Source organism: Lutra lutra, chromosome 18, assembly GCF_902655055.1.
Source record: "Lutra lutra chromosome 18, mLutLut1.2, whole genome shotgun sequence".
Classification (NCBI taxonomy): domain Eukaryota; kingdom Metazoa; phylum Chordata; class Mammalia; order Carnivora; family Mustelidae; genus Lutra; species Lutra lutra.
The window spans coordinates 15167957-15312135 of NC_062295.1; the positions used below are offsets into that span (position 1 = coordinate 15167957).

Below are 144179 nucleotides of genomic sequence, written 5' to 3' on the forward strand. Positions count from 1 at the left end.
GCAACATCTAGGTCCTGGAGGGCCACCAACAGTTCCTTGCCATGTGGCTCTCTTACAGCATGGCAGCTTATTTGTCAAAGCCAGCAAGACTCTCTCACTCTACTCTAACAGAGCCTTATGTGATATAATGCAGTCATGAGAGTGATACCCTGTCGCCTTTGCCATATTCATCTGGTTAGAGCCAGGTCACAGGTTCTCCTCATACTTGTAGGGAGGAGATTATTATATAATGAATGAACATTTGCTCTGTAATGTAGGATCCTATTTATTTAACCATTTTCCTCTTGATGGACATGTAGGCTGTTTCCAGGTTGTTGCTAATGCCATAGTGCTGCCATAAAGATGCTGGTACCATGGTACCCATGGCTTTGAGCACATGCATGAGAATTTTTTTTCCTAAAGTATACAGCTGGAAATAGAATTGTTTGGTGGTAAGGTTGTTCTTTCTGTTGTCTAGTTTCTCTTCAAAGTGCTTATATCTCTTCTCCCTCATCATAGGTATTTGTCTTTTCCATATCCACCTAACACTTGAGGCTGTGTGTTTGTTTTAATGATTGTCAAAGAGGTGTGAAAATCGTTGATGTTTTAATGTTCACATTCCTGATTTTTAGTGAATTAGCACATGGTATGTATGTATGTATTCATCCATTTGTTCATTCATTCATTCATTCACTCACCTCTGGGTTTCCTCTTCTATGAACTATTTCTTCATAGTTAGAGATTTTATGATTTTTTTCCAAATGTATGCCAAGTTGACTTGACCTGGAAGGAGACCATTTCTCACTTATGCTTGGAATGTGGCCCTATTCTAGCTTTTGTTGGCCTTTTCACGGTGGTCTCTGTCAGTGATGGCAACAATGAGGTCCTCTGAAGTTCTTCATGTTTGGGAGACATCAACAAGGAGGACCTGGGACAATAGAGAAATAACAGGGAGGACTCCATGTGGACACAATAGCTAACAGATTGAGAACATGTTAAATGACCACAGAGACACCCAGAAATACTGAAGGGGGACTTGAGGGAACACACAGAGGCAAGACAGAAAAATTTAGGAACATTATGATTAACAGAACATTTTTCATGTAGCTCTTTGTATGTCTATAGGATGGTGAGGCAGAGGCATTTTTGCATTATTATACATTTAGCTTTTTTTGGACTGAGATAATATAGCATCAGTTAAATCCTTTTATAACTTAGCAGCATATGTGTAAACCAAAGGGATAAGTTAATCTCCCAAAAGTATTGCTGCCTCCTTCGGCACATCTCTCTCACTATGAGGTATGATCCTCCTCACTTTCTCTTTGGAAGGGGCTTACCACCCCTACAACTGTGCTTGACTTGGTTGGGGATACACTCTCATTTAATATTTCAGTTCCACCAAGACAAGAGGGGATATTTAAATAGGACTTTGCTAAAGGTCTGGGACTGTGACAAAAAACCATCAAAGGAAATACTAAAACTTGAAGTAGAAGTGCCTCTAAGCAGACCAATCTCAATAGAAATCTCAAGAAAGATGAACCATCCTGGTCCTCTTTCATCTGGCTTCAAGCTCCGCCTTTACCATATCCTTCCCAGGAAACCTATTATAGACATCTAGACTGTCCAAATCAAAACAAAGAAGCTTTACTCTTTCTTCTACATTTCCAGGCCCATTTCCTTTTGCCCTGTCCAGTGGCCTGCTTCTTCCCCAGATGACATATGCTATGATAACCTCATTCTTGGGGAAGACCCTGTCCTTTCTTCTCACAATGGTGGCCTTTCCCTTGCAGACCTCACAGGGACAGCAATGTCAAAACACATCACTATGCCCCAGAAATCAGATACACTAAGAGGCACACACGTTTCACAACAGGGAGTCATTTCCTTATAGCCTGTTAGAAATCAGATATTTACAAGATTAATTTGCAATAACAAGAAGCCCTTGTCTCCAGCTGACGAATATTTGTGTCCTCTTTCAGAGCCCTGGAGACATACTTGACATCTTGGGGACAGGTCACCTGTATCAGCCCTCACCCACCAGCAGGACTATTTCCATTTTTCTCCATCCCTGGAGCCAAATGCTCGCAACCATAATGAGATGGGCAAGTGGTCTTTATGCAGCCTCTATCACATCATCCTGAAGGCTGACGTTTTACTCCAGAGTTTAGCAGTGGATGCAAACAGTTTGAGAGAAAGAATCAGGGTATAACTGGAGGCCACATTTCATGGTATTGAAATTGACTGTGGAGTGACTGATGGCCTGCCCCTAGTCTTCCAAATCCTTGATGCTCTATCTTTTTCAGGGACTGTCAGTGGATAACTGCAATGAATGATATGCTTTCCCCACTTTGGGAAAGAGAAAGCTGGCAAATGACTCTTCCCAGGAGTGGCCTCATCATCACAAAGGTGTCCCAGTTGCCCAGAGAAGTCCTGGAATTTGCAGTCTTCTTCTTGTTCCTATCATGGGGAACTAAATAACAATAACACAATTTATTAATACTATAAATATGTTCCAAATATTTAAAAAATATTATAAGTAACTCCCACCACCCCCTTTTGAAGTCAGTACTATCATTATTCCTCCTTTTCCATATGAGGCAGCAGTACCTCAGAGACTGGAAGTAACTTACCCAGTGTCACAGCTGGCAAGTGGTGGAGTCAGGATTTGAACCTAGATTTGCATGACCTACATCCCGCACAGGAACCTATGGAGTTGCAATGTTATGAAGGTGTCTGATTTCGCTGCCACTTTTGTTCACTCCTAAAAGTGCTATTTGGCATCCTTATTTTAATTAAAGTCAATTGAAATTACTTTTATTTTCAGAGCTTTTAGAGAACTGTGTGCCAGCAGTGAGTGGTAGGTAGGCCAGGGTTGAGAATCTCTGAACTTGAGGATAGAATTATGCCTTTGGAGGCACCAGTAGCCCTAATTTGATGACATGACATTCTGGAGGATCAGAAAGACCTTTTCTTGCCTTTTTTCTAAGTATTTTAACAGTGCAGCACACTTGACTGTCTGCTTGTGGGTTGTGAAATTTCCTGAGCCACATTTGTAACATTCCCTGGAGATGTTATAGGGTGAACCAATTTTCTTTCTAATAGTTCTATCTTAACCCATAATTTAGGAAAATTTGATTTTACTCTCAGAAGTATTTGGTAGGTAACTTCTCTCAACTCTTCTTTTTCACTCCATCCCCAATGGAGAGGGAAAGTCTTGACTGATTTGTAGAAGAGGAAGAGGAAACACCATATATATGAGAAAGCCAGCTTATCTTTCTGCTTCTCAGGCTTCAGAAAGAAGGAATTGTTTCCATGCTCACATTTCCATATAGGAATCCTAACTGGGTTTTGGTCCCAGTGTGGCTTCCAGAGGAGGGTCTAGAGGTCCATCTCTGATTGTCTTCACTGATAGTACTCTACTTGGGGACAGAAATTCTGCTTCTGACTGTCTTCTCTGCAGTTCCAGAGTCTCTCATGAGTGTTTGAAGCAAAATATAAACTGTTTGAGTAGGAACTCCATTGGCTGTCAGTTCAACTGAGGTTCTCCATTCCACCTTTCCAGTAGTAGAACTGATAATTGATCTCCACCAGTCTATTCTCAGCAGGTTTCACACTCAGAGTGAAAGGGTAGATGGGTGTGTCTTTCAGCTTTCCTAATCTTCAACACTGTGAAATCTCAATCATTTGTGGAAAGTCTAAATTAGGAAAATGGCCACAGACAGATTATTTGGGAAAGCTGTATTATAATTTCCCAGTTTTTATAGCCAACCAAGTGTTACCAAGCAGGCAAGTGGTTATCAATCCTGGCTGTGTGTCAGAATCACCTGGGAAAGTTTTAGAAAATTCTGATGCGGGATGCCTGGGTGGCTCAGTTGGTTAAGCAGCTGCCTTCGGCTCAGGTCATGATCCCAGCATCCTGGGATCGAGTCCCACATCGGGCTCCTTGCTTGGCAGGGAGCCTGCTTCTCCCTCTGCCTCTGCCTGCCATTCTGTCTGCCTGTGCTCACTCTCGCTTCTCTCTCTATGACAAATAAATAAAAAAAAAAAAAAAAAAAAAAAGAAAATTCTGATGCCTTGGGCCTATTTTCCTAGGTTCTGATTGAATTCATCTGGATATAAAGTCTGGACATAGGTTTAAATTAAGGTTGGGAATCATTAAAATAAGGAACCTGCTGAAAGCTCCTTATTTAATAGATCAGTGTTTCCTAAAGTATAGAGCTTATAACAAAGGGTATGTGAGTAGGTTTATATGATGCAAGGCTTGGCTCCAGTAATATTGAAGAGCGTTGTGAAAAAATTTCCCTTTCTAATTTGTTGTCAATCCTTCTTATTAGGTTAAGGAGAAATTCTCAATATGGTGGTAGTAGACCCTTAATACCTATATTTTGTATTTTTTTTTTAAGATTTTATTTATTTATTTGACAGACAGAGATCACAAGTAGGCAGAGAGAGAGGGGAAGAAGCAGGCTCCCCGTCGAACAGAGATCCCGATGCGGGGCTTGATCCCAAGACCCTGGGATCATGACCTGAGCCAAAGTCAGAGGCTTTAACCCACTGAGCCACCCAGGTGCCCCCTCTGTTGTCTTTTTAACAAAGGGAGAATAGATGTTAGTTTCAGACAGTGGTATAAAGTAAGAATTACTAACAATCTTTGGCCTTTTAAAAATGGTTTCTCTATTTATGGCAGGTGATACTGGTTTTCCATTTGAGGTAGTGATACAAAGTTTGCTCTGAAAAATCAGTGGTTATCCATTTTGGCTGTACATTAGAATTATCCAAGGAACTTTAAAAAATACTGTTGTCTGGGTTTCATCTTGGGTATTGGGTTTTCAAAAAGCTTCCCCAGGGTGTATAACCACTGTTTTAAAGTACAGCAGTGCAGTCCTTCTCACATTTTATGTGTGTATGAAACACCTGGGATCGTTAAAATTCAGATTCTGGTTCAGCAGGTTGGGGTAGGGCCTGTGATTCCACAGTTCTTACAAACTCCCAGGTGATGCTGATGCGATATGAGCTGCTGTTAGGGGGACCACAGTTAGAGGAGCAAGGCCCCAGAAGAGTTTGCTTTGTAAGCAAGAGAGATCCTATCTTAAATAGTTTAATAAAGTAATTAATACTATATCAATTTCTTTTCTAATGAGAGGGAGCAAATATGTATCTTTATACATAAAATTTTCTTAACATGGAGCACCTGGGTGACTTAGTCAGTTAAGCATCTCACTCTTGATTTTGGTTCAGGTCATGATCTCAGGATTGTGAGATAGAGCCCCTCATCAGGCTCCATGCTGGTCATGAAGTCTGCTTAAGACTCTCTCTCTCCCTCTCCTTCTGCTCCGTCCCTGCCTCTCTCCCTCTCTGAAACAAACAAACAAAAAAGCCCCTCAAAACAAAAAAACAAAAAAATTTTTTTTTCTTAATAGATACCGCCTTTCTTCCTCAAAATCTTAGTTGTGGGCAAATGATGTCAGCACCTTGGACAGAAGCACAGGGCTAGCCACTAAACTGAAGGACAGAGTTGAAATCTATGTAAGAACAATTGCAGGGTGCCTGGGTGGCTCGGTGGGTTAAACCCTCTGCCTTCGACTCAAGTCATGTTCCCGGGGTCCTGGGGTTGAGTCCTGCATTGGACTCTCTGCTCAGCGGGGAGCCTGCTTCCCTTCCTCTCTCTCTGCCTACTTGTGATCTCTGTCAAATAAATAAATAGAAAAAAAATTGTAAAACATTGTGGGGCGCCTGGGTGGCTCAGTGGGTTAAGCCGCTGCCTTCAGCTCAGGTCATGATCTCAGGGTCCTGGGATCGAGTCCCGCATCGGGCTCTCTGCTCAGCAGGGAGCCTGCTTCCCTCTCTCTCTCTCTGCCTGCCTCTCTGTCTACGTGTGATCTCTCTCTGTCAAATAAGCAGATAAAATCTTAAAAAAAATTGTAAAACATTGTCATTGAAAATATTATTGAGGTTTGTTTTTAAAAGTATATACTTTGGGGGTATCTGAGTGGCTCAGTTGGTTAAATGGCTGCCTTTGGCTCAGGTCATGATCCCAGGGTCCTGGGATTGAGCCCTGCATCAGGCTCTCTGCTCAGCGGGGAGCCTGCTTCTCCCTCTCTCTGCCTGCCTCTCTGCCTACTTGTGATCTCTGTCTGTCAAATAAACAAATAAATAAATAAAATCTTTTTAAAAAATCTTAAAAAATATGTACTTCTAAAGTTTTAAAAATTTTGTGTGTGTGTGTGTGTGTGTGTGTATGTATGTTTTTTGCCTTACCTTCCAGTAGGGTCTATATTTTTTTTATCTGCAGTCTTGTGTGACTAATACTCTGTCAGATTTCATCAGACATATGGATTGGGTCATGAAATAGAACCATATGCTATCATGACCTGATGATTTCTGACTTTTCGTTACTGGAATTAGAAGGTGGCTTTAGTCTAAGTATCAACTTGGGTAATGAAAAGCTAATGGAAACAAGCTGCTAATTCAGAAGAGAGAGTGTGAGTTGTGTGAGAGTGTGAGAGTGTGAAGGGAAACATGTCAAAGTAGCCCGATATCAGAAGGAAGGAAAAGAGAGATTGGGGATCCTCCACTTTCTCTCTGATATCACATCTCTAGCAGTGCTGTGTCACCTGCTTGCTGGAAGGCCTCTCCTCCAAAGCTCTGCCCACACTGAGCTTCAGTAACACTATTTTTTCCTGTTACCCATCAGGCCTAGAGAGGTAAGACTTCCTATTATTTCTGGTTCCTGTATCTCAGTTGCTCTTGTTGGTTCCTTTAATCTTGCTGAGACCATTTAGAAAAATCCCTTGGTTAAAGGCTTTTCATTGAAACCATCTGAGTGAGATTTGCTTCCCTCCAGGACTCTGATATACAGTCCATTTGGAAGTATACCCAGAGAAGCAGATGCTAAGAACCCATTTTGTGGAGTGAATAGACATCATTATGAAGACTTCCCCTTTGGGTTTCATCTAGATCTCTCATACTTGAGTTTACGTCTCACATGCTTTTGTTTCTTCTCCACTAAAGAGAAATACTGTGTTATTGCCATTCAGTAGGTAACAAAGCTCTGTGGACATAGTAAACTCCTCATACGGGGAGTTGATGAGAAGCAGTCTCTTTACTGTAGCCCTGTTTTGCTCCTGTTTCATCAGAAAAGTTTTCTCCTTCTGGCAGGACAGTGACACATTCTCCCAATAAACCCGGGAAATTCACAGTATCTATTTATCCCCTTAGACACAAGTCTCTTATCCCTTTTGTTGTGTCTGGCAAGTACATAGATTAATTGCACACCCCCCACAGAGGCTGAGCCATCACATTTAGCCAAGTGTACTAATAAAAGGGTTATTATTTAACGGCTCAACCTTCATCAGCTCACTTTTATCCCACCTTCCTGGGCTGGTGAACAAAATTAATGAGGATGCTGTGTCCATGCCTTACAGCTTCTGCTTTCCACCTTCTCAGCAGGTTCCTTACTTTTCTGTACTTCCCTCTCAACTTGTAAGTTACTTTCATTCTCCAAGTTAATGCAAAGATAGATTGTGACAATAGTTTGTGGGTGGCTGTCAGAATTGATGGTGGTTTGTGTGGGAAATGGGAAATGCATAGCTAGTTTAAGAGCTATGGTTAGGATTCCAGAGAGTCGGCTTAAAAAAAATTCTGCTGCACAGAGAAAGGTCAAGCCAAGTGTTTTAGTTATGATACTGTTATAATATATCTCATACTTGAATGACCTGGGTTTGAAAGGTTGGAAAACTATTCAATATACTCAGGTCTAAAAAGGGCACAAAAAAATGTGATCTTTCGGTGGGGGGATGAGTCAGAATCTTGCAGAGAAGGCAGTGAGGTAAAGTGGGAAGCATGAAGTGTTTAGTGACTACTCTGAAAATCATTAACCTCTTTTGGTCTAGTATCCTTACCTGTAAAATGATATGCAACTAGAGGCTCTTTTTAGCTCTATCATTAATAGTCACCCCATGAGGTATGTACTGGAATTACTATTAGCCCTATTTTATGGAGATGAAATTGAGACTCAGAGAGTTTGAGAACATTGCCCATGGCCACACAGCTAGGAAGGGCATAGCCTGCAAAGTTATAGCCTGCCATAACTGACTCCAGACCTTGATTTCCTGACTTTGAGAGCCTCTTTTTAACTTGGAGGCAACTGGAAAAAATTAAATTTTATACCATTTTTATCTGAGGACAGTCTTTCATAGATCTTAAAGGAATTGTTAAAGGCCACCCATCTAGTAAATGGTGGAGCTGGGACATACCCATTGTCTGACTTCAACATCCAAGCTCTTACAAAATATGAAAGCAACTTAAGTGTCCGTTAATAGATGAATGGGTAAAGAAAATATGGTGTATATACACAATGGAATGCTATTCATCCATAAAAAAGAATGAAATCTTGCCATTTGCAACAACACAGATAGACCTTGAGGGCTTTACAGTAAGTGAAATAAGTCAGAGAAAAGACAAATACTGTATGATTTCATTTGTATGTGGAATTTAACAAACAAAACAAAACCAAAACCAAAGCTCTGATACAGGAAACTGGTGTTTGCCAGAGGTGGGGGATGAAGGTAGGAAAAATGGGTGAGAGGGGTCAAAAGATACAAACTTTCATTTACAAATAAGTTATGAGGAAAAAAAAAGGCCAAGCTCTTAGCTGTTATGCTAGATCTCCACTTATGATTATAGCCATCACTGTCTCTAGGACATGTAGAGGATGAAGTCAGAAGAGAATTAAGATTTATACCAAGTAAGCTACCTAATTAGGATTATAGGAAGCAGAGTTCAGTGGTCTTAAATTCTGAAATATATCTGGCTAAAAACGGACAGGTGGGACTTAGGTTGCATTCTCGCACCAGCACAAATTACAAGGAAAGTGCTCATTTAAAATTAAAATTTTAAATTTAAATGTAAGATTTTAAAATTTTTTAGTCATAAAAAATGTATACGCAAATTCCAAACACCAAGAGTGCACCATGTTAGAGTTTATTATAATACAAACAAGTTCAAACACAATATATTATCTAATTAAGAAAATATGAACATTTACTATTCTTCTATGGTAACATTTTATTCCATTCTTTGAACTGGAATAACCAACATTATAGTCTTTAATTCACTTCAGATAGGCTCCTTATGTTGGACCAGTAGGCACCAACTGTGCAAAATAACCTTCCAATTGCAGAATGTTTGCAAAGTGGAAGTTCATACCTTCTCATGGTCTGTCTTTTATGGTTTGTCTGTCATGCTCCTCATTTCTTTCCCCATGAGACAGTTCAGTGCTTGAGCTATCCAAAAAAAGCATGTACATGTGTAGGTAGCATCACTGCATGTCCACCCGAGGACACAAATCACACAAGAGAGATGCTAGTTAACAGTCTTTCACAAAAAACCTGGTATAAGGCAATTGCTTAAATGCCATCAACAGCAGCTGTACAAGACAGGCTTCCAAATTCAGGGCTCTGTTTCCAAAACTGGCCTGAAAGAAAAGGCTTAAAAGTTTTTTTTTAAACCTTATCATTATTGTCCACAATTATTACTATAAATAATAATAAATTAAAAGTCCATAGGTTATCTAAAATAAAGTTTAGGACATATGTATCAACCTAACCCACTGGGGGCACTCTTACTCATTTTAACCAGAAGACAACAACTCATTAAAATGCCTTCAAGATTCGGACCTCTTCTAAATATTATTTATCAAAATTTAAAATATAGTCAGAAGGAAAAAAGATCACAATACTACTTGGTACAACCTCTATTGGTAAGAGAAGTAATAAATGAGTGTATGAGGAAAACATTCCAAATGCACACCCAGTTTTTTTACTTTTTAAACATCAACAATTTTTACATACAATAAAAAATGTGGAGCAGAGGGCACTGAGACCCACACACCTATTTTCCATGTTGCATACATTCTTAAAGAGGAATTGCTTAATCTTTATAGCTATTGCACTGTGACTCATCCACATATAGCTCAAACTAGTATTTTTTGAGCTATGTGTTTAAAAAAAATAAATAAATACACACATATATATATATATATATTCGGTGTAGGTAGTAGCCTTTGGTCAATGTTCATTCATAAGGGGGTGTAGTGGAATAACATCATACACACATTTAATGAACACGGCATATTCAGACTACACATGCTTGGCAAAAGAGAAACAGAAAGAAATGGAATTTAAACGATGTGGAGGAGTCTGCCCACCATATGGGACATACTAACCTCCTTGTCCCTCAATTTCCATGAACCTCTTCTATTGGGAGCATTTTGTTGCACCAGTGTGATCTTAAAGTTCTCATTGAGATACATTAGAGTCATACAATGTGGTCCCTAAGTGCACACCAACTTTTTCTTGTCCTTGATCTAGGAAACCTGTTCTGTTGCTGGAGAAAAACTTTGCTGAGTTAGATTTTATAAGGGATAGAATGTGGTCTCCAGCATGGCTCCTTTCTGATGACTTTGCAGAGTTAACTTTGGCTCTGCCAGGTTTTTTTTCCTTTCATACTGACTTTAGAATCTAATCTTTGGGTAAGATGAGACTCTACTACAATCATTTAAAAGGAGTAGGAATTAGGATCATCAGGACTACCATAACCTAAAATTATATTGAGTTGTATTGAGGGCATTGACTCAAGTTTAGGGCTTGTGTTGCACTGGGGCCTTTTTTTTTTTTTACCATACTCATTTATTGCAAATTCCCTTAAAAAGGGTGGACATGCCTTCCAATTTAGGACTAAAAATGTAGTAAGAATCCAACCTGAGGAACCAAGTGTTCCAGCAGGACTGTCTGCTTTTTGTTTGGTCAACAAAAATATCATAAAATTTCAAAGTCATTTTGGGAGATTTTTTTCTAACAGGAAAAATACTGGGAACCTGGAAGAGAAATTTTTAAAAAGGCTAAATAAGAGGAACTCCAGCATGGGTTTTTCCCTTTTAAAACACATCACAGGATACACAGAAGCCTACTGTAATCAAGCATGTCTGCATGTGTGTGTGCACACATGAGTGGTAAATCCCAGGGAAGCCCCTATTAATTACATTGTAGAGCTATTCTTGCCTTGGACAGGCAAAGGGAGAACAAATAAATAGATTCATATTTTATCATTTTGCAAAGGATCTGGATTAAATCGCTTCACTGAAAACTGGCACCACCCTTTTGAGCCATATGCATCAAAGGGCAGACAAGCAAACAACATGGGCACCTTTCCATGTCAGTTGTATCTGTGTTTGTGGCTGAATAGCAATGCCAGCTGGACTGTGGGGCAGAGCGGAGAATGCCTCCCTTCACACCTGGAGAGCTACAGTTCCTGACCCTTGAAAATTAAATCCAGTTTGGAAGTCACTTCAAATAAAGCAATTTGGTGAGGACTTCAGCAAGCAAGGAGGTAGGGTTGGCAACTCTGCACGTGAAAGGCTTCTCCAGGAAGCTTAAGTGGCACTGCAGTAAGAAGCTGTTTTGAGTAAAGGGGTCGTACACAGCTGACATGGGGATGGATTGAAACAATGGCAAGAGTGGGCTTATTTTTTTGTTTTTCTGGGCTCAAGAGATCCTCCTTTCCCCCCCACGCACCAGGCGGGGGTCTTTAATTTGGAGGAGAGAGATAAAATCTATACATAATGGCGAATAGAAAGACTGCATTTTAGACCCAGGTCTGAGGGTCATAGTTATGTTGGTTTGGAGCCTTTCCAAAGAAGCTCTGGCCAGAGTTTGGATGGGATTATACTCCCTTGTCCCCACAGTGTCATTCCGTAGTATAGGATTCCAGGGCCAGTTCAAGACCACAACCTTCTCTAAGACAAAGGGCACCTTGGAAAAACCCCGAATTGGTCAGCACTGTTAGATGCTGGGGATGGTACAGGGAAGCAGTGGTTGACCTCAGCTCTTGGAAGAAGAGTGTGGAATCAGCTACCTGCTACTGTGGCTTGGTGTGTCACATAAATGAGCGGTTCCCAATGACTGTGGATGGTACCAAGGCAAAGTCATAGACTGTTTCTTTACTCTGTGTCCTCACTGGCCACAGGATGATGACACAACCTCCAAAGGTATCTTCAAACTGGTAGGAACTTTTGCTGTCAAGTAATGTTGTGAAAATAAATGCATAAATGAAAACAAGATTGATGCTTTTTCTTTCTTCCATCTTTTCTCATCTACCAGTCTGAGAGTTGCTCAGTCCATGGAGACAGGAAATCAGGTCAGCACTCTTAAGTGGGCTACCCTCCCATCTGGAAGTAGATTAGACAGAGGCACTAGGTGCCAAGTCTTTGGGGTCATGGGGATACTTTTATAGGTTTTCCATTTTTGTCGTACTGGTATACCAGCATCTTGATACAGTGTGAGTTGGCCGGAGAGATCCAGGGGCTACTTGTTATGGAAAAGTTATGGTTGGTGTAAAACTGTACAGGTTGCTTCTGGCACTTGAAGAAGGCCTTGAGCGTGGCAGCCGCCATTGTGCGGAACCTCTTGCTGATGAAGCAGTAGAGGAAGAAGTTGATGGCTGTGTTCAGAAGGGCCAGCATGTTGGCAATGTCGGACATGATGTGCACCAGCCAGCGGTTTTGGATGGGTGCCCCATAGAGGTGGTAGAGAATCATGACGATGCGGGGGGCCCAGAGTGTGGCAAAGATGGAGGTAATGGTGAACAAGATGGCAGTGGTTTTCCCTGTGGAGTAGCCACGCAGGCGAAAATTGCTTTTCCTCCGGAGCTTGTACACAATGATTGAGTTTAAGATGAAGAAGATAGAGCAAGGTACCAAGTACACGGTGAAGCAGTGAATCCAGATAAGGACATGATGTACAGAGGTGCTGATGTAGTCTTCAGTCCAGATGTTGGGCCACCAGTAGTAGGGGATGCTGGTCAGGAAGCAGGTGATGTAAACACTTACAATGACTTTCCTGGTGCGGGCTGGGTAGGAGACCGTGTGGTACTTGAGTGGGTGGCAGACGGCGATATACCGGTCAATGGTTAATGGAACAGTAATCCAAATGGAGGTGTGGATGGATGAGAATTCCAGCACTTCTATGATCTTATTGGCCACCTGGGGCAACTGCATGTTCAAGACAAAATCTTCCAACAAGAAGTCCACAAACACAATGAAAAAGAGGACCAAGATATCAGCAGCAGCAAGTGCCAAAAGATAGTTGTAGGAGGACTTCTGCCTTCTAGCTACCAGCTGAGAGAGGATGATCACTGTTAGGATATTTGCTGTGGAGAGAAGAGAATCTAGTTTATCTCTGAAGAGGGATGACTTTCTTGGCTGCTAGGACCATAGGCATATGTTTTTGGGCACTCCCATGGTAGCCAAAGGGACCAAACCATTGCTTTTGAGGAACAGTCTCTGCACTACAAATTGTATCTCATACAGACATCTGGATACTATTTTGACAAAATTCTGTACTCATATTGTAGTTTATTTATTCCTCACACAGTCATTGGAGGTGGTGCTGTCATTGTCCTCACTTCAGAAATGAAACTGGGCCTCAGAGGGCTTAAGGAACTCACTTAGAGTCACACACTTAGTAAGCGCTGGGGACAGGAGCAAAACCTAGATTGCCTAACCCCAAATCCCATGCTCTCTCCTTTATCCAAGTGCATTTATCCAAGGGTGGGATGGTTTTCCCTGCTTCATGTGTTCAAGTAGGACCTCTTAAGAACATTTTTGCAACATGGATTTTAGGACCTTTCCTTTTTATAGAGATTTAGTATTGAATGTGTGGAGGAAATCATGACCTTCAGATTAGTTTAAAGATAAATTCTACTTATTTTTAGAGTAGGTGCAGATGGTCCCTGATTTATGATGGTTTGACTTACAATTTTCCGATTTTACTATGGTGAAAAAGCTATAGGTATTCAGTTTCTACTGAATTGGAATTTTGAATTTGGATCTTTTCCCAGCCTGGCGATATGCGTTATGATACTCTCTTGTTATACTGGGCAGCAGCAGCAAGCCAGAGCTCCCAGTCAATCACGTGATCACGAGCACTTAAAACTGACACACTCACAACCATCTGTACCTGTACGACCGTTCTGTTTCTTCCTTTCAATACAGTATTCAATAAATTACATGAGATACTCAACACTTGATTATAAAATAGATTTTGTGTTAGATGATTTTTTTCCCAACTGTAGGCTAATGTAAGTGTTCTGAGCATGTTTATAGGCTAAACTATGATGTTTGGAAGGTTAGCTGTAATAAATGCATTTTCTTTCTTTTTCTTCTTTCTTTCTCCCTTTTTTTTTTTTTAAGATTTTATTTATTTATTAGAGAGAGAGTGAGAGAGAGCATGAGAGTGGAAAAGGTCAGAGGGAGAAGCAGACTCCCCATAGAGCTGGGAGCCAGATGTGGGTCTTGATCCCAGGACTCCGGGATCATGATCTGAGCTGAAGGCAGTTGCTTAACCAACTGAGCCACCCAGGTGCCCTAAATGCATTTTTAATTTATGACGGGTTAATCAGGATATAACCTTATCATAAATTGAGGAAGAGTTGTAGTCTACCATATGGTACATTATTAAAAATAATAACAGAGAGTAGTAAATTTCCCTTCTTGTTCTCCAACCACCCAAGTACCCACCCCCCACAGGACCATCACAATAATAGTCTGTCTTCATATATGTCTATATAATGCCTCTATATAGTTTTTGAACAAACAGTAGCAATTACTATTTTTTTGGTGTTTTTGGTGTCCAATTTGTTTTGACAATGTATGCATATAATTTCTTCCCTTTTAAAAAAGTTTTTAGTTATTTAAGTAATCTGTAGATCTAATGTGTGGCTTTAACTCATGACTCTTGAGTTCAAGAGTCATGCTCTTCAGGCTAAGCCACCCAGGCACCCCTGAAACTGCATGCCTATAATTTCTGATCAATTAAAAAAAAAAGTGTCTCTGAATTAGACACGTCTGGAAAGTTGTTAGGGACTCATTCTAAAATGTTCTGATGGGTAATGTCTAAAATTCATTCTGTACGTTTAATCTCATTAATTTTACAGTCAACACTGTTAATCCTGTTTTGCAAGATTCTCAGACAATTTATGTCCCTTTTCTGAAGTCCAGCGGCAGAGCTGGCATCTGGATCTCCCTTTCTCAATCTTACCTATTAAAATATTATGTAATAGTTCATTTATAAAATTGTCTTATAATATACACATCCTGGTACTCTCATCACTCAGATTAAACAAATTTTAACATTTTGACATATTTGGTTCAGTTATTTTATTTTTAAAATTAAGTTTTGGAGAGAGACCATGAGCGGGGGGTGGGGGAGGGCAGAGAGGGAGAGAAAGAATCTTAAGCAGGCTCCAGCACAGAGCTGATACAGGGCTTGATCTCACAACCTGAGATCATGACCTGAGCCAAAAATCAAGAGTTGGGGGGCGCCTGGGTGGCTCAGTGGGTTAAGCCGCTGCCTTCGGCTCAGGTCATGATCTCAGGATCCTGGGATCGAGTCCCGCATCGGGCTCTTTGCTCAGCAGGGAGCCTGCTTCCCTCTCTCCTTCTCCGCCTGCCTCTCTGTCTACTTGTGATCTCTCTCTGTCAAATCAATAAATAAAATCTTTAAAAAAAAAAAATCAAGAGTTGGATGTTTCATCAACTGAGCTACCCAGGTGTCCCATCTTTTCACTCTCTTAATAGTATCCTTTTTTGTAAAATTTAAAAAATTTGATGAGGAACACTATATAGATATAGATATAGATACACACACATTTATATTATATATAATATAAATTTATATTTATATATATTTATAAATATATATGTTTATATATATATATATATATTTTTTTTTTTTTTAAAGAACTGACAGTATAGATACAACTTAAGTCCTAAAGTCCTCTTTGAAATTTCTCCAACCCCATTCTTGCCCCTCCCTCCTCCTTTCTCTTCCGGCAGGCAACCTATAATCTTCAAGGCCCCATTTGCATCGCCTTACTTTGTAGTGAACCGTCCATTCTACATGCTGCTTTTTCCACTCAGCATTATGTTTTGAGATCTATTTTGTTGATACATGTAGCTCTCATTCATGCAATTTAATGACTATATAGTATTCCATTGCATAAACTTAGTGTAATTTATTCATATACACATACATAGAGACATACATGTTTCTCTATATTTCTGTATACATGCTTATTATATAGACACATATACACACATATATGTGTCTGTATATACACATTTTGGGTAGACGTGTGTGTGTATAAAACAATGTACATTTAAATTGGTTCCAAGGTTTTGCTATTAAAAACTGCTGTAGGCTAGTAATCTGTCTGTCAAATAAAAAAAAAAAAAATCTTAAAAAAAAAAAAAAACTGCTGTAGGGGGGCGCCTGGGTGGCTCAGTGGGTTAAAGCCTCTGCCTTTGGCGCGGGTCATGATCTCAGGGTCCTGGGATCGAGCCCTGCGTCGGACTTCCTGCTCACTGGGCAGCCTGCTTCCCTTCCTCTCTCTCTGCCAGCCTCTCTGCCTACTTGTAATCTCTGTCAAATAAATAAATAAAATCTTAAAAAAAAAAAAAAGAAACCACTGTAGGGGCGCTTGGGTGACTCAGTCATTAAGCGTCTGCCTTCAGCTCAGGTCATGATTCCAGGATTTTGGGATCAAGCCCCACATTGGGCTCCCTGCTCAATAGGACGCCTGCTTCTCCCTCTCCCACTCTCCCTGTTTGTGTTCCCTCTCTCACTGTGTCTCTCTCTGTCAAATAAATAAATAAAATCTTAAAAAAGAAATGCTGCAGTTAACAACTTGATAGGACTCTCCATGAGAAATATTTATATGTGAGAGTTTATCTTGGGTAGTATGTATGTAGAAGTGTACATGTTATGTTCTAGAGTATGTGCATCTTTTTTTTTTTTTTTTTAAGATTTATTTATTTATTTGACAGAGATCACAAGTAGGCAGAGAGGCAGGCAGAGAGAGAGGTGGAAGCAGGCTCCCTGCCGAGCAGAGAGCCCGATGCAGGACTTGATTCTAGGACCCTGGAATCATGACCTGATCCAAAGGCAGAGGCTTTAACCCACTGAGCCACTCAGGTGCCCCGAGTATGTGCATCTTTATCTTTACCAGATTCAGCTGAATTGCTCTGTAAAGTGGTTTTACTAATTTTCACTCTCAGCAGCAGAGTATGAGAGTTCTAGTTGTTTCATATCCTCTCAGTATTTGCTACTGTCAGTTTTTTGTTTGTTTTTGTTTTACGTCTGTGCTGTTCTTGTTCTTGTGCAAGGCACTTTGAAATAACATTTTGAAGTTGTGATTTAAGGTACTGATTATATTAATTAGCCAGGATGCAAACCCAGAACCAACACTCATACTCTAAACCACTCTGTAATATTGATAATTCAAGTAGGGGTGGGGGGATCATGTAGGTATATTATACTGTATGCAAAAGAGGAAAATAATGAGTAAATTATACTTTAAGTCACTCTTAAGAAAAGATGTCCCATTAAAGCAAAGTTCTTTGTATTTGTAAACTTGAAATTTCAAAAGTTTATTGATGAATTCAGCAATGTCTTTATGCATTGATTATGAGATATGCCCTGGGAGGAGATGTTGAACAAAATAGACACGGATGGTGTTGCCTCCAGGGAGCTTAGAATCTTTGAGGCAAGAAAAATGTCAACTGAAGAGCCACAGCAGAAAATGTATAATTGAAAGCTGTAAGTGCTATTAGTGGTCAATAAAAGCTTTGCTGAGGACATCATGCTCAAGGTGAAATTTGGAGAATTGATAAAAGGAAATAGGTAAAAAGGGTGGGAGCTGAAAGTGTGTTTCAAGCAAGGGAAACAGTGTATGCAAAGGCCCTGAGGTGAGGAAAGCATGAAGAGTTGGGTTTATAAGGAATGCTTATATTGATTTTCTACTTGTTCTGTCTATACTTTTGCATTTATAGCTCTTTTTTATTAAACAGTCTTGCTATGTTCTGTTGAGAAGTGTTCCAAAATGTTTTATTCATTTAGAAATCTTTTCAAAAAGCATTCAGCATCTACCTTCTGTGTGTCTGGGCCTATGGTAGAAACAAATTAATATTATGCACATTTAGAATCTCCACTCAAAGTACAGAAAAAACACACAAGTAGCTAAGTATTAAAGAGATAAATGAGAACACACATAGTGATACAGAAGGGGCTGGTGAACAGATATGGGATGAAGGGTAAAGGATTTGGAAGAGGGTGTGGGCCAAAAGTCTGGCTACTTTGATCTAATTATATACAGTCAGAACTTCATAAATACAAGCTGTGAAATCAGGTCTCATGTTTACCCATCAAAGTCAAAAGCATCAGGACTTGGGATTAAGTGTGTAGAGTCTGGGGCTGGGCTGCTGGGGTTTCATCCTAGTTCTACTACTTCTTGGCTTTTGGGCTTTGGGCAGATTTATTCGATCTCTCTGCACTTCAGTTTCCTTCTTTATAAAATGGCTTAATAAGAATATCTGCCTCAGAGGGTTGTTTTGAGAGTCAAGTGAGGTAATTTTTATAAAGTGGTTAGAACAGTGCCTGGCATGTGGTTAAGTTCTCAGTGAATGTTAGCTATTGACCGAAAGTGCACTCATTCAGCAAATGTTAACAGAACATTTACTATGTGCCAGGCACTATATGATGTGTTGGAGATGCAAAGATTAACAAAATGTATAGTTTCCCTTTTATCATGGGGCTTATTGTGTGGTGGGCGAGACAGACAATAAGCAAATATAAAAATGTACAAGGGAATTTCAGACAGTGATACTATCCAGAATAAAACCGAAGGATGAGACAAATTGATGGGATATTATTTTTTTAGACTGGAAAGTGACATATAAGTTCAATTAAGGATAAGGAGAAGGGCTCTGCCATGAAAAGATCTGTGGGAAAAGAATTCTAGGCAGTGGAAATGGCAAGTGAGAAGGTCCTGAGGTGGGAGTAAGCATGGTATTCATGGAACAGAAAAAAGGCTTCTTATAAGTCCTATTATTATCCCCATCTTATAGATAAGGAAACTGAGGATTCGATTTTTAGGTAATTTGCCCAAAGCCACATACTGAGTAAGTTGGCGAGCCAGGAGGTGACTCTGGTTCTGTCTGATGTTATGGCATATCAAGTTCTGCATTATTTTTGGTCATAGGGAAGGCTTCTCAGCTGAAGGAATGTGATTCCTGTTTCCTGGGTTGCCTCTGACTTAGAAAAGTACTGTCATTTCTCTCTCGTGTCCCTGCTGTACCTGCCAACCTGTAAGGAGGCAGGAATGGATAAATGCTGGATATATTCTTCAGAGAGTGACTCTTCACCACTGTGTCTTACTTCCCAGTTGAATGCTATTTGAAGTGTGGTGTTAAAAATTCTCCATGTCCAAACTCTTTAAAAATATTTCAGCCCCATCTAATTATTGCTTTAAGTCAGGCAAGTCATCATCTCCAAACGAAATTGCTGGTATTCATATTTGACATTTTCTTAAGTTTCTAGTAATTGCCTCTCTTGAGAAACTAACCCGCAGACACTAAACAAACCCATTTCTTTTGTACAGTTAGATTTGCCCCCAAGGCAACGTCAGGCACACTTAGGAGATCCTTGGGATGAGAGAACATGTGTGTGAGCCACACAGACCTAGAGGGAAATGGAATGATGCCTGCGAATTGATTTTCTGAAAAAGAAATGAGAATGTAGAGTTTTCAGTTCTTAATGTTTGACATTTGCTATAATTACCTACATCAAAAAATCCCTTCATTTCCACCCAGACATGTTTTTCCCCAAAGAAAAGGAGTGGTGTTGACAGGGTCTGTGTGTTTTTTTAATGGGTGAAAAAACAAAGAAACCCAAGTTATCATTGCCTGAAATTCTTTTTCTCAGCTTTTCTCTCAAACTAACTGGCCCAAGACTCTGTTGTTGTGGAAGCTCAAGCAAGCCCCAGTGAACTTCACAATCAAAATGTCAGTGCTTCTAAAAAGCAAATCTTTTCCGTCAATGGTGTCACTGGACAGGTTTAAGCTCCTGGGTAATAGAAAGTCCATGTTCTGTGATTGCAAAGCTTCTTGGCTATATTCTTAGGGGAATTCATTTCCTGTAATTTGCAGCTTACTATGCTCAAACTTGAGAGGATTTGGGGGAGTGGCTGAAAGAACAACACAGGTTTGGCTGTCAGACCCCACCACCGAACCATCTACTGGTACAGAGGGAAAGGCTCAAGGTTTTCCAGTATTATTTTCTACAAGGTCCCTGCAAGTTTCCTGAAAGAAGTAGCTGGAACAGAGCACTGACTGTGTGTTGTGAGTTTCTCTCTCTTAGTTGTGCTGTATTACCTTTTTTTTCCCCTTGAAAATTAGTTTTTTGGGGGCACCTGGGTGGCTCACTTGGTTAAGTGTCTGCCTTCAGCTCAGGTCATGATCCTGGCGTCCTGGGATTGAGCCTCACATTGGGCTCCCTGTTCAGCGGGGAGCCTGCTTCTCCCTCTCCTTCTCCCTCTGCTCCCCGCCCATATGCTTTCTCTCTTGCTATCTCTGTCTCTCTCAAATAAATAAAATCTTTTTTTAAAATTTTTTATTTCTTTTCAGCATAACAGTATTCATTGGTTTTGTACCACACCCAGTGCTCCATGCAATCCGTGCCCTCTCTAATACCCACCACCTGGTTTCCCCAACCTCCCACCCACCGCCTCTTCAAAACCCTCAGATTATTTTTCGGAGTCCATAGTCTCTCATGGTTCACCTCCTCTTCCAATTTCCCTCAACTCCCTTCTCCTCTCCATCTCCCCTTGTCCTCCATGTTATTTGTTATGCTCCACAAATAAGTGAAACCATATGATAATTGACTCTCTCTGCTTGACTTATTTCACTCAGCATAATCTCTTCCAGTCCCCTCCATGTTGCTACAAAAGTTGGGTATTCATCCTTTCTGATGGAGGCATAATACTCCATAGTGTATATGGACCACATCTTCCTTATCCATTCGTCCGTTGAAGGGCATCTAGGTTCTTTCCACAGTTTGGCGACCGTGGCCATTGCTGCTATAAACATTGGGGTACAGATGGCCCTTCTTTTCACTACATCTGTATCTTTGGGGTAAATACCCAGTAGTGCAATTACAGGGTCATAGGGAAGCTCTATTTTTAATTTCTTGAGGAATCTCCACAGTGTTCTCCAAAGTGGCTGCACCAACTTGCATTCCCACCAACAGTGTAAGAGGGTTCCCCTTTCTCCACATCCTCTCCAACACATGTTTCCTGTCTTGCTAATTTTGGCCATTCTAACTGGTGTAAGGTGGTATCTCAATGTGGTTTTAATTTGAATCTTCCTGATGGCTAGTGATGATGAACATTTTTTCATGTGTCTGAAAAAACAAAAGTAAAACACTTGAAAAAAATTGAACATATTAGCATGTAATTATATATATATTTTAAAGATTTTTACTTATTTATTTGACAGGGAGAGAAATCACAAGTAGGCAGAGAGGCAGTCAGAGAGAGGGGGTAAGCAGGCTCCCTGCTGAGCAGAGAGCCCCATGCGGGGCTCGATCCCAGGATCGTGAGATCATGACCTGAGCTGAAGGCAGAGGCTTAACCCATTGAGCCACACAGGTGCCCCTGTAATTATTTTATTATTAGCTCATTTTTATTGAGCATTTACTTTTAAGTATCTTACACACAATACCTCATTGAATCTTCACAACCACCTATGATGTTGGAACTATGATTTGAGAGCTTCGAGGCCCGGAGAGGTTAAATAACTTGTTTGAGGTCGCATAGCAAACAAGTGGTGAGCAAGGACATTAAACCAGGCTTTTTTGCCTCCTGGGTTTGTATATTTAACTACTACATTAGACCTCAGAAAGTAAAAGCTTCCCAAATCCCATTTGTGGAGGACCATGGTTGAAAGCCCTAGGTGATCTCATAGCCAAATCCAACATCAGTCTTTCATGTGAGTGAGCCATCTTTGATGTCTGGCTCAGTGGAACCCCCACAGTGACTGCAGTTACTACAAATTATAAATATAATTAGTAATAACGAGTACTGCCACACAATGATATCATTCAAAACTGTTGTGCCAGTTGATTTTTTTTCACTTAGAAATAAGTCATGAATTTTTTTCTCCTCTATGTCCATAATATTCATGAAATAATCATCTATGGCTGGACATTATTTATCTTATTTTTTAGCCACTACAGAACTTCCTTAAGTATCTTTTCATATTCCTGTGGAATAAATTTATAAAAATAGAAATGCTGGTCTAAAAGATAAAAAACATTTTTTCCCTCTTCCTCCTTCTCCCCCTCTTTCCCTCTTTTTTCTAAATGCAGCTAAGAAATTAACAAAAAGGAAAAGCACTCAACTTGAAGCTACAAAAGGATTTAGATTAGATACCAAGAAGAACTTTTTGATTGTATTGGCAGTTAATGTGAACAGGAGCAGGCCATTGACATCACAGTTGCTTGGTTCATGAAGGTCTTCAGGAAAGAACAGAGAATTTCTTATCTGGGCTGATTAAATTCCTGAGGTTCCCTTCTGCAAATTCTTTCTCTACATCCTAAACTATGTTCTTGTGAATTTCACCCCTTTCAACCACCGTCCAGGGTAACTTAAATGCATTGCTCCTTCTTTACAGTTGCCTATCTTTTTTGTTTAGAAGTGTTAGCCCTCATGTCCTATAGAAGTGCAAGGACCCAAACGTGGTAAGCAATTACAGTGGTGTTATTTTAGCAGTTCCTTGGAGGTGCTCCAAGGACAGATTTCTAGGAGAAGCAATGTTTAAGCCTCCCAGGCAGGAAGTCAGCACTGCCCTTGTTTAGGTCAGCTGGCGAGGGAGGGCAAACTGAATTGTGTGATGGGCGTTGCCTCTTGGAATTTATCTTCCTCACCATTACCTGTCCCATCTCCATCTCTGTCAGAGGAAGAGGAAATAAAGCATGATGCAGACAAGAATTGATGTTCAGTCTTTTTGGCCTTTGTGGATGGTGCTAAAAGGTCTTCAGAAGTTTCTGCCCTGAGGGCTCCTAGGAGGTGAGCGGGAAGGATTTCCCTGAGGGCAGCTTTCCCACCTGTGGTTCCAACCTCAGGCACTACTAGCAGGCTAGTTGCCATTATTGTTTCCTCATTGTTCCACTTGCCCCAGGGTGGAAGCTTGGGAATGCGCATGTCTTTTCTGCATTTGGTTATCAGGAGAACAGAACTGACTGCGGACTACCGAGATGGAGCTCAGGCAGTGTGTCCCCACACGGTGGGAAAGGCAGTCCCTTCCAGAATCCCTAGAGGGCTCTGAAAATCCCCCTTCCTTTTGTTTTGTTTTTTTTGTAGGTTGAGCAAAAATATCTGAGTACATAAGAACCTACCCTAGCTGGAAGAGGTTGTGAGGTGTAGTGGTTAATCTCTCTGAGCCTCAATTCCTACATCTGAAATGGGCATCATCATAAATTTACCCTCATGGGTTGTTATAAAGATAATGTAGAAATAACGTGTGAAATGCTTAGCATAGTTTTTGGATTATAGTGAGCACTCAGTAAATGTTACCTGTTGTTACTTATTATACTTGGCCAGAGCAGTTCAGCAGACAGTTACTGATCTGTAGGCCAAGACCTTGTGATGGAAGGAGAGATGAGTCAGAGAGAGTCTGAGCTCTCCAGGAATCCTAGAGAAGATTTTAGTTTCCCTCCATGGATCATTCCAGGCACTAACAACCCTGTCACCCTATCTGAAATCCTTCTTTGCCTCTAACCTAATCCCTCCAGCTGTAGCTCTATTCCACCCCTACCCCTCCATTTTGTTTCTCTGCTTGGTGGAGAAGAACATTGGCTGTTATCTAGGGCCCTAAGAGCCATTATTACAGGATGACTCAGTTGTCTCTTGCTTTCTCTGAAATAACCTTTGTTCTTTTAAAATTTTAGTTTTTATTTTGATAGCTCTTTAATTTTCTTTGTAGCTTTACTGAGACATTCTTCTCTTTTTCTTGTGGAGACCCCTCTTTGTCACTCCCTTTAGCACTGGAATGGATTCTTTTCTTTCTTTCTTTTTTAAGATTTTATTTATTTGACAGAGAAAGAGATAGCCAGAGAGCACACAAGCAGGGAGAGCAGGAAAGGGAGAAGGAGACTTCCCGCCAAGCAGAGAGCCTGATGTGTCCAGATGAGGGGCGTGATCCCAGGACTCCTGGATCCTGACCAGAGCCCAAGGCAGACCCTTAATGACTGAGCCACCCAGGCACTCCTGGAATGGATTCTTTTCAAATCTCGGGGCAGTATTTCCTCTCTTTCTAGGGTCTCCTGTGAAGGGTGATTGCATAACTTGAGGTAGAATGGCAAAATACACTTCCTCTTCTATCTATTGGTAGTGGCTGTCGCTCCCTATTGAAAAGGATTCTATAGCTGTGCCTGGGCTTACTGGTGCGGGAATGGATTAGTGGTATGTGCCATGGTGGAACACATGCTGTGGATTTGCCTAAGGGTCTTCTGCCCTGGATATCCTGGATACCCTGGATACGTGGTGCAGTCTTTTATTTATTTATTTATTTTTTTAAGATTTATCTATTTTTGAGAGAGAGAGAGTGAGTGAGCATGAGCAGGGGATGGAGTGGAAGGAGAGAGAATCTCAAGCCAATTCTGCATTGAGCAATGTGAGCGTGGAGCGGGGCTCCATCTGACTACCCTGAGGTCATGACCTGAGCCCAGATCAAGAGCCAGCTGCCCAACCAGCTGAGCTACCCAGGTGCAGTCTTACTGGTTTACCCAGATCCTAACCAAGCAGTGGTTTCCCTTATAGAACAGAATGACTTGACACTTAGTAAGGCTGCCCATTGCAGATGAATAGGCAGCAAGTGCTAAGGTGGTGACCATGGCAGTCTGACTCAACGCAAGGGGGAAAAGCGAGTTAGTATCTGGCTGGTCATCATGTTCATCTGGGCCAATTGGTTGGCCTTCTCTTGACTGAAAAATCGCTTTTACCTTTTTGACCAGGAGCAGTGTCTTTGGGTAACCATGACAACTCCTAAATCTCAGGTTGGCCAATAGACTCAAAAGTTTCCACACCATACTTCTCAGTGCCGAGGTTCATTATCTTATGACTGCCATACATTGAGCACCTATGGCAAGCTTAATGTCTCTGTAGAAAGGAGGTGACTTTTTGTGATTCACTGCTGAATAGTTTTACTTTAAAAAAGTTATGTGTTTAGTTTAAATGGTATTAGAGGGATGTTATTTAGGGTTATTTAGGGTAGTGATAAAAACCTCATAAAATAAGTTCAGTTTATTAAAAAATAAGTTGATTTAAAGAAAATTATGAGGGGAGAACAGTGCAAGGAGAATGTAGGCTATAGTTTCCATTTTACAAACAATGGAACTGAAAAAGAGATGATTAGTCACCTGCTCAAGATAGCAGAACTGGTAAGTTGAATTATTTTGAAATCACTCAGTGGTACCATCCTGGGTCAAGTTCCATTGTGGTTCTATTCTGGGTCACAGAGACAGATAGGGGCAGGGCTTTAGCTATCTCTCTAGCAAACGCAGGGCATGAGAGCTACCAGAAAAGACAGGCACCTTAAAATCACAGGCATGTATTTTGGAGTATGGAGGAGCTAGGTTAGCCCCCACATCTGCTTGTTTCTAGCTGGTGCTCTTGGGCAAGTAACACTAGGAGCTTTAGCTTACTCTTCAGTAGAGTAAAGAGTGGTGTCTGCTTTGGAGGGTTGTTGGGGGACCAGAAGAGCTCACATGCATTAAGTTCTTAGCACAGAGCCTGGCATAGGCAGAGGACACAGTAAGTGGCCATGGTTAGTATGTGTGAGTGTAATGACCAGTCCTCCGAAGGTGCTGAACTGAACTAGGCAAAGGCCTGACATAAGAAAGAAGCACTGGCAAGTCTAGGCAAGGGATTCTCCTGCTGTATTTCTGGAGGATGGGAGAACTGGTTCCAGAAAAGACCTCTGACTCATTCATACTCCATTAATGAAAGTGTCCCTAACACTGCTGTCTGTTATACATGTAAAAGTTGTTAATGTAGACTAGAGCCTAAAAGTTCTCATCACAAGGAAAAAAAAAATCCTTTTGCTTTCTTATTATATCTGTTTGAGGTGATGGATGCTAAGTAAGCTTACTGTGGCTCTGATTTCATCCTGTATGTAAGCCAAACTCTTACGCTTCACACCTTAAACTTACACAGCCATGTAGGTCAATTATATCTCAGTAAGACTGGGGAAAATGATGACCTAGGCATCCCAATTTTGTTAGGAGATGCCTCGGGCTTCAGTCGGGTTCTGACGTAGACCCCTGTGTGCTCATGGAAAAGCCAGTTCCTTTCTCAGGGCCTCAGTTTCCAGAGCTGCAAAATGAGCCCATTATCAGTAAAGCATTAGTAACAAAGATAGTATCATAACTCACATCTAGTGAAAGTGAGTGGTAGTTTAACAGGCATGTAAGACAAGGAGATGGAACTGCACGTGCAAAGGCAAAGAGGCATGAGAGAGGAAGACCCACCACCATTTTCTCAGGGCCCCTGACAGACATGAGTGCCTACTGTGTGTCAGGTCCTGAACCCCTTCTTTCGTATCCATGAATCACTTTTCAGATCTGTAATATCAAATATCATCTAAAATTATAATATATAAGTTAAATATATAGGTTATATTAATGTTGAGCACATTATTAATAACAGTTCCCTTAATTAGGCATCTACCATGTGCGGCTCACTTGTTAGAAGTTTTACTTGCATTAAATTGAATCCTCACACGACATTAGGAGATAAGTACTATTAATATCCCCATTATAGAACACTATAGAACACATTATAGAACACTAAGGCTCAGTGGGTTAAGAAACTGGCCAAATCAGACATCAAGTGTGTGCTGGACTCAGGATTCAAAAACAGTTAGACTTTAGAGCCCATTTGACGCATGTGCTTGTCCAGATGCTTCTGTAATTAGCTCCAGTGAACTGACCATTATACAGAAATAGGCCAGTTTGTTCTTTTTCTTTCCTTTCCTTTTTTTTTTTTTAAATAGTGTGTATCAGCTGTCACTTTCCGTTGCCCCTTCCAGTATTGAATGATGTTCCCCACTGGCTGATTCTCCCTCGTATTTGTCCTGGGTGCTCAGTTTCAGCCCGCACCGCCCATCCCCTGACTTCCAGCTGGTGACTGCCTTGCACATAGGATGTTCATTTGTTTGTACTGTTTTGTGGACCCAGGGTGATGGTCACTGGGTGCCAGGGTACCAACAGGAAGTCAGAGACTTTTTTGGACTCTTCATCTGGAGTTCACTGGGGTGTTGGAGGCTAATTGTGGCTCTACTCGGGTTGTCGCTGTTTGATTAAACATCTCGTGCTAAGCACCATCCATCTGCTTCCCAATGGCTGCCAGGGGTAGGTATTTTTAGCTTTGGGCAAATAGCTTATCATTTATGTGTACAGAATGCAGTCAACAAAAACCTTCTTTTTCCGTTTTCTGTTGCCTGTTTTCCATGCAGGCAAGGACAGAGGAAGAATTAACTGAATTTGGCGCTCACTCATTCATTCAATAAACATTCACTGAGCTGCCCATCATGAACTAGGTGCTGTGCCAGATGTGGGTGACAGCAATGCGGAAACACATACAAGTGGATGAAATCCACATGGAGCTTACAATCTTTGTCAACCAAGTAGAATTCTGTTCTGCTATCTACTAGCTCTGTGGCCTTGAGTAAGTCATGCATTTCTCTGAGCCTTCTTGCACTAAAAAAGCATGTGCTGGGCATGTGCTATGTGCCATTTACAGGGCTGAGGCTACTGATGAGGGGAGGTAGGTTTCTCCTTGCTAGCAAGAGAGAGAAGCAAAGAGGTTGCATGACCAAGCAGCAAGTGTGAATGAGGCAGGCCTAGGCGTTTTCTCCAGCTCATGGAGAGAAAGCCGCAACAAGGGCCATCACTGGGGCCAGGGAAGGCTGCACAGAGGCCTGAAGGAAGAGACCTGGAACTCGGGCACTTCAACATCCGGGAATGGCATGAGCTAAGGAGGCAGGACTGTGGGCAGCAGTGTCAAGAGCTAGGAACATAATAGATATAACAGATAAATAATTCTTCAGCCAATAATCAGTGCTGTCTTTTTAGCCTGAAGGCTTCCCCTTTCAGGGGCCACTTCCTAGGGACAGCTGGTTGCCCTGAAGCTAAGGCTGTGTATAAACAGCAGCAATTAGCTGGGGACTTTGTACTTCCAGCTTCTTTCCAGTATTAATTCTGTATCAAGGGTCTCCAACTTAAAAAATGGAAAAGCAGTAACATGATATTTGGAAAAACCCAAATATTCACTAGTATATAAATTCCAGAGCATATTGCTATGATTGATCTACCTACCTGTGGTTCCACTGCTGTTAACTCCGTGGAGCTGACCACAACTATAACGCCTGCCACTTTTATGATTTGAGAGGCATTTTAGGGGCTCCCAAAGTCATTCCAGAAAGATAAGGGCAAAGAGAATAGATTCCAGAGTCAGACCAGTAGGATTCAAATCTGCCTCTGCCACTTTTTAGCTGTGCCATCCTGGGCAGTTTACTTAACCTCTCTGCAAAAAAGAATGATGATATGGCACCTATCACAGGCTTCTGTGAACACTGAATGAATATAGGAAAACTGCCTAGAACAGTGCCTGGTACCATGCATGCCACATAAATTTTAATCATCATTACCATTAGGTTAGAAATCTTTGAAGGGCAGGAAGTGTTAGGACATTGTTTATTATTACTAATATATTTCCAGCTGCTTACACAGTTTCTGGCATGTAGTAGCTGCTCAATAAATTTCCCTTGAATGAATGACTAACTACAAATTAGATTAACACAACATCACAGACATGCAGAAATACTGGTTAACGGTTTTGAATGGACTGGAGGATTACTAAGGGTTTACTGCAGAAAACGAGTCAGGTGATGTGATCAAGAGTAAGTGAAAATTAATTTAGTGTGCAGTATGAGAGAGATCTTTTTGAGACTCTTATTCTCCCCTGAAGAGGTTTTGTACCAGAATTTTCCACGTGAATCCAGTTCAGTTCAATATAAATTTAGTGTTGCCCAACTATGTGCCAAGTCTGGAATAGGCTCTTGGGAGTATAAGACCCATTCCTTGGGCTCAGGGTGCTCAGAACTTACTGCATAAATCATTCCAAGGCAGCATGGGGAATCATTTTAAACTTACTGCTCTCCCATCAATGGCTGTAAGTCAGCATTTGAAAACTCTAGTGGCAGCAGGGCCAGGGAGGTAATACCGATATGTGAGGTAGGCATGCTGGGGCCTTTAATGAACTGGACAGTTCATGCCCCCTTCAAGAGGGTAGCCACTGTTTAGTTGTACCTGGTGGTTTCCCATGAGGGAATGACAGCCGTCTGTGGCCAGGTCTTCCAGTATTTCAAGAGAGGCTTGCAAACAAAACATGTGCATGCACTTGTGTGCCTGTGGGTAGCTGATTTGAGACCTCTTCTCTCTTAGCCAAAATCCAGGGTCTTTGCATGACCAACCAGATACCTCTCATGCCATCAGCTCCTTCTGCAACCCAAGAAAATGCACCTTGCTCCTCACTTTATGAGCTGCTGCTTGAATGCACAGCACTCTTTCTTTCCTTCATAGCATTGCATGGGCTATTTCTTCTGCCTGGAATACCTTCCCTGCCTACAGCTCTTAAGCTGGTAGACTTTTTATTTTTAAAGCCTTCCATGATCTCAGTATGCTGAGTCAGGTACCTCATTGGATAGAGTATTTAACACATTTTTGAATTGATCTCCTTCAAAATCTGTATCATCCATTCACCAAGAGCCCTTGGAAGGCAGGGACTATATCTCTTTTCTCTGAACCTCGAAGATTTGCAGGGCAGTCAAAGAGTATGTACTCCATCAACATTTATGGAATAAGAGTGACAGATGGATGGATGGGTGGATGGATTCCCCATGACATTCTCTGTGGAACATTTATCTGCTTGTTGTCACTTCTGTGGTATTCCATTATCATATGATAACTTGATTTTATCCCCTCCTTCCTCTTGCTTCTCTCCAAACCCAATCTCTCTAGGTAGCTTCTTGAGAACTTTTCCCTCTTACCTCCTATGATGGCTGATAGATCTGAGTTCACGTTGCCCGTTTACTTGTCTGAGTGTGATACATTTTTCAGTTTCCTCATCTGTGTGGAAATGGTTATATGTTTGGGAACTTCTAACAAGAATATTCCCATAGAGCTTGTTAAGAAGACTAAGCATTTATACCATGCCTTGCATGTAGTAGATACTCAAAATATTAGTTTATCCACTGAGTGTGATAGCACTGACCCTTTCCCTTGTTGAAAAGTGGAGAGCTTAAGAGCGCTGATTTTGAAACCAGGCTTTGTAGTCTTGAATCCCAAGTTTTCCAGTTTCTTGCTTTATGTTCCTGACTAAGTCCCTTAAATACTCCGTACATTAATGTTCCTTATCTGTAAAATGGGGATAATAATACCTGTCTTGTAGTGTTCTTGCAGGAATTAAAGCAAATGCTTAGAAGAATACCTGGTACATAGCGAGTGCTCAATAAATGTTATTTTTGTTGTTTACCAGTCCAACCCAAGAGACTTTGGAGTGAGTCTCTCTCTCTCTCTCTTTTTTTGCATTATCACAGACTACTCAGGCCAGCCTCCTCCCCTTCCTTCTGTCACAGATACTGACTCCCTGCTGTGTTCAGGCACCTTGCCACAGCTGTGGATGTCATGGTAAACCAGAAGAAATTGTTTCTTCCTTCCTGGAGTTTCTAGCCTGGCAGAAGCCAGACAGAAGCTCCTCAACAGCGGAAGACAACATGTAATGGGAGCATTTAAAAATGGGCAACAGTCTAACATAGAGGACATGGAAGGCTTCTTGGAGGAAGTGGCATGTGTGCAGTGACATGGGAGGAGTAAGAACCAGTCAAGTGATTGGGGAGCAAAGTATTCCAACAAGAGGGAATAGAATGTGCAAAGGCCAAGAGACAAGAGATAGAGAATGGCTATTGGAACATCTAAAAGTTCAGCATGGAATGGACCTTATATAGACTGGAGACTTAAACGGGCTAGATTCCAGGCTGTAGATGTGTCTTTAGGATTTCTGATTCAGTTGTCATATCTACAAAGTGGGTATTTCGCATCTAGTTGAAGATTTGAGCTTCTTTTGAAAATCAGGAGGAGAGGCCATGCTGGATGACATTTCCATGTGGGGGTGGTCTCCAACTTAACCAGACCCCACCGGACCTCACTTATTTATGTTGTCTGCCTGCCCCTGCCTGGAGAGAGAGCTAGGGTGGGAGGAGGTCTGACTAGGCAAGAAGTGGGGAAGTAGTGGCATCTGATTCGAATTATTCAAACAGCTTTGCATCGTGGTTTGAGTAGAATTTGTCCTGAGGAAATGGAGTCATCGAAGGGCTTTAAGCATTAGGGGTTTTACTAAGTAAGATGTTTGTTATTTCTGTATCAAAACACAGACATCGAGGAGGGCTGGGGTGGGGGTGGCGAGGCACAGGGGAGGTAAAGAATAGAGGGTCCTTTATAAACCTCATTGAAACTTTCAATATGTAGCTTCCTCATATATAAAATTTGATAGGAACCATCAGAAATGCTTGAGAGGTAACATCTTTCTGCTTAATGTGTCCCCATTTCCCTCTTGGGCTGGCAGGGGAAGGTTCCATGGGATCTGGGTGTTCAAGATCATTGAACATTCCCTGATGCACACCACCCTGCTGCACACTCTCCAAGGCTGTGGTCCTGGTGGATGTTCTGTTCCATCATGAGACCTGCATTCTCCCAGCAGATGCAGGGTTGAAGTGGCAGCACCTATGCCAGGGGATGGGGACAGACAGGGAACAGGCCATGCCCAGAATACAATGTCTAATTACCTGGGTGCCTCGAGAAGCAATTTTCTCTGGTTGGAGAAATTGGTTTTTGTGCCTCCAGTCCATGCACACAGCTGAATGACATGTAGGTCAAGGAGGCATAATTATATGGAAATGGTTTTATGTTTGGGAACTTCTAAAAATCTACCTCTGTACACTGGGAGGTAGCAGAGAGAGTACATTCCATTCTGACCAAGCTGAGTTCAGCGGTGAAGGATGGCTTGCTTCATCATGACTTTGGAGGGGTCTGTTTCTTTTCTAGCTTTGGGACACATGCTTGAATGTCACAGAGAAAAAGAACCAATGCCTTCTTGGCATGCTGGTTATGAGCATGGACACTGCACCTAGATCTGACATGTTCTTGCTGTGTAACTTTGGGCAAGTTACCTAACTTCTCTGTGCTTCTATTTGCTCATCTATAAAATGAAGTTGATCTTGAGGACTAAGTAAGTTAATGCATAGAAAGTGCTTAGAAGAGTATAGGCTGCCTGGTAGACACCACTGGAATTGTGCTGCCTGGTAGACACCACTGGAATTGTGCCCTCTGCTCCCCACCCCTCCCATTTCACTCAAGACTTCTGCCTACCCTATGTCCCAGCTGAGAGGAACCACTGTACCTGAAGGTCCCCAAATAAGCCACATTCTCTCCAGCCTTTGAGACTTCACCTGTGCAGTTCCCTTTTTCTATAACACTTCTTCCATCCACTCTGTCTGGATGGCTCTTGTTCTTGATTCTCCATGAGCCAGCTTGTTCAGAGCCCAGATGGTTGTCCCTTATACTTTGCTGTACCCCTTGTCTATAACAAAACAAACTGCCTCTCTTTCTCCTCTGAGCAGAATTATCATTTCCAAGAGAGAACAGGGAAAGTGTCAGTAGGAAAAGCAAGGTTGTTTTTTTTTTTTTCCCTTTAGAATAAGTGAAAATGTAAATAATGATAGCAGTAATAGGAGTAATGATGCTGCTGGTGAGAAATGTTTACCTTCTTCTGCCACAAGGGAATTGGTCTTAATAATGAAAATAATAGCTTCCACTTAGCAATCTCTTATTATATGCTAGAAACTGTGATAAGTAGTTTGCATTAGTTACTGCTGCTTCCCTCATTTTTAAAAATAGCTATTATTAGATCCTTTCTATAGAGGAAGGAATTTAGGATTAGTTTAGAGACTTACCCAAGCTTACATAGCCAATAAATCACACGGCCAGGATTTAACCTCCATACTGTCCAACTGCAAAGTGTTAACTGCTGCATGCTTTAAGAAGGCAGAAGGCCTTGGGACCATTGCTTCCAAAGATTCCAAAGTCAGCTGCAGGACAGAACTTGTGCCTACTGGCCTGCTAGTCTGTCCTGACATGGGCACCATTATTGGGTGCTTCCTACTCCAGGATGCTAGGCTTTCCTCACGGCCCTAGGGTAAAAGGCATTTTCCTGCCTGTCCAGGGTTTCCCAGAATGACTAGGACACTCGTTGGTTGAACAAGGAAGGGATGGGCTGCTTTCTCGGCAGAGGGAACCGCAAGTGCAAAATCAGGGAAGTGTAAAAGCATGCTTTGTTTGCAGAACTGTAAAATGACAGGCTTGGCTGGCATGAGGACCAGAGGGAAATGAAGGATGAGCATTCAAGAATCCAGTGTGATAACCTCAGTGAAATTGCTCTGCAAACTCCCAAGGTTGTTGTGGGGACTGAAGGAGACAAGCCTTGGGAAGCCACTGCACAAACTGGAAAAGCGTTAGACAAATGTTAATTATCACAAATTATTTCACAGGTAGTGTGATGGGTATCCGGAGCGAGATAGCAGAAAATTAAAATATCTGGTAATTTTTCTTGAATCCACATTCACAAAAGCATTCATAAATGAAAAATTCTAATTTCATCACTTACATCTCCTTTTTTTTTCAGATGAATAGATTATAAAAGATTTCAGAAGCTAATAAAATTCAGTCAGTTTCCTGGTCATTATTAATCATACTCCCAGGTTTTGAGACTTGCAGTAATTTTTTGTTGCCCACCTGTAAAACCATATCGGCTAATTCTTGATCCAAGTATCTCTTAGAACCACCTTGTCTTTTCTCTTTCCTTGGTCATCCTGTTGCTGTGGGGTCTTGGAAGGCAAGTCTGTGTCTGTATTATTTTGGGCCACATTATTAGTCTTTAGTATAGTCCCTGATACATGGTAGGTGCTTGGCAAATATTTGTTTCGTGCAGCCTTAAGCCTAGATGGCATCATATTATACCCGAGTTACTGCAGAGTTAGCTCTGTCTTGGCCCCTGCCCTTCTGTTCCCAAAGCAGTCTGTCTGTGTTTGCTCTAAAACTCAATCCATTTTCCTCATTCTGATAAAATACTATTGGTAAAACTAATTTAACCATTATTAAATATTAAAGCTGGTAACAAAGAATCCAGATGTATAGTTTAGCCAAAATGATAAAGTAGGAAACTCCTTATTTTAAAGGGATTCAGCATGGACAGACTTTACAATTCTTTTTTTTTTTTTTTTTTAAAGATTTTATTTATTTATTTGACAGAGAGAAATCACAAGTAGGCAGAGAGGCAGGCAGAGAGAGAGGAGGAAGCAGGCTCCCTGCTGAGCAGAAAGCCCGATGTGGGGCTTGAACCCAGGACCTGGGATCGTGACCTGAGCCGAAGGCAGCGGCTTAACCCACTGAGCCACCCAGGCGCCCCCAGACTTTACAATTCTGTATCCTGAAGGTAGGTGCCTCAACCCCCATCTCCATTTCAGTGGAGGAGATCATGTCTTGCCTCTTTTTTTTTTTTGGTTTGTTTAGATTTATTTATTTATTAGAGAGCGAGAGAGTGCATGAGTGTGTGCACACGAGTGGGGGGATGGGCAGAGGGAGAAAGAGAGACAATCTCAGGGAGACTCCCTGTCCAGTGCAGTGCTGGAGGTGGGGCTCGATCTCATCCCCCTGAGATTATAACCTGAGCTGAATGAAGTCAACTGAGCCACTGAGGGGCCCCGAGATCTTTAATGAAAGCACCCCCCTGGGTGATCCTGGAACCAAAGACCTTGTCCTGACCAAAAGCACTATTAGTGCTTCAACTGAGCAGGTGGCTACACAGGCTCTTGCTCCTGATATCTGGGGAAGAAGCCTGGCTTTGCCATAGCACTAACTGCGTGACTGCACTTAACAGCTTACCATGTGCCTCAGTCTTCTCATCTACAGAATGGGAGTAATAATAGTACCTTTTTCATGGGGTTAGAAGGATTAAATTAGTTAATTCATGGGAAGTGCTTGAAACAGTGCCCAGCAGGTAGTAGGCATTCTGTTAATGTTCATTATAATTATGGTAAATGACTGTTAGGTTCGTTTCTAGCATTAAGGCTTTAGCAACTGTACTATCCAGGGTTCAGCCATGGATCCTGCTGTATGTGGGGTGTGGTGGTAGAGACATGAGTACAGTATTCGATCACTGGTTTGGGTTTCCACAGCATCTTGAGCTTTTTTTTTTTTTTAAAGATTGATTGATTTATTTATTTGACAGAGAGAGAGAGAGCGCGCGCACAAGTAGATGGAGAGGCAGGCAGAGAGAGAGAGAGAGGGAAGCAGGCTCCCTGCTGAGCAGAGAGCCTGATGCAGGACTCAATCCCAGGACCCTGAGACCATGACCCGAGCCGAAGGCAGCGGCTTAACCCACTGAGCCACCCAGGTGCCCCTTGAGCTTTTTTTTGGAACAGTAAATTATTACACTACATGGTAGTAGGTTGAATATTTTAAAAGGTAAAAATTGGTCAAATATTGATAATTTCACATAGTACAACCTTATAATTTTCAATTTACTTGTTTTGTCCACTGAACGGTACATATCTCAAAAGCATGGGCAAAATTCATTTGTCTCTCTCATTCTCAGTCCTTAGCAAAGGTTCTTATGTGAAGGAGATGCTCAGTAGATACATATGATGAAGAAACAGACATGATGAAGAAACAGACAGTGAATTCCAGACAGTAGGGGCAGAAAGTCTGCCCTGATTAACCCCTGCAGCATTCCCAGCACTGCCTCCCAAACTAAGAGTGGGGTTGATTTCTTCCTCTTTGTACATGGGCTTCCTTCTAGCTTATCTCTTACCAATCTCGACGCTAATATGGGTTACTTCTTCATCTCTCCAACTAGATTGTGTCCTCCCTGAGGGCAGGAACCCAGATCTATTTGTCCTCATGCCACCAATAGTTAGCACATAATTTAGAAATGAATGAATGAATAATGGAAGGTCTTGGCAGGATTCAGAGGGGTGGCTCCATTTTGGGGATCATTCCTGCCTCTGACACCTTTGCATGTGTAGTGGAATGATGAACCCTGGGTTTGAGGTTCAAGGATGTAGCTTTGCTTTTCAGCTTGGCCTACCAGTAGTAATTTGAGAAGGCTATTTAACTCCTCCGAGGTTCAGTTTCATAATGGATGAGAAAGCCCTTTATAAATTTTAATTCTCTTCGCTTATTGGCCAGCACTATATTAACATTAATGGCTATTATTGATGACTCTTTTTGAGCATGAGGAATAGAGCCTGGCATATAATAGGTGGTCAATAAACATTTACCACATGAACCGGATTTGGAATTCTGAGCACTTAACTGAAACTAAGCCTACTTAGGGCTGATAGCAGAAACCTTAGAAGGACTTGGAAGACCACAGAGTTTTCATGGAAATTGTTTCATCATAATATGCTACTTAAAAAAGGCATCTCAATTTCTGTTTTGTAGGTTAGGTGTGGGATGGAGAGGGAATTCACCTGCCTGTCTTTGCTTAATAATAATTTCAAGTAATTAAACCATCTGCTTGGGGAGAGGGCAGCGGGGACACTGGGAGAGTCTTTAACCAGGAAGGAAGACATAGTCCCTCAAAATGCCTGCAAAGACCAGGCTGGGAGGGTGAACCAAGACAGAGGTCTGTAGACACAGCATTTGTCTTTTCCCATGCCCTGAATACCAATGTCTGCAGTAGGCCCAGTGGCAAGCAGAATATAAGCAGTGGTACACAGGCCTGCTCTATCTTAGCTGTGTCACTCAGTAGCTGCATTACTTTGGGCAGGTTATTTTACTTCTCAGGTCCTCAGTTCCCCCACTGCCAATCTTATATCTTCTAGAATAGATATAATAGAAGTACTACCTCACGGGCATTGCTGTGGGGATTAAATGAGGCAGTGTTGAATAATAGGTTTGATTCAGTGCTTGGCTCGGAATAAGTGCTCAATAAATGGTAGTTGTGGTGGTGGTGATGGTAGTTGTGCTCAAGATGCTTCTTCAGTCTCTGAAAGGTGAGTATGGACATTACATTTATGGGATCAAGAAAGCAGTCACCTATTCTTCTGATGTATCCATCCATACATTCATCTACCCACCCACCTACCCATTCAGTATTTGCAAAGGCCCCCCAGAGGGTCCTGGCATCATGGAGATGACTCGGATCCAATGTGTTCTGTTGGGCTCAAAGCTTAACTCAGCATTTTTTTTTTTTTTTTAAATTTAGAGAGTGGGTGAGAGTGGGGGTGGGCAGGGGCAGAGAGAGAATCTCAACCAGGTTCCACGCCCAGCATGGAGCCCGACGTGGGGCTTGATCTCCCTACCCTGAGATCATGACTTGAGCCGAAATCAAGAGTCAGATGCATAACCTCCTGAGCCACCCAGGCACCCCAGCTCAGCATTTTTTGATGCTCCCAGGCAAAGATAAGTTTGAAGCCCCACAGGAAGTTAAATGCCTTATCCTCACCTCTCCTGTGTTATGAAACTTGTCACATTATATTATGATTATTGACCTGCCTTTCTACCCAACTAGAGTGTGTGAGTTCTTTAAGGGCAGGGCCATGTCATGTTCATGTTTGTCTTTCCCCCATCCTTATCCCCTAGAACCCCTGGCACAAAGTAGGGTCTCATGAAGTGGAGTCTGATCCTTAACATAGCCTAAGGAGCCCAGGTAGGAATCTGATAGGAAATCCTTGTCAGTCTTAAGGAAAAAACTCTTCTATTTATTAAGCACCTGTTGTGTGCCAGGTACATTGTCTCATGTGTTCTCCTCAACAAGGGGGACATTCTTAGCCTCATTTTACAGATATGGAAATTGACATTCAGAGAAGTTAATTGCACACAGCTGGAAAGTCCCGTGGATCTCAAATCCAGGTTTTCACCAACTTCCCTTCTTACAAGAGACCATTCAGTGCTCACATTTAGTGTGGTTGGAAAGAGTAGATGAGGCTAAAAGTGTGGTAGTATAAATGGATATGGAATGTGTGTGTGTTTGTGTGTGTGACATCTACATAGCCAAATTTGAGGAAGGCAATAACACAGTAAATTTAAAATCCTATAGGAGCACAGCAGGAAACATAAGTGAGAGAATCAGGCCAGGTGTGTGTGTGTGTGTGTGTGTACATACATTTATACATATACATATATATAAATATATAAGAATATAATATTAATAAACATATATATAGATCTGTGCTAGGGTACAATAGGGAAAGTGGGGACTGTGTGAACTGGTTAGTACAAGTGCCATATAAAGGAGGCTATGGCTACTTGGTTCTAGGCACTTGATGGCAGTCACGGAGAGCTCAGTTTCCAAGACTCATGAGAAAACTGAATTTTTATGAGATTGCCTCTGAATCTTAATAGGCAAGGTGCTGCTTTTTAAGAAGACTTTCAACAGACTTCTTTCACATTCTGTGGGGTCTGAGTTTCAGGTCCAGGCCTCCTCAGGAGGTTATATGAGGGTGGTTGGGAAGGATGTTAACCAGCAGCATATATCTGACTAGCATTTTTAGGAAAGCATTCAGTACTGACAGTGATATAAGGAAAAAAAAATCCTCTTACTTCTAGAGCCATCCTCTTCTGGCTAGAAGTTCTAACTCAGAAGATCCAAGAGGAAACCACCATTTTCTCCCCTCCTGCATAAGCTCTCTGTCCATTTTCAGGATGTCCTTGGAGTTTCCACCTCAATCTTAGGGGCATCATTCCATTCTTCTGCTGTACCCTGGATCATTAGAATTGAATGCAGTCACAGTGACGGTGTCCCTCTACTGGGCTGGCCAGAACTCAATTCTGTTCGTTTGTCAGATGACAGTGCTGAAGGTGACCCTTTTCTTCTTGTCCAGACACTTGCTTTCTCTCTGTTCAGGACTCTTGCGACTGACAGCTGGATCATTAGCAGGACTTGCCCAGTGCCACAACCAAGATGACAGCTCTCTTTTGTGCTGTGGGCATTTTGCCATGATGCCTGGAGAGTCAGGCACAGACGTCCTTGATGTTTGAGGACGTTGTTCGTTTGCTCGTTTGACTTGTCTGACGCTGTTTTACTTGGAGACTGAGGTGATGGTGGATGGGGTAGGAGTAGGACTGGAGAGGCTGTGAGCATGAACCTTTACCCACACTCCTACTGTGTGCCAGGCACTGTGTTGGGCACTGTACAGGTATTGCTCCCTTTTTCCTACCAGAGCCCAGAGATCGTTCACACTACAACATGTTCTTGCAACTTCCCTCTTAAAGCACCTTCCATCTGTTTTTCACAGCAGCCAGAAAGACCTTTGAAAAACTCAGATTAGGTCATGTCACCTGCTTAAAAGGCTCCCATCTCTTCTTGCAACACTTAGAGTGAAATCTGGATTAGTCCTGTCTGTATACATCTTCTCCTCATCTTCTGCCACTCTCCCTCCTGCTCATCGTACTCCAGCCACACAAGTCTGCCTTCGTTCCAGCTCATTCCCACCTCTGAGCTTTTACCCTTGCGGGTCCTTCTGCTTGGCATGCTCTTCCCCTGTGCTTCCTGTAGCTAGCTCCTTCCCATTGTTCCAGTCTCAGTGCAGACATCGGCTTTTTGGACAGCCCTTACCTGACCACCCTATCTGCTGTAGCTTCCTATCACCTTACCATGCTGTTTTCCTGATAGCATTATCAGTATCTCATATAGTGTTTATGCATCTGTTTACTTGTTTACCACTTGTGTCCCTGGTAGAATGTACACCTGTGCAGGCATTCTTTGTTTTTCCTCCAGTGCCTACATGGGTGCCTGGTGTATGAAAGAGGTGCCACATATATGTGCTAAGTGAATAAAGTTGGTGTTATCACCCCCATTCTCGGAAGAGGCTCTGAGAAAGGTAAATTATCTGCTCATGACTTCACAGCTAGCAAAGTTGCAGTGCTGGGACTTGAACTCCCAGTTATGCCTAATTCCTAAGCCAGTATTACTTTCCTGATGCCTGCTGGCCAGGATGGGTAGTGTTCTGGAAAGGTTCTGAGTGGAGGGTGGACGTAATAGAGGGACCACGCTCTGTGAAGGTCAAGAGTGTGGGCCTGTGATTCCTTTAAGGAATGCCCATCTCTACCCTCTTCATGGCATTGCTCCCTCTTGAGTTCTTTCTCTAATCACTGCTCCATTCTGCCACCTTCCAGGGAGGCCACTGCTTTTCGTTCAAGAGGCAGATGATGGTTCTTGTCAGCAGCTCTGTGGAGCTGAACCATGGTGTTGAGGCCAGGAATGCTAAAAGCAGAGGGCTGCAGCAAGAACAGAATCACCAGGCCGTTCTATACCTTGGACTGTGGGAAAAGGGGGTATGTGTGTGTGCATGTGTGTGTGTGTGCACATGCATATCTGTGTGTGTCTCCATGTAGGTGTATGTTTATGCATGTTTCTGTGTGTACAAGTCTGTGTGTGCACACGTCTCTGTGTCTGTGTGTGTGCATACATTTTTGTATGTCCGTGTGTGTGCGTGTGTGCGCGCACATGTCTCCATGTGTGGGTCTGTGGAGAGTCCCTCCTGTGAAGTGATGTGGCTGATAGTTTTTGCTGCACCTAGCTGAAAACGATAAGAAATGTCTTTGGTGGAAAAGCAATCACCCCAGGTCTTCAACTGGTAAACATTCTGGCAGATGAGGGGGGGGGGGAGAAGTTACTGGCGAATATAAGAAGTCAACACTGTAAAATGTGTTGTCCCGGGCGCCTGGGTGGCTCAGTGGGTTAAGCCGCTGCCTTCGGCTCAGGTCATGATCTCAGGGTCCTGAGATCGAGTCCCGCATCGGGCTCTTTGCTCAGCGGGGAGCCTGCTTCCTTCTCTCCCTCTCCGCCTGCCTCTTTGTCTACTTGTGATCTCTCTCTGTCAAATAAATAAATAAAATCTAAAAAAAAAAAAATGTGTTGTCCCAAATCAGGGTCACTTTGTGTGGTTTCTGCAAAGCTCTGGCTTCCTGTTTCCTCTGTTTGCATCTCACTCCCTGTTCTCCTCCTGTCCTCAGACTGCCTTTTGGCATTCAAGACTCACTCTCTTTCTGTTCTGATATGTGCCACCAATCCCCTCTTGCCTAAGAGTCACTGCAGAGCCTGTCCTCCTTGCCTCTTCCTTCCATTCATTCCTTCCTCGGCCTTCAGGTTCCAGTTGTTCTCTTGAGGGAGCTTTTCTTGGCTTCCCCATTGGGCAGGTCCCTCCATGATAGTAGGTAGTAGCTCTACTATCACCATGTGCCTCTCCTTCATGTTCTTTCACACGTGACTATTTACATTTATTCAGTTTGTGATCATGCTGGTCTTTCCCATGTGTATCATATGAGCATGCAGACAGGGAGTGGCTCTTTTTAGGCTTGCTATGCGCCTAGCACAGTGCCTAGTACTTGGTAGTGCCAGGCACATGGATGGATGGATGGATGGATGGATGAATAGACGGATGGTTGGATGGGTGAGTGAATCAATAAATGCAGATGTAGTTGTCTAATTGCACTTTCTGGCATCTTGTCTCATTATTTTTGCCATGGAGCAAAATGAAAACATATTTGGGTTAAAAGTCCCAACTCTCAATGTAGTTCAGCTGGTCATAACCTTTACTCAAGAGAAGCACAAGTTATTCAGCCTCTACTTGATAGAAAAGCAAAGATCCTGGCTTATCCACACAGAGAAGTTCCCTCACTTTGAATCCCACCGGATCTAAGGTAACCACATCTTCCCCAAACGCCAGCCTTCCCTTCCTTACATTTCCCTTGATGGAGTAGAGACGGCAGGGTTATCACTATTGCAATGGTCAAGGCACACTGGATTCGGAATCTAAAAGATTTGGGATCAAGGTTACACCTGGTTAGCTGTGTAACCTTGGTGGAAATTCTTTGTCCTCTCTAGGGCCTCTGTTTCTGTATTAAGAGCATTGTACTGGAGATCAGGGCTCCCCAGATAGTAGTGACGGGCCCACCAACATGATTTTTTCCATATATTTGTGTTCTCTGTACAACTCTTTACTCAACATTTTGTTTTAAAGTGATTTCCCCCCCCCCCCCAAATTTATACCTTATATAATACTGCTGTCCAGGGATGCCTGGGTGGCTCAGTTGATTAAGTATCTGCCTTCAGCTTAGGTCATGATCCCAGGGTCCTTGGATTGAGTCCCGCATCAGGCTCCTTGCTCAGCAGGGAGCCTGCTTCTCCCTCTGCCTGTACTCTGCCTGCTTGTAGTTGCTTGCTCTCTCCCTCTGACAAATAAATAAAATCTTTAAGAAAAATTTAAAAATACTGCTGTCCAATATAAATGCAATGTGAGCCACATATGCAATCTCAATTTTTCTAGCAGCCACATTAAGAAAATAAGAAGAAACAGGTAAAATTAATTTTAGCAGTATGTTTTATTTAACTGTGTCATCGAAGATGTAATCAACATAAATTATTAATGAGATATTTAATTTTTTTCATATTAAATGTCCAAAGCATGGCATGTATTTTACATTCTGAGCACATTTCTCTATGGATGCTAAATCTTTCAGTGGAAATCTTTGATCTCTGTTTAGATGTCATAAAATATACAGTTGAAAAGAGTAGATTCACATACCCACATTGTTCCAAGTATAAAGTCATTTTCCAGCAACTGAACTGAGTATCCAGGCTTAATTGTAAATTAACTGAAGTCAATTTAAAAAAGTCAGTTCCTGAGTTAGGCTAGTCAAATGTCATGTGCTCTATAGCCACACGAGACTTGGAGTTACTATATTGGACAGCATGGACAAATAACAAACCTCAATCATAAACCCACTTCCCTGCTGTAAACAGAAGATATTCTTAAAAATAAATACAGTGATAATACGAGGGTGACATTACATTTTAGCTAGATTCTGAGCCCTAGGCCTGCTCTGTGTCTGTTAAAAACAGAGATTTAGCACACATGAAAATGTGTTAAAGACACCAGCACCAAGATGAGACTTTCCCTTTGACAGAGTCAGAAGGTTTCAGGAAACTGAAAAGAGATTTAATAATGATTCGGCCTATTGCCACCTAAAATAATCCCACATAAAACAACAATAGCAACAACAAACCCCCTCAAAATCCAGATAATTACTCCGAACTCTAAAGTTTCACAGCCTGTTTCCCCTTTACACCGATCACTTTGATTCCTCAAGAGACCACTAGCAGTGTGACTTTGTAAGAAGGGAACTAAATAAGAGTTGGGAAAGTAAGTTCTGGTTTATTGCCATTCCTAGCTCTGCAACTTTAGGTAAAGTCTCAGTTTCTTCCTTTTAGTGGCAGACACTGGGGCCCCTGCTAGCCATGCATTGCTTTATTTTGTCCATATCATACACCCTGTAGAAAAAGACACTGTTATACCCATTCTGCAGAGAAGAACACTGATGCTCAGAGAAGTTCAAGCAACTTGCCAGAGCTCCACCAATAGGAAGTCATGAGGCTGGAATTTGAATCCAGATCAGTGGGGACCATAAGACCACATCCTAATCCACCATGCTGGCAGGTTTTGAGGGCTCTTCCATTTACAAAAAAAAATAGTGGATTTGTCTTCCAGGACATTGTCAACATGCAATTTGCAGTACTACTTGGGAGCTCGCTCTTCTAGTCATGCCAAATCCCTGGTTTCCTGAGTTGGCATGCCTTTTTTTTTTTTTTTAAAGCCACATATTCATTTGGGTCTCCATCTCCTTTACTGCTTGCTCCTCCCCCTAGCATCTTGTTTTCGTTCTCCACCCACTGTGACCCCCTTAGTATTTCTTGTGCTTAATGAAGCTTTACCCACTCTAGAGTTTGTGAATTTGCAGCCTGGTGGGCTGTATCAAGCCTGCAGATATGTTTGGTTTGGCTCATGCAGTGCTGGCTTGCATAGTGTTTTTAAAAATTTTCGAATTAGTTGCCAACATTGAAACATTGGGATGTTTCACATAAAAATCTGGATTCCTAGATTTTTGGAAGAATTTGGATTGGCTGGAGAGGTGAGTGGTGGTACTTTCTAACCTCCCTCAGTCCCCACTCCTCTCTGTTCTCTGTCACCCCCATTCCTTGTGACTTAGCCCAAGTGTCAGTTGTCAGCAGTCATTGTGTGTGGCCTGCCATTTTCTTACAATAAAGCTAGACAGTAGTACTGAGTATCACTATCAGTTTCTATCTATGTGACTATGGGTATCTTAGCATTCTCACCTGAGAAACGAGCATTATTACTATACATGTCTCAAGGGGTCATTGGGGGAATTAAATGAGTTAGTGCCTGTAAAATGTTCTGAAGAATCCCTAGCACATAGTAAGTGCAACATATGCCTTAGTAGTTGTTAAGAGGAAAGTGCAGTGGTTTTGGAAAATATGTCTCTATCACTGGGGGGCAATTAGAGAGGCCAAAAGAGCCACATGCTTTCAGAAACACAGCAGGGAAGCATGATTCTTTGGGTAAGTGAAGTGTTTCTTAAAACTGGGCCACTCTGTGTGCATTTACACTATTTGACTGCTCCTAGCAGGTCTCTGAATTCGAGACACCTGCCTTCCCTTGCCCCCCACATTTCAGGCACCCTCTGCAGGGCTGGCATCCCCTATCAGCATTGCCCACATGGAGGTTCAGTGGCAGGGTCTACCTACCACTGAAGGTCTGAAGAGAGGTCTCCCTATCTCTCTTCTGTTCATGGTCCTGTCTGCAGCATGCAGAGCAATCTTGCTGAGTGCTTGTCAGACCCTCTATCAATTTTAGTTGAAGAAGGTTTCATGTTCTGGACTGACAGTTTTTCTAGAGGTTTCACTGAACCTCAGGCACCTCTCTGAGAGGTACCAAATTCCCTAGGCTTATGATGGAATTGATTTAATCCATTGGATAATTCTTTCCTAGTTTTCCAGGGCAAAGAGTTTCATTCCTGGTGGGTGCACTTTGAGTAGAATTGTGCAGTTATGGAAAAGACCTATATATATAAAGTAATGTCTGGCTTCAGGGGATTTATAAAGTTTGTTGACATGTCAGACAATAAAAACAACACTACCTGCTATTTATTGAGCTCCCACAATGTTTGAGGGATTGTGAGAAGCCTTTGCATATTTTATTTGGGATTACCACCACAACAGTGGAGGGCACAGAAGATTAATCACATTTACTGAACTCTTATTCTATTTGAGAGCACACATGTGCCAAGAATGCTGCTACACATTTTTACAGTTTCATTTGTTCCTCACAACAACCCTGTGAGATAGGTATTATTATGATCCCATCTCACTGATGAGGCTAAGACACAGAGAAGGTGAGAAATTTGCCCAAGGTCACAGGCTAGCAGGTAAGGGAGCTAGGATTCAAACCCAGGTAGTTTGAGATTAGAGACCTCTTGGTTAATTGCTGAACTTGGCTGCCTGCTTTCTTATAAATAAAAACTGAAGCTCAGAGAGCTGGAGTATCGTATCTGAGATCACACAACACACATGGGTAAGATACAGGATCCAAATTCATGTCCATTCAGTTCCAGTGCAAGGCATTTTATACTCAACCTCAAAAGCAGAAATGACACATGGGGTCACTACAGAAATCACGCAGAGAAATGGACAACAAAGCTACTGGTCTGGACCCCAGCCCAGCCAACTTCCAGCATAGCCACTTCATTGGTCTGTGCTTGGGTCTCCAACTGAGCTCTGCAAGCAGAGCCCAGCTCTCCCAGGTCTTTGACAGACTTGTAGAGTGAATTACTGCCAGAGCCAAGCCTGGAATCCAGGACTCCTCATGCAGTGCTCTTTCTCCCATTGTTATAACAGGGATTCTAAGGCCCAGTGTGCATAAAGAGGAGCCATACAGGTTAGAGAGGACAGTTAAGTGCAGCATGTAGGAACTCTGATATTCAGGTATCCATGTGCTTTTGAAAAGGGCAGCCATTAAATAAATTATGGTAAAATATACAGTGGAATACTATGCGACTTCATAAAAGAATGAAGAAGCTTCAGTGTAACATTATGGATGATTAATATGTTAAGTGAAAAAGAACAAGACAGAGGGCAGTGTGTACAATGTGCTCACTTTGAGGAGAGTTAAAAAAAAGAGTTGAAATCCTTTATTCTAATTTGTTTATGTATACACTAAAATACTCTGAAAGAACAAATAAGGAACCAAGATACTGACGAACTAGTTACCTGTGTGGTGGTGTTGATGGGGTGGATTTGGGAATTGGTGAACAGGGGAAAGGGATAGTAGGGAGATTTTGTAACGTGTGCCTCTTTATATTTTTAGGTTTTTGAATAATATGAATGTTATTACCTATATAAAATATAATGTGCACACATATGCATGCACGCACACTACCCAAAAGCAGCTGCATAGGAAAGCAGCCTATTCCTCAGCTACAGCCAGCTTTCTGAGAATATGAGCCTAATGTTAGTTCTTCTGGGTTTTCAAAGGAACTTGGAAATCTATTTTTTTTTTAAATTCCAAGTTTTAGTTTCAAATGTTTGTTGCTAATATATAGAAATATGATAGGTTATTGCAAATTAACAATGTGTCCTGCAGACATGCTGAACTTGCTTATTAGTTCTAGGAGCATTTTTTGGTGGAGTCTTTGTGATCTTCTCTGAAGTCAGTGATAGCATCTGTGAATAGAAACAGTTTAATTCCTTCCTTCCAGTAAACCTTTTCTTTCTTTTTCTTTCCCAGCTAGAACTTCAGCTAGTATGATGTTCAGTCAGATAGCAAGAGCAGATATCCTTGTCTTGCTTTTAGATCTTAGAGGGAAAACACTCCATCTTTCAAAATTAAATGTGATGTTAGCTATAGGTTATTTATTGATGCCCTTTATCTGGTTAAAGGAGTTCTCTGTGTATTCCTAGTTTGATAAGTTATCATTAATGTTGAATTTTGTCACTTTTTTTGCATCTATTGAGAAGATCATATGGATTTCCCTTTTTAGGTTTTTTAATATGGTAGAGCATACTGATGATATTCAAATGTTGAACCAGCCTTGCATTTCTGGAATAAACCCAAGTTTGTCTCGGTTTATTATCATTCTTATATATTCCTGAGTTAGATTTGGTAATATTTTGTTGAAGATTTTTGTGTGTGTGTCTGTGTTCACGAAGAATATTGGTCAGTAGTTTTCTTGTAATGTCTGGTTTGGTATTAGGGTAAAGCAGGTGTCATAAAACAAGTTGAGAATTTTTCCTTAATTTTTTAAATTTTTAAATGATGAAAAAATTGACTAACAGAGTGCTGCAGGCAGTGTGTTAAGTGAATAACTCAGCACAGCCTCAGAGCAACTCTGTGAGGTATGTGCCATTATTACCATCATCCCATTTTACAGAGGGGGAAGGTGAGGCACAGAGTAGTTAAAGTCACTTACCTAAGGTCACATAGCTTATAAGTAGCAAAGCCAGGACTCAGACCCTGGAGGTCTATCACCAGACCGTATACTTTTAACCTGTTTACTAGATTTTCTCAAAAGATGTTTACAGATGAATGAGAACACATCTGGAGTGCTCAGTCCATCTTACTGGTCACCATTTTCCCATTCCTGGTTAACAGCAACTGTAACTACTGTGTGTCACAGCACCGACTATCTGCCAGGTGACAGACTCATCATCTCCATCTCGCACTGACCCTCACAGGCAGGTATTAACCTCTCCTTTCTCCTGGTTACTGGCTCCCCTATTGGCTGTTGCAGAAATGCTCCTCTCTGCTGGGTGGTGTGTGGTTTCAGGCTATCATCTTCCTTACCTTGTCTCCTTTCACATCCCTGGTGCCTTTTAGAAGGTAAATTTAAAAAATATCTTTCAAATCTTGTTTAATTTTGCGCTGCTCCTTCCTTATCAGCTGGGCTCACCCGTCTTCTCAGCCGCTTCTTCCCCCAGGCATCAGGCTCATTTCTTCTTCCTGCACTGCCTTCTGCTTTTTACTGTTTTGTCCCAGTTGGCCCCATCAGTGTCCCCAACTCTACCTTGTTAGCTTGGCTGGCTTATTGTATGCATTTTGAAAGGTTAGAAACATCTTGCTTACTTAAAAGGAGGAGAAAAGAGAGTTTTAGGGACAGCTGGGACACCAGTTTTTTCCATTGAGCACAACATGAAGAACTGAGGTTAGTTAAAAGAACTTCCTGGCAATAATGAAGGCACTGTGGTAGACTTGAAAGAGCAGATGTTTGCACACTGGCTTGACTGTGTGACTATAGACAAGATGTTCCACTTCTCTGAATCTCAGTTTGCTCATCTGTAAAAATGGGTTCAGAGAAATGTACAGATCACAGGGATGTGGTGGGGATTGAGTGCAATAATGTAAGCATTTAACATAGAAAAAGATCCACTGTGGAGAAGGCACCAATAAGTGTTTTCCTCAGTCCAAGTGGTGTGCTAAGCCATTTTATATAGACAATCTTATTTAATATACACCATCTATGTGGGTAGTAGATAAAATGAGGTGGGAAAAATTATGGTACAGAAAATTAAGAGTTCTTAAATGGCATATTCTTAAGAGTTCTTAAGTTCTTAAGAATTCTTAACTGCTAATAGTTCATATTAGGACTCCCTGGGACCCATTCCAGACCAGTTAACTTAGATTGTCTGGGGCCATTCCTAGAGGCAGGGTATTGGACCACATGGCTTTTCCCAAGCTCTTCCTTTCAGTCTAGAAACTGAAGGTGGTAAGAAACATCTGTGCTTTTCCCAGTTAGTGGCTCCCCTACTGCCAAATACTCAGCCACTCCCCACCCACCCTTTGGTTTCCACCCATGTTTCCAGCCACCCTGTGAAAATTTGGAAATGAGGTGAGTCCACTGCCAGGAAAAGTGATTCAATTAAAATCTCAGTTTTCAACAATATTACCAAGCCCTGTGGTCTGTTACTTCACACCCAGCATAGCTGTGCATCCCGGTCAGTAGCAAGAGTAATGAGGGCTTGCTAATTGCTGGTGGCTGGGAGTGGGGAGGGGATACTGTAGTGAGCTCAGCAGGAGTAAAGTACTGAGCTAAGTGCTTTTCTTGTGGCTCCCAGCCCCTTCTCTGGCTCACATGCCAAGCAGCCCCCCTCCTTACCACCAAATCAGCTTCATGATGACCACAACTGCAGCACCACAACAATAATCAGTGTGTGGTGTCAGGCCCTCAGCTGAGTGCTTAACTTGCACCATCTCCGTCAGTTTTTATTTCTCACCATTATTCAAGGAGTTAGCCGCTTTCCTAATGCCTATTTTACAGATGTAGAAACTGAGACACAGAATCACAGAAGGTCCACATGTTAACACCAAGCTCTGCTTCATTCTACAGTTTGCATTCTTGGTTACCAGGACATAATTGTCCCCCTTTATGGGTCTAAGGGAATGACTTAAGGATTTTACCTTTGAACCTCCTTGCAAGCCATTAACAAAACCATTATCAGCCCATGGTCTTTCCAAAAGCCAAGCCTCTTCAGTCATCCTTTTCCAGAATGCTTGGTCCTTCTGCATCTACACAAGCTCTGCTTGTGAGCTCCTTGAACTCTGGGACAGCACCTTAGGGATTCCCTAAGATCCCTTAGGCCCCTCTTCAGCACTTGGCACAGAGTAGGTGGTCACAACTCTGTACCCATCAATACCTTCCAAGTACCCATCAATACCTTCCAAGTTCTCATCCCAATCCCTCCCTCTTTTAAGTCTCTAAATCCTGGGCTCAGCCTTGATGAGCCTGTGCCTAGCACTGCCTGGCACACAATAGGTGCCAATGCTGTGGGTCAGAAGGCCCTGGCTGGCATAGGAGTTAGCTGAGGACGTGTGAGGTACCTTGTCTTCCACCTTGAGGTGTTTCAAGGTCTGAGCTTTCCCCTGTTCTGCTTATCCTCATATTCCTGCTCTGGACCCTTGGAGCCTCCCCTTGTCTTTATGTCTCCATCCGTTAAAAAAGCGTTTTCACAAGTAAAGCCAGAGACAGTGGCCACTTCAGTCAGCAGAGGAGATGGAGGGGTGAAGGTGGAGGGGTCAGAGTAATTCTGATGTGAGAAGTGAAGGGAAAAGGGGGCCTGTCACTTCTCTGGGTCAGCAAGTGTCACCAATAACCAACCTTTTCAAAAACTCAACTCACCTTAAGAGAGCTCTGGGAGAGGCTCAGGAGGGGGAGCCTAAGAGGGGGAGGTGGGGACTGGACTGAAATCAATTCCTGTTCAGGGTAATTACAGGACACGTGCTGCTGCCCCAGCAGGGCGAATCAGAGGTTGAGCATCTCCCAGGGCAGCCAGAACAATTAGTTAGTAATAAAAACCTCATCACTTGCTGGGAGAGAGGTTCGGTGATTGTAAACTTAGCTTTCTCATGCCTGCCAAAATTTGGGTGCGGGGGGGTTGTAGCATTTATTTAAACAACCTTATCAGGGCCCCTGACCACCAAGTTTAATGTTTTGAAAAGGAAGTCTCAGCAAGTCTCTCAGAAATCCAGCTCCCAAGTTCCCAGGATCCTGGGATGCGGAATGACAGTAGATGATGCTGTGATTCTAGGCTGTACATTGGATTTTTTTCTTTGTGCTTTCCTTTTTCCCCTCTTCCATCTCCCTGTAAGTGATCTTTAGGAATCTTTTTGCACACAGACTGTCTCAGGGACTATCTGGAAGAAGGGTTTATCTCAAGCTGGAACCCCAGGAAACCCCTCCCCCCTTCACAAACAGCAAGCACCCCCCAGCCCCCAGCAGCTCAGCTCTCTTCAGGAATTCAGCACCAGTCTCAGCCACACTTTGGAGAGGATGTTAAGATGTGGGACCAGCTGGACATCCGCAGCAGTCATCAGCTGCCCAGGGTGGGTAGCAAAGCCATGGAACAGGTATGTCCTCAAGGAGACTGTGACCCCCTGAAGTGGTGGCCTCGGTAGCCCGTGTGTCCCTGGATCCTTGCCCTGGCCAAAGCATGGTTCCAGAGCCAACCTGACCCTTCTTAACCTGCCTGGAGACCCGCTGTTTGCTTAGGGGATCACAGGGGCTCATCCCTTGCCCCATCCCAGTGGCTCCAGAGAAAGTGTGCTGGGTATCAGAGTCTCCCGCTTCACCTCGAATCAGGCAGGGACACGCAGTGGGGCAGAGGGGCAGAGGTTTCCTAGGGCTGGGGTGGATATGAGAGGGGGTGACAGGAGGAGTGAAGCCCCCCACTAAGCCATCCGTCTGGACATGCCGTCAAATCTCATACGCAGCCCCCACTGGGCACCCTTAGGGACACGGATCCCTTCAGATGCGCATACAAATACTCCAGTCCACGCGCATACTCACAACAACCCATACTCAAAACATGCCCATCAGCTGCCACGTACCCTCGTGACACACACACACACACACACACACACACACACACACACACACACGAGAGAACAGACAAGGTCCCCGCCAGGCCACAGCAACTTCCTTTCTCCCAGTCTGGAAATGTCCGCAGTTGCCCTTAAGGCTTAAACTTTTTCAGAGGGAGCGCCAGGGTGTCGCACAGCGAGCAAATCGAGGCCTGGGGGTTCTGGGCAGGGTTGCTTCTCCCTTGGGGCTCTTGCCTTCCTCCCTCTCCCACACGCTCCTCACCTGGTAAACCGAGGCACAGCAGAAGGCTGTAGTAGACCACGGGCACGAAGCCCAAGCCGCAGACCGAGCCGGGGGACCAGGACAACGAGCTGTTGGCTACGAGGTGGGCGTGCGTGTGCTCCATGAGCTCGCCCCTCGCTCCCCTACTCTCCGCGCCCGGCCTGCCAGCCCCGCTCTGGACGCCGGTTCGGTGGTGGTGGCGGCGGCGGAGGCAGCAGCTGGAGCAGCAGCGCCTCTCTTCCCGCAGGACTTGCTCCTACCCTTTGCCGTGGTTCCCTCTGCTCCCTCTGCACCTGCTTGCCTGGAGTCCTGGCACGGCCCTTGTGTAGGGCACAGGGCGCTGGGCGCAGGGACTCGGGAGGGGCTCCCGGAGCTGGTCAGTGCGCCTCCCACCTCGGACCTGCTCGGCTCCCGCCTCGGAGACGGGAAGCTGGGACGCTGCTCCCCGCAGCCAATCAGCAACTGCCTGGACGCGGATGATGGGTGAGGGGGGTTGGATGCACGGGAGGAGGGGGTCCCAGCTGCTTCTTACAGCTCGGGCTTTAGGAGAGCAGTGAGACCTGGGAACCCCAGAGGAAGACCCGAGTGGGAATCGGCTACCCCTTCACCCCACCTTGCGGGAGGGGCGTGGTGTGGGTGGGACCTGCTTCTCCTGCATCGGCTCAGTACTCCTCCAGTGTGTCCTCAGTTTGCCTTTATCGACTCTCGTGGCCACTTCTCTTATCCCTTGCCAGTGCTCTGAGTCCATCTCCATATAGAGGATACTCTATCTAGGGCATGGGGGTAAGAGGAAGCTGTCGGAGGGAGGATGCTCAAGGGTTGTCGTTTCTCCCGGGCTAGAGGAGCTGCGCTTGAAAGGAAGTGTGCATGCGTCTCAGTGCGTGTGTTGATTCTGGGGAAGGCCAGAGGTGGAGTGTCCCTGAGTGAATTGCCTTTGAAGGGGTTACAGGCTGGCTAAGAGAAACCCACCACACTGAGACCTTCTGTCAGGAATAAGGATGTTGCAACCATTCACACACACACTCCCCCACACTCACACAAAGATACACAATACCCAGTCATGTGGGTGCACTTATGTGGGCACGCGGAGGCCCTCTCATCCCTCACCCAGACACGTGAAAACAGAAGTGCACCCTTATCAACATGCACAAAGACCACACTCACATGACATCCCAGACACACACAAACCCGTGTGGGCATCATCTAGGGGTGGTTTAGTGTCTGAAAGTTGTGTGAAGTATAGGAGAGGTAAGCAGGTGGGACCTAGGCAGCCTTGGAGAGTTGGGGTGAATGGGCTCCTCCCTTTTTCTTCAGGGTAGGAGGTTGAAGAGTTCCTAGTGCATCTCTTCTAGAGGCCACAACAGATTTGGGTAGGGAGAGAAATCAGGGGCTCAAGACAGCATGTGTGAGAATTAGATTCTGTAGAAATACCTAGGAGAGGCATTCCAGGGGCTGGGTGTAGCTGCTGCCAGTTAGTGCAAGAGCATGTGATAGCTCAGAGAAGCCTAAGGCCCCTTTCTGTTCTGCCCCCCCCCCCCCATTCATTCCTGGGGAGAAGGAACTGGCTGGCCTTTCTGCAGCCTCTTTCAGGTTTCCTAAGATGGAGGAGACCCCTGGTTTTTCATGCCCAGCAAAGAGCATGTGTCCATTACCCATCATTGTTAGGGGCTCCCCAAGACAGGCACTGGGGGTGGGGGATGGTAGTAAACTCCAGTGAAGCCAAGGCCAGGCAGTCTGCAGAAGGGTGGGATCTGCTGGGTCTGGCTGGGTCTGTGGTGAACACAAGAGAGGCTTGTGGTCCCCTAAAGGGACAGATTATTAAAAAGATTCATGTGGGTCTGGTGAGCACAGGTCTGATATCCCAAGCCAAGTTGGATATTGAAATTTTGTTGTGAACTCTCTCATTTAAATGTGACTACCCTGAACTCCACTGTGTTGATAAATAAAGCAGTATCATTGCAGAGGTTCAATAAATAATGATTCAAAACCCTGTAGATTTGTCTGTAGGCAGCCCAACTGAGATGAGAAGCTGGGGCTAAGAGGGGGAGTGTATGTGGTTTGACTAAGCTCCTCAATATATTCAGGGACCTCTCAACATTGTGACTCAAGGATAATGCCTCAGGGCTTTCCCCCTGGCTATTCCTAAACAGTCCTATTTAAAATTGAAATCCCTACTACTACCCTCCAGCATGCTCACTTCCTCTGCTCCTCCCCTGCTTAACTTTTCTCCTTCGTGCTCAGCACCATGGTCATACCACATGCAGTCTATTTAATTAGTTGGTTTCTTACCTGTTTCTGTTCTCAGAGGGACAGGGCCTTTTGTCTGTTTTGTTCGCAGTTGCATCACCACCTTCTGTACTGTGCCTGCATATTGTAGACTCTTAGTAAACATAGAAAGAATGGAAGGCCCCAGCACCCGTTGACCTAGGACATGTGGGACATGGGGAAATGAGTTTATCTTTGTCTCTCTTTGCAGGCCAGACTGTCAGAATGTGGGATGCTGTGAGGGTTGGGGGGCATAGTCTCAGATTTAGCTTGTAATTATCATGTCTGACTAGCCACTCCGAAAATGATTTGTGTGGTTTGGATTATGGGGATCTAGTTAGAAACTCCTTATAAGGCTGCCTCGATGGTTCAGTTGGTTAAGTGACTGCCTTCAGCTCCGGTCATGATCATGGAGTCCCAGGATCAAGTCCCAAGTTGGGCTCCATGGGGAGTCTCCTTCTCCCACTGACCTCCCTTCTCACTCACTCTCTCTCAAACAAATAAATAAAATCTTTATTAAAATAAAAAAGAAACTCTTTATAAAACTAGAAACTTGGCTGGGCATAGGAACAAGGCTGCATAGGGAATCTTGAGGGACCTTATTTTTTGGTGAGCCTCTATTTCCCCATCTATAAAACGGGGATGAAAGAAACCGGGGGTATACCTTGTTTCCAAGATACTGGACAGGATGGGAGGCAGTAGAGAGGTGGAAGAGTGTAGACTGTGATCTGGAGAATGGGGGAATTGAATGGGGTGCTCTGCTGGCTCCATGGAGAATCTTGGCAGCCTGTCAAGGTCAAAGTTTCCTGGGAAATGGATGGGTTAGATGAGAAGAACTTTAAGATCCTAGGTCAGACTTTTAGTCCTGGGAAGGGACAGGTTGAGTCAAGAACAAAGTCTGTTTAATTTTGCTCAAGGGCTGAGCCACTTGACTGGCTCTGTAAGATGAGCATCACCTGTGGTTAGCTAAATTCATTCACTTATTCATTCTCTCAGCAGACTTTTACTGAACATTTAAAATGTGTGTTGATCAGGACCTGCTGCATCATTGCAGAGCCTAATGCAAAAATGAAAATACAGGGCTTCTTGTTCAAAAATTAAGAATTTTAGGGACGCCTGGGTGGCTCAGTTGGTTGGGCAGCTGCCTTCAGCTCAGGTCATGATCCCAGCGTCCTGGGATCGAGTCCCACATCGGGCTCCTTGCTCATCAGGGAGCCTGCTTCTCCCTCTGCCTCTGCCTGCCATTCTGTCTGCCTGTGCTTGCTCTCTCTCCCTCTCTCTCTCTGACAAATAAATAAAATCTTAAAAAAAAAATTAAGAATTTTAGAGTGGCAGTAGCAGAGCATTAAACCAAGCTTTGGAGCCCTTTTAAGTATGGGGCCGTGTGTGCCTGTACAGGTCACACACCCATGAAGCTGGTCTTGATTAAGATAGAGGTGGGAAATAAGAGTTAACATTTACTAGGTAGGGGTTTTATGATGAAACAGCTGTGTCTTAACTCATTACCTCCTCACAATAACACTAGAAGGAAGGTACAATTACTAGCTCAGTTTTACAGGCGAGGAAACCAAGGAACAGAGAAGTTTAGTAAGTTGCTCAAGTTCAGCTGACTGGGATTAGGTCCAGGGTAGTCTGGCTCCAGAGCCTGTGCTGGAACCATTTCCACTTAGTGGAAGGACAGGCATACAACAGGAACCTGTCACACTGTAATATAGGCCCCATGGGACTCAAGGGCAGGGATTTCATCTGTCTTTTCTGCTGTATCCCCTGTTCCAAGGACATACCTAGTGCCAGGTGGATGAACAGAAATCAATTTTAAATGAGTAAATGAATTAATATAATAAATATATACAAATAATGTTAGAGGAAGGAGTTGAAAATTCAAATGCCTGTAAGTCTGGACAGGTAATAAACATGAATGAGACAGAACTACTTATTGCACATTCTTTACTTCCATAAATAAATATGCTGTCTCCCAATTTCCTGGAAACACTTGGGCCTCTTGGTCTCGCTTCCATTTTTCTACCATTTGATGGAAGCAGTGGTCTAAAGGAATCATTCCTTTCTCTAGGAAAAGTGGAAGCACAAACATAAATTGTAACTAACAGAACTTAGAGTTGCGAATGCAAAAGGGAGTGGTGGGGACTGTACAGATTAGAAGTATGTGCTAGCCACTGTACTCAGTTCTGGATATATAGTTGTTTTAAGAAGTTGACATGGTCTCTGATTTCCTGAATCTTTTTTTATTTTTTATTTTTTTTAAGATTTATTTATTTATTTGACAGACAGAAATCACAAGGAGGCAGAGAGGCAGGCAGAGAGAGAGGGGGAAGCAGGCTCCCCGCGGAGCAGAGAGCCCGATGTGGGGCTCGATCCCAGGACCCTGAGATCATGACCTGAGCCGAAGGCAGAGGCTTTAACCCACTGAGCCACCCAGGCGCCCCTGATTTCCTGAATCTTAAATGTAAGACCTAGGCATGAATCAGTTCATCTGAAACACACACACATGCACACACACAGAGTTCTAAACTTGGATAAGTGCTATCAAGAAGAAAATCAAATGGGGGATGCCTGGGTAGCTCAGTCGGTTAAGGATCTGCCTTTGGCTCAGGTCATGATCCCAGGGTCCTGAGTTTGAGCCCCACATCGGGCTCCCTATTCAGCTATGAGCCTGCTTCTTCCTCTCCCTCTGCCTGCTGCTCTCTCTGCTTGTGTGCGCGCTCTCTCTCTTTTTCAAATAAATAAATAAATAAATAAATAAATAAATAAGATCTTTAAAAAAGAAAAAGTCAAAGGAATGAGAGAACATGTATCAGTGAGATCTGATATAGTCTGGCAATCAGGGAAGGCTTCTCTCAGGTAGTGATATTGAAATCTTAGGTGAAAAGTGAAGGGACGAGTAAGGGTTAATTAGGTAAAGGAATGTGGAGCTGGGGTTAGGGGAGCATCTGCAGCCAGAGGAAAGAGCAAGTGCAAAGGCCCTGGGGTGTGATAGAGAAGGACTCTTTGAAGAACTAGAAGACCAGGGAGGCTGGGGTGCAGTGATTGGGGGTGGGCGGTGCATGGAGCTGGATGTGGTTGGAGAATGGGAGGGGCCTTGCAGGCTGTGTCAAGGAGTTTGGCCTTATCCATAGTTTAAAGCAGGGGAATCCCATGACTAGATTTGCATTTTAAAACATTTGCTTTGTCAGGGAGGTGGAGGATTGATGGAAGGGAGGCAAGAACGGAGGTGGGAAGACAAGTTACAAGGCTGTAAGGTTGGACATGTGAGAAATGATGGCGGCTTGGACTAGGGCGGTATTGATGGAGTGGACTTCATCCCAGAAGCTTGGAGAGTAGTGCATGAAGAGACTGGGGAGAAGGAAGGAGTGGGAGAGAGAGATAAAGAGAGAGAGAGACACACACACGGAGACAGACAGACAGGAAAAGAAAAAAGAAAGACAGAGATACGGAGAGAAGGCACAGTGAGGATGGATGAATAGACCGATTGATAGGGAGGGAGACATATGCAGTGATTATGACTGAGGTGGTTCTGGATGGTAAGGTTGGTGAAAGGGGCTTGGAGCTCCCTAGGACCTCACTGCTGACCCATTTTGTGCCCCAACCTCCCACAAGAGTGTAACTAGTCCTTTGGTTTCTCCTCACTTTATAAGGCTCCTCTAAAGTGTTGCCTCGTACCCTAAGGTACCCCCAACCTCCCTGACACTGACACCCATCTTCTCCATCACTTACCACATTGTGTCCCTGATTGAGGGTTACTTATTACCTCTGCTTCCTGGATTCAGATCACCTCATGGGCAGGGTAAGTTTCCCACCTCTTTGTAATCTTCAGTTCAGAACCTAACTGCAGTGTATATAGTGTACCTGTTAAGAGTTGAGGCCTTGAACCCAGACTTAGGTGTGAATTCCTAGTAACTGTAGTCCCCAGGACTCTGTTTTAATTGAAATTGATAGAAAAAAAGCTATTTAGTTTTTTAAAAAGGAATGTATTAATCCTTATAACCAAAAAATTCAAAAGTTGTCTGGACTTTAGGCCTGGCTGGATCCAGGAGCAAAAATTACCCACCCCCTTCTGCCTATGGGCTCTGCTTTTATTTGGATTAGTTGCATTCTTAAGCAACTTCTTACAACATCATAAAAAAGATGGATACCAACATTCCTGCATTTATCCTATTGGATTAGTAACCTGAGTTGAGAGGAAATTTCAGTGTGAATCCTGGGGAAGGCGCTCAATGGACTACCCAGACCCATGCACCCATCTCAACTAAACTCACCATTTGAATTGGGTTTCTTTCTTTCTTTCCTTTCCTTTTCTTTTCTTTTCTTTCCTTTTCTTAAGATTTTTATTTATTTATTTGACAGACAAAGATCACAAGTAGGCAGAGAGGCAGGCAGAGAGAGAGGAGGAAGCAGGCTATCAAAATAGTACCTGACATTTCCCCTGATGCTTTGGTTCTTCACTGACCTTAGCCAGCTTTGCTGGAGTTTTGATCAGTTTGTCTTTGTCTGCAGGCTCTTGTTTGCTTTCCAATAAGAACCGTAGCATTGCGTTTCTCGGTGTGTTTGTTTTACTCCACGGGCATGGTTTGTGGTTGCGGACGTCTAGTTGAGCTGCTGAGAATCCATCCATGCCAGTGTTCCTTGCAACAACCATTCATTACTGTTCTTTGAGGGGCACATCAGTTCTTACAGAATTTGGATAAAGTCTTTTGTTGCTTGCCACTGATCTATTGAAGAGGTCATGGACTGCCACAGAGCAGGAAGAGGGTATTTCCACATATGTATGCCTCTCTCTCCCCTGCATCCCTGTGGAGGAAGAAAGGGCCCATGTTGCATTTCACATGGGCAAATTTCATCAAGAGGCGAAGAATGAAGATAAGGTGAAGGAAATAAGGGCCTTTGCCTGAGAGGAAGAGGGGGTGTATGCGTGTGGACATGTGTGTACGTGTATATGTGTTTGTATGTGTGTGTGCACACATGCATCACACACATCTGTGTGTGTCTGTATATGCGTTTTGTGTGGGTACACCTGTGTGGCAGCTTGAGGATGGTGTAATTGGCCAGGAGGTTGAAGCATGAGGAAAACAGTCTTTTCTCTCTGGTTCAGAGAGACCCAGGAGACTCATGAGTATCTTTTCAGACTCCCTTTGCTCCTTTCCCCTTACCCAACAAGAGTGATTTGGGGGAGAGTAAGAAAAGAGGGATAGATGGACGGAAAGAGTGAGTGAAGTGGGGGAGAGGAGAAGAGAAGAGAGAGGGGAGATGGAGGAAAAAAAATAAAACCATTCTCACCAAACTACCTGTCTCTTATCAGGCAGGGAAACATGTAATGGCAAAAAGTATTCAGTGGGTGACATGTTGTGATAATTTGAGCATTTACGTAATCTCTGGGCAGTAGTTATTTCATATTCAGGAGATGTGCAGAATCTTATTCTTCTTCCCTGCAGGTCTTGATTTCCTTTTGGAGAGTGAACCTCTCTACCTGGTGTGGTCTCAGAGCAAATTTAGGTGCCTGTGGCTCATTTATAGAAGCTGAAGGGGCCACATCCTCTGACTCAGGACTGTTGGGGTGGAAGGGCAGGTATCTTAAACTTGGCCAATAGATTCTGTCTTCTGGGGCCCAGAATCTTGAATGAGTGAAACAAGAGCAGGAGAAGAGTTTGGGTTTCATTCATCTCCATAAGGGCTATCCAGCAGGACTCAGTTGCTCTGGGGCCATTGTTTCTTGTTACTTGCCTGTTCTCGTATCTATGGTTCCCTGTTTCCCAGTGAACCCTCAAGTTATCTCCTCACTCCCATACCCATAGCAGTATAATTCATAATCCCCAAGATGTGGCCACAGCCTCAATGTCTATTTATGGGTGAATGGATAAAGAAAGTATAGTATATTCATACAGTGGAATATTATTCACCCTTAGGAAAAAGGGAATCTTGTCATTAGTGACAACATGGATAAACCTTGAGGACATTATACTGAGATAAGTCAGTCACAGAAAGATAAATACTACCTGATTCCTCTTCCACGAAGTATCTAAAATAGCCAAACTAATGGAAGCAGAGAGTAGAATGGCTATTGCCAGGGGCTAGGGGCAGGGGATTGGAGAGTTGCTGCTCGAGGAGCATCAGCTTTCAGTTATGCAAGAGGAATAAGTTCTTGAAATCTTACCTTTAATGTCATGCCTATAGTTAACAGTGTTGTATTAAACACTTAAAATTTTGTTAAGTTAAATGTTCTTACTACAATTTTTTAAAAATTAAAAAAGCCCCAGGGGCACCTGGGTGGCTCAGTGGGTTGAGTCTCTGACTTCAGCTCAGGTCATGATCTCAGGGTCCTGGGATAGAACCCCACCATCAGGCTCTCTGCTCGGAGGGGAGCCCGCTTCTCTCTCTCCGCCTGCCTCTCTGCTTACTTGTGATCTCTCTCTGTCTGTCAAAGTGAATAAATAAAATCTTAAAAAAAAATAAATAAGGGCGCCTGGGTGGCTCAGTGGGTTAAGCCGCTGCCTTCGGCTCAGGTCATGATCTCAGGGTCCTGGGATCGAGTCCCACATCGGGTTCTCTGCTCAGCAGAGATCCTGCTTCCCTCTCTCTCTCTCTCTGCCTGCCTCTCCATCTACTTGTGATCTCTCTCTGTCAAATAAATAAATAAAATCTTAAAAAATAAATAAATAAATAAATAAATAAATAAATAAATAAATAAAAACAACCCATAGTCTAGATAAGGCTATGTAGAGAGGTGAGGAGTACTTCTCCAAAAGAAGAAAAGAAGAAGAAAAAAAAAAACCTCCCTTTTGTTTAAGTTAGGATTCTGTTGCTAGCAATGCAAAGACGTGTATTGCTCCATCAGTGATCTTTGCTGTCATTACAGTAACACTTCAAAATTTGATAGAACTTTACTTGTGACAGATATAGCCATGTACACCGTTTTATTTTAATCCTCATTATTACCTGTGTGAAGTGGTCAGAGCTTAATTAGCTCTTCTCACACATAGGAAATTCATGGCCTGAGAGAGCAGAGTGCCCACACGATTACCTAGTGTTTGAGAATTGCGATACCCACAGAGATGATTCTGTCCAGTTCCTGCATTTTACAGCTGAGAGAATTGAGGTCCTGGGAAGTTAAGTGAGGTGCCCCTGGTCACACACTGTATCACAGCTGGAACTCTTAGTTTCATGCCACTCCCTGCAAAATTGACAATTGGTTCCAGAAGGGACATTAACTTGTTGTTGACCTCATGTCTATATGTTGTGTGAGTAAAAAAGTTACCAAATGCCATTTTCCTCTAATTTGTGTAATTTCAGAGGCCAGGAGTTCTTATACACTGTATAACATCTAGAACAGATACTCAGGTTGTCAAACTGGAAGATGAGAGAAGGTTTGAATATTCTTTCTAGCTAGGTCATCATGAGAACATTCCCCCCATCCTGGAGCCTTTCTTTCTTTCTTTTTTTTTTTTCTCCCAACCACTACATTCCAACTGCTGAAAAGTTCAATTTTCTTTAAGAGCCTCAGAAATAGTCCTAAGAGGAAGGCATGGGGTATTAAGAGCAGTGAGAGTGAAGGTACTTACCAGAATCTTCCCCGCAGGGATAAAACATTGAAATGTACAGAAAGCATGACTCATCAATGTACAGATAAGGTTGGTTCTGCGAAGCAGCGGAGACTGAAGCAGAGCAGCTAGAAAGGCCAGCAGGTAGGCTGTCTAAGTGGCTGGGCCAGGCTAGGTGGGGGGCAGAGGAATGAACTGTCCTGCTCAGGAAAGTTTCAGAATGTCCTGAAAACCCGAGCACCAAAGGCTGTCTTCCCTGGAACGGCACTGTCATCCCCTGGACTCCGCATTCTTGATCTAAGAGACTAATTTACAATGCAACATTGGATCCGAGTACCACTCTGCCTCTATGGTGGGAAGAGATGCTGATGCTGTGGGAAGAGAAGCTGCAGGAGGCTTAGAGAGAGATTTTAGTGCTTGCCCTAACTTTGCAGGTGATGGTCAGTCATATACATGAAAGCTAATTTTTTAAGGCCAGCAGTCACTGGAGCCTTCTCCAGAGATGCATAGGAGGCTTTCCCAGGTTGAAAATTTCAGTTCTGGAAGCAAACATCATGGTCAGTCAACATGGTGAGACTTCAGATTTTGCAGCTAGGTAGAACTGAGTTGAAGAGGCCTGTGTGACTTTGGCTGGGTCACTTTTCCTGTCTGCGTCATAGGTTCCAACATGTAAGCTAGAGATAAAAATGGCATCTACCTCATAGGGTTGCTATTAGGATAAATGAAATAACTCCATACTTCCTGAAATTTAGCGATTTGAATACCGTGTGCATGATTTTTGCCACTTGTACTATTATTGACATGATATTGCTCTTTAATTAGATATTTAAAATTTATTTTAAAATTAATTTTTATCATGTAGAAGCAGACTCGTTTCTCTTGTTCTATAAAAAAGGGAAACCATTTAAAGAATCATGGGGTGAAAAAAATGAATGTCATTAAAATTCTAGCTAAAACTGTAGCCTGCCAAGGCTCTAAGACTTGTTCATTCTTTGTTGAAAAGAGAGATTAGCAAGTGGTAGAGAGGCGTTAAAGACATGCTAGCACCCACTTGAGACTTTCCCTTGATGTAATTAGAAAGATGGGAAAGGGATGAACTGTTCACCATGTGATTCAGTGTTATTTAATACTGGGTCTAGGAACCCTTAAAATTATATCCTCCATGGTCTCTTGTCTTAGTCTGTTCAGGCTGCTATAACAGAATACCTCAGAGTTTATAAACCACATAAACTTATTTATTGTAGTTCTGGAAGCTGGAACATCCAAGATCGGGGCCAGCAGATTTGGTCCGTGGCTGGTGAGAGGTTACTTCCTGGTTCATGGTCAGAGCCTTCTCACCGAGTCCTCACATGGTAGAAGTGGCTAGGGACCTGTGTGGGGTCCCTTTCATTAGGCCATTAATCCCATTCATGAGGCTCCACCCTCATGACCTTCCAAAGGCCATACCTCTTTTTTTTTTTTTTTTTTTTTTTAAAGATTTTATTTGGGCGCCTGGGTGGCTCAGTGGGTTAAGCCACTGCCTTCAGCTCAGGTCATGATCTCAGGGTCCTGGGATCGAGTCCCGCATCGGGCTCTCTGCTCAGCAGGGAGCCTGCTTCCCTCTCTCTCTCTCTCTCTGCCTGCCTCTCTGTCTACTTGTGATCTCTCTTTGTCAAATAAACAAAATCTTTAAAAAAAAAAAGATTTTATTTATTTATTTGAGAGAGAGACAGTGAGAGAGAGCATGAGCGAGGAGAAGGTCAGAGGGATGGAGCTGGGAGCCAGATGTGGGACTCGATCCCGGGACTCTGGGATCATGACCCGAGCCGAAGGCAGTTGTCCAACCAACTTAGCCACCCAGGCGTCCCCAAAGGCCATACCTCTTAACACCATCATCTTGGGGGGTTAGGAGTTCAACATATGAATCGAGTATATGAGGGGGTGCACAGCATTCAGATGTAGCATCTCTTATGACTATATTTGGGAAACACTGCAGCAATGTATGCATCTTGCATAGTACTTGGTCCATAGAATACATTTACTCTTTTTCCCTTGTCCTTTATCATTGTTGCTTTTTAAGTGACTGTTGGGAGTTTCAAGCATGGTAGCAACATTTCCAGGGGTGAATATACCTTTTTTTTTTTTTAAATCAGTTGTCAGGGTTGGTTTGATTTTTGAAAGGTGGATGAGAAATTTGTTCTCAGTTTAAAATGCAGGTCAGAACCCATGGTACTATAGGATATTTTCTGGTCTAAATGTAGCATTATAGGTCAAAATCTGTCATAGCAGGAAGGGGAAAGAAGTAAAACTTTTTTTTTAAAGACTTCATTCATTCATGACAGCAAGAGAGGGAACTCCACAAGAGCAGAGGAGCTGGAGAAGGAGAAGCAGGCTCTGTGCTCGAGCCTGATATGGGGCTCCCTCCCAGGACCCTGGGATCATGACCTGAGCTGAAAGCAGTCGCTTAACTGATTGAGCCACCCAGGTGCCCCAGAAACTTTTATTTTTATTTATTTATTTTTTAAAGATTTTATTTATTTATTTGACAGACAGAGATCACAAGTAGGCAGAGAGAGAGGAAGGGAAGCAGGCTCCCTGCTGAGCAGAGAGCCCAACACGGGACTCAATTCCAGGACCCTGGGATCACGACCTGAGCCAGAGGCAGTAGCTTAACCCACTGAGCCACCCAGGCGCCCAGAAGTAAAACTTTAAAAAAAATAGTTTGCTCCATTCCTGTTTGTTTCTTTTTCTTTTTATTACTTTATTATATTTAAATATAACTTAATTTAATTTTTTAGATTTTATTTATTTATTTGAGAGAGAGAGAGAGAGACAGGTGGAGGGGGAGGAGCAGAGGAAGAGGACAAGCAGTGAGCACTTAGCCTGACACAGGGCTGGATCCCAGGACCTTGAGATCATGACCTGAGCCAAAATCAAGAGTCAGATGCTTAACTGACTGAGACACATAGATGCCCCATATTAAAAACATTATTTTTTTAAGTTTTTACTTGAATTCCAGTTGGTTAACATACAGTGTTATATTAGTTCCAAGTGTACAGTATAGTGATTCAGCAGTTCCATTCATCACCCTGTGCTCATCATGGCAAATGTGCTCCTTTTTTTTTTTTTTTAAAGACTTTTATTTATTTATCTGACAGAGAGATCACAAGTAGGCAGAGAGAGAGGGGGAAGCAGGCTCCCCGCCAAGCAGAAAGCCTGATGTGGGACTCAATCCCAGGACCCTGAGATCATGACCTGAGTCAAAGGCAGAGACTTTAACCCTCTGAGCCACCCAGGCACCCCCCCCCTTTTTTTTAAAAGATTTATTTATTTATTTGAGAGAAGTAGGGAGAGAGAAAAGTGGAAGGAGAGAGAGAGGGCACACATGGGGAGGGGCAGGAAGAGAGAGGGGGAGAATCTCAAGCAGACTACCCAAAGAGCATGGAGCCCCATGTGGGCCTCGATCTCACCACCCTGAGATCATGTCCTGAGCCAAAATCAAGAGTCCAGTGCTCAACCAACTGAGCCACCCAGGTACTCGACAAGTGTACTCCTTAATTCCCATCACCTATTTCACCCTTCTCCCTCCCACCTCCCTTCTGGTAACCATCAGTTTGTTCTCTATAATTAAGAGCCTCTTTCTTGATTTGTATCTCTCTCTCTTTTTCCTTATTTTTTTATTTTGGTTATTTGTTTGTCTTCTTAAATTTCACTTATGAGTGAAATCCTACAGTATTTGTCTTTTTCTGACTGACTTATTTTGCTTACAATTATACCATAGCTCCATCGACCTCATTGCATATGGCAAGATTTAATTCTTTTTCATGGCTGAATAATATTCCATTGTTTATATATACCACATCTTCTTTATCCAGTCATCAATCGATGGACACCTAGGCTGCTTCCATGTCTTGACTATTGTAAATAAAGCTACTTTTTTATAAACATAGTGGTACATACATCCCTTTCAGTTACTTTTGTTTTTTTTTTTAATTAGTGTTCTTGTATTGTTTGGGTAACTACCCAGTAGTGCAGTTGCTGGATCATAAGATAGTTCTAGTTTTAACTATTTTTTTTCCTCTATCTCTTCTTTTTAAAAGATTTTATTTATTTATATGAGAGAGAGAGAGAACGAGCTCGTGAGAGGGGAGAAAGAGGGAGAAGCAGACTCCCCGTGGAGCTGGGAGCCCGATGCAGGACTCAGTCCCGGGACTCTGGGATCATGACCTGAGCCCAAGGCAGTTGCTTAACCAACTGAACCACCTGGGTGCCCTATTTTTTAATTTTTGAGGGAACTCCATACTGTTTTCCCTACTGGCCACACCAGTTTACATTCCCACCAACAATGTGAAGGGTTCCCCTTTCTCCACATTCTTGCCAACACTTGTTGTCTCTTGTATTGTTGAATTTAGCCATTTTGAGAGGTGCGAGGTGATATCTCATTGTGGTTTTGATTTGCATGCTCTAACAATGAGTGATGTTGGCATATTTTTATGTGTTTGTTGAGCATCTGTATGTCTTCTTTGGAGAAATGTCTGTTTATATCTTTTGCCTGTTTTAAAATTAGATTATTTGTTTTTTGAGTGTTGAGTTTTATTAAGTTCTTTATATATATTGGGCACTATCCCTTTATTAGATATGTCATTTGCATATATCTTCTTCCATTCCGTAGGTTGCTATGGAGAAGCTTTTTATTTTGATATAATCCCAATAGTTTATTTTTGCTTTTGTTTCCCTTGCCTCAGGAGACATATCTAGGAAATGTGCTACAGCTGATAGCAAAGAAGTTACAGCCTCTGTTCTCTTCTAGGATTTTATGGTTTCAGGTCTCACATTTAGGTCTTTAATCCACTCTGAGTTTATTTTTGTGAATGGTATAAGAAAGTGGTCCCGTTCCATTCTTTTACATGTTGCTGTCCAGTTTTCTTTTTTGCACTGGATATTCTTTCTTGCTTTGTTAAAGATTAACTGATCCTATAATTATAGGTTTATTTCTGGATTTTCTGTTCTGTTCTGTTGATCCATGTGTCTGTTTTTGTGCTAGTACCACACTATTTTGATTATTACAGTTTTGTAATATAACTTGAAGTCCATAATTGTGATGCCTCCAGCCTTACTTTTCTTTTTCAAAACTGCTTTGGCTATTCAGGGTCTTTAATGGTTCCATACAAATTTTAGGATTGTTTATTCTAGTTCCATGAAAAATGCTGTTGATATTTTGATAGGGATTGCATTAAATATGTAGATTGCTTTGGGTAGTACAGACATTTAACAATATTTGTTCTTTCAATCTATGAGCATGGAATATTTTTCCATTTCTGTGTCATCTTCAGTTTCCTTCATCAGTGTTTTATAGTTTTCAGAGTACAGGTCTTTCACCTCTTTGGTTGGTTTATGGCTAGGTATCTTACAGTTTTTGGCGCAATTGTAAATGAGACTGATTCCTTAATTTCTCTTTCTGCTGCTCCATTCTTGGTGTATAGGAATGCAGTGGATTTCTGTATGCTGATTTTGTATCTTGTAACTTTACTGTTTTTGTTTATCAGTTCTATCAGTTTTTGGTGGAATATTTCAGGTTATCTGTTAGTAGTATCATGTCGTCTGCAAATAGTGCAAGTTTTACTTCTTTCTTACCAATTTGGATTCCTTTTATTTCTTTTTGTTGTCTGATTGCTGTGGCTAGGACTTCTAGTACTATGTTGCATAAAAGTGGTGAGTGTGGACATTCTTGTCTTATTCCTGAGCTTTCCCCCCTAAGGTCAGGAACAAGATGAGGATGTCCACGCTCACCACTTTTGAAGACTTCCTTCATTTTTAGTTCTTTGCATACAGGTAAAAATTATTCTCAGAAATTTTCATTGCCCTCATCTTAGCAGTAATGCTGATATCAGTTATGAGAAACATGCTATTAGTAGCATATTGGTTGTGTTTTCTTATTTTCTGTATTTTTGATGTTCTGACATTTGGGTGCCCTGATTCTAGAGTGACTATCCCTCCCAGGGCTAGCTAATTTGTAGAGATGACAAACAAGTCTCTTCAGGCACACTTTTGATAGATAAACCAACTAATTCAGAGCCCATACCCTCAAACATCTCCTCTATCAGACTCTTCTCATGGCAAGCCAGTGTTCTCCCAAATCACCCGAGGCCAGGTACTAGACAATTAGGGACTACCCTTGTAGCCTACAGCCTGTTGAAATTATGCAAACTATCCAGTCCAGAGTTATTCACTGTACCTACCCTGCCTCTCCCGTTCCTTTCTGTGAGAATTCCCATAAGGCTCTGGGCCATGCTATGCCCTCTTCCATCTCTGCCTCCTGACTGTTTCTGGTGTTTCCCACATGGTCCTACATGACATGCCTTCTGTTTCCAGGGATCTGCGTGTATAAACTTCTTACTTTATGATAGTCATTTCCATGTCTGTGTGTCTTAACTACCTGATTAAAACAAATTTGGGGTATGAATTTTAGAAGAGATGGCACTCTGGTAAGAACTGTTCTGTTAAAAAACCTCCACCAATGTCTTTTCCTCTCAAGCTGAGTAAAACCCAAAATACCAGCAAGAGTAAAGAGGCATATCAGGATCCAGTCCTTGACTACCTCATGTAATTTGCTTAGTATGTCCTGACACACTGGCTTTTTATTTTCTTTTACAGTCATGCCAAACTCTGTTTTGCCTTGGGGCTTTTGAACTTGCTATTCCTCCTGCTCAACCATTATTCAACTCGCTGCCCAAACCTCCTGTCCTGTGTCCAAACAGCTGTACTTTGATCACTGCTTCATGTTATTTTGCTATTTTAATTATCTGAACATCCTCTCTTCCCTCCCACTCCAATGCAAGTTCCATGAGAACAGGGATCTTGTCTGTCTTGTCACCACCAGAACTTATTGTCATATAAAAAGTTCTCAGTGACTATTCACTGAATATATGACTTGTATGATTTAGTCTCCACTATTTTAACAGGTAAGTAAAACTATTTTCCCCATTTTACAGATGAAGAAACAGCCTCAGAGAGCTTATAAAAAATTTATGTGCTCTTAAACAGCCAGTAGGTGATAGACCCAAGATTTGAACCCAGGTAGTTTGACTCCAGATCCATTATACTGAGGTTCCAAGTGTTAGGCATTGTGCTTAAGATCACCTAGATACTAAGGATTCCAAGCCAGCTCTATCTGACCCCAAATTTCCTACTATAGCTACTAGTCTGTGTTGATTTTTGGAATAAGGGAGTTTGGGACTTCAGAGCCTTGATTGCTTAAATGTTTGAGGTCAGTTTATGCCCATATCAGTTGATGGAGAGATGACTGAACTGTAGCCATCACCAACATAGATTTTTGGTGACAAGCGTCCATAATATTTGGATATGAATTTCAGTGTTGTTGTTGTTTTTTTCTTACACCAATTAAGTGTCCAGTGCCACCTGGGTGTTCTATAATTCAATTCACTTCTGATACCATGTACCTGGAGATAACATCAGATTCCCAGATTAAGGGCTTAGTCTTACAGGACTGCCCACCCCCTTCCCCCAGTCACTTCAGATGCCAGTCACAAGCCTAGATTGTTAACGTGTACTCCTTACTGACTGCCTCTAAATCAGAGGTTCCCAAAAACCTTTTCTCAGGTTCCATTAATTTGCCAGAGCAGCTCACAAAACTCAGAAACATTTCACTTACTAGATTACTGGTTTATTATAAAAGGATATGACTCAGGAATAGCCAGATGGAAGGGATCCATAGGGTGAGGTATGGGGAAGGGGCTTGGAGCTTCCCTGTCTCCTCTGAGCTTACAGCACTTCCACATGCTTGCTAACCCAGAAGTTCTCTGAATCTCCCCACCAGATGGGTTTTTATGGAGGCTTTATTACATAGGATGATTGATTAAATCATTGGCCATTGTTGATTGAACTCAAATCTCCTTCTCCTCTCTGTTCCCCAAAAGTGGTGGTGGGGGGAAATGAAAGTTCCAAACCTCAAATTATGTGATTGGTTCTCCCTGGCAAACCAGCCCCCATCATAAGGCTTGATCTAAAAGCCATCTCATTAGTATAAAAAGATACCTCTATCACTCCAATACTTAAGAAATTCCAAGGGCTTTAGGATCTCTGTACTGGGAATGGGGCAAATACCAAACATGTATTTTTTACCGTAAATCACAATATCACAGTGCACAAAGCAAATCTAATAATTAACAAGGCCACCTGGGTTGGTGATCCCATAGCCATCCATGGAGTGTGTGCCTAGAGACTAGCTGCTCCTCTGTAGCCTGAGCGTCACCCATCTGATAGTGACCACTTATCCTGCCCCCCACTGCTTCCCTCCTTGCACAGTTCACCCAGCATTTTCCCCATGTTCCTTGACAAAGCACAAAGGGCTTCATCCATCCTTCTACCTCTCTGTACCAGCCCCTGCCCCAAACAGCCTTTGTCATGTAACTACACCCAGTTCTTTGCAACTAAAAAACCTGAGTTCGCTTATTAGCAGTGTGGCACATGACAACTAACTTAACCTCTTTAAACCTCAGTTTATTCATTTATATAAATGGGCGTAGTATTTCCCAACTTGAATAATTATAAGGAACATTAAATCTTGCACACAATATTTGTTGATTGAATGACCCTCATTTCATCCTAATGCCACTTTGAGATAGATCCCATTATCTTCAATTATCTTGTCTGTTTTAAGGGTGAAGAAACAAGCTCAAAGAGAATACTTGGTAAGTGATTGCCCAAGATCACATGGCCAGTAAGTGATAAAATTGGATTTCAACAAAGACAGTCTGACTCAAGAGTCTATACTCTGAGCCATATCCCCAATGTCCCAAGAGGTTATGTATTGTCAACCTACAAATGTTAGTTTTCTTTACTCTATTACATATCTGTAAAATAGAGTTAATGATAGTGTCTACCTTATGGTTTGTTGTATGAAATACCAAATGAAATTTCAAATCTAAGAAGCTTAGTACAGTATTTGCAATGTTGTAAATGTATAATGAATCCTATTGGTAGTAGTAAAGAAATTATGGTTGATTGTATCAGAATGCATTTGGCTGCAAGTAACAGAAAACCTGATTCAAATGGATGAAGCAAAAAGGAAATTTATTTTCTCACATGAAAACAAGTCCTGAGAGAGGTGTTCAGAGCTGTGAAATCAGTGATTGGGTGAGTAATATGATCTAGGGCTCAGATTATCTTGTCTACTTATGCTTTGTTATCTTTGTTGTTTCTGTTTTCCTCTCCAGTTTTCCTTTTTTCATACTCAGAAGATAGTGGCAGCTATTCTGCGCATACCCCACAAAAGAAGGGCCATTTCTCCCCCTTTGACTGTTTTTTTTTGGTTTGTTTTGTTTTTTTTTCAGTAAGGAAAAGCTTTTTTTTTTTTTTAACATTTTACTGTAATATTTTATTTTTTTTTAATTTTATTTTTTATAAACATATATATTTTTTATTTTTTTTTTAATTTTTTTTAAAGATTTTATTTATTTCACACAGAGAGATCACAAATAGGCAGAGAGGCAGGCAGAGAGAGAGAGAGAGAGAGAGAGGAGGAAATAGGTTCTCCGCCGAGCAGAGAGCCCGATGCGGGACTCGATCCCAAGACCTTGAGATCATGACCTGAGCCGAAGGCAGCGACTTAACCCACTGAGCCACCCAGGCGCCCTAAACATATATTTTTATCCCCAGGGGTACAGGTCTGCGAATTGCCAGGTTTACACACTTCACAGCACTCACCATAGCACATACCCTCCCCAATATCCATAACCCCACCCCCCTCTCCTAACCCCCCTCCCCCCATCAACCCTCAGTTTGTTTTGTGAGATTAAGAGTCACTTATGGTTTGTCTCCCTCCCAATCCCATCTCCCAATCATATCAGGGAGATCATATGATAGTTGTCTTTCTCCGATTGACTTATTTCGCTAAGCGTGATACCCTCTAGTTCCCTCCACATTGTCGCAAATGGCAAGATTTCATTTCTTTTGATGGCTGCATAGTATTCCATTGTGTATATATACCACATCTTCTTCATCCATTCGTCTGTTGATGGACATCTAGGTTCTTTCCATAGTTTGGCTATTGTAGACATTGCTGCTATAAACATTCGGGTGCACGTGCCCCTTCGGATCACTACGTTTGTATCTTTAGGGTAAATACCCAGCAGTGCAATTGCTGGGTCATAGGGTAGTTCTATTTTCAACATTTTGAGGAACCTCCATGCTGTTTTCCAGAGTGGTTGCACCAGCTTGCATTCCCACCAACAGTGTAGGAGGGTTCCCCTTTCTCCGCATCCTCGCCAGCATCTGTCATTTCCTGACTTGTTAATTTTAGCCATTCTGACTGGTGTGAGGTGATATTTGATTTGTATTTCCCTGATGCCGAGTGATATGGAGCACTTTTTCATGTGTCTGTTGGCCATCTGGATGTCTTCTTTGCAGAAATGTCTGTTCATGTCCTCTGCCCATTTCTTGATTGGATTATTTGTTCTTTGGGTGTTGAGTTTGCTAAGTTCTTTATAGATTTTGGACACTAGCCCTTTATCTGATATGTCATTTGCAAATATCTTCTCCCATTCTGTCAGTTGTCTTTTGGTTTTGTTAACTGTTTGCTTTGCTGTGCAAAAGCTTTTGACCTTGATAAAATCCCAATAGTTCATTTTTGCCCTTGCTTCCCTTGCCTTTGGCGATATTCCTAGGAAGATGTTGCTGCGGCTGAGGTCGAAGAGGTTGTTGCCTGTGTTCTCCTCAAGGATTTTGATGGATTCCTTTCTCACATTGAGATCCTTCATCCATTTTGAGTCTATTTTCGTGTGTGGTGTAAGGAAATGATCCAATTTCATTTTTCTGCATGTGGCTGTCCAATTTTCCCAACACCATTTATTGAAGAGGCTGTCTTTGTTCCATTGGACATTCTTTCCTGCTTTGTCGAAGATGAGTTGACCATAGAGTTGAGGGTCTCTTTCTGGGCTCTCTATTCTGTTCCATTGATCTATGTGTCTGTTTTTGTGCCAGTACCATGCTGTCTTGATGATGACAGCTTTGTAATAGAGCTTGATGTCCGGAATTGTGATGCCACCAACTTTGGCTTTCTTTTTCAATGTTGCTTTGGCTATTCGAGGTCTTTTCTGGTTCCATATAAATTTTAGGATTATTTGTTCCATTTCTTTGAAAAAAATGGATGGTACTTTGATAGGAATTGCATTAAATGTGTAGATTGCTTTAGGTAGCATAGACATTTTCACCATATTTATTCTTCCAATCCAGGAGCATGGAACATTTTTCCATTTCTTTGTGTCTTCCTCAAATTCTTTCATGAGTACTTTATAGTTTTCTGGGTATAGATTCTTAGTCTCTTTGGTTAGGTTTATTCCTAGGTATCTTATAGTTTTGGGTGCAGTTGTAAATGGGATGGACTCCTTAATTTCTCTTTCGTCTGTCTTGTTGTTGGTGTAGAGAAATGCAACTGATTTCTGTGCATTGATTTTATATCCTGACACTTGACTGAATTCCTGTACAAGTTCTAGCAGTTTTGGAGTGGAGTCTTTTGGGTTTTCCACATATAGTATCATATCATCTGCAAAGAGTGATAGTTTGACTTCTTTGCCGATTTGGATGCCTTTAATTTCCTTTTGTTGTCTGATTGCTGAGGCTAGGACTTCTAGTACTATGTTGAATAGCAGTGGTGATAACGGACATCCCTGTCGTGTTCCTGACCTTAGCGGAAAAGCTTTCAGTTTTTCTCCATTGAGAATGATATTTGCGGTGGGTTTTTCATAGATGGCTTTGATAATATTGAGGTAAGTGCCCTCTATCCCTACACTTTGAAGAGTTTTGATCAGGAAGGGATGCTGTACTTTGTCAAATGCTTTTTCAGCATCTATGGAGAGTATCATATGGTTCTTGTTCTTTCTTTTATTAATGTGTTCTATCACATTGATTGATTTGCGGATGTTGAACCAAACTTGCAGCCCTGGAATAAATCCCACTTGGTCGTGGTGAATAATCCTTTTAATGTACTGTTGAATCCTATTGGCTAGTATTTTGGCGAGAATTTTTGCATCTGTGTTCATCAAGGATATTGGTCTGTAGTTCTCTTTTTTGATGGGATCTTTGTCTGGTTTTGGGATCAAGGTGATGCTGGCCTCATAAAATGAGTTTGGAAGTTTTCCTTCTATTTCTATTTTTTGGAACAGTTTCAGGAGAATAGGAATTAGTTCTTCTTTAAATGTTTGGTAGAATTCCCCCGGGAAGCCATCTGGCCCTGGACTTTTGTTTGTTTGGAGATTTTTGATGACTGTTTCAATCTCCTTACTGGTTATGGGTCTGTTCAGGCTTTCCATTTCTTCCTGGTTCAGTTGTGGTAGTTTATATGTCTCTAGGAATGCATCCATTTCTTCCAGGTTGTCAAATTTGTTGGCGTAGAGTTGCTCATAGTATGTTCTTATAACTGTCTGTATTTCTTTGGTGTTCGTTGTGATCTCTCCTCTTTCATTCATGATTTTATTTATTTGGGTCCTTTCTCTTTTCTTTTTGATAAGTCTGGCCATGGGTTTATCAATCTTATTAATTCTTTCAAAGAACCAGCTCCTAGTTTCGTTGATTTGTTCTGTTGTTTTTTTGGTTTCTATTTCATTGATTTCTGCTCTGATCTTTATGATTTCTCTTCTCCTGCTGGGTTTAGAGTTTCTTTCTTGTTCTTTCTCCAGCTCCTTTAGGTGTAGGGTGAGGTTGTGTACCTGAGACCTTTCTTGTTTCTTGAGAAAGGCTTGTACCGCTATATATTTTCCTCTCAGGACTGCCTTTGTTGTGTCCCACAGATTCTGAACCGTTGTGTTTTCATTATCATTTGTTTCCATAAATTTTTTCAATTCTTCTTTAATTTCCTGGTTGACCCATTCATTCTTTAGAAGGATGCTGTTTAGTCTCCATGTATTTGGGTTCTTTCCAAATTTCCTCTTGTTATTGAGTTCTAGCTTCAGAGCATTGTGGTCTGAAAATATGCAGGGAATGATCCCAATCTTTTGATACCGGTTGAGACTTGATTTAGGACCAAGAATGTGGTCTATTCTGGAGAATGTTCCATGTGCACTAGAGAAGAATGTGTATTCTGTTGCTTTGGGGTGAAATGTTCTGAATATATCTGTGATGTCCATCTGGTCCAGTGTGTCATTTAAGGCCTTTATTTCCTTGTTGATCTTTGCTTGGATGATCTGTCCATTTCAGTGAGGGGAGTGTTAAAATCCCCTACTATTATTGTATTATTGTCGATGTGTTTCTTTGATTTTGTTATTAATTGGTTTATATAGTTGGCTGCTCCCACATTAGGGGCATAGATATTTAAAATTGTTACATCTTCTTGTTGGACAGTTCCTTTGAGTATGATATAGTGTCCTTCCTCATCTCTTATTATAGTCTTTGGCTTAAAATCTAATTGCTCTGATATAAGGATTGCCACTCCTGCTTTCTTCTGATGTCCATTAGCATGGTAAATTCTTTTCCACCCCCTTACTTTAAACCTGGAGGTGTCTTCGGGTTTAAGATGAGTTTCTTGTAGGCAACATATAGATGGGTTTTGTTTTTTGATCCATTCTGATACCCTGTGTCTTTTGATTGGGGCATTTAGCCCATTAACATTCAGGGTAAGTATTGAGAGATATGAATTTAGTGCCATTGTATTGCCTGTAAGGTGACTGTTATTGTATATTGTCTCTGTTTCTTTCTGATCTACTACTTTGAGGGTCTCTCTTTGCTTAGAGGACCCCTTTCAATATTTCCTGTAGAGCTGGTTTGGTATTTGCAAATTCTTTCAGTTTTTGTTTGTCCTGGAAGCTTTTAATCTCTCCTTCTATTTTCAATGATAGCCTAGCTGGATATAGTATTCTTGGCTGCATGTTTTTCTCATTTAGTACTCTGAATATATCATGCCAGCTCTTTCTGGCCTGCCAGGTCTCTGTGGATAAGTCTGCTGCCAATCTAATATTTTTACCATTGTACGTTACAGACTTCTTTGAGGAAAAGCTTTCTTAAAAGTCCTCCCACTCCCTGAGACTTCTCAGGTCTTCATGGACAGTTGTGTTGCCATCCCATACTCCAACCAGTCCCTAGAATTGCAATATAATGAGTGGGAAGGCTTTATAATATAAAACTGATAACCTCCCACCCTCAACTTGAATGACAATGGGCAGGTTACTTCTCTGTCTCTATTTTTTCATCTGTGGAATTCAACAATTGACTGACAGCATTAAAGGAATATTCAGTAAGGTTATGCAGAGTACCAGACACCTCAGTGGATACTCAGTTTTCACCCCCTTACTTAGTCTGTCATCACAGAATAGTAAAATGATACTGAATATTCAAAAGTTGAATTTAAGGATCTGAACCATCATTTATAGGTGGTGAGACTCTGGTTAAATTGCTTATTTTTAATTTTTATTAGAATTTCAGTGATGATAGTGATAATTATGATAATAGTACTTTCTACCCTTTGTTTTATGCTGGCTAAGTGGTAGGTACCATAGCAGATACTTGAATTACATTAGCCAGTTTAATTTTTTTTTAAATATTTTATTTATTTGACAGAGGGAAATCATAAGTAGGCAGAGAGGCAGGCAGAGAGAGTGGGGTGAAGCAGGCTCCCCACTGAGCAGAGAGCCCCATGCAGGGCTTGATCCCCGGACCCTGAGATCATGACCTGAGTTGAAGGCAGATGTGCAACTGACTGAGCCACCTAGGTGCCCCTAGCCAATTTAATTTTTATGAAAACTTTTATTACCTAGGCATTGATTCCATTTTACAGATGAGGGGTTAAGTAACTTGACAGGATTAAGTAACTAGTAAGTGATGTAGCTACGAATTGAGGCCTGCTTTGTCTGTATTAAAAGCCCCACATTTTTTTAAATTAAGTTTAATATTTAATTTTAATTTTTATTTTTTTAAAAGCCCCAGACTTTTAATGGCCACATGAGAATGCCTTGATTTCTTATATTATGGGTATCAGTTTCCTCATGTGTAAATGGGCATAACAAGATCTTTTCCCACTTTACGAGGTTGGTCGGGGAGAATCGAATAAGAATGGGTCTCAGAAAAACCTAATGAAATCTCTAAATTACAAGAGATCACCTTTGCTAGTATGGATAACAGTTGGTAGTAGACACAAGAAACATGATCCAGCAACCCCAGGTTAGAGGCAGTGGGCAGGTTATACCAGGTGCTGAATTACCACCATCTACTTCCTCTGTTAAGAAGTCTGAATCCTTAGTCCCTCTTCCCCTCCTCTCATTCCCAGGCTTAATGCCTCATTCAGGGTGACCCAGCTAGGGTCCCAGGGCATATGAATGCCCTGGGACCCTAGCTCTTTTTGCAAGGTGACAACCAGATAGTATGATAAATTAATTGGTGCCAAGGGGCTAATGGGAAAATGATATAGGAGGTATTGGAAGCACTAAAATCTCAGTTCTCCCCCTCTTCCTTCCTTCTCCTATTCCATGTCTTTCTCCTTATCCTCTCCTACATCCCCTAAGATATCCATGCTGATAATAACTTGTGGGAACATGCCCTCCGTTTTCCCATCTTACCTCCCTATATTTCACTGACTTTCAGTTGGGAGCAATTTTTCTTCCTAGGGCACACTTGGCAAGGTCTAGAGATAGTTTTGATTGTTACAACTAGAGTTGGAACACTACTACTGGTGACTAGTGGGTAGAGAGAACTAAGATTGCTTCTCAACATCCTATAATGCATAGGACAGCCCCTACAACAATGAGCTGGCCCATGATCGCAGTAGAGCTGAGGTTGAGAAACCCTGCTCTTCTATCATCAGATTACTTAAGCATTCCTGATTAAGGAAGATAAAGTCAGTGGGAAGAGAATAGCCAAGCCTTATTTTGGTTTCAGGTCACAGGTTTAGTTTGTTCAGCACCCAAGACTCTCTTTTGCTCATGGATCCCACCCCCTAGACATAGGTTTAGGAGATTGGTCAAAGGGGAAGAAAAGGCCTATGAGTGACCAATCAGAATCCTTCCCTGGGAGGTTTTTTGGTTTTGTTTTGCTTTTTTCCCCCAAAGAGATAGTAGAGGAGAAAATTCTTCTTCTATTCTGGCCCAGGACTGTTGGAATATAAACTCAGAGAAAGCTCAGATAAATGATCATGAAACTAATGTGCAGAAAGAGGCAGCCAAAATGAAACAGAGATGGAGGGAAGAGTTGACAGCATTGGAGATACTGATACCAGCCATTTCTTAGGAGCAGGTTCAAATTGAGTGTTTATCACTTGCAATCAAAGAAATCTAATTTAGCCATATTTAAGGGAAGCTCTTAGAGGAGAATTTTCTGGGTGCTGTGTGCATTGTGCCTTCCCTGAGTGGGATTTGACAAAGGGGATGTGATGTATGTTAGACAGATCTTGAGATCTGGACCTTTTTCGAGAAAAAATGCATAATGAAATAATGAAGTATCTGGAGATTCTAAATAATGCACATATCAAGGAAAGAAGGTTTTTTTGTTTTGTTTTGTTTTGTTTTAAAGAAAAGGTCATAAAAGGGACGCCTGGGTAGCTCAGTGGGCCTCTGCCTTTGGCTCAGGTCATGATCTCAGAGTCCTGGGATCCAGTCCCACATCGGGCTCTCTGCTCAGCAAGGAGCCTGCCTCCCCCACCCCTCTCTCTACCTGACTCTCTGCCTATTTGTGATCTCTCTCTCTCTGTCAAATAAATAAATAAATAAATATCTTTTTTTTTTTTTAAAGAAAGGGTCATAAAAAAATTAAGTTCCAAATATTTTTCTTTCCTTATAGTGATGATTTATGTATTCTTCTCCCATCATCAAATATAATTTGGAAGATTCAAGAGGAAAAGGAAAGCTTATTATATTTACCCATATTTTTGTTTATTGTGTTCTGTCTTATTGTGATGAGGTTCCTTTTAAAAAATTATTTCTTCTCTGTTTAGTGAGTTTTCTTTAGCCATTCTTTAAGTTGCTGATGACAAATTCTCTTAGTTTTCTTTTACCTGAGAATGTATTGATTTCCTCTTTATTCCTGAAGGATGTTTTCACTGTGTATAGGATTATGGATTGACAGTTCTTTTCTTTCAGTACCTGAAAATATGTCCTGTTTTCTTCTAGCCTCCATGGTTTCTGATAATAAACTGATGTCATTTGGATTGTTTTTTCCTATTGTCATTTTTTTAAGGTGTCATTTTTTTCTCTGGTGGCTTTTAGGATATTTTACTTGTCTTTATTTTCCAAATGTTTAATTACTATATGTGGATCTCTTTGGGTTTGGGAGTTTCTTAGCTTCTTGAATCTGTAGATTTATATCTTTTGCCAAATTTAGGAAATTTTCAGCCATTATTTCTTTGAGTAGTTTTTCAGACTCACCCTCTTTTCCCTCTCCTTTTGGGACCCTACTGTCATAAATGTTAGATCTTTTATAGTCCGACAGGTCCCTGGGGCTCTACTCATTTTTCTCTTTCCAGTCTGTTTTCTTTCTGTTGTTCAGATTGAGTAATTGCTGTTGTTTTATCTTCCAGTTCACTGATTATTTCCTCTCTCCTGCCTTTCTCGTGTTGAGCCTGTTCATTGAGTTTTAAAATTTCTGTTGCATTTTTCAGTTCTAAAATTTTATTTGGTTCTTTTTCATATCTTCCGTTTGTTTGCTGAGACTTTCCATCTATTTACTGAGGTTTTCTATTTCTTCATTTGTTTCCAGTGTGTTTCCAGTTGCTCACTAAAGCATTTTTACAATGGCTGCTTTAAATTCCTTGTCAGATCATTTTAACATATCTGACATCTTGGTGTTGGCATTTATTGATTGTATTTTTTATTCAGTTAGAGACCTTCCTGATTCTTGGTGTGAAAAGTGACTTTCAGTTGCAGTCTGTATATTTTTATATTGTGTAATGAGACTCTGGTTCTTACTAACACCATCTGGTTTGGTTGGTTGTCTCCGACACTGCTGTGGCAGGAGAAAAAAGTAGTGCTACCTTATTATTTTCAGGTGGAAGTAGAAGTTGTGCTTATGTTTGTTTTATACATAATGTGCAGGGATTTTAGTTGCACTTAGCAGGAGGAACAGGGAAAGTATCTGCTTGACCTTTCTGGAAGCTACTTTCTTTTGTTAAGCACCTATAAAGAGCCAGAAATATAGTGTAAAGTGCATACTCATAGTAGACAGATCCAGCTAAGTCTGAATTCTGAATCCACCACTTACAGCTGTTCTGAGAATCAAAGACAATGAATAACATTTCCTGAAGTACTTCACTTATATTCTCTCCTTTAGTCTTCACATCAAATCTGTGAGCTTGGTCACAATACATAATTTTACAGATGGGAAAACAGACTCAGTGAAGCAAAGTAATTTTCTCAAGATAATTTGGCTCTCAACTTGTCACCCTACCATGGATGAAGAAGACATAAGGAAATACACAGAAAAAGGACTATGGGGCTGGGAGCCTGGTGTGAGGTGGCAGGAGAATTTAGAGGAGTAGGCAATGTGGTAGACTGGAAGTTACCTTGGAGTGGGTATCACAAGACCTTGGATCTGGTCCCTGCTGGGTCACTGGGTTAGTTGCGTGATTTCAGACAAGTGGCTTAACCTTTCTCGGACTGAAATTTATTTCAACTCTAAGAACTTAAATTCAAACTCATTAAATAATTTCAACACTCAGAGTTCAGCTATTATTAATGTAAAGGATAGATATCATGTTTCATGATTGTCATGAATGGAATCTGGATCTATCTATGTACAAATTTCAGAGTAATCTAGATTGTTTAATGCAAAATATTTCTCTACTGCCATGTCAAATGCACTGCAAATACCATGTTAACTTGTGAGTACTGCTGGATCCATGAATTGAAACATGAAGGGAAACAAGAAAATGGTTGGTTGGTATTAGTAGGAAACAGTGTTTTTGTAAGAATATTTTGCGTTCATGTTATCTGAGAGGAAAGATGAGGTGAGTTAATTAATTTGTATTTTCTCTTACCTAAGCATTTTCAGTGCTAAAATCTCTGCCTTCCAAGGCAGTTTTTGTTTCCAAGATCAGCAGGGGCACTGTAGACAATCCTTCATGGTGTTTGAATGCAGTTGACTTTTGTTTTAAAGATATAGAGCAAAGGATGCAGAGATGCGTTTCCTTGTGGCTTGAATCATATTTATTGGTCATGAGGGTGGACGTTTATGGTATAGGGCGCACTGTGCTGGCACTGAGTGCTGGATCTCAGGTGTTCCTAAGAGTTGTTCTAGTGTTCTGTAATAAGTTTTCTCTGTGTTTGTGATATGTGGGTGGTCTAAATTGTGGGGGCCAGCGTGGGGACCCTTCTTTCCTAGACCTAACGGTGGCACTGACTTCTAGAGTAAGGATGAAAGAAGCACCAGAGAATTTGCAAGAAGTAGTCAGGGACCCAATCATGTAGAACTTCACAGGCTACATTAAAGGGTTTGGATTTTATCCTAAGTACAATGAGAAGCCACTGAAAGGTTTCAAGCAGGAAAATAACATAATCAGATTTGCATTTTTGAAATACCACTCTGAAAGTTGTATGGATGAGAGATTTGAATGAGGCAATAGTGGATGTGAGTTCTCATTCAGTAGGAATTGAATGAGCTATTAGTCATTTCCATAGTTTTTTTATATCCAAGATTCTGTACTTCTGTAGACACGGCAGCCTTGATTGGTGTCCCTTGCAAGGGGAACATGTTAACATTCATTCTGGATTTGTTTTCATTTGGGAATTAGATTTAGCAGATGCTTTTATGTGCTTAGGGAAAAGCCCTTCTTTGATATTTAAATATCAGGTCCAAAGGATTCTCAATCTTTGGAGGAGGTGGGAGTTGAGGTGGGAGGAATGGCCCTCCATTCCTCATGCTAACTTAAGATGAGTGGCCAATTCCATGAGGGGACAGGAGGAGAGGCGGTGAGATGAGAGGAGGAAAGTGTGTGTGTAGATGTCAGGTGAGGGGTGCCTGGGTGGCTCAGTGGGTTAAAGTCTCTGCCTTCGGCTCAGGTCATGATCTCAGGGTCCTGGGATTGAGCCCCGCGTTGGGCTCTCTGCTCAGAGAGGAGCCTGCTTCCCTTTCTCTCTCTCTGCCTGCCTCTCTGCCTACTTGTGTTCTCTCTCTCTCTCTGTTAAATTAAATAAATAAATAAATAAATAAATAAAAATTTAGATGTCAGGTGAGTATTGGGATCATCTGGGAGGCATCCCAGGCCTCTCCCATGGGTGGAGGATGTTGCAGGCTTCCACAGGTACTCCTGCCCCATAGACAAGGAGTATTTTATTTGGGGGCTTTTGCCTCTGGTATCACTTATTTCGCTTCTGGAACTTACTGTAAGCATTAGGGAGAAAGGCATGGAAGAAGAAGGTGCCCTGTGATAGAGCAGGTTAACATCTTTATCAGCATTTGGGCATCAGCCCCAAAACATTTTGTTATTTAGTAGGAATAATGAGTGTTTTGACCATACTTAATAGTGGTCAATGTCAAATTTCAGAATGACCTTTAACCTTGTCTTTGCTTCCCCATTTAATAACCCAGGCTGGCAGATTATTCTTTTGAATCTCCTCTATTTATCTCATCTTATTCCTTATGCCACTGTCTTAGTTCAAAACTTTGCCATCTTGTGTGTCCTAGTGTAAAAAGGGCTTGGGTCCTGCTGTCATCCACGCTGGATCTGAGTTCCAGCTTTCTTTGGGCAATTGATACCACCTCTACAAACCACAGTTTACTCATCTGAATAATGGGAACAATGGTGGAGCCTATATGTGGAAGAAATAAGATCATGTGGCTCACATACTAAGTATGGTTAGTTCCCTTCCTTGCTGTGCTACTTTAAGGCCTAGTGATATGTCAGAACTAGCTGGCAGTTGAGCATCCTGACACTAGTAGAAGGCTCATTCCTTGCTTTAGACTCTTGCTTCTCTCAGGCTGTGACTGCGCTTTCTTGAGAGACCTGTTTCTATTTTCTTGAGCCTTGGGGCTCTGTGGAAGAATTCCAGTCTTCTAGTCCAGATATGACTGACACTGTTGGTCTCCCATCCAAGAGCCATCCTACCTTCTTCCTCAGTAATAAAGCCTGTGGTCATGTGCTCTGGGAAGGGGAACCATATCCCCAGCTTCTAAGGATGAACCAGAGTTGGCCCAGCTGTCGCTTACTGGACCTAGTAAGTTGCTTTACCTGTTTGAATCTCAGTGCTGACATCTGTAAAGTGGGGAGATGGACAGAGGAAAAGATATGTGGAAGGTCCTTGGCATGCCAGGGGCATTTGATAAATGGTAGGCATCCTGACTCTTTCATAGACTTCTATTGGCTTTCCCTTTAGTTACAGTCAGAGGGATGGCCTTCTAACTTCATGGACTCAGAAGCTGTGATTCTCTTCAAACGACACTTCTGTGTGCAGGAATTACACAAGGATTTTGTTAAAATGCAGATTCTGATTTAGCAAGTCTGGGGTGGGGCCTGAGATTCTGCATTTCTCAGTGCTGCTGCCACTGTTGGTTCATGGATGAGGCTATGAGTAGCCTGGCCAAGATTTGCAGGGAGCCAAGTAGAAGTCCCACTCATGAAAGAGGGAGGAAGAAGCATGAGACTCACAAGAGTGAGTCTCTTGGCATTTTTCTCCTCATTCAGGCCTCTCTGGCCTTGAGCCGCACTGGATGGGTTCTCTGTTAAGTAGCAGAAATTTTCCTTAAACTCTGAATCTTGAAGGTCTCATGCCTCAGGGTCATCCAGTACAGGTAGAGCAACACAGGAGCCATGGGTGATGGCCTTAGAGCTCATTCAGTGCATTTCTGAGTGATGGCTCCTTATGAGTAGCAAATTGTTCTCCGAATTTGGGTTTCTGCTCAACTGCTTCAGGCAAACCCAGCCTTTCAAACACCAGTGGTGCCTGTCTGGTGTGCTGAGCACTCAGGGCACCAGGAGGAGGTTACTCTGGTTAGCGGGATTGCATTTAAGATGCGGCTTCTGGTTGGTCCCAGCAAATATCATCTCTGCCAAAATGGATGTATCTTGAAGATGTGGCTGGAAATTCAATCTTGTGGTGATTTGAGGGCGCATGCCCTCTGATGTCCCCAAAGTGAAGTTACCCGCATTGTAACCTCAGACTTGCTGGAAAGTGGCTGTAGGAGTCCGTGCTGCTGGGCTTTGTGTTGACAAGTGCTGCCTCTTCTGTATACCTCTCTGGGGGCTTGCCTCTCCTTTTTGGTGTCTACAACATGGCTTGGGCAAGAGTGGGCTTCAAGGCATTACGTCTATGCCTCTTGAAGTGCTGGTCCCCCCAGTCCTCCCCTGCCCAATTTGGGAAATATTTTCTTTTCTTTTCTTTTTTATTAATTTCAAAGGTAGGATTTAGAGATTCATTAATTGCATGTAACACCCACTGTTCATTACATCAAGTGCCCTCCTTAATGACCATCAACCAATTATCCCTTCTTCCCATCCACCTCCCTTCCAGCAACCCTCAGTTTGTTTCCTAGAGTTCAACATTTCTTAGGTTTGCCTCCCTCTCAGTTTTCATCTTATTTTATTTTTACTTCCCTTTGGGGAATATTTTCTGCTCTGACTTCAGTGTTCTCCCTGTTTTCTTTTTCTTTTTTTAGATGGAGAGCAAGAGTGGGGGAAAGGCAGAGGGAGACAGAGAGACACAGATGTGGGGCTTGATCTCAACAACCCTGAGATCATGATCTGAGCCAAAACCAAGAGTCAGACACTTAACCGACTGAGCCACCCAGGCATTTCATCCTCTCTTGTTTTCAGAACCCATTTTAGAAGTCCCTTCTTCCTAGGAGCTGCTTCCTTCTTCTCCTTCATCATTGGTATCATTAGTATCATTATTTTTTTTTAAAGATTTTATTTATTTATTTGACAGACAGAGATCACAAGTAGGTAGAGAGTCAGGCAGAGAGAGAGGAAGGGAAGCAGGCTCCCTGCTGAGCAGAGAGCCCAATGCGGGACTCGATCCCAGGACCCTGAGATCATGACCTGAGCCGAAGGCAGCGGCTTAACCCACTGAGCCACCCAGGCGCCCATTAGTATCATTATTATAGATGCCATTCTAGTTATTGTTGTTATCATTATATTTATTACCATTAATTCCCATTTTACCAGCCCTGAGCATTGCGGTAGGGGCTGAATGCCTATTATTTCATTCTCCCCCGCTCTACAATTTCTTGTCATCTCCATCTTCCTATATCTCAGAAGGACTATGTCACTTACCTGAAATCACAAAGTTGGAAAGCAGTGGAGCTAGGATTTGAGGTTAATTTTCTCTCTCCCCAGCTCTATGTTACCAGTTTCCCAATCTTAGAGAAAAATGAGACCCTGTTGTGCCAGTTCCCAGGATTACTCTTTCATTCTGCATCCTGTCCACACACCAGATAATATAGTACTTAAAAACCTGGCCTGTGGAGCCAGGCATCTTGAGTTTAAATGTTGGACCTGCTGTTTCCCAGGTATATGACTGGGAGCAAATGTTCGAACCTTTCTGACTTCGGTGTGTTCATCTGTAAAATGGGGATAAAACATCTTCATAGGGTTGTATGGAGTTTAGGTGAGTTGGAAAATTCTAAAATGGTTTTGGCACATGTAAGCTATTATTGTTACCCAGTTTTGCTCTTTCATTTGGCTTTTATTGAGAAATTAACCTGTTTTGTTCATTTAGTCATCAATTCAACAGATATGTGTTAAACACTTATTCCTTTCCGGATATTATAGTAGGTGCGATGAATATTCTTTCATCAGTCCTCACTAACTTTGGCCTCAAAACAAGTTTTTTGCCAGCCTCGTTGCCTCAGTTTCATCCTCTGTCAAGTGGAATTAATGAAAACTACCTCATAGGATGGCTTGCAGGATTCGGTGCTTGATTAATGTTTGTTAGACAGAATATGAAAGTACCTAATAAGCTCTTATAATCCTGTGAATGACATTCAGATTCAAGAAATGTATCATATTTTTCACTGAAACAAATTAAATTGATTTCTGAGGTTCATCTGCTTAGTTGATGGTGTTCCATCCTACTTCTTTCTGGGATCTTATAAGGACCTAACAGTTTCAAGAAAACTGAGGAAGAGTCCATTCTTGGTCCTCACTCAGTTTTGGTAGTTACTGTTGTGGGTACCCCAGCTGATCTTTGGTCCTCCACCCTCTCCTTTCCCTGCCCAGGCTTGCCCAAATAAATGGACCCCACAAGTCATGTTTTTGCTAAGTGGGGTCTTGACTTCTTGGGACTGGATGACAACAGGGTCCAGGGCTCTTTTCCTCATAGGACTGGCTCACCTTGGGCTGCCTCTGTCTCTGCTGCTGCTGCTTCATTCTCTCTTCTTCCCCCTCTCCAAGGTACCTTCAGCTTGATTCCCTGATGGGGCTGACTTTTTCCAACAAGGCCCCCACCTTTTAAAAAAATTTTTATTTTATTTTTTTCAGTGTTCCAAGATTCATTGTTTATGCACCACACCCAGTGCTCCATGCAAAACATGCCCTCCTTAAAGTCCATCGTCAGGCTCACCCATCCCCTCCAAAACCCCCAGTTTGTTTCTCAGAGTCTATAGTCTCTCATGGTTCACCTCCCCCTCTGATTTCCCCCAATTCACTTGTCCTTTTATTCCAGCATTGGTAGGGTCAGGGAAAATTGCCTTTCTTCCTACCTTCCTTTCCTTGACAGTGTGAAGAACTTTGACCAATCAACATGTGAATCACCAGTCCATTGAAACCATAAAATAAATGGTAGCTGTGGCTTCCTTGTGTATCTTCTTTTCTCTCCCAGGAAATCAGCTCCTGCATTTGGGTAGGAGAAGGCTCTAACACTGTTCTTAACTAGTTACCAGATGTTTTGCAGTCATTAGCTCACTAAATTCTCAAAATGATGCTGTCAGATCATGACTTTCATTTACCTGAAAAAGCTAGATAACCTGCCAAGGTCACACAGCCAGAAAGTGAGCTGGGCTTTGAATGCAGGGCTGTCTGCTCTTCTTGTCCACACACTGGTCCTGACATTTCTGATCTTCCAGGTTTTCTTTGTGTGTGTGTGTTTTGTTTCATTGTGAACCGTATAGCACCTGGTGTAGTAGATTATACTAAACACTGATGGAAAGAAGTACTTCACAAGCAAAGACAGTTCAAAACTCACCTGTGTTGAAGCCTTACATTCTTTAAAGCAAACTGTCTGGGAAACAGCCCCTTTTCTAGACTCCTTGAACATAGCTCATGCATTTCTCACCCTTTTCTCTTCCATGACTTAGCACCTGATGTGCATGGGGACATTTTGAATTAGGGAGTGAGATTGAAATTTAAAATATATTAAAAAATTATTTGTAATTATTTGGGAGCCTATCAGTTGGGAACCCTAGACTCATTGCTAAAACTTTTTGTCTCTTCACGAGCCGTTCTTCTCTGGGAAGCAGGCCCTATTATTCTGAGTGCAGAGATTGAAACTTAAGCTCAGAGAAGTTAAAAACTGTCCTTAGGGTCAGTTCGCTAGAAAGTGACGGTGATGGGATGTATATCCAGGTCTTTCTGAAGCCAAGAGCTGAGTTCTTAATCACTTTATTATGCTAACCCTTAGGGCTAGACCAACAGGAGTTTTATGATCCCTTTTATCTTGAGAAACATCTATCTCACCTTAATTTCTGATATTCAGTGGCTCAGTCTAGGATTTCCTCCACTCACTTAGTATCCAAACATGAGGAAGTCAGGAGTTTTGAACTTGTAGGATATTTTCCTATGGAAAGTCCATTGAAAATGTGTAATATAAGGCCTCAGACTATCAGACTATTGCCAGACACTTGGAATATAGTGGAGATGGCTACTATGATGGCTTATTTTATGTGTTAACTTGACTGGGCCTGAGGTACCCAGATATTTGGTTAAACATGTCTGAGTATGTCTGTGAGGGTGTTCCTGAGTGAGAATAGCTTTTGAATCCATAGACTGAGTAAAGCAGATTGGCCTCCCTAATGTGGGTGGGCCTCATCCCATCTGTTGAAGGTCTGAATATAATCAAAAGCTGAGTAAGAAAGAAACTTTTCTCACTACCTGTCTTTGAGCTGGGACATCGGTCTTCCTTTGCCTCTGAACTCAGGCTCAGACTCAGAATCAGACTGAAAAACTATCGTCAGCACTCAGACTTGGACTAGAACTTACACCATTCACTCCTCTGATCTCTGGCTCACCAGCTGCAGATCTTGAACTTTACAGTCTGCATTATCATATCGGTCAATTCCTTATAGTAAATATCTGAATTTGTTTCCATATATCTATCTGTATCTATACCTCCTTTCGGTTCTGTTTGTATGAGAACCCAGACTATCACAGCTACCTTCATGTTTATAATATGCATTTCACTCTCTGGTGCTCCTAGTTGCTATGGTGAATCCTCATCTGCACGTTCTTTCAAGGCAACATACCAGTTTATTACAAGTTATTTAGAAGAACTTGGCCATAGTATTTGTTTGCAGTTAATATTGGGCAAATGGAAAATGGCTTGGTTCTAAGTGGTTTCTAATCAGTGGCAACAGATGTTCACAGAAAGCAGAATTTTCTTTGAATCAGTGTTTTGATAATAACATTAAACACAAATCCTAAGGTAGATAGAAGAGCTTTAGTTTGGGCCATATGTGCTTTTGCTAGAGATTCTGGGTAAATGAATGTTGGAACTTTCTGCAGTATCTAAAAACTGGAGCTGGCTACCCTGAAGTCACTGGTGCTGTTTCTTGCTTTTTCCCTTAGTTCTGGGGATTAGAAGAAGGATATCATATGAGATTATAAGAGCCTTAGATTTTTACTTAATAAAATCCAAAACATAAAGGGGATTAAAAAAAAAAAGCCCTTTCCTCTTATAAATACCTCCTCTCTGCAAGGGTTCTTCTCTTTTTCTGTCTTTGGAGGATGCAGTAGTGTGCTGTAGCCAGCTCCCACTGGCTAATGTGAACAGACTCGAAAATATTCAGGAATTTTGGAAGCAGTTATTTAACTGTTGATAGCTTGAAATTAGCCATGCTGGGATTATTTACATCACTGACATCTTTGAATGTTACAAACAAGGGTTTGTTTGTTTTCTTGGGAGCCAGTTTTACCTGCATACCACTAGCCATAAAGACTATAGTTAATATTTGTGGGTTTTGCCTGTCCATCACCCATTTCTTTGCCTCCTCTGGTAACAGCAAATTTCCTTTAGGACTCTCCACTCATCTCAGGTTTGTGGTTTGGGTGGGATGGACCATATTCCCCAAGTCCAAGAGTAGTGAGCATGTGACCTAGCTTTGGCCAAACAAAACACTGCATCCCACTGGTCACAGTGATTGGTTTATGATGGGCATGTTACCCATTTAAAACCAACCAGAGAAAAATTATAGAACTTATTGTGCTACCTTCAAGGAATAGAATCTTGGTGCTATGAAGGATAGAGGTCGTAGGAGCTTAGAGCACAAGAGAGCAAAAAGCCTGGAGAGAATTTGGGAGAACAGGATGCAAAGAGGTAGAGAGATACCAGGTCCTGATGGTGTGGATTGAGTCCCTGAAAGCTGTGCCTGAAGCCAAATATCCCTGAAATTGCTGAGCCAATAATTCTGACTCCATCCCTGTCTTCGTTTGACTTAAACTGTGTATATTGAGTTTTGTGTCCCTTGTAAGTTATGATTTATAACTGAGAAAAGTTCTATTTGTTTCAAGGTCCTTTCAGCTTTCATGCTCTGGATCAAATTCCAAGAGAGCCAGCAAGAAAATCTAATAGAGGCTGTGGTAGAGAGAAAGGAGGAAGAGCTTTTGTCTCTAGTTCTACCTGTGCTTAGTGAAACATGCCATGGTTTTCAGCCCCCTCTCCTCCACACCAACAAAAAGCTTTGTTGAATACCAGTTTTACCATTTTCCAGTTCTGTGCACTTAGGCAACTACTAAGCTTCTCTGAGCCTCAGGTCCTTAATCTGACAAAGCAATATATTAATGTCTAACTCTTATGGTTGATATGAAAATTCAGTAAGACACTGCATAGTGTTTTGTAAAGAATAAGCATTACTGTAATTATCAATTAAAAATATATGTGCAGGTAGTCTGGGACCTTACATTACATGTTTTATAATGGGGTTTCTATGGAGAAATATCTTCCAAGTTCCACGACCCTGACTTCCTCATGCTTGGACCCCAAGTGGAGGAATTCTAGACTGTGTAACTGAAGATTGGAAATTTGAAGTGATGTGGGCATTTGAGAGACCATAAAGTTCCTCTTGGTCTAGCCCTGATGGTAGCTTCCATGCCATTTTATTCACCTCTATATCCCTAATGCCATTTGCATTGTGGCATTCCAGAACCATTTGTCAAATGAAGAACTCTCCTCATTTTATCACTGGGGAAACAGACCTAAGAGAAGATGAACTTCTGAACAATGGTTTATCTTCACCTTATGGTATATGAAGAAGAGACAGATATTAAACATCATCTTAAAACCTGGCATGGAATTTCTCTTGAGGAAACCATTACCATCAATGAGCTCAGTGGTTTAGACAAATGTTCTTCAGTAGTATTACAATGTTGGGCTACATATTAAATTTAAAATTTTCTAGTGGCCACATTAAAAGTTAAAAAGAAACAAGTGAAATTATTTAATTTAATATATTGGAATATTATATTAGAATTATTGGTGAAATATCCATTATTCTATTTTTGAATGAAAAAATTCATTTTTATGCTAATGGTGGGTTTCCATTTGTAGCCATATTTCAAGTGCTGAGTAGCCACATATGTTTAGTGGCTACTATATTGGTTTAGGGAGTGAAACCCCAAGGATTTGCTAAGCTGTTTTGTAGGAGATAAAGAGGGGGGGATGGGGCGCCTGGGTGGCTCAGTGGGTTAAGCCGCTGCCTTTGGCTCAGGTCATGATCTCAGGGTCCTGGGATCGAGGCCCGCATCGGGCTCTCTGCTCGGCAGGGAGCCTGCTTCCCTCTCTCTCTTTCTCTGCCTGCCTCTCCATCTGCTTGTGATCTCTCTCTGTCAAATAAATAAATAAAATCTTTAAAAAAAAAAAAAGAGGGTGGGATGGTAGGAGCATCTAAATGGAATGTTCCAGCAAAATGGGAGAAGGATATGTGTTTCTGTAAAGTATCTTGGGATACCTTTCTGGGAACCTCCAAACATTATAGGAAAGTCAAGCAGTCCCCTCTGTATTGGTGAGAGTGGTTTTTAATGTGAAAGCTAGAGTTTTCCATTAGGCATAATGTGGTCAGCCAGAGGAGATTGTGAAGTTTCTCTGTTGCTCTGCAATTCACAGTTTTTGGGAGGACTTTGGACAGGAATGGAATTCATTGGAAAATTATGGCTCAATACAATTTTACTTAGCTCTCACAGCTAGTAATGGAACCACACACATAACAAAGTGTATTAAATGATAAGGGAAGCACAGGGGATTGCAAGAACAAGGGAGGGTTCCTTGAGGGGGATGTTTAGGTTAAGCCTTAGAGAACAGAGAATAAGAAAGGGAGGTAGATCTTCCCAGAAGATGGAGGGAACAATATGTTGAAGGGCCAGAGACCAGAGAAAGCAGGGAGCACTCTAGGAATTTCAAGGACTTCCTCTGGTGGGAATGTGAGTATGAGGGGATGGTGGCCAGAGAGGGAGTCAGAAAGGAGAGCAGAGAACAGATCCTGAAGGACTGGGTGGGTCATGGTGTAGAGTTTGGATTCTATCTTAAGGCTATGGAATAGAATCTATATGTTTAAGAGATCGCCCAGGCTGTGGGGAATGGTCAGAGGGGCCAGGATGGAGTCAGAGTGGTCATTTAGGGGTTTTGAAGTCATCCAGTTGAGAAGTAACGGTGGCCTCATCTACTGTGGAAGTAGCAAAGATGAATAATGTTGTAGACATGTTTTAGAGGGAAAATGGATGAAACAGTTTTGTGTTTGCATGTGCCTGAGTGGGCCAGCGTATGGGGTATGGAGGGAAGGGGCATGAGAGAGGAACCTGGGATAATTTCCAAATTTCTAGATTGGCCAGTTGTGTAGAAGATGATGCCATTTAGCCAGATGAGCAAATAGCCAACCTGGAATGAACTCTGCAAGACACCAACAATGAAGGCATTTTTCCAAATCTTCAAATCAAGACACTCAGATTTCTGAGGAGGGGAAAGAATAACTTAAATCAAGTTTCTCCTAGAAGTTCCAGAGAGGCTATTGGCTCTCTGAGTTAGGAAAATTGCATTTCCTCTCTCAGCCTCAATTTTTTTTCCATTTGCAAAATGAAAATAATAACTCTTGCTTTTATAGGGGTTCTGACAGAATAAAATGCACTGATAGATGTAAAGGCATTTTGAAAGTAAAACATTCAATTATTGTTATTGTTATGCTTATCGGAAAGTGTTTGGAAAGTCGTCATCATTATTATCGAAAATCAGGCTTGAGGCCTTGGGCTAGTGGGGTATGTAGATAATTATTCCAAAAGAAATTTACATCAGAGACAACCCCCCCCCCCCGGTTCTGGAAGCTTAAAACAGTGCCAGATATCCAAGCCATTCATTCATTCATTCACTCAGGTGTTTAGCATTTATTGACCACCTACTATGTGCCAGTCATTATGTTGGGTGCTGGGAAGCTAAAGGAACAAAATCTGTTTCCTGTTAACAAGACTATAAAGGACACATCCCCAAATAACTCTAATTACATACATTTTAAAAGTTTATTACTATCTACAGAATATCTTATATATAATTCAGTTCTTTAAAAAAAAAAAAAGTCCCCCTTGGTGAGTATCATTATCTTCATGTTGTTGACATAAAGACTGAGGCATAGAAAGATGAATTGCCCTGGCTGAAGTTGCTTATCCAAAGAAGACCCAGTAATCAAACCAAGGACTTCTTCATCCCAGTTCAATACTGACCATGGGTAACCTGTAGTAACACCTGCTAAGATTCGTTGAATGTTTCTTTGTATAAAGTGCTCTGGTGACTGGAAATATGCTATTTTAGTCAGTTGTCCTGACACCAGAGGAGTTACTATTATCTCTAGAGGATAGACAGACAGAAAATATGTATGTTGATTTGGCACTTAGTATATGCCAATACTTCACATGTATTGTGTTTGATCCTCACAACCACCCAAGGAAGTTGGAACTGTTGTCTCTATATTGTGGGTAGGAGCATTAATGCTCAGAGAGGTTAAGTAATTTGCCTGACTCCACACAGCAAGAGATACAAATGAAATGCCCTGAGAGTTCAAAAGAGAACCATTTAATGGTTAGCCTTAAAAGGTGAGGGGAAAGCTTCCAAACCCACAAACGTGAATATGCCTCTGGTGGATACCAGTAATAGACAAATGAAATATCCATATCAGATATGTCACACTGGGCAGGGCTGACTTGGGTAAATGTTTCAGTGTCTGGACGTTGGTCTTTCATTACCATCTGGAAATGACAGCATTCTCATCTCCCTATACTCCCCCCAGGAACTTTCCTGCTCCCTATTAGCTCCCAGAGCATCCCAGGGCAGACCTGTTCTTCCCGTCTCTCCTGATATAATGGAACCCTCAGTGTCTCATGCTATAATAGCCAGTTCTCTGCTGTAAAATGAGAAAATGTGACCTATAATTTCATTCATTCTCAGTTCCTTCATGGTAAAATAGGCTTAATAATATTTATTGCCAATGATTATTGTGAGGAATATATGAGATCAAGTATGCCCTGTACTTGAAACAGTGCCTGGCACACAGCAAACTGAGAAATGATGGATATTATTATGGGTAGTACCTCCTAGATTTATTCCCCATGAACAGTTCTTTTATGACAGTTTTGAAGTAAAAAACACTCATAATTGCAGGTGGAATATATGAATCTCATCTCTCTAGAAGAGCCAAATTTATTTTACCCATTTGGTCCTCTTTGTAGTGGGGATTTGGAGTGGGATTCTCCAGATGCTGATTGTAATGCCAGCTGCTGAAACAAGCCAATCCCTGAATCTAGCAGCGTAATTCTATAAAGTTTATTTCTTGCTCATGTATTGGTTCAACATGGTTGTTCCTAGTCACTGGGTGGTTGTTCACAAGATGATGCCAGGACCCAAGTGCTTTCCATCTTATGGCTCTGCTCCCTCCTCTGAGGCCTTGGAATCTTCTGCATCCAACCAGAGGATGAAGGACTGAATATGAAGGAGCAGTGAGGGAGGTCTTCAAGGGCAAGGCATGGAGCAGCTTACGTCACTTTTGTCTGCATCCTTTGCCTGGAATTCAGTCACATGGCCACACATAACTGCAACAGGGACTGGGAAATGTGGTTTGATCATGTGCCAAAGAAGAGGGAACATGTTTGGTGACCAACTAGCCAGTCTAAGCCTCAGCAGTCAAATCAAGGAGACTTTAAATTTGGTCAAGAAGCTCTAGAGGTATTTACGATTCCTTTTCTGATTAGTCTGGGAAGAATCTCTAGAGGAGGAGAGATTTTAGGAACTACTAGAAAGAATGGAATTCATCTTGTTGGGAACCTACTATGTGCAGAGCATGCCTGATATTCCTATCACTTTGTTTAATGCTCACAGAAATGACCTGAAAGCATTCTTACTATTCCTGTGGAACAAACCCTGATAAATGTCTAGCTACCATTTATTAAAAGCCTACCGTGTGCTAGATCTCTTGCTTTACATGTGTTATCTCACTTTAACCTCACAAAACCCTGTCAGTTAGGCATCAGTGTGCACTATTTTACAGTGAAGAAATTGAGGCCCAAATATGTAAAATTACTTGCCCAAGGACATACAGCTAGTATGTGGCTGAACTGGGGCTGAATTGACCCTGGAGTCTGAGTTCTTTCCACTAAGGTTTGGAAATAAGCTTCTCTATCTAGTATTCCTTTAAATATAGGATTGACTTCATCTCATCTCAGACTCCCCATTTCCTGCCTCCCCTCCCCTGAAGTGGTGGCAGCTCTGGAGCAACCAGGGATTTCCAGTGGCCAGGGAGAGATGGAACAGTTGAAGTCTTTCCCGACAAGGCTTTGCCTCTGAGTTCAGTTCCTTCCCTAATCTAACCTCTGCTTCACGACAACAGTGACTAAGCCATTGACTCACTTCTTTTATGGTCTGAGGAGTCCAGCTCAGAGGAAATGTGCAGCACCTGGAAGTCAGCCACCTCCCAGCATCTGGGCCTGATGCCAGGGATACACATTTGGGTGTTTGAGGTGGGGATACCCAGAAGCACCATTTGGGATGATTTTCCATGCCTTACACGATCAGTGCTTATCTGTGTCCTTTGTAGGCCATTGCACTGGCAGATTTATTTATCGTATTTCAAACCTCTGTTTAGTTTCTTGACAGATGCTTTAGGTAACAAAGATCCTTGTAATTTTTCTGCAGTTCTTACTTAGATTTAATACTACTAATTCTAACAATAACAGTAATACACAATAGCCAACTTTTATTAAGTATGTGTGTGTTAGGCTCTTATATGATTGTGCTAGTCATTATCCTATTTCATCTGTACAACTCTCTGAGGTTGGTGCTAATGTTATACCCATTTCAAAGAAGAGGAAAATGAGCCTTGGAGAATTTAAGTAAGGTGTCCAAGTTATTCAGTTTGAGTTGCTTTCATGTTCACTCACCTGGTTGTTCAGTTTCTCGCTGGCTATTGACTAGAGACCTCAGGTTTTGCCATATTGTCTTCTCCATAGGGTGCCTGAGTGTCCTCATACTATGGCACTTGGACTCCCCCAGAGTGAATGATCTAAGAGAAAGAGCAAAGCCAGACAAAAGCCATAGTACCTTTTATCACGTAATCACATAATCCCACCATTACTTCTGCTGCATTCTATTCGTCATGCAAACGATGGTTGGTACAATATGAGAGGGTGTGAAGATAAGGAGGTGAGACTCATTGAAGGCCATCTTGGAGGCTAGCTACCATCCCAGAGAATGGATTCCAGCCATGTGCCAGAGTACTTTACCAAATTCACTTTCCTTGAAGGTCAGGAAAAAAATGGTTTATGTTCTGACTCCCTCACACTGAGTGAGTCATCACCCCTTCTGGCTCTCACCAAGGTGGTGAAGTGAAGAGGCTAAGATCATGGGCCCAGCTCAGCTTGGTGTGAATCCTGGTTCTACCCCTAAATAGTCCTGTGACCTTGGGCAGTTGTTAACCCTCAGAGCTTCAGTTTTTCCTTTGTTAAAACAGGGATAGATGACTTCCTGGAGTGTTGTGGGGATCAAATGAGATAATGATGGAAGAGATAGTGGATGTAAAGAACATGATTGTCACAGAGCTTGATATAAGCAGGTGTTCCAGAACAAGTTTGAGCTGTTACATTTCATTTCATTTTATTTCTTAAAAAATATATTTATTTGTTTTAGAGAGAGAGTGAGAGAGGGAGTGTGTGTGCGTGCCTGAGTGTGGGGAGGAGGGGCAGAAGGAGAGGGAGAGGGAAACTCAAGCAGACTCCCACGCTGAGTGCAGAGCTTGCGTGGCTCAATCCCACAACCCTGAGATCAGACCTGAGCTGAAGACAAGAGTCAGATGCTTGACTCAGCTGCATCTAGGCGCCCCTGAGCTATTACTTTTTTAAATAAGAGGGTTGAACTCAGATCTTTCTGACCAAGACCTGAACCTCATGGTCACCCAGAAGTGCTCCATCACCGAAATCCTAAATGTAAACACTTCACACTCAGGTGACACCCTCCTGTCCTTCAAACTTTTCATTCAGTTACCACCCCTGACCCTGCAGAGCTGGCTGTTGTGTCTTCAGTTTTCTTTATTTCTGTTAGCCCCCACTTGTCTTCACTTCCTTCCTTGTCAAGTCCAGGAACCATAGTCCATCATTTGAGCTACCTTCTAAGCCTTGTCTTCAGTTGCCTCACTCCACTCTCCGTCTCTTGTAGCACTGGTGAATCGCCCATCGTGGACCCATCCATCATTTTGACTATCTGCACCTATATCTGTTCTGGTTAGTTCTCCTGGCCTGAGTCCCAGAGTGTTCTGGATTGGCACCACTGCAATTCAAGGGATCCATTCTGAATGTAGCCTAAATTCCTCTTGTATTACATATTCAGGTGTCTTTCTTTCTGAACTTTCTTAACTTGCCTTAAACCTTCCTCTCTACCATCCTTTCTTTCCTTTTTTCCTTCCATCCTTCTTCCTTTCACCAAATATTGATCACCTAGTGTGTGGCATTTATATTTATAGGCATTAGAGGGTCAGCAATGAATAAAACAACAGGGCTATGGTTCTGGTATCTGGAAGTTTCATGGAGAAAATATAAACCATCAGGTGAGCATTATCTTCCTGTTTTAATAGGAAGTTATGGTTATACCCATCTTGAGATTTATCATCCTCTTCATTCTTTTTATTCTCTTCCCCTCGGTCATCAATATCACCATCACAGTCTCTTATATCTACTATGTACTAGGGACTCTTCCAAGCAATTTATAAACATTAACAAATTTAAGACATTACATGCATTAAGTTGCCAAAACTCTAGGAGGTAAGAACTACTATTTCCTTTTTTTTTTTTTTAAGATTTTATTTGTTTATTTGACAGACAGAGATCACAAGCAGGCAGAGAGGCAGGCAGAGAGAGGGGAGGAAGCAGGCTCCCTGCTGAGCAGAGAGCCCGATGCGGGGCTCGATCCCAGGACCCTGAGATCATGACCTGAGCCGAAGGCAGCGGCTTAACCCACTGAGCCACCCAGGCGCCCCCCCCCCCTTTTTTTTAATACACACAAGGAAATGAAGCCCAGAGAGGTTAAGTAACTTGCACGAGTCACACCACATTTTATATATATATACATATACATATATATATGTATGTATGTGTGTGTGTGTATATATGTACATATATATACATATACATATATATATTTCATTCTTTACTCTTAAAACAGAAGGGGTGTTCTGTCTCCTGCTAAAGGTTAATTTGCCCGTATTTGTTTTGGATCTAAGGTTGCCAGACTTAGAAAATAAAAATATGGTATGTTCAGTTAAATTTGGATTTCGGATAAATAATGAGTAATTTTTAACCTAAGTATGTCCCTTGCAATATTTGGGACAGACTTACACTAAAACTTATGTATATAATAGCATTCTATAGTTTATCTGGTAACCCTGTCTGGATGCCACACTTTCATCAGGGACTTCATTCATTAATTACTCTCTATACTTGCCCCCTGGGAATGTTATGGTCACAGCACTCCAGTGCAAAGTGGGTAATAGTACTTTGGGAATGACAGAATACATCCTGGACAAAGGATGTTTGAGGCTGCCCTTGGGGAGGGGTGCCACTGATGGGAAGAGTTTTTTGGAGGCAGCAAGATCTGGTATGGTAATGATCTGTAATGTGGTGATTACATTTTACAGAACCAAGGTTTTCCTACCCAGCAGGATCCTTGGAGCTGGAGGAGAGGGGAGCCTGGAGTTTTCCTTAACAACAAGGTGCAAACAAGGGCTTCCAAGTCCTCTCTTCAAGCTTCTGGGCAGAAAACTGTACCTCCAGTAAGAAATGAGGTCAGCAGGGTGGAGGGAAATACTCCCTGGTTCTTTATTGAATCCGATCATTTACATCTCATTGAACCCAATCAAATTAGCCACTTATCACATTAACATGGCAAAAGAGAGATTGTGTCAAGCAGTGCTAATTCAATAAGAAAGAGGAGCTGACGGAGAGTGCTGTGTCATAGGATTCTGACACCCACTTTCCAGAAGTGGAAGTCTGATGTCCTTTTCTGCCCGCAGTGGTCATGATGACCTTCCTCAGACAGCTTTGCTGGATACTAGGCTGGCAAAGGAAGGGAAAACGGAAGTCCTGAGCTCTGCAGAGACACAAGCTGTCGAAAGTGGGACAGAAAGGGAACTGTGAGATGGTACCTTCAGGGAAGAGTAATTTCAGGATAGGGTGTTGCCTGGAATTCTGTCAGACTCTGAAGCTTACCAGCTCTGTAACTTTGGGCAAGTTACCTGACTTCTCTGATGCTCAGTTTCCTCATCCATTAAAGGGAGGATGGTAGTATTTGCCCGGTCAATGTTTCCCACAGATGGCATTCCAGAAAAAGCCGTTCCCTTAACAATTTTCTATTAATCCTTTTCAGTAGGTTAAGAAGAAAGACTCAGTGGGTACCAGGCTGTCTTTAACACCTCTTTAAATCTTGCAAAAACTCTGATCTTTCCGTGGGTGGTGTTAGGGTGTTAGGGTATGATTGAGAGTTGGAATCATTCAGGCTTGGATTTGAATCCCTCTGCTGTCCTTACTGCTGTGTGATCTTAGATAAAGTAGCTTAACCACTATGTATATCAGTTTCCTCATATGTAAAGAGAGGATAGTAACAATACCCATCTCATAGGTTTGTTGAGTGCAAATGAGTTCATGAATGTAAACTGCTAATACAGAGCCTAGCTCATAGTAAACAATAAATGCTACTGATTCTTACCGCCCTCCTCTTACCCCTTCTCTTTTTCCTTTTCCTTCTTGTTCTTAATTTCAGCCTTTTCTCTGCCACTTCCTCTCCAGACCTCATGCCCTCTGCACTCCACCCATTGGAACAGTTTGTACTTCCTAACTATGCCATGCTTTTTCTTGCCTCATGGCCTTTGTACATGCTTTCCCTCCAACTGGACCATTCTTCTCTCACAGTCTCCTGGCTGACTTCTACTCATCTTCCCGGCCTCAGCTGATACATTTCTTCTAAGAAGGCTTCACTGACTTACATTTCCCATTCCCTTTGATTCTTTTCCTGTTGCAGTGTTTTATAATTTGTTTCTCTCCTCAAGATGCTTGAGAGGTTAATGAGGGCAAAGTTCAAGACCCTAATCTGCCTTGTTTTTTCTTGTACTCTCAACACCTAGCACAGAATCTGACACCCAGTAATGGGTGCCTGAGAGCTCACCAGGGGCCTGATACAATTTTTTGTATTTTATATATATTAACTTATTTAATCCTCACAAGTTTCTGACATAAATTGTCAGAATAAAAATAAATATAAATAGGGGCGCCTGGGTGGCTCAGTGGGTTAAAGCCTCTGCTTTCGGCTCAGGTCATGATCCCAGGGTCCTGGGATCGAGCCCCGCATCGGGCTCTCTGCTCAGCGGGGAACCTGCTTCCTCCTCTCTCTCTGCCTGCTTCTCTGCCTGCTTGTGATCTCTGTCTGTCAAATAAATAAATAAAATCTTTGAAAAAAAATATATAAATAAAATAAAATAAAAATAAAATTTTATTCTTAACAACTTTATTGAAATATAGTTGACAAGCAATAAACTACACATATTTAAAGAATACAGTTTGATACATTTGACATATATACATCAATGAGAAAAAAACCCACAATCAAGATAATGAACATAACCATCAGCCACAAGGGTTCCCTGTGCCCCCTTATAAATCTTTCCATTACATCCCTCCTTGCTAATCCCATCCCCAGGTAGCTGCTGCTATGCTGTCTACCACTCTGGATGTATCTGTGTTTTCTAAAATTTCATGTATATGGAATCCTACATTATGAACTCTTTTTGTCTGGCTAATCCACAGAGCATAATTATTTTGAGATTCATTCATGTTGCACACATCAGTGCTCATTGCTTTTTACTACTGAGTGTTATTCCGTTATATGTATACATCTCAGTTTATTTATCTATTCCCCTGTTGATGAACATTTGGTTGTTTCTAGTTTGGGGCTATTACAAAGAAAGCTGCTATGGATACAGGTTTTATTTTTTTATTTCATTTTGCAGGTGAGGTAACCAAGGTCAGGAGTATGTCAATTGCTTAAAGGCCACAGAGTTAATAAATGGCAGCTCCATATGCAGACTGAGGTACTGTAGGTCCAGAGACCAAGCTCTTATTCCCTTCCTCTATCTAAGGAAAGTCTCAAACATAAACAAAAATTGGGATAATAGAATAATGCACACCCATGGATCTGTCTTTCAGCTCCAGCAAGTTTGTTGTGGCCATATTATTTAATCCTTCTTCCTACATTTTAAATCTTTCTCCTAGAATATCTTAAAGTGAATCCCAGACATAATGTTATCTCAGTTACAAATATATCAGTTTATATCTCTGACTTAAATGAACGTAACAAAAGTTTTTACTGTAGAAATTTTGAACCTAGACAAAAGTAGAGACAATAATGTAATAACTTCCTTTGCATGCATCATCAGCTTTGACAGTTATCAATTCTAGGGTGGTCTTGCTGCATTATACCCTCATCTACATTCCAATTGTTCTCCCCTGCCAATTATTTTGAAGCAAATCCCAGGCATTTTATCATTTTATCTGTAAATGTTTCAGCATGTATTTATAAAAGATAAGGACTCTTAAAAAAAAAATGCTGTAATACCATTATCACACCTAAGCATTTGATAGCGATTTCCTTCATAATATCAAATATTCAGTTGACATTCACAGTTCTCTGATTCTCTCATATTGTTTTATTGCTGTTCTTCTCTCTCCCTTTCTCCCTCTATCTCTTTCCTTTTTTTCCTTTTACAGTCTGTTTGAATCAGCATATAAACAAGGTCCATATGTTGCAATTGGTTGAGATGTCTCTAAAGTCTGTTTTAATCAGTCTCCCTCTCTCTTTTTCCCTTTGCATTTTTTTTTTTTTTGTTAGAGAAACCAGGCCATCAAGGCCCTATTTTACATACCCTCCATGCCATTAGCACTGTCACAAAATTAACAATAATCCTTAATGTGATCTAGTACCCATCTGTATTCATATTTCCCTGATTGACTCAAACATGTCTTTTTTTTTTTTTTTTTTTTTTCAAATCAAGATCCATGCGAGTCCCCCAGTATATTTGGTGGTGATAGTTCTGAGACCTCTTTTGCCCCGGGGTAGAATGGCCCCCTTCCCCACTTGTCAGTCTGTTGCTTTGTCCTGCAGAACGCTCCATAGCCAGGGTCCTAAAGACCAGAGCTGTGCTCCCTTTCTTGACAGTTGTTCTGTGAATAATTGTTAAATGAGTGAATGAACAAATAAGTGAATGAGTATTTAGGAAGGAGCAACCAAAAGAGCAAGAACATTGTCTAAGGTAGTTATTTCTGTTCAAGTGTCTAGATCAGTGATTTCTGTGAGTGTGTGTGCGTGCACACATAACAAAATGGCATCTTACATAGAAACCTGCACAGACAGGATGAAGACTGAGTGTTTAAGAGCCTGAGTGCTGATCCTGCACTGCCTAGTCGGAGTCCTGGCCTTGCTCTTACAAGCTGAGTGACCTTGGACCCGTTACCTTACTTCTCTCAGCCTTGGCTCCCACAGGTGGGATCTGTTGTAGGGATGTAATGTGTCAACCTGTCTAAACTAATTAGAAGCATGCATATTGTGTCTTCAATAAATGTTGGCTCCTATCATGATAATTAATGTTATTAAAGGGGAGGGTGGGAGCAGTGTGATGGGGCCCGTGGATCCCCTTCCAGAGCTCTGCAGAGCCCTGTTTAACAACTTCTGGCCTCACATGACACCTTAAAGTTTCCCCCTCTGCTGTCACTTTATTTGGGGCTCATTGCAGCCACTAGATCCCTCCATCTCCCATCCTGCGCTCTGTGTCAAAGAGGTCTCTAGATCTTTTGGAAACCAAGGGTTCACAGCCCTTGGTCTGTCCTAGTTAAGCCAGAAAATACCATCTCCCACTCCTGCCCCCAGTCCTGCTCTTATCACTCCCAGGGACTATCGTGCAAAGATGAAATGACTCAGTGCCAATGTCATGTTTTGAAACCTAAATCCTGAAACTGATCTTTTGCAACTTGGCTGGCAAACGCAAGTACATCTGCTTTACAGCAATTAAGAAATTGCAGCCCGACAAAGGAAAACATGCTGTTGAAATAGGCTTCTGTGTTCCATTAAATATTCACAGCCCACTGATGGGGTGTCACAACAGACCCAGGGGGGCTCTTTGTCGGTGAATTTGGAGATGCAGAGCAAAACCAACCACTGATACACTGAAGCTTTTTTATTAATAGTGGAACAGTTATAACCAACATGTTCTGAGGTCTTACTCTGTGCCAGGCTTTGTGGTAAGCTAAAGTTTGTATTTTCCTTTATTTGATCTTCCCAGCTTCTCTAGAAGTAGATAGAATGATTCCCACTCTACAGAGGAGGGACATGAGGCTTTGAGAGTTTAAGTCACTTGTGCAGGATTTCCACAGGGTTAGAGCTGGGATTTGAACCCAGTTCTGTTTGGAGCTTTCAGCCACGCCACTAAGGTTCGTCCTGGTCAGGAAACATGTCAGTTAATAGGATACCTTATTCATCCAGCTCAGAATACTTGGTCATCTGTGATTAGAAATGGCTGTTTTTGTGTTGTTGTTGTTTTTTTCCTCTGTAAGATGACATACCTGAATCTTTCCAAATGCTTTAGATCCAAAGAAAAATTCAAAATGCTGCAAAATAGCATTGCAGATCTATTGGAGGAGAAATCTGTTCCAAGTTGAAGAAGAATGGGTTGATGTCTAAAGATGTATCCCTAGAGACAAGTATTCACAGAGTGTATATATGTGTGTTTGTGTGTGTGTGTGTGTGTGTGTATAAGCAGACTTGAGATAGATGTTTTTGCTTATAGTTCTTTTTTCTCACTACCCAACTACTTCTTGATTTATGATCCTAAATTTCTAGGTCTAACCTTCTCACCCCAGTTATACTCTCCTTTCCCATCTCTGTTTCTTACTCACTCTAGTTTCCTCCTGATTTCAGCATGCTCTGTGAAAATGTGTATTTTAAAGACACACAGACACACACATCCTCATACACTCTCAGCTCGCAGTGTGAGTTTATACATCTTTGACTGATTGGCTGACAGTATTTCAGCTGTGTGTTGGAATTCTGCCTAGGACAGTAAGCCAGAAAAATATGTTTTTACTTGAACTTGGCTCTCAGGAAACTAATGTCTTTGCATGTCTGGAGCAGAGGCTGTGCAGGCAGAGAGATGTTACCAGTATCCAGTGTCTGAAAATACAGTGATTATCTTTTAGGGAGAGGGAGGCTAATTTTTACCTGCAGAAATCCTCTGGGATTTTTAAGTTATAAACAGATTGGCTTCAAGCTGCCTTATTAAAAGAAAAAGAACAAACATAGTGGGAAAGAAAAAGTCATCTTCAGGTTGTTAGCATGGTCAACCTGGAGGTAACTTGAGTGGGATTCTGTCTCACTGGGACACTTTAAAGTTTGGAGGACTGGCTCAGGCCATACCTTGGAATCCCCTGGACTCCTCTCTCACACACCAGATAAATCTTGTCACTTCCACCTTGTGGGGAAGGGAGATCAGTATAACCACCTCTATTACCACCACCTGTGTTCAAACCCTATCAGCTTGTACCCAGATAACTGCAGTAGCCTCTCAACTTTCCCGGTTTCTTCACTGGGGATTCTGTTTGCTGCACAATAGCCAAAGAGATGCTGTGAAGAGTAAGTCAGATCATATTGCTGTCCTTCTGGCTCCCACCTCACCAGGTGTAAAAGGCAAAGTTTTCACCTTGACCATTAAGACTCTTCAGAACTGTTTCTGTGCTCTCTCCCTGACACTGCTCTGCTTCTCCTTCACTGTAACCTCTCCTACCACACTGGCCTTCTCACTGTTCCTTGACTACACCTATGGTCAGCGTCTACCTCAGGGCCTTTGCACATTAGGTATTCATTCTGCTTGGAATGTTGTTCTCAGATAGCTACATACTACTTCACTTCCTTTTATACTTTATTCAAATGACTATTCCATGGACCTCCTACCCAATCTAGAATTTTAGCTTTTTGCCTTCAACACCTTATATTCATCTTCCTTTTTAAATTTTCCCTCCATAGCACTTATCTTTCTCTAACATACCATATACTTCTTTTCTTTACTTATTGCCTGTCTCACTGTCCCATGGTACCTCTAGCACTTTATCTCTTCATCTCTTCTGTTAACTACTCTATCCCTCATGCTTAAAAAAGTGATTAGCAAATATTTCTTGCATGATTGCATGAGTGTCTGCTATAACAGAACACCATAAACGGGGTGGCTTATGGACAACAGAAGTTTATTTCCCACAGTTTGGAAGCTGGGACGTCCAAGATCCAGGTGATGGCAGAATGGTGTCTGGTAAGAGCCCACTCCCTGCTTCATAGACCGCAGTCTTCTCACTGTGTCCTCATGTCACAGAGGGGCAAGGAAGCTCTGTGGAGTCCCTTTTGTAAAGGTACCAGTCCCATTCACAGGGGCTCTAACCTCATAACTTAGTCACGTCCCAAAGGCCCCACCTCCAAATGCTATCACACTGGGAATTAGATTTCAACGTATGAATTTGGGAAAAGGAGGGACACAAACATTCAGTCTGTAGCAGTGAGTTTGTATTTTTTTGGATTGTCCAATAAAACCCACATTATCTATACTAATAAGGACAAGTTTTATAATGAGGCTTTTTTGGGTGTGGGGGGGTTGTGATAACCAGGCTCTTTTGCATGAGAGCACAGTAGATAGTGTAGCTGTTGAATTTATTTTGTGGTTGCTCTGCATTGACTTTAAAATTGGGTGGGCCGCTAAGAGATAATATTGGGAGGAAGTCACTTGGATAGAATTAAAGAGTTACCTTCACGAGACACCACAGTTGCAGGACCAGGAAAGCCTGAGTGTCCCTAAATGCTGGTAAGGCCAGTTGTGTCCAGTTGAAGAGCACAGGCTCTTGCTTCAGACCACTTGAGTTCAGGTCCTGGCTTCACAACTTATGAGTAGGGTGATGAAATCTGGATGTATTCTTATTTTCAAATCTTTGTCTCTCAGAAAAATGGGGATGATGACAGTAGCGCCTACCACAGGAGACCTAAAAAATTCAGAGGAACAAGGCATGTGCAGTGGGTAGAAGAGTGACTGGCACACAGTGAGAGCTCTGTGAATGCATGCTGTTGTTTTTACTGGACAAAGAGGGATTAATAACTGATGTCACTGAGATAGGAGGCCAGGTAGGACTATGGAGAGCTCAGGTTGTGCAGGAATGGGTCCATTAAGTTACCAGAACACAAAACCTGCAAAGTTTTGTGTCATCATCTAGTTTTCAGTGCTGGCTCTGGGCAAAGAACATCTTTTTTGGGTCCCTACTCAGGCAGCTCTCCCTTTTTTTGAAGTTTGCTGTTTTCCATGTTCCATGGAGAGCCCCTGTGGCAGAGTTTGTGTTGCCTGACCCTGCCCTTAGGCAGCAGCTTGACTGTATTTGACCCACACTGGAATAATCAGACCCAGAGCTCCTGGGAATTTAGAGGTGGGACTCAGTTTCTAATGGCACTTGAGCTGGGGAGGATGTGTGAACTCAGGTGCTGTCAGACAACCACATTCAGCCACCTATACTGAGAAAGTCTGTTTTAGAGAGGGAGAGAGAGATTGGGCATCTGTTCATTTGAGGGGCTGTCTGTTGATTTACCCCAACCCTTCCTCCCCCTTGTTTGAGTAGTTTCCTCCTCTATTGGCTTAGTGGGAAGAAAGAAGCCAGTCACCAAGTCCCAAAGACCAAATCCTTGTTTCCCAGTCCTCCTGGCTGCTGGTGCAGGGGCAAGTGGTACTTGGCCAGATGTGCTCAGCAGTTTAGGGAGTGAGTTTGCAGCCAGAGTTGCCAGGAAGCTGAGACACACTGGAAGGACCTAGGGCTCCTTAGAGAAATGACTTGACTTTTGGCCACAGGCAGGAAATATACACGGTAAGCCTAGAATATTTCATCATATCAGGAAGCTACCCCAGACCACTGGGGGCTACCAAAGGACTTAGGAGCCAACCTGAAGGGGCTATCCCTGACCAAAGATGGAATGATTAATTGATCACTTCTTGGCCTTTTGGCTAAGATCAAGCACAAAGATGGAACAATTGAGCATCAAAAGAAATGTAACTGTAATGAACTGATGTGGACTGAAAAAAATTTTTCTAATAGGTTTTATTTTGTGAGTTCATGATTATACGGACAACAGTAAAACTCACAGTTTCCCTTTGGAGGATGCTAATTTATCACTGCATTCTTTTTGAAAACTGGCAAGTAAAAGGAAAAAATCAAGCATTCTATTTACCTCTATAAACTATTTGTCAATGTAACCAAACAATAAAAAGTCAAGTTTATGTTGGTAAGTATTCCAGCTAATTAATGGAGAAGGAATGATAGAAGTCCACTAGTTTTAATACCTGTGAAATAAAGGATTTAGGAAATGGTTGCCAGTGGCTGCTGATACCCAAGGAAAGAGACAAACTGGCATTATGGTCTTCCAATAGAGGATGTGCTCTGTAACCATGAAACAGTTAATAATAGAACCTGAATCAGATCAGACCTCTAGATCTAACTACTAATTTTCAGGAAATGCAGGAAACAGAGGAGCATGTATAATTCAGCCATGGGGATATAATCAGTAAAATTCAGACTATGGGAAATTCTATAAGACCTGATGTCTTTTTTTGTTTTCAAGATTTCACTTTATTTATTTATTTATTTATTTATTTATTTATTTATTTATTTCTAGAAAGAGAGAGAGAGAGTGCAGGGGGAGAGGGAGAGAGAGAATCTCAAGCAGATACCACACTGATCATGGAGCCTGATGTGAGGCTCAGGTCAGGACCCTGACATCATGACCTGAGCTGAAATCAAGAGGCAGTTGCTTAACTGAGCCACCCAGGTGCCCCTACGGGACCTGATGTCTTAGGAAAATAAATTTCAAGGGGTAAAAAAAAAGGAAAGGGAGAAAGTGAAGCCTCTAATTAAAAGAGGCTTGCAAGACCTATTAACCAATTGCAAGGTATGGGTCTTATTCTAATTTAGGATTTAACAGATATGTATAGTCAAAATATTTATGAGATAATTAGATAAATTTGAACTCTTACTTGACATGTTATAATATTGAGAAATTTTTTTGAAATATGTAAAGTGTGATGATAGTTTTGTGGGTCTACCTATGTGTTTGTCCAGCAAGGGCAGTTTTGCTCCGTAGGAGACGTTTGGCAACGTCTAGGATGTATTCGGTGGTCAGAAGCAGGAGTGAGGAAGAGGCTACCCTCATGTCGTGTGTGGAGTCCAGGGGTGCTTCTAAGCATCGTACTATGCTCAGGATAGCACCCTCAGCAAAGAATGATGGGGCCCAAGATGTCGGTAATGCCAAGGTCGTGAAACCCTGTTCTGGAGACACGTTTTGAAGTAGCCGTGGGTCAAATGATAGGATGAAGATATTTGTTTCAAAATGTTATGGGGCCTGTGGGAATGGGCCGTGAGTTGAGAATTATTTAAGTGAGTGAAAGGAGTTCCTTATATTATTTTCTCTACTTGGGTGTGTGCATATATATCTATCTGTATGTTTATATTATATATATATGTGTGTGTGTGTGTGTGTGTATAGTATGTGTGTATATTACATACAATTGTAAATTATCATAACAAAAGCTTACAAGCGTGCTATGGGCGAGGTAAAGACTGTTTACGTGGCGCCTGGTGCCAGTAGGTGGGGAGGGTGGACAAGCTGAGATGATGGGTTTGCAGGAGTGGCAGCAATGGCATCCTTACTGGGCTCGGTCTGCAGTGGGATGTTGGTTGTGTCTGTCTGTCTAGCTTTTCTTTATCCCTGTTTTTTGGGGTTTTTTTTTTTTTTTTTTTGGTCTTGTTTTTTGGGCTTCCTGATAGCCTTTCAGTAAATTCTTTTTCGGTTCAATTCATTCAGAATCATTTTCTGTGAAGCCAAGAATTGTGACTTATACGAGGATGAAGCAGATGGATGGAGAAAAGATGATATGACAGACTATGGGAGGAAAGCGAGGAATTAGGAGAAATACATATATAAAAATATATATGTAATTTATATGTATTATAAATAAAATTCATATAGTATACATAGCATATGTATACTACATAGAAACATAAAATATATTTATGCTCATAAATATATAAATATATTATTTACTTATTATATAAATATATTTATTATTTATTATATAAATATATATGAATATATGTTTATATAAAATATGTTGTAAAATATATTGTTATTACATTATAAATTGTAATTATATAATATTATATATAAATATATATTTATATATAAAATATATGTATATATAAATAAATATGTATATAGAGATATACATTTCTATATACATATTCAAATATATATTTGAGAGGAAGAGAAAGAGGATCCCATGGTTTCTGTTTTTCTTGTTCTTCTATTTCTCTTGAGACCAGGGTTTAATTTTTATCTATAGTGGGTACCATGAGACACCCCCATATTTTTTTGTGTAATAAACTGTTCTTTCTGCTTAAATACAAGTGGTCTTCTGTCACCTACAACCCAGAGAAGCTCCGCATAGTTTAGATGATGACATGCTCACCTAACTACCTTTTTGCTATACCTGCTTTTGCTCACCGCTGTGCAGATGTTCCACAAATATCTGTTTAGTGGGTACATGATTGTCCTTTGGCTCCAGACAAGGAACACATGTGCTGTTCATGGCAGCAGAGGCACTCTGGTCTTCTTGGCCTTTCAACTAATCATTGTAAGCAGACACATTTACTGAGAGTTCATTCTGGCATATGTGACCATCTCTCGTGAGTTTTGCCAGCAAGCTTCAGTCTCTCTGAACATCACTGACTGTAGGGTCCTCAGTGCTTGGGTTTGTGAGGCACAAGGAATGAATGAATCCAGTGGGGCCCCTTGAGAGACAGCCTGCTGGCCTCTCCTGTTGGGTCCTGTATTGATGGACAAAGACCATTCCAACTTCATTGATGAAGGTGGCATATAAGGTGGGAGACTGTTCAGGCAGGGTAGCCTGGGTTTTGAGAGAACAGGCTTTGAGTCAAATAGCCTTAGACTATTATTCTAACTGAACCCCGTGTCCCTGTGTTTCCTTCTCTATGCCTTGGTTTCCTTGTCTGTAAAATGGACTATTTTAAGGATTAGATGTAAATGTAAAAATATGTATACATACATATATACAAAGGGAAGATGGCACATGGGGAGCACTCTAGAAATGGTATTTTTATTGTTACTAAACATTGTGGTTAATATTATTAATATTATCATAAGGAAGTCCTTCTGACGTAGAGACCCCCAAGCAGAAGATGTTCGATGTTGAGGATGGTAAACCTTTTGGCCCCTTCAGCTCAGTGATCTCGTGTTTGGGTGACCCCTTCTGGGCCGGCACATCAATTATGCATCCTTGGTAGCTCCCAGGAGCCTGGTCTGGTGGGGAGGGTTTGTGTGTTTGGGCTCTTGGGTCCTGGCTACCTGGACTCCACCACCTTCTACCGTGTGACACTTGGGACCTAATCACCCTGTGATAGGAAGGTAATTTGTGCGATCCCACAGGGTTGTTGGTGATGATTAGATGGAATGATACATGTAAAATGCCTGGCATGTGTCAAGAAATGTTTCACTTCATTCCATTTTCTTATTCTTTTTTTTTTTTTTTTTTAAGATTTTATTTGTCAGAGAGAGATAATGAGAGGGAGAGCACAAGCAGGTGGTGGCAGAGGGAGAAGCAGGCTTCCCGCTGGGCAGGGAGCCTGATGCGAGGCTTGATCCCAGGACCCTGAGATCATGACCTGAGCCAAAGGCAGACGCTTAATGCACTGCACCACCCAGGTGCCCCCTTATTCTTTTTTCCTAGCTCCCAGAACAACCCATTTCTACCAAAGAAGTCTTTGTCTGACTCCCATTGTTTCATGTTTTGGAGAGGGGTACTCCAGAGTTCTTCAAGGTTACCCAATATGAAGGAAGGCAGACCCCTTGCTCACACAAAGCACTACCTAAGATCATTTATCTTTGGAGTCAGCAAGTGAGAACCCATGGGTGCTGAGACTTACCCTCTTTGGCTCATGTGTTTTTAAAGATTTTATTTATTTATTTGACAGACAGAGATCACAAGTAGGCAGAGAGGCAGGCAGAGAGAGAGGAAAGGAAGCAGGCTTCCTGCTGAGCAGAGAGCCCAATGCGGGACTCGACCCCAGGATCCTGGGATCATGACCTGAGCTGAAGGCAGCGGCTTAACCCACTGAGCCACCCAGGTGCCCCGGCTCATGTGTTTTTAAAATTGGGAAATTCCACGCTTCACTTGAGCTGAGTTCTAGATGGTCTTTCCAGACAGGGCAAAAGACTTCATTCCCCCACAGTTCCCACTCCTCTCTATTAATCACACATCAACATCAACCTCACGTACTTCTTTTTTTTTTTCTTCTTTTTTTTTGAAGATTTTATTTATTCACTTGCCAGAGATCACAAGTAGGCAGAGAGGCAAGCAGAGAGAGAGGAAGGGAAGCAGGCTCCCTGCTGAGCAGAGAGCCTAATGCGGGGCTCGATCCCAGGATCCTGGAATCATGACCCGAGCCGAAGGCAGAGGCTTTAACCTACTGAGCCACCCAGGCGCCCCCCTCACGTACTTCTTATACCTGTCTAATCCCTGTGGGCATTTGAGATCATGTCTGTGGAGGTTTGAAAACATGGCTTCAAATCCTTTAACACACTCCTCCCGTCGGGAAGTTGAGTCTGTGTCCCCTCCTCTTGCCCCTGGGTGGGCTTGTGATTGCTTTGACTAATAGACTATTATGGCAGGAGTAACACCCTGTGACTTTTGAGCCTTGAGGTCAATAAAAGGCAAAGCTTCTACCTTGTCATCTTGAGGCAGTGGTTTTGGGGGAATCCAACTGCAGTGTGAGATATGGAACTACTCTGAGACTGCCATGCTGGAGAGACAATGGGAAGTACGCCTGGGGTTGGGCCCTGCTGAGCTACCAGCTGACAGTGGGCATCAGTGGCCAGCCTTGTGTGTACTCCCATCTTGGAACCATCTCTGGCCCTAATTGAGCCTTTAATGATTGTAACACTGTGAGTCATTCATCCAACAAATATTTATTGAGCATCTACTATGTGCTAAGCATTTGATAAGTGTTGGAACTTTTGTAATAAAACAAAGTAGATGAAGATCTTTGCCCTTAAGGGGATTACATTCCTTATGAGGAAAAGAGATAATTATAAACAAGGAAGTAAATATTGTCTATCAGGTGCCAATAAGTGCTACGTAGAAAAATGGAGCAGGGAGGGAAATAAGAGTGTTGAGGCACAGAGGATTCTTCTAGGTGACTATGGAAGTATTTTCAGTGAATTCAAGTAAAATAACAGCCCTCAGAACAACAATCACAGCCATGTGTTGAGTGCATACTATGTACTGCCTTGTATATGTCTTCCTCCACTTTGGTTTCCTGACAACCCTAAGTAGTTGGCATGATTTTATCCATTTTGCAGATGAGGGAAATGGAGCTTGGGTTTAGCCCCTCACTGGAAGACATGTCCTGGGAAAGTGACAGAGCAGGGAGACACAACCAAGACAGCTGTCTCCCACACTCTGCTTTTCGCTGAATTGCTCTTAGAGTTCCATTGTTAGTGTGGTGAATCAGAAATCTCACTGATGATCCCTCACTCCTCTGTGCAATGTCAAATCAGAAAAAAAAGGAGAAAGAAAAGAGAAAATGATTCCCTTTGGAGAAGAAACAGTCAGGAAATGAAGGGACACACTTGAAAGATTATATATTTAATGTTTATGCCTCTTTCTCTTCTCCCTCAAGTTCAGTTTCGCATCCGACTGTCGAAGCTCACAATTTATGAGAATCTTGGGCTAGTAACTGCTTGAAACCTCCCTGTGGCTCTAGTCATGGCAGGCAATTCATCCAAAAGTCTGTGGGGCTTTTAGGGTAAAATACTTTTCTAATATTTTTCCCCTTCTATTCATGATTTTCCCAAAGGGCAACAAATGGTAGTAGTTTGCCAAGAAGGTGATTTGTATGGTCTTGAATGAGACTGTCCTTACACTTCAAGTCACTCTCTCAGAGAAAGGAAGTGATCAATCCTCTTGTCCCCATCCCTAAGCTTGGCTCTAAATCTCTCCAAGTCCAATGACCATTCCAAAGTTGTCTCTTCCTTGGGCTATCTATCTCTCTGTCTCTTTTCTCCCTTGATCATAGGAGAGAAGGAAGCACCATTTTTCTTTATTTCCTATAAATCATTCAGAGTTAGGTTTTCTGGAAGGAAAAAGCCTTGGGTAGAGGACAAGAGAGAAAAGGACGCTTCCTTGGAAAAACATAAAATTGACTAAGGTGCTATTGGCAGGGAGGATTCTGGGTGGAGGATTAGACCTCCTCCCCACTCTAGCCAGGTGGAGTCACTAATGGCTGCCAGACTGTTCTGGCAATGTTGCCTATCTTGTCTTTTTTTTTTTTTTCCCCTAAAGATTTTATTTATTTGACAGAGATCACAAGTGGGCAGAGAGGCAAGCAGAGAGAAAGAGGAGGAAGCAGGCTCCCTGCAGAGCAGAGAGCGCGATGCGGGACTCGATCCCAGGACCCCGAGATCATGACCCGAGCCGAAGGCAGAGGCTCAACCGGCTGAGCGACCCAGGTGCCCCCCCCCTTTTAAAGATTTTATTTATTTATTTGACAGAGATCACAGGTAGGCAGAGAGGCAGCCAGAGAGAGAGGAAGGGAATCAGGCTCCCTGCTGAGCCAGAGAGCCTGATGTGGGGTTCGATCCCAGGACCCCGGGACCATGACCTGAGCCAAAGGCAGAGGCTTTAACCCACTGAGCCACCCAGATGCCCCCTATCTTGTCTTTCTTAATCGTCCAACCACTTGTGAGGGAGGCATAGTTATTAGCCTCAGCTGAATCTTAGGTGAGGTGATTCGCTGAAGTCCATACTGTTAGGGGAGTAAGTTGAGGAAAAGACCTTGCAGGTGTAGGAAAGAGCATGAGTAAAAGCAGGGAAGTGAGGACCTGCTGTGAAGCTGCAGGGCGTGGCTGGAGAGACAGATGTGGGTGAGGGAAGGGCACAGGATGAGTTTAGGAAGGACTTTGGATGCTCTGTGCTGAAAGTGGGTCCCTGAGGGATTTTTAAGTTGGAGTGACCTCGTTTAATTTGCATTTTCAGAGCATTCGAGAGGAGAGGTTGGAGGAGCAGCCAGTAGAGACAGAGTGACTCCAGAGGAGGAGGATCTTCTCTGAGGGTTCTGGACAGGCAGTGCAGAGGGTTTGAAGCAGGACGTGATAGGGTCTGGGTCCTTAAGGAAGGCACAGCCCACTGGGGAAGAAGAGGCCTGCACGGGAGGGAAAATGACATAGTACAGTGCCCAACCTCAGATGCCTAGAGCAATGACATAGTACAGTGCCCAACCTCAGATGCCTAGAGCATGCAGCCTGGAACCGCCAGTTACCCAGGTATACGGTGCCAGGTCCCATATGCACAGAGCAGTGTATTCAGATCAGATGGGATCAGAGCAATAGATTCCCCCAGTTCTGCCTTGGTCACTAGAACTCAGGAGTTAGCTTCCTAAAGTCCTGCTTTATTATGGCTGCTCTCTCTTCCCAAGGAGTATATGTGTGTGTTGACACAAGGGACCAACACCTTAGTCACCAAACCAGGAGAGAAACCTTATTTTTATTTGTGAGATGCTACCTGCCTCCAGCACTCAAAAACCTCTTCAGTTTTTGTCATGAAACAGATCTGATTTTAAGTGCAAGCCCTGCCACGTCCCTGTAGGACCTTGAGTAGATCTCCTCATTTCTCTGTCCTTGGTTTCCTTATATAGACAATGGGGGTTATTATGCTGTCTTCTTCCTAGAGTTGCTGTAAAGATGAGATAGTGCATGTGTATACATTATCTCAGAACATAGCGTGAAGTGCAAAATGAACATCAAGCATTGTTTCTTGCCTTGTCATTTGTGGCCTTATTCCCAGGTAGGATAGTTTGGGTTCCCATCCTGACATCAGGTCGTGAGAGCCATTTTGTTTTCCATACAGATTTCAGTTACTACACGAGAGTCTGAATACATGACCAAACAGACTTGAACTGTCCTCGGTGATCTGGAGTCTCTGATTTCTAGGAGTGTTCAAAGGTCACCATGGGGGCATAGCCCATGTGGAACTCGCTCGGGAGCTTTCTGGGACTTGGTGACCCTTCTCACTGTGATAATGGCACGGCTGAATTTCCCAGCAGGGATCATTAATCACAGCAGCCACTGATCCCACAAAGGACGGAGCTGAGGCTATTTGCCAGGCATCCAGGACAAATACGGTTCTTGCTTATTCCCTTGGCTCCCATCCACTAGGGGGAGAAGGAGAAGCAAACTCCTTCTTTTCTGTGGACTTGGTCATTGTTAGATGTGGACCATGGATTAGCTTCTAACTTCACTTACCTTAGAACCTCAGCCCTGGCTTCCTTCCACCCTATCTGCCCACCAAATTGTAACAAATGCTGACCTGCTGGGATATGTTTGATGGGGTTGAGAGGGAGGAAGGGGAAAGGGGAAACAATATATATCCCATATCTTCTCATATATTCACCATATGTTAATTCCATGTTTTCCCAAATATTCATAACCACCCTATGTGGTACGTACTATCATTCCCATTCCCACTGTAATTTTAAGTGAAGAAACTAAAGCTCAGAGAGGGGAAATTAAGTGCCCCAAGACACATAGATAATAAGAGACTCAGTGGTACCATATTGTACTTCTTCCTATTGATTCTTGGAATCGTTCCACTATTCCATTTTAACACATGGGAGAACTGAGCTAGTGGGTACTCAAGGATCCACAGCAAAAAAAAAAGGTAGAGATGGGTTTTGAACTTCGTCTATGATCCTAAACCCTTCGCTACCTCCAGTATAAAACAGCATCCTTGTTACTCAGAGTGTGATCTTTGAACCAGCAGCATCTGCCATCACTTGAAACTTGTTAAACGTGGCTTCCCAGGACCCACTTAGATCTACTAAAACGGAGCTGCATTGTCACGCAACCTTCGGGGGATTATGGGTACACTGATGTTTGAGAAGCAGCGGTCTGCGTAGTTTATCCTGGCTGTGAAGGATGCTAACTAAGGGCAGAGGCAATGTGACAGTCCATCTCCTAAGCTGGCCCCAGCCATCCCTCTCCTCTCCCTGTGCACGTGCCACTCCTCACACCAAGGGGTGGAACTCCTGTCCCTTGAATCTGTACTGTTCCATGACTGGCTTTAGCCCCTAAAAGGAAGCCAGAAATGATGTCCTGGGATTTCTGAGCAGTTTCTACTTCTTGCCTCTCAGAACCCAGATGCCATGCTGTGAGAAGCTCGGGCTGCGTGGAGAAGACAGATGGGTAAGAAGTGAGGCACTCTGCTTGATGGTCCCACCCGAGCATCCAGCTGACCCCAGCTGCTGGCCGGGTGAGTAAGCCATCGTGGATGTTCTGTACCAGTTGTGCTTCGCAAATAATTGCATCCCCAGCCATGTAGAGCAGAAGAATTGGCTGGCTGAACCTAGTCAATCCATAGGATCAAGAGAGATAGTAAAATGGTTGTTGATTTAAGTCACTAAGTCTTGAGCATCGATACATAACTGAAAGAGAAATCAGTACCTGGATGTATTTTGCTGAGGTCACCTAAATGTAAAATGGGTGGCCATGGCCTTGGAACCAGGCATTACTTGAAGGCCAGAGCACCTCAAGGAGACTGTAAATGGAGGCGGGAAGGGCAGGGAGAATACTGCTCTTGGAGGCAGGAAAAAGTGGGACTTGAAGAATGAACTGCCAGAACCATTAGCAGAATGTGCCCCGCAGGAACCTGGAGGTGGAAAGAGTATCTCCTGAACCTCTCAGTCTGGTCAAGGAAATTTCCAAGTCAAATGTTGAAAGTGCCAACTACTTCTGTTAACTCAGAACTAATTATTTTTATTAATCAAATGGAATAAAATTAAAATGTAATAAAATTCCTCAATTGCACTAGCCACTTATGAGTACTAACACGCCCCATATGGCTACCCCACTGGAGGGTGCAGAATATTATAGAGCATTTCCACCATTGCAGAATCTTCTGCTGGACTGCTGTGCTCAAGTATGAGTAGGGAGGAAGTAGACAACACATGCAAAGAGTTAAACCAAGGGACTTTTCCTCCTCAAGGTTTGGTGTCTCCTGAGAGTCTATGTGAAATAAGACTTCTCAGGCCTACAGAATCAGAGTCTCAGGTTGGGGGAGGGAGTGAAGTGGGTGAGCAGGAATCTGTATAAAGGGACTGCTCTTGAGTTGAGGGCTGGGTTGAGAGAAGCAGCAAAAGACGGTGAAACACTAGGAACTAGCAGAGAGGAAAGCAGACAATGTTAGTGGGACGAGAGGGCAGCTGGAGCCCTGGGAGACAGCTGAGGGACATGGTGGTTCCAGGGCTGGGGTAAGGCAAGAAGGTCATGGTGGTGGGGGCGTTGTGGAGAGAATTACCCTCACCCCTCTCTTCTGCCCTCTGATTTTTCAGTGGAGTCCCTATTGGCTCCAACCAGCCAAAGCTAGAAGAGACAAAGGAGTCTCCTCTGCACAGAGCAGGGCAGAGGGGAGTGGAGAATGGAACTGGAGGGACAGATGAGATTGAGCCTGCACCCTTTAGTTGTATTTTTAAAATAGGATTTGATCTATAAATACATAACTATTAACATTAAAAAGATGTTACTACCCTTCAAAATCATCTTAGTTACAACATCTCAGGGAACCATGTTATTAAAAGTGAGGTCTCTCCAGACAATTTTAAGAAGGGAAATAACCACTCTTAATGTTCCTTTCCAGTTAATTTTTCCCTCTCCTCCCCATTTCTGTTCCCTTCCTTTCCCTTCTCTTCCTCTTCCCCACTCTCTCCCTCTTTCTTCCCTCTCTTCTCTCTGTCTTTATATTATGTAACAGTATTATAGTAAATACAGTGTCGTGTCCTATCTTTTTCTCTTAAAGTTATGTTTTGAACATTTTCTTGTGCCATTAAGGATTCTCCGAAAACATGTTTTTCAGTGGCTCTGCAGATGGTTTAAAGATGATTGTTATTGTAAGCTGTCTCAAATCCTTTTGGGAAGTAGGTGGTGTATAATGCATAAATTATAAATGAAAAGCAAGTTGTTCTTCATTTTACTCTCAGCCTCTACAGTGCAGTAGCTCTTGGTGGATCTGTCTCTCCAAAGCCACAGAAATAGAAGGGACGGTGACAGGGACCAAACAGGAGCCATGAAGTGGAAGACTGTTGAACTGGGGCTTCATGCCAGGTTCTGTCCAGTGTCTGCCCATGTGACCTCAGATGAGGGTGCCTAGACCAGCTAAGGTTCAAGATCCCCTTTAGTTCCACCTCTGATTTCTGACACAAATTGAGTGCCTTTGCAGGTGGAAAAGGCCTCATTTCAGGGGCTTCCCACGTCTTGCATCATACCCTGGTGCCAGGCCCCATCACTCTCACCTGAACAACAGCAGTCCTCTTGCTTCACTGGTCTCCTCTGGCCACTCTTGCCCTCCATCTATTCTCCACAAGGCAGCCAGAGTGATCTGGTAAAGACTATGTCAGACAATCACACTCATCTTACTACTCCTTGTCATGGAGGAGGAGGCCCCACATGATCAGGTGCCCCACCACCTCTCTGATCTCACCTCCTGCTTCTGCCTTGCTCACTTTACCCCGTCCAGCTGCGTCAACTGTGCTCCCACTCAGGAGCCTTTACTCCTGCTGTTGCATCTGCTCGGAATACTGTTCCCTCATATTTCCTCACAGCTCGTGTCTGTCGGAGAGAGGTCTTTTTCTGACCTCTCTCAATAACATAGCTCCAATTCCTGTTATTCCCTATAGCTCTCTGCAGTTTTATTTCTTTGATGGCACTTATCCTGGACATAATGTCTGTAGGGGCTTATGTACTTATTATTTGTCTATCTCCTCTGGTGTGTAAGTTCCACAGAACAGGAACTTAGTCTCTTTTGTTCATTGCTATATTCACTGCACTTTCAAGTGAAATTAGTAAGTGCTCAGTAAGGTGCACTCAGTGGGAAACCAGTACGTAATTATTGAATGAATGAATGAACGAATGCCTCAAACAATCCTTCTGAGGAAGGCCAGTGTTCAGGAGGAAAAGATGCACACACACATCAGCTTCGTAGTGGGCACAGATGGATTGATGCTCAGTCCCTGCCTAGGGCCTGGTATTTTATACAAAAGCTATGGTGTCACCTTCTCTGTCCTTCCTCCTTCCATTCCCTCAGGCTACCTCCTCACAGTTCCTCCTGGCATCTTTTCCCCAGTTCTGTTCTTGTTCTTTCTCATCCCTGTTCCCACCCAGTGGTCTATGATCCCCTCTGCATCTCACAGACGATGGCATAACCATTTTTCTTGTTTTCATGGCATTCAGTGGCATATAATACCCTCCCCTGCGTATGATCTCTTCTACTGCTGCCACAGTTCCTGGACGAAGGACCTAATGTCCTCATTTTAGTCATTTGTTCAAGCTCTGCAGTTTCTTGAGTACCACGTTGGCATGGACTCGGGAACAATGACACATAGGCAGAGATGGTTCCTACTGTCATCGGGCTCAAAATCTGGCAGGGGTGACAGACGTGAAGCACATAATGGGATCAATGTTTCCCAAGATGACACTTGTGCTAAGTCCCGTGGAGGGGAAATGGCCACCACTTATTGAGTGTCTCCATGTCTTATGTCATTAGTCTCATTTTATCCTCCCATCAGCCCACTGATGTGAGCCCAATACAAGACCCGTTTTACAGATGGGGAGACTTAGTCTCAGAGGATACTTTCCCCAAGATCAAATTTGTGTGTGTGTGTATACATATATATACATATATATGTATATATATGTTATATAATATTTATATATTTGGGGGTGCCTGGGTGGTATAGTCAGTTAGGTGTCTGTCTCTTGGTTTCAGATCAGATCATGATCTCAGGGTCCTAGGATTAAACCTTGCGTTGGGCTCCATGCTTGGTGTGGAGTCTACTAAGTTTTTCTCTCCCTCTGCATCTGCCTGCCGCATTCTCTCTCTCTCTCAAAAGTAAATAATAAATCTTTAAAAATATTATATATGTGTATAAATATATTTTAAGTTTATGTATATTTTAATGCATGTATTATATAATGTATATAAACACATATTATACAAATATGTAAATATATGTTGTAAAATTGCATATATATTGCTTTGTATATGTACAATATTTATGTGTTTACTTATATTATTTGTTTATGTATATATTGATGAGGATGAGAAAGGTGCACTCCAGGAAAACATGGTGATTTGCCCAAGGCCCTGTTGTTCATATGTAAACAAATTTGGAATTAGAGTCCAGGTTTCTGATTGCAAAGCTCATGCTCCTTTTACTCTACTGCAGCTGCTTCCAGCTCTGACAACCTGAAAGCAGCTGCCCTCATGTCCAGAAGATGAGAAAATCCTTTCTGGGATTAATGGGAGAAGAGCACTGTGCTGCTCTCTCACCAGGCCCCAAAGTGCACATGCTGTCCCTGTGTGGCAAGCATTAATTCATTAATTGAGAAAAATTCGACCCCAGAGCACCTGGTGATCCAGTTGGCATTATTACACCCATTACTCAACACCCCATTCAGCGTCTGCCTCCTCTTAGATCCCTGTCTGAAAGCTAGGCAGAAGGAGAAGACTCTGGCTGCCCAGTCTCTGCAAACCACCACTATTCTCTGTGTCTAACCGGGTCCATGTTCAATTCTATTGTCTTCCACCCACACTCTGGGCTGAGCACTGCAGGCATCTCAGTCATGTCTGCCTGACTGGAACTGCGGGCCAAGTCTATTATCATGAACTCCACAGAGCCTCTATCCAAAGGCTGTGTTGCACTGAGGGTGGAATCTGTTCTAATGAGAACATTGCTCAGACTGAGGAATCAGATGAAGCAAGGCTGGTGTCTTGAGAGTCTCCTGTGAGTGAGGAAGGAAAGAAGGAGCTCTGAGCCCAATAAGTCAAGGTGGTAGATGACAAAATTTGATTTTCACACATTCTTCCAACCACCTAGACGTTAGATGGGGGATTGTATGATTTTATTTTGTATTATATACATATGTTATATTTTTCTTCTATGCATGTTTTTTACTTTGCTACATACACAGATATATACAGATGCATTTTTCTTTGGGGTGAAATGAGTGGAAGTTCTACGAGCGGAAAATAATGAATGTTGATAAAGGGCAGAAGGATTTAGAATTTGAAAATCAGTCATAGAATCCTGGCTCTACTACCTGCTCTCTATATTAAGCTCTTTAAGTCTCCTGGACTCTGTTTTCTCATACGCAAAGTGGGAATTATACAAGCCATTGTTCTCTGGGTATATGCAGAGTTTTCTGAGTAACTAGATGCTGTCACTCATTTCTGCTTTCCTGCATGTGGTCTGAACAACTTGTTTCTACATACCATGAACAAGAACTAAAGGACAGTTGGGAGGGAGAGAGGTGGGCAGGGGTAGAGGCATAGGTCACAGAGTATGGCCTGGATGAGAATGGTGGACTGGTCTTCCACACTGGGTGCAGGCAGAGCTGGGACAGGGCTTGGAGACTGGCTTTGACTTCTGCCTGGGAGCTGGCCACATGGAGGCCCAGGGAGGAAAGAAAAGGAATAGGGAATGTCTCTGCCTCTCTCTACTGAGGCTGGAGTATCATCCAGCCAACTCTGACAAGTAAGACCTTTTCTCCATCTTACAGATGGAAGAGGAGAAAGTGGAGAAAAAGCACTGCTGGGAGTAGTCTGCTGTGTCTATTGCATAAAGCAGAAGAAAGCACGTTTGCCTTTCACTGTAGTGACCTGCAGCTACACTTGGCCCAGTGAAGATTATTAGATGAGCAATTTCTCTGCTTCCGGGATTAGGTGGCACACAAATAATGGGTACAGAAGGGCAAGAATTCTCTTCTCCCTTGAGGAAGAGTCCCGAAATGTGAGCAGAGTGGGGAAGAAACAAACTCTCATTGGAAACATTGTCTAGATTTGTTCTTTTCCATGACTGCATTAAAAGGCTAACCCAGTGGTCAGTTGGAGTATAGTTCTCCTCCTTGGGGGAGGTGGAGAGGCAGAACTAGGCAATTCTGCTTCTACTTTCAGGAGAATTCCCTCCTTACACATCCTTGGGTGTTTTCCTGGAATCACTTGAATGGGTGGTTCAGCTCTTGCCCACCAGGATTCTCTGAAATGTCTCATGACCACTCATTCATTCAGTGAAGGCTCTCTGCATGAAGAGGCTGGAAATTTACTGTCTGTTCCAATACCCACTTCAGATTATACCCAGTGATATTGTCCAATCTAGGTTTTTTGTGATCCTAGTCTGTTCCAAATGGAAACCATGTAACTCCTTCCTTGGTAACTCACTTTATCTTTACAGAATTTGAAGGCATGAAAACCTGACATTCTCTTCTTCCCAATTTTTACACTTCTTTGTCTTAGTCTGGGTAGTTTGATTTGACTCTGTGAATAACAATGGTAATGATAGTAGTAGTAGTAGTACCACCCCCACCCCCACTACTATTACTCGTAGTAGTAATGATTACTATCATTTGTCAGTCACTTAATATGAGCCAGTGACTGTTCTAAGACCTTTAGATTTTATTTATTTATTCATTTTAGAGAGAGAGACAGAGAAAGCAAGAGCATGGGGGAGGGACAGAGGGAGAGGGAGAGAATTCCAAGCCCGGCTCAGTCTTACAACCCTGAAATTATGACCTGAGGTAAAATCTACAATTCCATGCGGGGCTCGATCTTACAACCCTGAGATCATGGCCTGAGCTGAAACCAAGAGTCAGAGGCTTAAACAATTGGGCCACCCAGGGGCCCCTATTCTGAGAACTTTAAATATTAATTAATCTTCACAACCCATCTAATGAAGTTGGCGCTCTTATTACCTTATTCCCATTCTATAGATGAGGAAATTGAGGCACAGAAGGGTGATGTGATTTGGCCAAGAGCACATATAGGTTGTTTTTTGAGTCCACACTCTTTCTTTTTCTCAAAGATTTATTTTATGTATATAGAGAGAGCGAGTAGGGGGAAGTGCAAAGGTGCTGAGTGTGGAGCCCAGTGTAGGGCTTGATCCCAGGATCCTAAGATCATGACCTGAGCTGAAACTGACAGTCAGATGCTTCACCAGTTAAGCCACAGAGGCACTCCATTGAGCCCAAACACTCTTAACCACGAGGCTGCATGTCTCCATTGGCCGGGTTCAGTTAATAGACTTAGTGTTATCTGGGGAAGGAGGAAACACAGAAAATAGGAAAAAGAAGACAATATCCATAGTTTATGCTTTGCTAAGATGCTAGGTCACTTTATACCACTTGTGTAGAATTTAAGAAACATGGATTTAAACTCAGTTTGAGAAAGTCTCCCACGTAGAGGTTGGGACCCTCTGCCCCCCTCATTCTGGGGGAAATCCACATATGTGTTATCGTTGCTTGCCTTCTCTTCCATCACGAGGGACTTGTCTAAGTTATTTATGCTGGTTTCCCTGCCACAACTGTGTGTCCTGAGGGAGCATCCTGTCTCCAGGTCTTGCTTGAAGCTTTCTTCTTCCGTTTATAGTCCTTCCTATTTAAAGTCTCCAGTGTCTATTTCCCTTTGGGTCTGTTGAGGATACCCCCCCCAACCCCCACTGCCGGCAACATCCCCTTCAGCTGTAAGTACCATCTTTGAACAACTCTCCAAACAATCCTTGATGCCTTATATTCTCCAAGGGCCCTGTTTCCTGTGATCCTATTTCTCCACCTTCAGCTATATCTCAGGGGTTTATGTAAATTCAGAGAAAGTTGATTGCTAAATGGGAAATTTAGCAAACTGGCTTTCAGGTAATTGCTTGTTGTTCAATTGGTGTTTGGGGTACTGGGTGTCTGGGTATTGGCCTGATTCCATATCTCATAGCTCATCAGCTCTTGGTCTTTCTCTTTTGGAAGAAAATAAAGAAGGAAAGAAAGGAAGGAAGGGGAAAAAAGGAAGGAAGAAAGGAAGGGGAGAAGGAGGGAGAAAGGAAGGACCATCATTCCTGAGGTAAAACTAATTAAGTGACTTATTGACTAACTAACAGAAGCCAAGCTCCAGTGTAAGAAGAAAAAGGTGTTGTATGGACATAGACCATTCCTGACATCAAAAATCTCAGCTCTTGTGCTCAGGAGAACCTTTTCTCCCAGTTCATTCTTCCTTTCTCCTTTGCTTTGCCACTGTCCATATCCAACTATCAGACTAAAATCTCCTTCTGAAAGTTCTGAGTCTCTGATAAAAACTGATGCTGGACATTATGTTTTAAGAGTTTTCCCCTCATCACAGTTCAAGAAACTCAAGGGTCTGCAAAATGCTTCACGAAGAACCAGATACCGTAAGGACTCAGTGATGATGATGATGATGATGATGATGATGATGATGGTGGTGGTGGTGGTGGTAGTGATGGTGTTGACATCAAATTATATTAACAACTCTTCATAGAACTCCAGTCATGAACCAGGTTGTATGCTCAGCCCTGTGGGTACAGAATTGTGTGATAACCACTACAGTTTATTTATTTATTTTTACTGAGGTGTATTTGACATAGAACATTGTGGAAGTTTAAGGTGACTTAATAATTTTATATTGCAGTACGGTTGTCATTGAACTGTTAGCTAACAACTCTATCATGTTGCATAATTCTTATTTCGTATAGTTTGGGGAATAATTAAGATATAATCTCTCAGCAAATTTAATGCTTATGATATAATTATTGTCTATAATCACTATACTGTGTATTAGGTCTCTGGGACTTACTTATCCTTCACTTACAAATATGTGCTTTGAGCAACACCTCTCCCATTTCCCCACCCCTCGTCCTTGGTAACCACCATTTCACTCTGTTTTTACAAGTTTGTTTTTTTTAGATTCTACACATAAGAGGTACCCTACAGGGATGCCTAGGTGGCTCAGTCAGTTAAGTGTCGTTAATTCTTGATTTTGGCTCAGGTCATGATCTCAGGGTGGTGAGATCAAACCCTGTATCGGGCTCCATGCTCAGTGTGGAGTCTGCTTGAGATTCTCTCTCTCCCATTCCCTCTCTCCCTCCCCTGACTTGCATTCCCATGTGTGTACACTCTTAATAAATAAATAAATAAATCCTAAAAACAACAAAAAAAGGAGGTACCAAACAGTATTTGTCTTTCCTTTGTCTGACTTACCTCACTTAGCGTAATGTCTTCAAGTTCTGTCCATGTTGTTGCAAATGGAAGAATTTCCCTCTTTCTCGTGGCTGAATCATAGTCCATTGTAGCTGTATGTTACATCTTTATTCACTTATCCATTGATGGACACTTGGTTGGTTTCCATATCTTGGCTCTTGTGAACAATGCTGCCACAACTATGGGAGTACCTATGTCTGTCTGGTCGTTCACTGAGTACTTAGTACCGCATAGACTGTTTTACACACTTGACATGGATTAACTCACTTGATTTCATAAGCACCCCAGCAGGAGCCACTATGATCATCCCCCCAGAGCATGAGGCAAAGAGCAGCCCAGTAGCTGCGTACAGTCACAGAGCTAGCAAGTAGGAGAGCAGCTTAGCAAATCCAGTAGTCAGAGTCCAGAACCACTTTCCTGAGCACTGGTCTGTCCTGCCCCTTCCCAGCTCCTCCCGAGCCTGCGGTCTAGCCTGGGGTGGCAGTTTGGGTGGCCAGGCTGAGTGGTGAGGAGTGTGAGAGCCACAGTAAAGGGGGACTGTCTAAATCCTTTCTTTAGAATCATTGTGTCTAAGCAAGGTCTTGAGACTTCACCAAACTGAATTGTGTCTCCCCAGATTCCACGTGCTCAGCCTCCATCAATAATTGTACACTCCAAACAGCTGAGCCATGAAGGGGTGGCTTGTGGTCACTGCCGGACCATTGGTTTGTCTCTATTAGGCTTAATGTGTCTTCCTGGAAAACTCCAGCAAAAGGACTCTGTGCTGCTTGTCCCCCCCGCCCCCCGCCCCCCAACCCCCGACCCCGTGCACTGTCTGGGCTGAGAACGGGACCCTGGAAACCTGGCCTGATGGTCACTGGAGGCACTGATGGTCCCATCTGAGTGTCAAGGCCATGCCTTGCTCTGCACCTCAACCTGTGTGGTTGCCAGGATGTTCTCTCCTAGGCTTTCCTGTGCCTCTCCCATCCTTCAGTGCTGAATGCCAAACATTCTGTACTCCTTCCTCTTTAAATGACCCCTGGTGAAAGACCCTGCAGGATTCCTACAGACAACCCCCTCTTCATCCTCTATGACCAGTCCTAATCCTCATTCTTCATCTATTTATAGGCCATTTCCAGCCTTGACCTGACACACTGTGTATGTACCTCCAGTGGCTGAGGAGACACATTCAGTCTCCTTCCTCCACTCTGCCAGGCCTTCCAAGTCAGGAGGGAGACCTTGTGCTCCTCTAGTGAGCTCTGTTTCCTCTTCCCTCCCCTCCCTTCCTCTCTGCTCTTCCATCTCTCCCCTCCTCTCCCCAAATCCCAGGCAGCTCCTTCCTTGTTGACGGTCAGGCCAAATACCTTGTACTCTTCTCTCACACCCATGTTCAGTGTCAGCAGATCCTATTGGCTTCCCCTTCAAACACATCCAGAATCTGACTACTTCTCATTCTCCCTTTCGTCATGGCCCATTCTAAGCCACCATTACAAATCCCTAGAGTATTACGGTAGCCTTCTAAAGCTTCTCCCTTCTTCACCTCTCCTCCCTGAAGGCAGAACAAGTCTTTTAAAAATGGCATATCCCAACCCTCCGCTGCTTCCTGCCCCAGGCTCCTCACCCGAACAAGAACATCCTAGGTGCCCACTTTGACTTACAAGGCTGCGCCTCCTCTGACTCTTGACACCTTCTCAATGCAGGTCCCCCTCACTCCTCGACTCTTGGTTCCTTCTCGAGAGGTCTTTGAATTTCCTAAGAAATTTCCTGGCTCAGGGGCTGTATGCTGTTGCCTCTTTGTGGGATACTTTTCTCCTACATGCCCTCAAGACTTCATTGAGGTCTCTACTCAAATATTAGCTTATCTAAGAGCCTCCAGTCACATTCTAGCCACTTCCATAGTTTATTTCCCTGGACAACCTTATAACCTTCTGGAATGTTCTATATTTAGGTGTTTGTCACTGTCTCCTCCCACAACCCCAAGAAAGCTCCACGAGAGTGGGAACTCTGTTTCATTCTCTGCTTTATCCCAGGGCCAAGAACAGTGCTTGACACATGGTGGATCCTCAGTAAAGTTATGTACTTTGATTTGAAAGGCAGGATAGCAGAGTGATAAGGAGGTAAGGCTCAGCAGCAAATCTTCCAGGTTTTTCATCCTAGTTTTGCTGGTTAATATCTGATGATCTTGGAGAAGTTATTTCGCCTCTTTGTGGCTCAGTTTCTGCGTCTGTAGAAAGGGTATAATCATACTCCAGAAAGTTGTTGGGAGGATTAAATGAATTAGTACTTATGGACCATTTGAGACCAGTGTCCTGTGCTTTATAAATTCTCACTTTTACTATTGAATTCCAGTCTCTCCTGGACTTGAGTAAGTTGGTGAAAATCATTTTAATCTTTTTGGACTGCAGTTTTCATACTTGTACTAACTTCCAAGTCCTTGAAATGACTAAAAACTTCTTGTGTGACCTGTCCCAGCTTCATCTTACACTCCTCTCACCTCCATACCAGCTGCACTAGGCTTTCAGTTTCTAGGATGCACCGTGCATTTTCCCATCTCAGAAGGTTTGCATAGGCAGGTTCCTCTGCCCCCAACACTGTTTCCTTGCTTCTTTATCTGGACCCCACTTATCACTGACATTTCAGGGAGCCTTTCCTGGCTCCTGTTCTACATGGAGTCCCTCTGTTAGTAGCCCTCTTCTGTGGTCTAAAAGTTTGTCTCCCCCCAGCCCACCTCCCATATTCACATCTTAGAATCCTAATGCCCAGTGTGATGGTGTTAAGAGGTGGGAGGTGATTAGGTCATGAGCCCTGATGAATGGGATTAGTACTCTTAGAAAAGAGACCCCAGGTAACTACCTAGCCCCTTCCACCTTGTGAGGATACAGCTAGAAGTCTGTGACTCTGAAGACAGCCCTCACTTGACCATGCTGGTACCCTGATCTTGGACATCTGGTCTCCAGAACTGTAAGAAGTAGATTTCTGTTGTTTCTAAGTCACCAAGTCTGTGGTATTTTGTTATAACAGCTCAAATGGACTAAGACACCCTCCTAAGAAGTTTATATTTCTCACTTATAGCACTTAGGCAATAACTATTTATTGTGTGCTTAGTTATTGAGATGTCTGACATTCCAGCTAGACCACATACCTTGTAAGGGCAGCACCCTTCTCTGGGTTACCCACTACCATATATCCCTTATTACTGGCACAGTGCCTTCTGGGGAGTAGATACTCAATAAATACATAGTGAATGGATGTTGAAGGGGAGGCTCAATTATTTTAAAAAACCTCTTTCATTTCAAAACCCTCTATTTGGGAACAGTTGGGAAGGAATTCAAACAACCTCACGTAAGGGCGCCTGGGTGGCTCAGTGGGTTAAGCCTCTGCCTTAGGCTCAGGTCATGATCTCAGGGTCCTGGGATCGAGCCCCACATTGGGCTCTCTGCTCAGCAGGGAGCCTGCTTCCCCCTCTGCCTGCCTCTCTGCCTACTTGTGATCTCTCTCTCTGTCAAATAAATAAAAATAAAATCTTCAAAAAAAACCACATCCTCACGTAGATAGGGACAGATTGTTGAAAGCAGTGGAAATAAGCCACTGACATCACTGGTTTTGGGAGTTTGGTCTTTCACCTGGCAGTTCAGTGGGGTGGGTGCTTTTTCCCTAAGCTGGTCACATTTGAAACCACTCAATCCCATTGGAAAGCCCACTGTTACCTCTTCCTCCACTCTGGCCCTAACGATAACCTCTCTAGGCTTAGGCAACAGTTAATTTAAGGTAGCAGTTAAGTGGAACCAAATTGCTCTTTAAATACCATAAACGATTTAACAGGATGGCTTTCATCTGCCAAACAGAATTAATCCCCAAACCTGGAAGAATGCTCCGAGTGCATATATATGTGCCTGTGTGCATTCGTTCCTTTCTTGAAATAAATGGAAAGATTTTATTTTAACTTTTTTTCACTGTGAAGGCTTCCCAGCACACTCAGTAGTGGAGAGAACCATCTAACAAACTCCCAAGAAACCAACATTCAGCCCCAACAAATATATGCATGTTGCCAAGCTTGTTCAATCTAAATCCCCAAATTCTTTTTTTATCTTCCTGGCCGAAGTTTGCCACAGTCAGTGCCAGATAGCGTATCAGTCTATTGCAACATCAAAGACAAGACCTTTCTGTTTCTATAGGACTACAATGCCGTCGGCACACCCAGAAGACCAACAGTAATTTTCCAATAGCTTTTAATACTCAGTCTGTACTCAGTCCTCTGAAATGGGAAGTTAAGAAGGCCTGGTGTGGGTTTATGGAAGTGCTCTCTGGAGAGAGGGAGGTACTCTCTGGAGAGAGAGAGCCAGCTTCTTCCAACTCATCCTCAAGGATGGAGAGGATTTTGTAAGGATGCCTGTGGCCCAGTGTGGGAGGGAGATGGGAATGCCCAACTCACTTGTCAAATACACAGGATTAACAGCCAGTTACTCCAGCAGGGGATGCTGCTGTTAGAGTACCATGAGATACGGTTTGGCTCTCTCCGTAGGTCTTTTTGTCTGCCTGGCTGTAATTCCTGCAGCTGTCACTCTGTTTGCTTGTCCATCATACTAGTCTATCCAACTGTCCACCTGTCCTGTTTGTGCTCATGCTTTCTTAAATCTGTTTAGGTGATTGCTCTAAGCTGCACGTTTGTACGTGTAATTAATCCCCTTACTGATAGTAACTCAAAGTCCATTGGTTTTTGCCTTACCTGCTTACTCAGAATCTTGGTCTAATGAAATTCTTCCCATCTTTAAACACACTCTACAGTTTACTGCCTCTTGTGCTTTCTAGAATGTAAACTCCAGGAGGAGAGGAAGTTTGGTCTGTTTTGTTCACGGTTACATCCCAGAAGCCAGTTCAAGGGCTTGAGTATAGTAGGTGCTCTGTACATATTTGATGAGTGAATAAGCAATTCATTATCATTTCCATTTTACAGATGAGCAGTTGAGCCTCAAGGAGGTTAAAGAACTTGCTCAATGTCATGTGTCTAGAAAAGGGAAAAAGCTGAACTTTGAAGGCAAATCTGTCCAGTTCATAAGCCTAATGCTTTTCACAGATTTTCCTACTGACTTCAGCAAATTAGTTATCTTCTTGGATTCTACCATCTCTTCTGGAACTTTCTGTTATTGTCAAACCTGAGTTTGTTTTTATTCTAGTCAAAAAGAAGGTATGATCTGAAAGAAATTAGGATTGTTGATACTCTCACATTTTTCTTTTGATTTGTGCACTTGTATATCCTGATGAGAAGCAGGAACGTTGATATAGATGTGATACGGACACAGAAAAAAATGTAGTGAAAGTAATCTAGAATCTTTTTTTTTTTTTTTTTTTTTTTTGGTATTAAGAGACTTTGGAGATACCTGTTTTGGAAGTGGGGCAGTCTGTTTATCAAAAGTATTGCTCATTTGCTCATTTTAGCAGGTACTTCTTGAGCACCTTCTATATTCCAGGTACTCTATTGGCTATTGGAAATGTGCTCTAGGGTTGCAAGATGGCTTCCGGCAAAATATTGGGCCGCTTTGAGCATGTGTGTCTGTGAATTATGTTAAAAATCTTTCGTTTAGGGGCACCTGGGTGGCTCAGTGGGTTAAGCCACTGCCTTCGGCTCAGGTCATGATCCCAGGTCCTGGGTTCAAGCCCCACATCGGGCTTTCTGTTCAGCAGGGAGCCTGCTTCCTCCTCTCTCTGCCTGCCTCTCTGCCTACTTGTGATTTCTCTCTGTCAAATAAATAAATAAAATCTTTAAAAAAAAAAAAATCTTTCGTTTACTTAACTAATCATTTTAACCAATTATTTAATTATTTGATGAATTTCAATGTATTTAATCATCTCATGACTGTAAACTACTGCAAATAATATCATCGTCTAGTATTGGGGCTACGGTGAAGTATATCTTTAATTTTGATTGTGGTAGGGTTGCCTTTCAAAGGTTATTGTAGGGAAGACATATAACCTCAAAAAGAGTCGGAAAGGTGATGTGAAAATTCACCTTAAAAAAACTCAATAGGTATCAGGCATGTAGAATGTTAATGTCATCAGTTTGAATGTATTAACAGAGTCAAATAAAGAATGTGCCAATCAAAAAGAGATGGGCAGGAGATTGTGTAGCTTCTTGGAGACAAGAAAGCTTGGGACTGTGCCATATTCAGCTCAGTGTTGTCCAGCTAGGAGGAAATTTTAACCAATAGAAATTTCTTTTTAACCAATAGAAATTTCTTTTTTTTTTTTTTTTAGGTATAATTTATATATGCTGAAATCTTCAGTGTTCAATTTAATGATTTTTGATAATTGTACACAACCACTAAAACAGAATACAGTACATTTCCTTCCCCTAGAAAATTCCCTCAAGCCTCTTTTCAATCAGAACCCTCCTCCCTTCCAAGTACCCACCTTCTGATATTTTTCTCTTTGGAATAATTTAGCCTATTCTGGAACTTCACATAAACGGAACCATCTGGTATATATTCCCTTTTGTGTTTGAGGTTTCTTTCACTACATAATGTCTTTGAGAGTCACCCATACTACTGGGTGTATCAGTGGTTTCTTTATATTGCTGATTAGTATTTCATTGTGTGAATATCCTACAATTTGTTTATCCATTCAACTGCTTATGATTGAGCAATGGATTTTTTTTTTAATATAAGTGTTGCCATTTTAAACATTTTCAAGTGTACAGTTCAGTGGCATTTAAACACATTCACACTGTTATGCAACCATTATCACTATCCACTTGTAGAACTTTTTATCATTTCGAACATACGCTCTGTACCCTTAACCAATAATTCTCCATTGTCCCCTCCTTCTAGCCTCTGGTAATCTTGTGTGAATCTGTGTGAATTGACTACTGTAGGTAATTCCATTAAAGTTTATGTTCATGGGGGTTGAAACTACAGTTAGATTAGGGATTAAGTGAGGTTTAGCACAAGTGACTCCCATTTTAGACCTGCTGTCTCCTTTTTAACAATTTCCTACTTTTGATCAGATTCAGTGACCAGGATTTAAGGTATTAATATCACTCTCCACTGCTGTTGTGTAGTTCTCAGAGCTGTTATTGATCCTTTGTGCGGTCACAAGTCGTGATGTTTTTGCTTAAGGTCTGTGGTATTCACAGGTTATGACATTAGGTTCATAATTTTTGAGTTGGTCATTCTCTTCATTGCATTTCAGATGTTCCAGTCTTAGGGAGATCATTTGCTTGGGGGTTAGTGTTTGTGAACCTGCATTTAATGCTTTTGAGAAAATACTGTGTACCAAAGAGATTATTACAATTATTATAAACAGGATAATTCTCAGTGTTTGGAATGCACTTCAGAACCATGGTCCCCAAGACCCAGACTAGTCAAAATCAAATAAGTCAAAGACCCTGCTGAAGGAGAGACCTTTTTAAACCAAGTGGCTTGCTCCATGATCTTACATAACTGAGTTGTAGCTTCCTCAGAAGTGTTAATCCAGGTGTAGCAGGTGATGTTGGCTACAGTACAAACACCACTCTGCTCAAGAAAAAGACTCAGTAGGTATCAGAGGATATCCTGTTATCAAGAAGAACTTTGCCAGAGAGTCTAAGGATCTTTGTTAGATAGCTTTTATCTTAGCATTGGATTCCACAGCATCTTCAAGAATTAAGGAGAGGTTTCTGATCATAATCTCATACATTTATTCCCAACCAGAGAAGTGTGTCTCTGCCAAAGGAAATGAATCATGAGTCATGAATGCCTCCTGGTAATTCCTTTCTGACTTGATGGTATAAATCCAGAGTATTCAACCAGTGAGATAGCTTTGCTTATGGAAAGTAAGGATCACAAATAGCCTAAGAGACATTGCTTGGGTGTACACCAGCCATCTACACATTCATGGGCCCAAGGGGAATGATAACCACCAGAGACAAAGAAAAACCCTCTCAGGGCACAAACCATTCCCACTGAGGTATTGGTGTTAATGGATTAATTCACAGGGATTGCTGTGTTTACCCATTCAAGCCAGGGTTCAGTTAGGTTTTTAGGGCATTCTGTAAGAAAATCTTCTGTCCTGAAATGAAGAGTCATTCTAAATGACCTTGCAAGGATGGGTGCTGATGGTGAGGATTTTTAGTGAGTAGGGACAGATCTGGTCCAGATAATCATGGGAACATGGTGGTGTAAGTTTACTAAGATTTACGTAGGTATTGGTGTCTGATTGGGTATGTACAATTCTAATTGAAGAAAGAGAAGAAGCAGTGCCCTGGATGTTCTGGCCCTGAGAGTTGAACTCTGGAAGAGACTTCTAAGTTGGTGGGGGAGGGGTGCGGGAGTTTATCGTGGCATCTGGTGACACTGGGAATAGAAGAGACATTGGTTACAGGGAGGACAGGGGGTCTCTGACCCCACAAATGGATTGTAATCTTTTTTTTTTTAAAGATTTTATTTATTTATTTGACAGAGAGATCACAAGTAGGCAGAGAGGCAGGCAGAGAGAGAGGAAGGGAAGCAGGCTCCCCGCTGTGCAGAGAGCCCGATGCGGGGCTCGATCCCAGGACCCTGGGATCATGACCCAAGCCGAAGGCAGCGGCTTAACCCACTGAGCCACCCAGGTGCCCCGGATTGTAATCTTTGATGAGAAATCTAGCAGACTGATAAATTACCCCCATTAGCAAGGACCTGGGAATATGGAAGAAGCATTATCTTTCTAGGCCAATGCCAGAATAAAAGAAAGAGAAGAAAAAAGATTTCACGTTCAGTTAGAGTATGAAGTCTTGATCCTATGTCTTGGGTGGAAGCAGTCTGCTTTGGTGTCAGTCCTCAGTTTGATGTGAAGGTCTCCAATGTCTGTACAAGACCAGACATCATGTGGAGCCTTCTTTAGCTGTGAGACGTGCCCATGACTCAGTGCCTTTTGGTTTTACAGCGGTGCCAGTGGTGAGGAGCACTTGGTGGGGTCCTTTCTAAGGACTGATTTCCTGTGATTCTAATTCTGGAATACCCAGTCATCAGGCACAACACTGTGACCAATAGGATCCTTTGAATTGGAATCTGGGAAGGCTTTTCTAACCTGTTGATGATAGGCTTCAGCATAACACATTCAAGATTTCGAGTAGCTGGTGAAACTCACAAAGAATAACAAAGGATTAGCAGAAAGTTGTACACTGATGAACGTGGGTCTGCTGGTGACTGTCTCATGTGGAGTGAGTTTATGTTTCCTGAGGGGGGACCTGTCAGTAGTCAGCAAGGCCAGAGACAACACCGTAAGCCAAGGGAGTCCAGTAGTTTCATCCACTTTAGAGATTTTAAATTTGGGGGTCCCATTAATTCTTTCAGCCTTGCCTGATAACAGGGCAATAGGGACAGCGATCATTGTAAGACTTTCATTAAGACTTGTATGATTTGTCCAGTGAAGCAGCTGCCTCAGTCCCTGGGGATTATGGGAGGTTTACCCCAAGTGGGAAACCTATTTTCTAACATTTTCTTTGCTTCTAAGGGAATCAGCCTTGTGGCAGGGAAAGGCTTCAACCCATCTAGCACACATACAGTGATAACAACACATCGATAACCCATATGAAGTGGCAATTGAACGAAGTCCATTTGCAGGTGTTAAAGGGTCCAGAGAGGCGAGGCTTGAGGCCTCTGGGAACAAAAATAGTTTTTCCAGGATTATGGAAGAATCTGTCTGAGAAGAAGACATTGATGGTAACCTGGTTTTGAAATTTTAAGAATTCTCCCCACCAATGTTTATTTATAATTCACGGCCTCTTAAATGCACCATGGTGGGTAAAGAAATGCAAAAACTGAAGAATGGGGTTTGCTGGGGAGCCTGGAAGAACCAAATGGCCATCTTGATTCTCCCCTAGCCCTGACTGTTTATTGAAATTACAACCATTGTGTGCCTATCTTTTCTCTGATTTGGGAGTAGACTGCTTCCTGTTGGTGAGGATGTCAGGATGGCAAAAGTCTGGTGACAAGAGGTTATGTTTTGCAGAAACAGAATGAACTTCATCCACATGTGCCATAGTCTTTACAGATTCTGTTGCCACTGCCTCTGCACGAAAGTCAGCTCGTAGTTTTGCTGATACTCAGGGTCAGTCTTTTTAGTGTAAGCCTCGTTTTTTTTTAATTGTTATGTTAGTCACCATACAATACATCATTCGGTTTTGATGTAGCGTTCCAAGATTCATTGTTTACGTGTAACACCCAGTGCTCCATGCAGTACGTGCCCTCCTTAATTCCCACCACCAGGTTCATCCATCCCCACCCCCAAAACCCTCAGTTTGTTTCTCAGAGTCCACGGCTCTTGTGGTTCCTCTCCCCCTCCGATTTCCCCCCCTTCACTTTTCCTTTCCTTCTCCTAATGTCCTCCATGTTATTCCTTATGTTCCATAAGTAAGTGAAACCATACGATAATTGACTTTCTCTGCTTGACTTACTTCACTCAGCATAATCTCCTCTAGTCCCATCCATGTTGATGCAAAAGTTGGGGGGTGCCTTGGTGGCTCAGTGGGTTGGAGCCTCTGCCTTCGGCTCAAGTCATAGTCTCGGGGTCCTGGGATCAAGCCCCGCATTGGGCTCTCTGCTCGGCAGGGAGCCTGCTTCCCCGCCTCTCTCTGCCTGCTGCTCTGCCTACTTGTGATCTCTGTCTGTCAAATAAATAAATAAAATCTTTAAAAAAAAAAGGTTGGGTATTCATCCTTTCTGGTGGCTGAGTAATATTCCATTGTATATATGGACCACATCTTTATCCATTCGTCTGTTGAAGGGCATCTCAGATCTTTCCACAGTTGGGCAATGCTGGCCATTGCTGTTGTGAAATTGGGGTACAGATGGCCCTTCTTTTCACTGCATCTGTATCTGTGGGGTAAATACCCAGTAGTGCAATTGCCAGGTCATAGCATAGCTCTATTTTTAATTGCCTTGTTAATTTTTGCCATTCTAACTGGTGTAAGGTGGTATCTCAATGTGGTTTTGATTTGGATTTCCCTGATTAAGCCTCAGTTTTGATCACAGCAATTTTTGGAAGGCAAAGATTGGCAGTAAAAAGTTTATTTACTTGTCCATTTGACCCCAAAGGTATATAGTCTATCAATATAAATGTTAACAATTTGTCCTTTTGACACCTGGCATGCTCTGGTAAGGACACAGAATTCAGCCTGTGGGAGATTTCCTCTCTGGGGTAGTTTGTTTTGGGTTTCAACAGCATAACCAGCTTGGAAATTCCCTTTCTCATTTTTACACCAGGACCCATCAACAGACAAAATTAGATCAGGATTTAGTCATAGTGTCTCTTATCAGGATACAGTGTCATGGAATGGGACATGACAGGCAAGGGGGTTGCTTTCATTAGGCAGGGGTAGTAATGGAGCAGGATTAAGAATGTTGCTCCATTTAAAATGCAGGTTAGGTGGTGAGAGAGAAGGATCTCATAGGAGGGTAAGCTGTTTCCAAAGAAGTGGTGAGTCAGTTCAGAATAAAGACTTTGAACAAACTTGTAGAGTTTGTAAAGAAATGTCATTTCCTAAGGTTAAATCCGAGGCTTCTACTAAAGTTGCAGTTACAGTTACTGCCTGAAGGCAGCTGGGGGCACAAGCACCAGAAGCAAACTGCGCTCTCATGGGCATTAGGTTTATGGCTGTGTTCTTGGTGTGAGCTTTCTCAGAGCTTGCTTTTCTTTCAGGTGCAAATAAGGTGAAAGGTTTTGGTTAGGTGGCCTGAGGACAGGGGTTCTTTTAATGCTTGCTTTAGTCTTATGAAAACCTACTCATATCTGTCTTCCCAAGGAATGGGTTCAGGGGCTGAAATTCTAGTTTTAAGTTCATTGAGTGGGGAAGCCAATATAGGAAAATTTAGGAACCCATCATCTGCAGTAGCCAGCTAGGTCTAGAAATCCGTGAAGCTGTCACTTAGCTGTAGGCCTAGGAAATTCTTGAATTAGTTTAATCCTTTTTGGAGATGGCTGGATTCCTTCCTTGCTTGGATTATGACTTAGGTAATGAACAGTGTCTAGAGATAATTGTAATCTTTCTTTGGAGACGTTATGTCCCTTTTCAGCTAACTGGTGCAGCAAATAAATGGAATCTTTTATAGGCACCTCCTTCATAACTGGGCATAGCAAGAGATGGTCTACATAGTGTAAGAAGGTTGATTTCCCTGGAAATTGGAGGGTACTTAAATCTTGGTGGGGCACTTGGGAGAAATAAGAAGGGGACTCAGTGAACCCTTGAGGCATGACTTTCCGGGTATATTGCTGATTGTTCCAGGTAAAAGCAAGTAGATATTGACTGTTGGGAGTCTATAGAAATGCTGGCAGAAGGTTGAACTGAGGTTTACAATAACAAACAATTTTGAGTCTGGTGGGACTTGTGGCAAAAGAGTATTTGGGTTTGGAACAACTATCTTGTTAATGACTCTCAAGTGCTGGACAAATCGCTATCCCCGCCCATTATGTTTCTAGACCTCCAGGATCTGTGTGTTACGGGGTTAGCATAAGGAATGATCAGCTCCTGTGGGATTAGGTCTTTTACTCTGGGTGTGAGGCCTTTTATGGCCTGAGGCTTTAATGGATATTGAGGCTATTTAGGAAGAGGTTTAGTCATGTCTAAATTTTTATAGGTCCTGTACTTATTTATTTTCCCAAAGTCAGTATTAGAAAGGAGCATGCAGGGGTGCCTGGGTGGCTCAGTGGGTTAAAGCCTCTGCCTTCGGCTCGGGTCATGATCCCAGGTCCTGGGATTGAGCCCTACATTGGGCTCTCTGCTCAGCAGGGAGTCTGCTTCCTCCTCCCTCTCTCTCTCTCTGCCTGCCTCTCTGCCTACTTGTGATCTCTGTCAAATAAATAAATAAAATCTTTAAAAAAAAAAAAAAAGGAACACACAGATTTTTGGATACCTCAGTTAAATAAGAGAATTTTTGTTGGAATCCTTCCTCTTCTATATCACAGACAGATTGTACAGAACATAAAAGGTCAAGTTCAGGTTGGCCAGAAAATTTTAAGGTGAGGTCTCTACTGGAAGCAACGCATATTAGCCCTTTTAATTTTGAAAGGGGATCTCTACCCAGTGGATTGACTGAGACTGTATCATATAGCACAAAAGTATGCTTTTCAGTTGAAGGTCCCAAAGTAATTTGCACCCGTTAACATAAGAATACTCTTTGAACTTTATTGGATACCCCTGCTATAGAAACTTTTTTTTTTTTTTTAAATTCACTCAGGAATTTGTTGTCCTAGGAGAGTAAGCATTTAAAATAGGAAGTATAGCCCTGGTATCTTCCAGATTTTGGCAAGATTTGTCATTAATTTTAATTTCTCCTTGGCTATTTAGGTTATTATTGGTAGCAGTTTATTAGAGGGTCCCAGTGATGAGGGAGCAGGAGGCTGGCTGAAGACAAAGCAAAAGCAGGCACCTTGCACCCCCTCTCCACCCGCTCCCCTCGGTAATGTGTGTGACATTTCCTCAGGCACCCCTGACTGCCATAAATGAGAAACAAAGAGTTAACTTTCAGAGATCACAATTCTGCAAGACACAGTCTCCCTTGGTTTACAAATGTCCTAGAGATCTACAAACAAAGAAGTTACCTTATCAATAGCACAATTTCCAGAGGCAAATAACTCAGTTCCTCAAGCCCTGATGTCTCCCTCCCCACCATAAACAAAACTGAAGGAGGCTGAGGTAGAAGGGAATGTAAATATAGTTAAATATCTTCTAAACCTAAATCTCACTAACAAAGACGATTGATAGCAGGATTGTGACATCCAACCAAAAATCTCCCAACTATCTTGATGTTAATGGCTGGTCTAAAGGCAACATTGATCAAGCCCCAAGGGCAAGGCCTCCGGTAGGCTCCTGATATCCTGGCACCTTGTAGGCCGTCTTTAGCATATGAAAGCTCCATTGAAACCTCCCTTCCCCTCACCTTCCCCCAAACGCAAGGTACATAACCTGCCATCTCTCACAACCTGGGGCAGCCGCTTTTCCTGCCCACGGGTCCTGTCCCTGTGCTTTAATAAACCACCATTTTGCACCAAAGATGTCTCAAGAATTCTTTCTTGGTCATCGGCTCCGGACCTTAGCCCACCGAACCTCACCTAGGTTCTAGAACTTCATCACCAGGGAGCCCCATTGTTTCTGATAAGACCCCAATGCAGGATCTCCCTTGGGGGACATTGAGTTGATATTAAGGAATTTCTTTGGGACCTTTGAGGACAATTTTTTTTTGTCCCAGTGCCCCAGTTGATTACAAATGAAATATTGATCCTCAGCCCAATGTTTATAATGATGGACCCTGCACTTGGTGAAATGGGGGAGGACCAGGTGTTATTTGATGTCTCTGGCCTTGGAACTATTGTAGCTGTAAAGCCAATAGTTTGACGGATCTTTGTTCATTGATTTTGTTCCAGAGTCCTTTCAGAGTGCTAGGCTATGGCCAAGAGTTTGGTTAGATCAGGGGTTTCCCATTCCATTTCCTGCCTTTTTTTTTTTTTTTAAGATTTTATTTATTTGACAGAGAGAGAGATCACAAGTAGGCAGAGAGGCAGGCAGAGAGAAGGGAGGAAGCAGGCTCCCCGCAGAGCAGAGAGCCCGACGCGGGGCTCAATCCCAGAACCCTGGGATCATGATCTGAGCCGAAGGCAGAGGCTTTAACCCACTGAGCCACCCAGGCGCCCCAATTTCCTGCCTTTTTAATAGTCCATTAATCTTAGATTATCCATTTACAATTAGAGAAGGTGGAGTATTTATTGTATGGAATCTAGATTGCTGTAGGAAGAGAGTTTCCAGATAGGTTTTAAAGTCTGCCACAGATTCATCTTTGTTTTGTTTTGTTTTTTCTTTCATTTCCTGCCCACAATGTGGGCAGGAAAGACTCTAGGAATGGCTTTTAAAAGATTAGTTGCTGAATTGCAAGCTTTTTCAGGTCCATTAGAGGACCATGCTGGAGTTTGAGGATCTTGAATATCATCCTTGGGGTTGTACCACTCTGCTTCCTGCATCCCTTTTTGGGCTTCACTAGGCCCTACCAGCTGGTCCACAGGCTGATAAAGATGTGGTGGCCTGGGGTCATAGGCCCTGATAAGGATTCTAAGCTCTTTAGAAAATGTTTGGGGATCCTCCCTGGGTTGAAGAAGTTCTTTAACTATGGCCCTTGTGAAAAATAACTGAGGAAGGTTACCTACAACCTAGAGCGGTTTTATTTTAAAGGATATCTGTTTAATTGTCTGTTCAGTGCGGAAAGGCAGTTCAGACAGAATTAGTGAAACATGAATACTCCAGGAGAGAAGGATAAAGGGGAGCAGAAGGACTCATGTCAGTCCTATCATCTTTTGTTTTAAGAACCTCTTGTATCTTTAATATTTCATTAGCCTTTAGTACGCGTCTTTTAATGAAACTGTTTTGGGATCTTGAAGCCTTTTGGAAGCGTCTGCATACTAATTAAAATAGATATCCCATTCTGTTTGTTTAATTTGGGAACTCTTACTTTCAAGTGCACTTCTTAAATGAACAATCTTGTCTAATTGGAATGTTCCCCATAATGGCCATTGTAATTCTAGATTGTTTTTAGTTAGATTTAGCCATTTTTCTAGATATTTATAGCTTCCAGGACCGCGGTTTTTAGACATAAATTGAACTGGTGTAGCTCTAAAAATTCCAGTACACACACACATATACACATAATTGAGAGAGTTAATAAATTCAGCAAAGTTGCAGGATACAAAATCAACACAGAAATCAGTTGCATTCCTTTGCACTAGCAATGAACAACTTAAAAAGGAAATTAAAAAACAATTCCACTTACAACATCAGAAAGAATAAAATATTTAGGAATACACTTAACCAAGAAGGTGAAAGACTTGTACACTGTGTTTAAAAAGAGATAGCATGCCCTAAATGAAGTCACTTGTGCTAAACCCCCACATCAGCAAACCAAGACCAAACACTTCTCTAACATTAAGTGATTTTAAAATTTTTTGATGAAGAGACAGTGGATTTTGGTTTCAGTGCCTTTAGCAAATGGTATCTATTTAGAGCTTAATGGTATTGTCTTTTTTTTTTTTTAAGATTTTATTTATTTATTTGACAGAGAGAGAGAGAGAGAGCACAAGAAGGGATAGCAGGAAAGGGAGAAGCTGACTCCCTGTTGAGCAAGGAGCCTGATGTGGGACTCAATCCCAGAGCCCTGGGATCATGACGTGATGCCGAAAGCAGACACTTAACCGACTGAGCCACCTAGGCACCCCAATGGTATTGTCTTACTTTATTTGTATTTTTTGCCTCTATTTCTGGCAAGTGATAAAGATTTCCCACTTATTTTTATCTGTGAAATAATTATAGATTAGAAGGATAAAGTTTTATTTAAAAAATAAGTGTATTCAAGTAATATACAAGAGAGTTGACCTTTAAAAAGTCATGTAAATGCATCAGTTCAAGGACTAACTTTCTAGTACCATCAGAAGAGTTGGAAGCATTTTTCTTACCAAATGGGTGGGCTTTGCATAGGGAATGCAGATGCGTAAGGTGTAGATTAAATATATGTGAGCTTCCCTAAACCCAGTGAGGAAGAAGGGGAGATCCCTAGTCAAAGAGAGGAGTAAAGAGCTATAATTTTTTGATCTTCAGACTGACTGTTCTAACACTTTGTGAGTTCCCAAAGAGGCTTCTGATTTATCTGTGTCCAGTCAGTGAAAATCAGGCTTTCTATCAATGGGCCTCAGTATGAGAGAACGCTATGTAGTAATGGAAAAACTGGGTGGGCGACCCACTGATTCTGGCTGTGCTGGAGCCATCTGAGCATACCTAACCTTAGTTGATGGTGGCTGCGGTTCCCAGAGTGGGGCTGGCCAGGCTTAGAGAAACAGCATAATTTCATAATTTCATCATTCTGAAAGGCAAGCACATTATTACATTTCAACATGCATTTCAATATAAAACTTATCTCCCCTCAGTCATCATATAATTAAAGTAAGTTGCAGAGCAGTTTTATAGTTAAGGAAGACCTATAGCCTTCAACTATATTAGGAACTATCTGGTGACAAGTGAAAAAAAAAAAAACCAAAAAACTCTTCATATAAAGAAGTGTTAGTTTGGAGGCTCTTACTACCATTCCACCAAGGGATTGTCCAGGACCCCTGTATGGAGCTAGTCAGTAATAGTACCAGTGGGTATAGCACAAAGTCAGAGAAGTGTCCCCGAGTGAGGCTGAAGCAGTATGAGGCCAGGCCATCTGTTCCTCTAAGATGGATGCGTCAGTCCATCTTCTCTTGATGCCTCTGAGATTCAATTCACCCAAGTCCTGCAGCGCCGAGTGGCTGATCGTCACGTGTCCTTTGAATGTTACTTGGCTGGTGACGGGGAGAGAAAGTGCTGCTTGTGTGGAGTTGGAGGATCCTAACCCATATGATGAGGATTTTGCACTGAAACCCTATTTAATGAACTTTTTGGCTGTAAACATTAATCTTGAGAACTTGAGTCCCTTGTTAGTAAAATCAGGGATTCCACCTGCAAAGCTGAGGTTGATCTGGGGACTGCAGGGTAAGTGTTAAAGTGGCCACTGACTTTTACTGGGCTCTTTAGGCAGGGATAGAGATGTACCCACAGCAAAGCTCTCCGAAGGGCAATTGGATCCTGGGCCAGTGCAGGGAGTCATTTTGTGCCATCATGTGTGTCTTTTAAGTAACTGCTAATGTGTCCTGGTCCCCTTCCTCCAAATAACAAATAATGAACTTGATATAAGGAATGTTGAAATATTTAATGGTTGAGAATAGTTACATGATTTTGACAGACTGAAAAAAGGTAATCAGTTCCACTTGGGGGGAAATTGGCTTTTTTCAGTTCTAAATAATTTTCTATTTGTAACATAGAGGTCATAATTAGACAACTTTCAAGGCATTCCTCTCCTCTACTCTACCTACTCCAACTCTTCCCTCCTTTCCTCTTTGTCTTTTTCTGACTTAGACACATATTTACTGAGTAATTGCTTTGTTTCTCCTCTTATGCTGGGTGCAAAGAATGAACTCTGCATATAATCACTAGTCTCTTGAATCTCGCAACTCGGTGGGGGAGGTAGATACAAGTTATTAGTCTAGCTAATGATAGCTAGTGTTTATTGAACAAGTTCTGCATCCCAGGTGCTATTCCAAGTGCTTCACATATATGAACTCACTTAGCCCTCACAACAACACTATAAGAAATGGATTCTTAGTATTACCCATTGTACAGATGAGGAAACCAAAGTACAGAGAGGTTAAGTAACTTTCCTGGTGTCACACAGCTGGTAAACGGAGAATTGGGAATTGGCATCAAGCAGTCTGGTTCTTGAATCTACATTCTTCAACGCGTAGCATATACAGCACAAGAAGAACTGTAAGAGAAGAAATGCAAGGGTGTCAGGGCCTCCTGGAAGACAGGCACTGTGTGTTGTAATGGAGGTGACGTTGGTGTGTTGGTGAAGAGGAAGCCAGATGTCATGGGTAATGAGTGAGAAAAGTCCTGTATAGGATATGTAGCACCCAAGTTCTCACAAAGGCACCCAGCTACCAGTGATACTGCCTGAGAGGAGAACAGATCCCATCTGATTCTCAGGGAAACTTCTTTTGGTCCTCATGATGGGCATCCTCTTCCCTCTTCACATTTTGGGAGAAACTGACCCTTGAGCTGCCTGCCTACCAAGGGTGGGCCCCTGGTGACACCTAACACATTCCCATTTGTCTACAGTGGGGTGAGGTGAATTGAAGGGCAGTTTCCCAGAACTGTCATCCCCCACCAGGACCAAGCCTCATGGCTTCATGGAGATTCTTATTGCATCTCCTAATCTGGTCTTCCTGCCTGCTGGGGAGGTTGGAAGAGGGTTATAGAGAAGGTGAGCTCTAAAGGGTGAGCAGGAATTGATATGTGACAGCAGTGGTGGGGAAGGAAGGAGAGAGTAGGGGACATCTGGGGGGACTGTACGTCATTGTGCAAGGATGCAGAAGGATTCCAGAAGCAAGAGGCAAGGCTGGAGGGTTGGATAATCAGAGACCACAGTGTACAGGGTCATGCAAGCATGATCCTGAGTTTGAGCTGTGTCCAATGAGCAACAGAACATTCTAGACACTTTTGGAAAGGCCTTGTATAACTATTAGAACTTGGATTACTAAACATTTCCTATATACCATGGACTGCACTAAATGCATGCATTGATTTCTTTGTTCTCCATAATAACCAATAATATGGGTTCTGTCATTCACCCCATTTCACAGAGGAAGAAATTGAGGAATAGTCAGATGAAATTTGCTCAAGGCCACTCATCTAGCAAGCGGTGGAGCTGGGTTTGAACCTGGGGATTCTACCTCCACAGTCTGCACGTTTACCCCGTGTGCTGTGTCTCTGAAGTGGTCAAGGTATACCAGGCTGTTGGCAGCTGGAAGCCCCTGACTCCCAATGGGCAGATTTCTGATTGTTTGTCTGGGTCTCCCTCACCTTCATGTTGAACCAGCTGAAAAACTGAAAATTCCGTCCCCTATAATTCAGTTTCAGAGCGTGTATGACTGAGCCGAGATGAATTTGAGTTTAATCTTGCATGCCTAATGAACTCCCGGAGGTATCTCAGAAATTCTCCTGCTTCTATTAGTGAGATAGTGTGTGGGGCTTATTTCCACTGACAGGCAGTTTTATCATTATTTTTAAAGCAGGGACTTGTCTCCAATAGTTCAGGCAGTGTCACAAGGAGAGATAACAAACCTCCTAGAATAAAATGTCAGTGCAGGAAAGGAGCTAAAAATCAGCTAGTCCAACCCATTCAATATTGAGAAAGGGCAGGAATTGTCCTGTTGGCCCATTCCATCGTACCTTTAGCTACCTGTTAGCAGGTTGCCTTTCGGGCTGCCTGGGGAGCAGCGTAGCATGAGAGAAGAGGAGGGGGCTTTGGTATGAGTGGGTGGGCCAAATTGAAATTCTGGCTCTCCCAGAGTTTTGTTTTTGTGCGATTTAGAACAAGCCTTAGGCTGATGGGGACACCCAGAGCAAAAGCTGCCCATCAGAGGAATCCCGCAGCAGGCAAGAATGGCTCATAGCTGGCTGGTACCCACTCCCCGCTGTGCTCAGTCATGGG

The 144179-nt window shown here is 42.4% G+C and overlaps 1 protein-coding gene across 1 annotated transcript; it reads right to left on the reverse strand.

The window, feature by feature from the left end:
- Positions 1 to 12214: 12214 nt before the first annotated feature.
- Positions 12215 to 51606, reverse strand: GPR139 (G protein-coupled receptor 139). The gene is made up of 2 exons (XM_047712606.1): positions 51483 to 51606; positions 12215 to 13185 (listed from the first exon to the last, which is right to left on the reverse strand). The coding sequence occupies exons 1-2, from the start codon at positions 51604 to 51606 to the stop codon at positions 12251 to 12253; spliced, it is 1059 nt and encodes a 352-aa protein (XP_047568562.1). The 3' UTR covers positions 12215 to 12250.
- Between the last annotated feature and the right edge of the window lie 92573 nt (positions 51607 to 144179).

What these genes read in the sequence shown, in the direction of transcription:
- GPR139 (XM_047712606.1), bottom strand. Translation starts at nt 51,606, where the DNA reads ATGGAGCACACGCACGCCCACCTCGTAGCCAACAGCTCGTTGTCCTGG. An exon ending in GCTGTGCCTCGGTTTACCAG is followed by an intron (nt 13,186 to 51,482) that starts GTGAGGAGCGTG and finishes TTCTCTCCACAG; the next exon opens with CAAATATCCTAACAGTGATC.